General features: G+C 47.4%; 2 protein-coding genes and 1 long non-coding RNA gene across 3 annotated transcripts; all 3 read right to left on the minus strand.

Annotated features, from left to right (window-relative positions):
* Nucleotides 1-9,263: 9,263 nt before the first annotated feature.
* On the minus strand, nucleotides 9,264-11,426 carry LOC115412087 (collagen alpha-5(IV) chain-like). Its single transcript, XM_030124380.1, has one exon. The coding sequence runs from the start codon at nucleotides 11,424-11,426 to the stop codon at nucleotides 9,264-9,266; it is 2,163 nt and encodes a 720-aa protein (XP_029980240.1).
* Nucleotides 11,427-29,107: 17,681 nt separating this feature from the next.
* On the minus strand, nucleotides 29,108-45,184 carry LOC115413019 (uncharacterized). The gene is made up of 3 exons (XR_003934415.1): nucleotides 44,710-45,184; nucleotides 42,454-42,459; nucleotides 29,108-29,118 (listed from the first exon to the last, which is right to left on the minus strand). It is a non-coding gene; the product is annotated as an uncharacterized LOC115413019 (long non-coding RNA).
* Nucleotides 45,185-46,753: 1,569 nt separating this feature from the next.
* igfbp5b (insulin-like growth factor binding protein 5b) lies at nucleotides 46,754-97,738 on the minus strand. Its single transcript, XM_030125736.1, has 4 exons — nucleotides 97,042-97,738; nucleotides 55,781-55,995; nucleotides 54,470-54,589; nucleotides 46,754-47,476 (listed from the first exon to the last, which is right to left on the minus strand). The coding sequence occupies exons 1-4, from the start codon at nucleotides 97,406-97,408 to the stop codon at nucleotides 47,336-47,338; spliced, it is 843 nt and encodes a 280-aa protein (XP_029981596.1). The 5' UTR covers nucleotides 97,409-97,738; the 3' UTR covers nucleotides 46,754-47,335.
* Nucleotides 97,739-112,505: the final 14,767 nt, after the last annotated feature.

Consider the following 112,505-nt stretch of genomic DNA (forward strand, 5'->3'; position numbering starts at 1 on the left):
TACAGACCTGAGAACTGGACTGATGTGGTCCAGTGTACAGACCTGAGAACTGGACTGATGTGGTCCAGTGTACAGACCTCAGAACTGGACTGATGTGGTCCAGTGTACAGACCTCAGAACTGGACTGTAGTTTAGCTTTATTTAGTTTGGACTTTTTTTCCTCTAATTCAGTTCATTTTAATTCATTTTTAGAGCAGGTTTGATAGTTTTTATTAGTTTTCATTTTTTTTCTAAATGCTAAGTTTTAGTTTAGTTTAGTTTAGTTGTAGTTCAGTTGTAGTTTAGTTGTAGTTCAGTTGTAGTTTAGTTGTAGTTCAGTTGTAGTTCAGTTGTAGTTCAGTTGTAGTTCAGTTGTAGTTCAGTTGTAGTTCAGTTGTAGTTCAGTTGTAGTTTAGTTGTAGTTCAGTTGTAGTTTAGTTGTAGGTCAGTTGTAGTTTAGTTGTAGTTTAGTTGTAGTTCAGTTGTAGTTCAGTTGTAGTTGTAGTTCAGTTGTAGTTCAGTTGTAGTTGTAGTTCAGTTGTAGTTCAGTTGTAGTTTAGTTGTAGTTCAGTTGTAGTTCAGTTGTAGTTAGCTGTAGTTCAGTTGTAGTTCAGTTGTAGTTTAGTTGTAGTTCAGTTGTAGTTCAGTTGTAGTTTAGTTGTAGTTCAGTTGTAGTTCAGTTGTAGTTGTAGTTCAGTTGTAATTCAGTTGTAGTTGTAGTTCAGTTGTAGTTTAGTTGTAGTTCAGTTGTAGTTCAGTTGTAGTTCAGTTGTAGTTTATCTGTAGTTCAGTTGTAGTTCAGTTGTAGTTTAGTTGTAGTTCAGTTTTAGTTCAGTTGTAGTTCAGTTGTAGTTTAGTTGTAGTTCAGTTGTAGTTTAGTTGTAGTTCAGTTGTAGTTCAGTTGTAGTTCAGTTGTAGTTCAGTTGTAGTTCAGTTGTAGTTCAGTTGTAGTTTAGTTGTAGTTCAGTTGTAGTTCAGTTGTAGTTCAGTTGTAGTTCAGTTGTAGTTCAGTTGTAGTTTCAGTTGTAGTTCAGTTGGAGTTCAGTTGTAGTTCAGTTGTAGTTGTAGTTCAGTTGTAGTTCAGTTGTAGTTTAGTTGTAGTTCAGTTGTAGTTTCAGTTGTAGTTCAGTTGTAGTTTAGTTGTAGTTCAGTTGTAGTTTAGTTGTAGTTCAGTTGTAGTTCAGTTGTAGTTCAGTTGTAGTTTAGTTGTAGTTCAGTTGTAGTTCAGTTGTAGTTCAGTTGTAGTTCAGTTGTAGTTCAGTTGTAGTTCAGTGGTCTCTTTTCTCTTCTTCTCTGTGCTCCTATTCAAATCAATCCCAGACAGGACTCTGCTGCTTTAGTCTCCATGTTTCCAGGTAGAGTGGGGACCAGAAGACGACTGGAAACCACAAGTGAACACAAGTGACGGAGCAAAAAGTGTCGTATGGAGACAGCACAGAAAACTGAGAGAGACAAAGAAATCCATTGAACATCAATCTGACATTGACAAAGACCAAAACCAAGGGAATTGGATCCAGAATTTGTATCTGTTTTAGTTAGTTTAGTAAACACACAATACAGTTTCAGTTAGTTATGGGTTTTCTGTTAATTCGAGTTTTAATTTATTTCAGTTAACAAACATGTTTTTCCAGTTCTAGTTTTGGTCATTTGGTTCGTTTTCGATCATAACCTTGGTGGGTAGGACTGGGGGGGGGGGGCTGTACTGGCCTGCCTCAGCCTCAGTGAGTGTGTGTGTGAGTGTCTGTGATGTTCATGTGTGTCTGTGATTGGGTCTGAGTTCTTGGGGGGGATGGAGGATGGACTGTTATTGGGTGAGGGTTGTCCCACCCCAGCCATGGCCCACAGTCTCATCCAATGACCCCCCAGTCCCCCCCCCCCCCCCCCCCCCCCCCACACACACACACACACACACACACACACAAACCCAGGTCCATGTGGAGCCAGCGTCCTCCATGCTTCATTAGCGGAACCCCAGCCCCCCCCCAGGTCCCCCCCAGGCCCTCTGTGCTCCTCTAGCCCCTCCCCTCTTTTATGGGCTGTGTTGTGTGTTTGTGTGTCTGCAGTGCAACATGTCGGTCCACGGCCAGCGGGGGGAGTGCTGGTGCGTCAACCCTTTAACCGGAGACCAGATTCCAGCCACGCCCAGAGTCCGAGGAGACCCCAACTGTTACCGCTTCCACGAGGAGGTCCAGCTGATGCCCACGGCCGCAGCCCTGCACTAGAACTGTTCCACACTTAGAACTGTTCAACACTTAGAACTGTTCCACACTTAGAACTGTTCCACACTTAGAACTGTTCCACACTTAGAACTGTTCAACACTTAAAACTGTTCTACACTTGAGACTGTTCAACACTTAGAACGTTCCACATTACTGTTCCACACTTAGAACTGTTCCACACTTAAAACTGTTCCACACTTAAAACTGTTCCACACTTAGAACTGTTCCACACTTAGAACTGTTCAACACTTAGAACTGTTCCACACTTAGAACTGTTCCACACTTAAAACTGTTCCACACTTAGAACTGTTCCACACTTAGAACTGTTCAACACTTAGAACTGTTCCACACTTAAAACTGTTCCACACTTAGAACTGTTCCACACTTAGAACTGTTCCACACTTAAAACTGTTCCACACTTAGAACTGTTCCACACTTAGAACTGTTCCACACTTAAAACTGTTCCACACTTAGAACTGTTCCACACTTAAAACTGTTCAACATTTAGAACTGTTCAACACTTAGAACTGTTCCACATTTAGAACTGTTCAACACTTAGAACTGTTCCACACTTAAAACTGTTCCACACTTAGAACTGTTCCACACTTAGAACTGTTCAACATTTAGAACTGTTCCACACTTAAAACTGTTCCACACTTAGAACTGTTCCACACTTGAAACTGTTCCACACTTAGAACTGTTCAACACTTAGAACTGTTCCACACTTAAAACTGTTCCACACTTAGAACTGTTCCACACTTAAAACTGTTCCACACTTAGAACTGTTCCACACTTAGAACTGTTCCACACTTAGAACTGTTCAACATTTAGAACTGTTCAACACTTAGAACTGTTCCACACTTAGAACTGTTCAACACTTAGAACTGTTCCACATTTAGAACTGTTCAACACTTAGAACTGTTCCACACTTAAAACTGTTCCACACTTAGAACTGTTCCACACTTAAAACTGTTCCACACTTAAAACTGTTCCACACTTAGAACTGTTCTACACTTGAGACTGTTCAACACTTAGAACGTTCCACATTACTGTTCCACACTTAGAACTGTTCCACACTTGAAACTGTTGTACACTTAAAACTGTTCCACACTTAAAACTGTTCCACACTTAGAACTGTTCTACACTTGAAACTGTTCAATACTTAGAACGTTCCACATTTAGAACTGTTCCACACTTAAAATTATTCCACACTTAGAACTGTTCCACACTTAAAACTGTTCCACACTTAGAACTGTTCCACACTTAGAACTGTTCCACACTTAAAACTGTTCCACACTTAGAACTGTTCCACACTTGAAACTGTTCAATACTTAGAACGTTCCACATTTAGAACTGTTCCACACTTAAAACTGTTCCACACTTAGAACTGTTCCACACTTAGAACTGTTCCACACTTAAAACTGTTCCACACTTAGAACTGTTCCACACTTGAAACTGTTCCACATTTAGAACTGTTCCACATTTAGAACTGTTCCACACTTAAAACTGTTCCACACTTAGAACTGTTCCACACTTAAAACTGTTCCACACTTAGAACTGTTCCACACTTAGAACTGTTCCACACTTAGAACTGTTCAACACTTAGAACTGTTCCACATTTAGAACTGTTCAACACTTAGAACTGTTCCACATTTAGAACTGTTCAACACTTAGAACTGTTCCACACTTAGAACTGTTCCAGACTTAGAACGTTCCACATTTAGAACTGTTCCACACTTAGAACTGTTCCACACTTAAAACTGTTCCACACTTAGAACTGTTCCACATTTAGAACTGTTCCACACTTAGAACTGTTCCACATTTAGAACTGTTCCACATTTAGAACTGTTCCACACTTAGAACTGTTCCACACTTAGAACTGTTCCACACTTAAAACTGTTCCACACTTAGAACTGTTCCACACTTAGAACTGTTCCACACTTAGAACTGTTCCACATTTAGAACTGTTCAACACTTAGAACTGTTCCACATTTAGAACTGTTCAACACTTAGAACTGTTCCACACTTAGAACTGTTCCAGACTTAGAACGTTCCACATTTAGAACTGTTCCACACTTAGAACTGTTCCACACTTAAAACTGTTCCACACTTAGAACTGTTCCACATTTAGAACTGTTCCACACTTAGAACTGTTCCACATTTAGAACTGTTCAACACTTAGAACTGTTCCACACTTAGAACTGTTCCAGACTTAGAACGTTCCACATTTAGAACTGTTCCACACTTAGAACTGTTCCACACTTAAAACTGTTCCACACTTAGAACTGTTCCACATTTAGAACTGTTCCACACTTAGAACTGTTCCACATTTAGAACTGTTCCACACTTAAAACTGTTCCACACTTAGAACTGTTCCACACTTAGAACTGTTCCACACTTAAAACTGTTCCACACTTAGAACTGTTCCACACTTAGAACTGTTCCACACTTAGAACTGTTCCACATTTAGAACTGTTCAACACTTAGAACTGTTCCACACTTAGAACTGTTCCAGACTTAGAACGTTCCACATTTAGAACTGTTCCACACTTAGAACTGTTCCACACTTAAAACTGTTCCACACTTAGAACTGTTCCACATTTAGAACTGTTCCACACTTAGAACTGTTCCACATTTAGAACTGTTCCACACTTAAAACTGTTCCACACTTAGAACTGTTCCACACTTAGAACTGTTCCACACTTAAAACTGTTCCACACTTAGAACTGTTCCACACTTAGAACTGTTCCACATTTAGAACTGTTCAACACTTAGAACTGTTCCACATTTAGAACTGTTCAACACTTAGAACTGTTCCACACTTAGAACTGTTCCAGACTTAGAACGTTCCACATTTAGAACTGTTCCACACTTAGAACTGTTCCACACTTAAAACTGTTCCACACTTAGAACTGTTCCACATTTAGAACTGTTCCACATTTAGAACTGTTCCACACTTAGAACGTTCCACATTTAGAACTGTTCCACATTTAGAACTGTTCCACACTTAGAACTGTTCCACATTTAGAACTGTTCCACATTTAGAACTGTTCCACATTTAGAACTGTTCCACACTTAGAACTGTTCCACACTGAGACCACACTGTGGGTTTCCTTCAGTATTCAGATTCAACCTTCAGAATCCATCAGACTGTGCCCATTAACAGACTGAGGGGATTCTATGGTGGATTATTCAATAATCAAATATATTCACTGGAATGTGTGATTCCATAATACTGAAAATGTTTGAAAGTAATCAGATTTCATCAGCAACTTTTCAATTGTAAAGCATCGTCTGTAAATTAATTATTATTTTGTCATTTGAAATTATGGATTTTTGCCACACATTCAACATCGGTGTCCAGTTTGTGTCAATTCTCTAAAAATATTTCAGTTTGAAATGCACTGATTGTAGACAAATAAACCCACAGTCTTCTGTTCATGTCACGTCAACAATAATTTAACAATAAATGTAAAATAAATGACATGGATTCGATGGATTTGACTCTTTTTCCAAAGTTCTGCTCTTTTGGATCGACTCCTTTAGAAGAACCGGTTCTTTTGGTTGTTCATTTACGATCACTCAGAACCGAACCTTCCATTTCAACCACATTTACCAACTATTTATGGATTTGGAACATTTTTTATTTACTGTTTTCATGAGCCTTATTTTAATGCTTTTTCTTAAAAAATTTAATAAAATGAGACTATTGTTTAACATTTGAATCAAACCTTGAACTGAACAGTGACACAGAACCACAGCCCAAACTTCTACCACAGGGTTTCAGAGCTGGACCACAGTTTCAATCCTGTCCTCTGCAGTGGAAAACGTCTGAAATCCACTGGTGAACTTTTCAACACTGACCTGTTCAACTGGACTGGTCTGTTTGTCTGGGCTTAGTTTTACTTTTATTTGTCTTTTTTCTTTTTACTTACTTTTACTTCCTGTTTGTCTGGGCTTAGTTTTACTTTTATTTGTCTTTTTTCTTTTTACTTACTTTTACTTCCTGTTTGTCTGGGCTTAGTTTTACTTTTATTTGTCTTTTTTTCTTTTTACTTACTTTTACTTCCTGTTTGTCTGGGCTTAGTTTTACTTTTATTTGTCTTTTTTCTTTTTACTTACTTTTACTTCCTGTTTGTCTGGGCTTAGTTTTACTTTTATTTGTCTTTTTTCTTTTTACTTACTTTTACTTCCTGTTTGTCTGGGCTTAGTTTTACTTTTATTTGTCTTTTTTCTTTTTACTTACTTTTACTTCCTGTTTGTCTGGGCTTAGTTTTACTTTTATTTGTCTTTTTTTCTTTTTACTTACTTTTACTTCCTGTTTGTCTGGGCTTAGTTTTACTTTTATTTCTCTTTTTTCTTTTTACTTACTTTTACTTCCTGTTTGTCTGGGGTTAAACCTGCTTCCTTTGGTTGGAGGTGGAGGTGGTGGAGCTGCAGGTTTCAGCAGCTGAAGCACTGGGTTCCAAACAGGACACTGGTCCAGGGTCAGTGGAGGACGGCCCCCAAACCTGCAGCTGCATGGATGGGGGGGTGGGGGGTGTCTGTATGTGTAGATTTAAACATATTTATATATATAGAGAGCAATTTGTTGTGGGGGGGGGTGAAGGGGGGGTCAACCCCATTGCAGAGATGTGGATAAAAAAAGGATGAAACGCTGCAGACGACGCCAACAGGAAAAACCAACAGGACCCATGAAGTCAGAGGAACTGGAGACTCGGTCTAAGTACTTGAATTATTTGATCAGAAATCCTCTCCCATGTTGGTGTGATCGGCCCCTGTCCATGGTCCTGAAATGGAGTTAGACCACTCCCACATCACAGGTGTGGGCGTCACAGAAAATTAAATGTTTCAGGTATTTTTAATTTGTATTAAAGATGAATGTTCAACTGTTGGACATGAAATAGGACCGACTGTTGACTGAAAAGGATTAGGTCTGTTGAATGGTTGGTTTTTCACGATAAAAAAAACCTCTGTTTTTTTGACAAACCCACCCTCTATCTGTCTCTCTCTCTCTCTCTGTCTCTACATATTTATATATATCTATATATATCTATCTATATCTATCTATCTATCTATCTATCTATCTATCTATCTATATATATATATATATATATATATATATATATATATATATATATATATACAGTACAGGCCAAAAGTTTGGACACACCTTCTCATTCTTCACATTTTCTTTATTTTCATGACTATTTTCATTGTAGATTCTCACTGAAGGCATCAAAACTCTGAATGAACACATGTGGAATTATGTACTTAACAAAAAAGTGTGAAATAACTGAAAACATCTCTTATATTCTAGTTTCTTCAAAGTAGCCACCCTTAGCTCTGATGACTGCCTTGCACACTCTTGGCATTCTCTTGATGAGCTTCCAGAGGTAGTCACCTGAAATGGTTTCCACTTCATAGCTGTGCCTTGTCAGGGTTACTTAGTGGAATTTCTTGCCTTATTGATGGGGTTGGGACCATCAGTTGTGTTGTGCAGAAGTCAGGTTGATGCACAGCTGACAGCCCTATTGGACAACTGTTAGAATGCATATTATGGCGAGAACCAATCAGCTAAGTAAAGACAAACGAGTGGCCATCATTACTTTAAGAAATGAAGGTCAGTCAGTCTAGAAAATTTCAAAAACTTTGAATGTGTCCCCAAGTGCAGTCGCAAAAACCATCAAGCGCTAAAACGAAACTGGCTCACATGAGGACCGCCCCAGGAAAGGAAGACCAAGAGTCACCTCTGATGCTGAAGATAAGTTCATCTGAGTCACCAGCCTCAGAAATCGCAAATTAACAGCAGCTCAGATTAGAGACCAGATGAATACCACACAGAGCTCTAGCAGCAGACACATCTCTACAACAACTGTTAAGAGGAGACTGCGTGAATCAGGCCTTCATGGTCAAACAGCTGCTAGGAAACCACTGCTCAGGAGAGGCAACAAACACAAGAGATTTATTTGGGCCAAGAAACCCAAGGAATGGACATTAGACCAGTGGAAATCTGTGCTTTGGTCTGATGAGTCCAAATTTCAGATCTTTGGATCCAACCACCGTGTCTTTGTGCGACGCAGAAAAGGTGAACGGATGGATGCTACATGCCTGGTTCCCACCGTGAAGCATGGAGGGGGAGGTGTGATGGTGTGGGGGTGCTTTGCTGGTGACGCTGTTGGGGATTTATTCAAGACTGAAGGCAACCTGAATCAGCATGGCTACCACAGCATCCTGAAGTGACATGCCATTCCATCCGGTCTGCGTTTAGTTGGACCATCATTTATGTTTCAACAGGACAATGACCCCAAACACACCTCCAGGCTGTGTGAGGGATATTTGACCAAGAAGGAGAGTGATGGAGTGCTGCGCCAGATGACCTGGCCTCCACAGTCACCGGACCTGAACCCAATGGAGATGGTTTGGGGTGAGCTGGACCGCAGAGTGAAGGCAAAAGGGCCAACAAGTGCTAAGCATCTGTGGGAACTTCTTCAAGACTGTTAGGAAACCATTTCAGGTGACTACCTCTGGAAGCTCATCAAGAGAATGCCAAGAGTGTGCATATATATATATATATATATATATATATATATATATATATATATATATATATATATATATATATATATAGATAGATAGATAGATAGATAGATAGATAGATAGATAGATAGATAGATAGATAGATAGATATAAAAACTATTGCATTGACCCGTGGGAATCCACAGGTTCTAGAAGCTGTAGAGTTGATAAATGTGGAGCTGAGCTGATCTTACAGATTAGAACAAAGAGAACAGACTCATTTTGTTTAGTTTGGACATTTACGAGAACGTGGACGTGGACGTGGACCAGAGATTTTGACACAGGACTGAACATGTTGGTTCTGGAGCCAAACATTAATGGGCTGGGTCTGACTGGGGACCGGCGGAGCGGAACCGGGCCACAGCAAGAACCAGACCGACCTTCAGAGTGTGTGATCACAGCCGGACCCGGTTCTCCCGTCATGTCCCACCGGTTCCGTTGATCTGGATCCAATAATCAATTATCAAGTGATTGATCATTGAGTTGTCATGGAATAATCAAGTCTGAAAGTGATGACAGCATGGATGAGTGTTTGGGCAGCTGAGTGGGGGGGGCGACCCAGGATGACCCAGGACGACCCAGGATGACCCAGGATGACCAAGGGTGACCCAGGACGACCCAGGATGACCCAGGACGACCCAGGATGACCCAGGATGACCAAGGGTGACCCAGGACGACCCAGGGTGACCCAAGGTGACCCAGGACGACCCAAGGTGACCCAGGACGACCCAGGGTGACCCAGGACGACCCAGGACAACCCAGGACGACCCAAGGTGGCCCAGGACGACCCAAGGTGGCCCAAGACGACCCAGGGTGACCCAGGATGACCCAGGACAACCCAAGGTGACCCAGGACGACCCAGGATGACCCAGGGTGACCCAGGGTGACCCACGGTGACCCAGGACAACCCAGGGTGACCCAGGATGACCAAGGGTGACCCAGGACGACCCAGGGTGACCGAAGGTGACCCAGGACGACCCAGGGTGACCCAGGACGACCCAGGGTGACCCAGGACGACCCAAGGTGACCCAGGACAACCCAAGGTGGCCCAAGACGACCCAGGGTGACCCAGGACGACCCAGGATGACCCAGGACGACCCAGGATGACCCAGGATGACCAAGGGTGACCCAGGACGACCCAGGGTGACCCAAGGTGACCCAGGACGACCCAAGGTGACCCAGGACGACCCAGGGTGACCCAGGACGACCCAGGACAACCCAGGACGACCCAAGGTGACCCAGGACGACCCAAGGTGGCCCAGGACGACCCAAGGTGGCCCAAGACGACCCAGGGTGACCCAGGATGACCCAGGACAACCCAAGGTGACCCAGGACGACCCAGGATGACCCAGGGTGACCCACGGTGACCCAGGACAACCCAGGGTGACCCAGGATGACCAAGGGTGACCCAGGACGACCCAGGGTGACCGAAGGTGACCCAGGACGACCCAAGGTGACCCAGGACGACCCAGGGTGACCCAGGACGACCCAGGGTGACCCAGGACGACCCAAGGTGACCCAGGACAACCCAAGGTGGCCCAAGACGACCCAGGGTGACCCAGGATGACCCAGGACGACCCAAGGTGACCCAGGACGACCCAGGGTGACCCACGGTGACCCAGGACAACCCAGGGTGACCCAGGATGACCAAGGGTGACCCAGGACGACCCAGGGTGACCCAAGGTGACCCAGGACGACCCAAGGTGACCCAGGACGACCCAGGGTGACCCAGGACGACCCAGGACGACCCAGGACAACCCAGGGTGACCCAGGACGACCCAGGACGACCCAAGGTGACCCAGGACGACCCAGGGTGACCCAGGGTGACCCAGGACGACCCAGGGTGACCAAGGACGACCCAGGGTTACCCAGGGTGACCCAGGATGATCCAGGATGACCCAGGGTGACCCAGGACGACCCAGGGTGACCCAGGGTGACCCAGGATGACCAAGGGTGACCCAGGACGACCCAGGGTGACCCAAGGTGACCCAGGACGACCCAAGGTGACCCAGGGTGACCCAGGATGACCAAGGGTGACCCAGGACGACCCAGGGTGACCCAAGTTGACCCAGGACGACCCAGGGTGACCCAGGGTGACCCAGGACGACCCAGGACGACCCAAGGTGACCCAGGACAACCCAGGGTGACCCAAGACGACCCAGGACAACCCAAGGTGACCCAGGACGACCCAGGGTGACCCAGGACGACCCAGGGTGACCCAGGACGACCCAGGGTGACCCAGGATGACCAAGGGTGACCCAGGACGACCCAGGGTGACCCAAGGTGACCCAGGACGACCCAAGGTGACGCAGGACAACCCAGGGTGACCCAGGACGACCCAGGGTGACCCTGGACGACCCAGGACGACCCAAGGTGACCCAGGACGACCCAGGGTGACCCAGGACGACCCAGGACAACCCAGGACAACCCAACGTGACCCAGGGTTACCCAGGGTGACTCAGGACGACCCAGGGTGACCCAGGGTGACCCAGGACGACCCAGGGTGACCCAGGATGACCAAGGGTGACCCAGGACAACCCAGGGTGACCCAGGACGACCCAGGACGACCCAGGACGACCCAGGGTGACCCAGGACGACCCAGGACGACCCAGGACGACCCAAGGTGACACAGGACGACCTGGTGACCATCGATGGAGAGTGAAAAGTTCTGGGAAGAGGGAGAAGACATTTGGGTTAAATAATGATGATTTCAGTTGTATTGCTGTTGAGTTGGTCGAAGTTGTTGGTCGTCCAGGTTTTTATGTCAGTGAGGCAGTTGGTGATGGTGGAGAGAATGGGGGGGGGGGGCTTTAGTGGAGATGTACAGCTGGGTGTCATCAGCATAACAGTGAAAGTGAAGACCATGGTGATGGATGATATGACTTAAAGGCCCAAAGAACTAAAGACCTAAAGCCCAAAGGCCTAAAGACCTAAAGCCCAAAAGCCTAAAGACCAAAGACCTAAAGCCCAAAGGCCTAAAGACCAAAGATCCAAAGACCAAAGGCCTAAAGACCTAAAGCCAAAAGGCCTAAAGACCTAAAGCCCAAAGGCCTAAAGACTAAAGATCCAAAGACCAAAGGCCTAAAGACCTAAAGCCCAAAGGCCTAAAGACCAAAGATCCAAAGACCAAAGGCCTAAAGACCTAAAGCCCAAGGCCTAAAGACCAAAGATCCAAAGACCAAAGGCCTAAAGACCTAAAGCCCAAAGGCCTAAAGACCAAAGACCTAAAGCCCAAAGGCCTAAAGACCAAAGATCCAAAGACCAAAGGCCTAAAGACCTAAAGCCCAAAGGCCTAAAGACTAAAGATCCAAAGACCAAAGGCCTAAAGACCTAAAGCCCAAAGGCCTAAAGACCAAAGATCCAAAGACCAAAGGCCTAAAGACCTAAAGCCCAAGGCCTAAAGACCAAAGATCCAAAGACCAAAGGCCTAAAGACCTAAAGCCCAAAGGCCTAAAGACCAAAGATCCAAAGACCAAAGGCCTAAAGACCTAAAGCCCAAAGGCCTAAAGACTAAAGATCCAAAGACCAAAGGCCTAAAGACCTAAAGCCCAAAGGCCTAAAGACCAAAGATCCAAAGACCAAAGGCCTAAAGACCCAAAGGCCTCATCCCCTGGGAGCTTGGTCTTTGTTCTGGGCACCAGCAGGAGCAGCTGATCTGACAGAGTGTGTGTTTGAGTGTGCAGAGCTGACAGAGGTGGAGTGGTCCAAGAGCATGGAGGGAGTTCAAACCAAACTGGAAAATGAACCGTCAGCCAATGGAGCGACACCACAGCCGGGTTCATGTTCAGCAGAACCAGTTCAAACATACGCATTTGGAGACGAGTGAAAAATGAGTGACCAAAGTCAGACGCTGCTTTAATGGGTGAAGTTTGCATGTCATGAAAATGTGAAAAGAACTTGTTAATATATATATATATATATATATATATATATATATATATATATATATATATATACACACTACCAGGCAAAAGTTTGGACTCACCTGTTTTTTCTTTATTTTTATGGCTATTTCCATTGTAGATTCTCACTGAAGGCATCAAAACTATGAATGAACACATGTGGAATGATGTAGTTTAAAAAGGTGTGACAAAACTCAAAGCATGTTTTATATTTTAGATTCTTTAAAATAGCCACATTTTGCTTTTATGACTGCTTTGTGCATTCTTGGCATTCTCTCGATGAGCTTCATGAGGTAGTCACCTGAAATGTTTTCCAAAAGTCTGGAAGGAGTTCCAAATGATGCTGAGCACTTGTTGGCCATCTGTGGTCCATCACATGTCATTTAAATAAGAAGGTGAGTCCAAACTTTTGCCTGGTACTGTGTATATATATATATATATATATATATATATATATATATATATATATATATATGTGTGTGTGTGTGTGTGTGTGTGTGTGTGTGTGTGTGTGTGTAAAATCGTTATAAGAAGAAAATGTTTATTGTTCAAATGTGATATTGATCTTTTTTTTATTTTTCTGGATCTGTCAAGAAAGCATTTCTGGACTTCAGTTCAATAAAGATGCAAACTCCTGTTTCAGTCGGTTTCAGTCTGTTTCAGTCGGTTTCAGTCTGTAACAGTAAAAGGAAATGGGCACGTGCAGAACCGAACCAGAACCGGGCATGTGCAGAACCGAACCAGAACCGGGCATGTGCAGAACCGAACCAGAACCAGTACTCTGGAATGAAGTCAGTGGATGAAACGCCTGGTTCTTCTAATCCTTCGGCTGTTCTTTGGCTCAGTGCAGTGGTCAAACGTCACCGTTGGACGTAGAGCAGGTACCTGGTGCAGTGCATTATGGGAAATCCACTGCATGTTTTGGAGCTGAGGAACCTTTGAAACTTGGAGCCTCTTCGACCTCTTTCCTTGGATGTAAACAGAGACGTCTTTGAACTCGAGGCCAAACGTGTCATCTGAGAGCGCCGCTGCTGCCTGGCGTGGGCCCTGTAACCGTATCCACGGGCCCGTGTGCCCGTTGGCGCCCAACCAGCCCACAGCGCCGCACCAAAACAAACAGCCCTCACAAACAACACCACACTTTAGTTCATTGTGGGGACATGTGGTATTGTTCTTTTGGCTTTTTCTCCTTAATTACTCCTTAATTTACTCCTAACGCTGCCTCCGTCAGATCTCCTTGGTTTTTTTCTCAATAACTCAGAAAGATGTGGTTGGATTTCTTCTCCTTGATGACCACCATAGTGGACCCCCCCAGTGGAAGAACCCTATGGATTTCAGCTTCGATCAGTATTATCAGTTGTCCACATGGGGGCGCTGTAGTTCAACATCAGGTTTTTTTTCCACATAAATCAGCACTATACAGGATCTGCACATCCCCGACCCCCCCCCCCCCCCCCCAAGCCACGCCCCTCTCAGTCAGACTGAGTGTCTTAAACCGACCTGTTCAACATGACGAGTATAGCAGTAAACACAGCCAGAGCAAAGGAGCATGGGAAATCTGAAATTAAATGAAGGACAGCTGGACTGGACATGGATCTGGACCAGCTACCAAAGAACAAGTGGTCTAGAACTAGGGCCCAGAACCAGCTGATCCAAAGTCTCCAAAACTAGGACCAGAACCAGCTGATCCAAAGGCTCCAAAACTAGGGCCCAGAACCAGCTGATCCAAAGGCTCCAAAACTAGGGCCCAGAACCAGCTGATCCAAAGGGTCTAAAACTAGGGCCCAGAACCAGCTGATCCAAAGGCTCCAAAACTAGGACCAGAACCAGCTGATCCAAAGTCTCCAAAACTAGGGCCTAGAACGAGCTGATCCACAGGGTCTAGAACTAGGGCCCAGAACCAGCTGATCCAAAGGCTCCAAAACTAGGGCCCAGAACCAGCTGATCCAAAGGCTCCAAAACTAGGGCCCAGAACCAGCTGATCCAAAGGCTCCAAAACTAGGACCAGAACCAGCTGATCCAAAGGCTCCAAAACTAGGACCAGAACCAGCTGATCCAAAGGGTCTAAAACTAGGACCAGAACCAGCTGATCCAAAGGCTCCAAAACTAGGGCCCAGAACCAGCTGATCCAAAGGCTCCAAAACTAGGGCCCAGAACCAGCTGATCCAAAGTCTCCAAAACTAGGGCCTAGAACCAGCTGATCCAAAGGCTCCAAAACTAGGGCCAAGAACCAGCTGATCCAAAGGCTCCAAAACTAGGGCCTAGAACCAGCTGATCCAAAGTCTCCAAAACTAGGGCCTAGAACGAGCTGATCCAAAAGGTCCAAAACTAGGGCCCAGAACCAGCTGATCCAAAGTCTCCAAAACTAGGGCCCAGAACCAGCTGATCCAAAGGCTCCAAAACTAGGACCCAGAACCAGCTGATCCAAAGGCTCCAAAACTAGGGCCCAGAACCAGCTGATCCAAAGGGTCTAAAACTAGGACCAGAACCAGCTGATCCAAAGGGTCAGAAACTAGGACCAGAACCAGCTGATCCAAAGGCTCCAAAACTAGGGCCTGGAACCAGCTGATCCAAAGGCTCCAAAACTAGGGCCCAGAACCAGCTGATCCAAAGTCTCCAAAACTAGGGCCTAGAACCAGCTGTTCCAAAGGCTCCAAAACTAGGGCCAAGAACCAGCTGATCCAAAGGCTCCAAAACTAGGGCCTAGAACCAGCTGATCCAAAGTCTCCAAAACTAGGGCCTAGAACGAGCTGATCCAAAGGGTCCAAAACTAGGGCCCAGAACCAGCTGATCCAAAGGGCCTAAAACTAGGGCCCAGAACCAGCTGATCCAAAGGGTCTAAAACTAGGGCCCAGAACCAGCTGATCCAAAGGCTCCAAAACTAGGACCCAGAACCAGCTGATCCAAAGGCTCCAAAACTAGGGCCCAGAACCAGCTGATCCAAAGGCTCCAAAACTAGGGCCCAGAACCAGCTGATCCAAAGGGTCTAAAACTAGGGCCTAGAACCAGCTGATCCAAAGGCTCCAAAACTAGGGCCTAGAACCAGCTGATCCAAAGGGTCTAAAACTAGGGCCCAGAACCAGCTGATCCAAAGGCTCCAAAACTAGGACCCAGAACCAGCTGATCCAAAGGGTCCAAAACTAGGGCCCAGAACCAGCTGATCCAAAGGGTCTAAAACTTGGGCCCAGAACCAGCTGATCCAAAGGCTCCAAAACTAGGGCCTGTAACCAGCTGATCCAAAGGCTCCAAAACTAGGGCCTAGAACGAGCTGATCCAAAGGGTCCAAAACTAGGGCCCAGAACCAGCTGATCCAAAGGGTCTAAAACTAGGGCCCAGAGCCAGCAGATCCAAAGGGTCTAAAACTAGGGCCCAGAACCAGCTGATCCAAAGGCTCCAAAACTAGGGCCCAGAACCAGCTGATCCAAAGGCTCCAAAACTAGGGCCCAGAACCAGATGATCCAAAGGCTCCAAAACTAGGGCCCAGAACCAGCTGATCCAAAGGGTCTAAAACTGGGGCCCAGAACCAGCTGATCCAAAGCGTCTAAAACTAGGGCCCAGAACCAGCTGATCCAAAGCGTCTAAAACTAGGGCCCAGAACCAGCTGATCCAAAGGCTCCAAAACTAGGGCCCAGAACCAGATGATCCAAAGACTCCAAAACTAGGGCCCAGAACCAGATGATCCAAAGGGTCTAAAACTAGGGCCCAGAACCAGATGATCCAAAGGCTCCAAAACTAGGGCCCAGAACCAGCTGATCCAAAGGCTCCAAAACTTGAGCCCAGAACCAGCTGATCCAAAGGGTCTAAAACTAGGGCCCAGAACCAGCTGATCCAAAGGCTCCAAAACTAGGGCCCAGAACCAGCTGATCCAAAGGGTCTAAAACTAGGGCCCAGAACCAGCTGATCCAAAGGGTCTAAAACTAGGGCCCAGAACCAGCTGATCCAAAGGGTCCAAAACTAGGGCCCAGAACCATCTGATCCAAAGGTTCCAAAACTAGGGCCCAGAACCAGCTGATCCAAAGGTTCCAAAACTTGAGCCCAGAACCAGCTGATCCAAAGGGTCTAAAACTAGGGCCCAGAACCACCTGATCCAAAGGGTCTAAAACTAGGGCCCAGAACGAGATGATCCAAAGGCTCAAAAACTAGGGCCCAGAACCAGCTGATCCAAAGGGTCCAAAACTAGGGCCCAGAACCAGCTGATCCAAAGGCTCCAAAACTAGGGCCCAGAACCAGCTGATCCAAAGGCTCCAAAACTAGGGCCCAGAACCAGCTGATCCAAAGGGTCTAAAACTAGGGCCCAGAACCAGCTGATCCAAAGGCTCCAAAACTAGGGCCCAGAACCGGCTGATCCAAAGGGTCTAAAACTAGGGCCCAGAACCAGCTGATCAAAAGGCTCCAAAACTAGGGCCCAGAACCAGCTGATCCAAAGGGTCTAAAACTAGGGCCCAGAACCAGCTGATCCAAAGGCTCCAAAACTAGGGCCCAGAACCGGCTGATCCAAAGGGTCTAAAACTAGGGCCCAGAACCAGATGATCCAAAGGCTCCAAAACTAGGGCCCAGAACCAGCTGATCCAAAGGGTCTAAAACTAGGGCCCAGAACCAGCTGATCCAAAGGCTCCAAAACTTGAGCCCAGAACCAGCTGATCCAAAGGGTCTAAAACTAGGGCCCAGAACCAGCTGATCCAAAGGCTCCAAAACTAGGGCCCAGAACCAGCTGATCCAAAGGCTCCAAAACTAGGGCCCAGAACCAGCTGATCCAAAGGCTGCAAAACTTGAGCCCAGAACCAGCTGATCCAAAGGGTCTAAAACTAGGACCCAGAACCAGCTGATCCAAAGGGTCTAAAACTAAGGCCCAAAACCATCTGATCCAAAGGCTCCAAAACTAGGGCCCAGAACCAGCTGATCCAAAGGCTCCCAAACTAGGGCCCAGAACCAGCTGATCCAAAGGGTCTAAAACTAGGGCCCAGAACCACCTGATCCAAAGGGTCTAAAACTAGGGCCCAGAACCAGCTGATCCAAAGGCTCCAAAACTAGGGCCCAGAACCAGCTGATCCAAAGGGTCTAAAACTAGGGCCCAGAACCAGCTGGTCCAAAGACTCCAAAACTAGGGCCCAGAACCAGCTGATCCAAAGGGTCCAAAACTAGGGCCCAGAACCAGCAGATCCAAAGGCTCCAAAACTAGGGCCCAGAACCAGCTGATCCAAAGGGTCCAAAACTAGGGCCCAGAACCAGCTGATCCAAAGGCTCCAAAACTAGGGCCCAGAACCAGCTGATCCAAAGGGTCTAAAACTAGGGCCCAGAACCAGCTGATCCAAAGGCTCCAAAACTAGGGACCAGAACCAGCTGATCCAAAGGATCCAAAACTAGGGCCCAGAACCAGCTGATCCAAAGGGTCTAAAACTAGGGCCCAGAACCAGCTGATCCAAAGGCTCCAAAACTAAGGCCCAGAACCAGCTGATCCAAAGGGTCTAAAACTAGGGCCCAGAGCCAGCAGATCCAAAGGGTCTAAAACTAGGGCCCAGAACCAGCTGATCCAAAGGGTCTAAAACTAGGGCCCAGAACCAGCTGATCCAAAGGCTCCAAAACTTGAGCCCAGAGCCAGCAGATCCAAAGGGTCTAAAACTAGGGCCCAGAACCAGCTGATCCAAAGGCTCTAAAACTAGGACCCAGAACCAGCTGATCCAAAGGCTCCAAAACTTGAGCCCAGAACCAGCTGATCCAAAGGCTCCAAAACTAGGGCCCAGAACCCGCTGATCCAAAGGGTCCACAACTAGGGCCCAGAACCAGCTGATCCAAAGGCTCCAAAACTAGGGCCCAGAACCAGCTGATCCAAAGGCTCCAAAACTAGGGCCCAGAACCAGCTGATCCAAAGGCTCCAAAACTAGGGCCCAGAACCAGCTGATCCAACAGGTCCAAAACTAGGGCCCAGAACCAGCTGATCCAAAGGCTCCAAAACTAGGGCCCAGAACCAGCTGATCCAAAGGGTCTAAAACTAGGGCCCAGAGCCAGCAGAACCAAAGGGTCTAAAACTAGGGCCCAGAACCAGCTGATCCAATGGCTCCAAAACTAGGGCCCAGAACCAGCTGATCCAAAGGCTCCAAAACTAGGGCCCAGAACCAGCTGATCCAAAGGCTCCAAAACTAGAGCCCAGAACCAGCTGATCCAAAGGCTCCAAAACTAGGGCCCAGAACCCGCTGATCCAAAGGGTCCAAAACTAGGGCCCAGAACCAGCTGATCCAAAGGCTCCAAAACTAGGGCCCAGAACCAGCTGATCCAAAGGCTCCAAAACTAGGGCCCAGAACCAGCTGATCATAAGGGTCTAAAACTGGGGCCCAGAACCAGCTGATCCAAAGCGTCTAAAACTAGGGCCCAGAACCAGCTGATCCAAAGCGTCAAAAACTAGGGCCCAGAACCAGCTGATCCAGAGGCTCCAAAACTAGGGCCAAGAACCAGATGATCCAAAGACTCCAAAACTAGGGCCCAGAACCAGATGATCCAAAGGGTCTAAAACTAGGGCCCAGAACCAGATGATCCAAAGGCTCCAAAACTAGGGCCCAGAACCAGCTGATCCAAAGGCTCCAAAACTTGAGCCCAGAACCAGCTGATCCAAAGGGTCTAAAACTAGGGCCCAGAACCAGCTGATCCAAAGGCTCCAAAACTAGGGCCCAGAACCAGCTGATCCAAAGGGTCTAAAACTAGGGCCCAGAACCAGCTGATCCAAAGGGTCTAAAACTAGGGCCCAGAACCAGCTGATCCAAAGGGTCCAAAACTAGGGCCCAGAACCATCTGATCCAAAGGTTCCAAAACTAGGGCCCAGAACCAGCTGATCCAAAGGTTCCAAAACTTGAGCCCAGAACCAGCTGATCCAAAGGGTCTAAAACTAGGGCCCAGAACCACCTGATCCAAAGGGTCTAAAACTAGGGCCCAGAACCAGATGATCCAAAGGCTCCAAAACTAGGGCCCAGAACCAGCTGATCCAAAGGGTCCAAAACTAGGGCCCAGAACCAGCTGATCCAAAGGCTCCAAAACTAGGGCCCAGAACCAGCTGATCCAAAGGCTCCAAAACTAGGGCCCAGAACCAGCTGATCCAAAGGGTCTAAAACTAGGGCCCAGAACCAGCTGATCCAAAGGCTCCAAAACTAGGGCCCAGAACCGGCTGATCCAAAGGGTCTAAAACTAGGGCCCAGAACCAGCTGATCAAAAGGCTCCAAAACTAGGGCCCAGAACCAGCTGATCCAAAGGGTCTAAAACTAGGGCCCAGAACCAGCTGATCCAAAGGCTCCAAAACTAGGGCCCAGAACCGGCTGATCCAAAGGGTCTAAAACTAGGGCCCAGAACCAGATGATCCAAAGGCTCCAAAACTAGGGCCCAGAAGCAGCTGATCCAAAGGGTCTAAAACTAGGGCCCAGAACCAGCTGATCCAAAGGCTCCAAAACTTGAGCCCAGAACCAGCTGATCCAAAGGGTCTAAAACTAGGACCCAAAACCATCTGATCCAAAGGCTCCAAAACTAGGGCCCAGAACCAGCTGATCCAAAGAGTCTAAAACTAGGGCCCAGAACCACCTTATCCAAAGGGTCTAAAACTAGGGCCCAGAACCAGCTGATCCAAAGGGTCTAAAACTAGGGCCCAGAACCAGCTGATCCAAAGGGTCTAAAACTAGGGCCCAGAACCAGCTGATCCATAGGCTCCAAAACTAGGGCCCAGAACCAGCAGATCCAAAGGGTCTAAAACTAGGGCCCAGAACCAGCTGATCCAAAGGGTCTAAAACTAGGGCCCAGAGCCAGCAGATACAAAGGGTCTAAAACTAGGGCCCAGAACCATCTGATCCAAAGGGTCCAAAACTAGGGCCCAGAACCAGCTGATCCAAAGGCTCCAAAACTTGAGCCCAGAGCCAGCAGATCCAAAGGGTCTAAAACTAGGGCCCAGAACCAGCTTATCCAAAGGGTCCAACACTAGGGCCCAGAACCAGCTGATCCAAAGGGTCTAAAACTAGGGCCCAGAACCAGCTGATCCAAAGGCTCCAAAACTAGGGCCCAGAACCAGCTGATCCAAAGGCTCCAAAACTAGGGCCCAGAACCAGCTGATCCAAAGGCTCCAAAACTTGAGCCCAGAACCAGCTGATCCAAAGGGTCTAAAACTAGGGCCCAGAACCAGCTGATCCAAAGGCTCCAAAACTAGGGCCCAGAACCAGCTGATCCAACAGGTCCAAAACTAGGGCCCAGAACCAGCTGATCCAAAGGCTCCAAAACTAGGGCCCAGAACCAGCTGATCCAAAGGGTCTAAAACTAGGGCCCAGAGCCAGCAGAACCAAAGGGTCTAAAACTAGGGCCCAGAACCAGCTGATCCAATGGCTCCAAAACATGGGCCCAGAACCAGCTGATCCAAAGGCTCCAAAACTAGGGCCCAGAACCAGCTGATCCAAAGGCTCCAAAACTAGGGCCCAGAACCAGCTGATCCAAAGGCTCCAAAACTTGAGCCCAGAACCAGCTGATCCAAAGGGTCTAAAACTAGGACCCAGAACCAGCTGATCCAAAGGGTCTAAAACTAGGGCCCAAAACCATCTGATCCAAAGGCTCCAAAACTAGGGCCCAGAACCAGCTGATCCAAAGGCTCCCAAACTAGGGCCCAGAACCAGCTGATCCAAAGGCTCCAAAACTAGGGCCCAGAACCAGCTGATCCAAAGGGTCTAAAACTAGGGCCCAGAGCCAGCAGATCCAAAGGGTCTAAAACAAGGGCCCAGAACCAGCTGATCCAAAGGGTCCAAAACTAGGGCCCAGAACCAGCTGATCCAAAGGCTCCAAAACTTGAGCCCAGAGCCAGCAGATCCAAAGGGTCTAAAACTAGGGCCCAGAACCAGCTTATCCAAAGGGTCTAAAACTAGGGCCCAGAACCAGCTGATCCAAAGGCTCTAAAACTAGGACCCAGAACCAGCTGATCCAAAGGCTCCAAAACTTGAGCCCAGAACCAGCTGATCCAAAGGCTCCAAAACTAGGGCCCAGAACCCGCTGATCCAAAGGGTCCACAACTAGGGCCCAGAACCAGCTGATCCAAAGGCTCCAAAACTAGGGCCCAGAACCAGCTGATCCAAAGGCTCCAAAACTAGGGCCCAGAACCAGCTGATCCAAAGGCTCCAAAACTAGGGCCCAGAACCAGCTGATCCAACAGGTCCAAAACTAGGGCCCAGAACCAGCTGATCCAAAGGCTCCAAAACTAGGGCCCAGAACCAGCTGATCCAAAGGGTCTAAAACTAGGGCCCAGAGCCAGCAGAACCAAAGGGTCTAAAACTAGGGCCCAGAACCAGCTGATCCAATGGCTCCAAAACTAGGGCCCAGAACCAGCTGATCCAAAGGCTCCAAAACTAGGGCCCAGAACCAGCTGATCCAAAGGCTCCAAAACTTGAGCCCAGAACCAGCTGATCCAAAGGCTCCAAAACTAGGGCCCAGAACCCGCTGATCCAAAGGGTCCAAAACTAGGGCCCAGAACCAGCTGATCCAACGGCTCCAAAACTAGGACCCAGAACCAGCTGATCCAAAGGCTCCAAAACTAGGGCCCAGAACCAGCTGATCCAAAGGGTCAAAAACTAGGGCCCAGAACCAGCTGATCCAAAGGCTCCAAAACTAGGGCCCAGAACCAGCTGATCCAAAGGCTCCAAAACTAGGGCCCAGAACCAGCTGATCCAAAGGGTCTAAAACTAGGGCCCAGAACCAGCTGATCCAAAGGCTCCAAAACTAGGGCCCAGAACCGGCTGATCCAAAGGGTCTAAAACTAGGGCCCAGAACCAGATGATCCAAAGGCTCCAAAACTAGGGCCCAGAACCAGCTGATCCAAAGGGTCTAAAACTAGGGCCCAGAACCAGCTGATCCAAAGGCTCCAAAACTTGAGCCCAGAACCAGCTGATCCAAAGGGTCTAAAACTAGGACCCAGAACCAGCTGATCCAAAGGGTCTAAAACTAGGGCCCAAAACCATCTGATCCAAAGGCTCCAAAACTAGGGCCCAGAACCAGCTGATCCAAAGGCTCCAAAACTAGGGCCCAGAACCAGCTGATCCAAAGGGTCTAAAACTAGGGCCCAGAACCACCCCTGATCCAAAGGGTCTAAAACTAGGAGCCCAGAACCAGCTGATCCAAAGGGTCCTAAAACTAGGGCCCAGAAACCAGCTGATCCAAAGGCTCCAAAACTAGGGCCCAGAACCAGCTGATCCAAAGGCCTCCAAAACTAGGGCCAGAACCAGCTGATCCAAAGGCTCAAAACTTGAGCCCAGAACCAGCTGATCCAAAGGCTCCAAAACTAGGGCCCAGAACCCGCTGATCCAAAGGGTCCACAACTAGGGCCCAGAACCAGCGATCCAAAGGCTCCAAAACTAGGGCCCAGAACCAGCTGATCCAAAGGCTCCAAACTAGGGCCCAGAACCAGCTGATCCAAAGGCTCCAAAACTAGGGCCCAGAACCAGCTGATCCAAAGGTCCTAAAACTAGGGCCCAGAACCAGCTGATCCAAAGGCTCCAAAACTAGGGCCCAGAACCAGCTGATCCAAAGGGTCTAAAACTAGGGCCCAGAACCAGCTGATCCAAAGGCTCAAAACTTGAGGCCCAGAACCAGCTGATCCAAAGGGTCTAAAACTAGGGCCCAGAACCAGCTGATCCAAAGGGTCCAAAACTAGGGCCCAGAACCAGCTGATCCAAAGGCTCCAAAACTAGGGCCCAGAACCAGCTGATCCAAAGGGTCTAAAACTAGGGCCCAGAACCAGCTGATCCAAAGGCTCCAAAACTAGGGACCAGAACCAGCTGATCCAAAGGCTCCAAAACTAGGGCCCAGAGCCAGCAGATCCAAAGGGTCTAAAACTAGGGCCCAGAACCAGCTGATCCAAAGGCTCCAAAACTAGGGACCCAGAACCAGCTGATCCAAAGGCTCCAAAACTAGGGCCTAGAACCAGCTGATCCAAAGGGTCCAAAACTAGGGCCCAGAACCAGCTGATCCAAAGGGTCTAAAACTAGGGCCCAGAACCAGCTGATCCAAAGGCTCCAAAACTAGGGCCCAGAACCAGCTGATCCAAAGGGTCTAAAACTAGGGCCCAGAACCAGCTGATCCAAAGGCTCCAAAACTAGGGCCCAGAACCAGCTGATCCAAAGGGTCTAAAACTAGGGCCCAGAACCAGCTGATCCAAAGGCTCCAAAACTAGGGCCCAGAACCAGCTGATCCAAAGGGTCTCAAAACTAGGGCCCAGAACCAGCTGATCCAAAGGGTCTAAAACTAGGGCCCAGAACCAGCTGATCCAAAGGCTCCAAAACTAGGGCCCAGAACCAGCTGATCCAAAGGCTCCAAAACTTGAGCCCAGAACCAGCTGATCCAAAGGGTCTAAAACTAGGGCCCAGAACCAGCTGATCCAAAGGGTCTAAAACTAGGGCCCAGAACCAGCTGATCCAAAGGGTCTAAAACTAGGGCCCAGAACCAGCTGATCCAAAGGCTCCAAAACTAGGGCCCAGAACCAGCTGATCCAAAGGCTCCAAAACTAGGGCCCAGAACCACTGATCCAAAGGGTCCAAAACTAGGGCCCAGAACCAGCTGATCCAAAGGGTCTAAAACTAGGGCCCAGAACCAGCTGATCCAAAGGCTCCAAAACTAGGGACCAGAACCAGCTGATCCAAAGGCTCCAAAACTAGGGCCCAGAACCAGCTGATCCAAAGGGTCTAAAACTAGGGCCCAGAACCAGCTGATCCAAAGGCTCCAAAACTAGGGCCCAGAACCAGCTGATCCAAAGGGTCTAAAACTAGGGCCCAGAGCCAGCAGATCCAAAGGGTCTAAAACTAGGGCCCAGAACCAGCTGATCCAAAGGGTCCAAAACTAGGGCCCAGAACCAGCTGATCCAAAGGCTCCAAAACTTGAGCCCAGAGCCAGCAGATCCAAAGGGTCTAAAACTAGGGCCCAGAACCAGCTTATCCAAAGGGTCTAAAACTAGGGCCCAGAACCATCTGATCCAAAGGCTCCAAAACTTGAGCCCAGAACCAGCTGATCCAAAGGCTCCAAAACTAGGGCTCAGAACCCGCTGATCCAAAGGGTCCACAACTAGGGCCCAGAACCAGCTGATCCAAAGGGTCTAAAACTAGGGCCCAGAACCAGCTGATCCAAAGGCTCCAAAACTAGGGCCCAGAACCAGCTGATCCAAAGGCTCCAAAACTAGGGCCCAGAACCAGCTGATCCAACAGGTCCAAAACTAGGGCCCAGAACCAGCTGATCCAAAGGCTCCAAAACTAGGGCCCAGAACCAGCTGATCCAAAGGGTCTAAAACTAGGGCCCAGAGCCAGCAGAACCAAAGGGTCTAAAACTAGGGCCCAGAACCAGCTGATCCAATGGCTCCAAAACTAGGGCCCAGAACCAGCTGATCCAAAGGCTCCAAAACTAGGGCCCAGAACCAGCTGATCCAAAGGCTCCAAAACTAGGGCCCAGAACCAGCTGATCCAAAGGCTCCAAAACTTGAGCCCAGAACCAGCTGATCCAAAGGGTCTAAAACTAGGGCCCAGAACCAGCTGATCCAAAGGCTCCAAAACTAGGGCCCAGAACCAGCTGATCCAAAGGGTCTAAAACTAGGGCCCAGAACCAGCTGATCCAAAGGGTCCAAAACTAGGGCCCAGAACCATCTGATCCAAAGGCTCCAAAACTAGGGCCCAGAACCAGCTGATCCAAAGGCTCCAAAACTAGGGCCCAGAACCAGCTGATCCAAAGGCTCCAAAACTAGGGCCCAGAACCAGCTGATCCAAAGGGTCTAAAACTAGGGCCCAGAGCCAGCAGAACCAAAGGGTCTAAAACTAGGGCCCAGAACCAGCTGATCCAATGGCTCCAAAACTAGGGCCCAGAACCAGCTGATCCAAAGGCTCCAAAACTAGGGCCCAGAACCAGCTGATCCAAAGGCTCCAAAACTAGGGCCCAGAACCAGCTGATCCAAAGGCTCCAAAACTTGAGCCCAGAACCAGCTGATCCAAAGGGTCTAAAACTAGGGCCCAGAACCAGCTGATCCAAAGGGTCTTAAACTAGGGCCCAGAACCAGCTGATCCAAAGGGTCTAAAACTAGGGCCCAGAACCATCTGATCCAAAGGCTCCAAAACTAGGGCCCAGAACCAGCTGATCCAAAGGCTCCAAAACTTGAGCCCAGAACCAGCTGATCCAAAGGGTCTAAAACTAGGGCCCAGAACCAGCTGATCCAAAGGGTCTAAAACTAGGGCACAGAACCAGCAGATCCAAAGGCTCCAAAACTAGGGCCCAGAACCAGCTCATCCAAAGGCTCCAAAACTAGGGCCCAGAACCAGCTGATCCAAAGGGACTAACACTAGGGCCCAGAACCAGCTGATCCAAAGGCTCCAAAACTAGGGCCCAGAACCAGCTGATCCAAAGGGTCTAAAACTAGGGCACAGAACCAGCTGATCCAAAGGGTCTAACACTAGGGCCCAGAACCAGCAGATCCAACGGGTCCAAAACTAGGGCCCAGAACCAGCTGATCCAAAGGCTCCAAAACTAGGGCCCAGAACCAGCTGATCCAAAGGGTCTAAAACTAGGGCCCAGAACCAGCTGATCCAAAGGCTACAAAACTAGGGCCCAGAACCAGCTGATCCAAAGGGACTAAAACTAGGGCCCAGAACCAGCTGATCCAAAGGCTCCAAAACTAGGGCCCAGAACCAGCTGATCCAAAGGGTCTAAAAGTAGGGCCTAGAACCAGCTGATCCAATGGGTCTAACACTAGGGCCCAGAACCAGCTGATCCAAAGGGTCCAAAACTAGGGCCCAGAACCAGCAGATCCAACGGGCCCAAAACTAGGGCCCAGAACCAGCTGATCCAAAGGCTCCAAAACTAGGGCCCAGAACCAGCAGATCCAAAGGCTCCAAAACTAGGGCCCAGAACCAGCTGATCCAAAGGGTCCAAAACTAGGGCCCAGAACCAGCTGATCCAAAGGCTCCAAAACTAGGGCCCAGAACCAGCTGATCCAAAGGCTCCAAAACTAGGGCCCAGAACCAGCTGATCCAAAGGGTCTAAAACTAGGGCCCAGAACCAGCTGATCCAAAGGGTCTAAAACTAGGGCCCAGAACCAGCTGATCCAAAGGGTCTAAAACTAGGGCCCAGAACCAGCTGATCCAAAGGCTCCAAAACTAGGGCCCAGAACCAGCTGATCCAAAGGGTCTAAAACTAGGGCCCAGAACCAGCAGATCCAAAGGGTCTAAAACTAGGGCCCAGAACCAGCTGATCCAAAGGGTCTAAAACTAGGGCCCAGAACCAGCTGATCCAAAGGCTCCAAAACTAGGGCCCAGAACCAGCTGATCCAAAGGGTCTAAAACTAGGGCCCAGAACCAGCAGATCCAAAGGGTCTAAAACTAGGGCCCAGAACCAGCTGATCCAAAGGGTCTAAAACTAGGGCCCAGAGCCAGCAGATCCAAAGGCTCCAAAACTAGAGCCCAGAACCAGCTGATCCAAAGGGTCTAAAACTAGGGCCTGTTAGAACCAGAGACACAAGACTTGGACCCAAATGCTCAACCAACAGACAGGAATAAAGTTAATGAGTGTTTATTAAACACGGACAGAATTAACAGTTCACAAAAAGGTTTCTTTAAAGAATCCTCGCAGGTTAGACAGTGTGAATTCGTCACGACGTCCGAATCCAGTAAGGGGAGCTCTCTTCCCGGGTCGGGAGCACACGAGTGGAACCCGACTAAAAACAAGCAGAGAAATGTCAGGGGACAGACCAGGTCATACACAGGAGATCCAAAAAACAGGCAACGGTACATGGGGGAAAAGCAAAAGCACTAACTGTGAGTCTGGGCAAAAGGTCAAAAACCAGTGTAGCAGAATCAGGCAGAGGTACCGATGGGGATCAGGCAGGCTCAGAAAACGAGGAACAAACCGGGTCAGGAACGAACAGACAGGCAGACGAACAGGTTCAGAGAAACGCTGGTAGGTAATCACAACACAAGGAAGGAATACGAACTGGCACAGGACAGGGGAAAACACAGGGCTTAAATACACAGAAGGGAGGGAAGACAATGAGACACAGGTGGAACAAATCAAGGTGGAGACAGGTAATCAACACAGGTGAAACAATCAGGGAGAGGAAGCAAAGACAGCAGACATGACACAAGAGGAGGATTAACAAAATTAAACAGGAAATGACACACGAGACAGACAAAACATACAAGAGTCCAGGTACTGATATGACAGTACCCCCCCCCCCCCCCCCTTAGGGGACGGCTCCAGACGGCCCAGGAACCTCCGGATGGCACTGATGGAAGTCCCTGATGAGGTCCGGGTCCAAAATGAAGGACGCCGGTACCCAGGAACGTTCCTCCGGACCGTAGCCCTCCCAGTCCACCAGATACTGGAAGCCGCGACCACGGCGACAAGCCGCCAGGAGTCGACGAACGGCGTATCCTGGTCCTCCATCGACGATCCGGGGTGGTGGTGGGGGCTGGGTGGGGGGTACCAGTCCGCTCTCCTTTACAGGTTTGACCTGGCTGACGTGGAACGTGGGGTGGATTTTCATGGTCCTAGGCAGCTTTAAACGGACAGACACAGGGTTAATGACCTTAGAGACAGGAAATGGTCCCACAAACCTGGGGGCCAGCTTACGGCTTTCCACCCTCAGAGGCAGATGGCGCGTGGAAAGCCACACCCACTGGTCTCGCTGGTAGGCCGGTGCTGGGGTTCTGCGGCGGTCAGCCATGGTCTTGTAGTAACCGGTCGATCTTAACAGGGCCTTTCTGGCCCGCAACCAGGTCCTCCTACAGCGGCGGATGAGGGCTTGGGCCGAAGGAACGCTGACCTCCCTCTCAGAAGAGGAGAACAGGGGTGGCTGATATCCGTAAACCACATGGAACGGAGAGAGTCCTGAGGAGGCGCAGGGAAGGGTGTTGTGTGCGACCTCCACCCACATGAGCTGGCGACTCCAGGACGCCGGATTGTGAGAGGCCAGAATCCGCAGGCCGGCCTCCAGCACCTAGTTGACCCACTCCGTCTGGCCGTTGGTCTGGGGATGATAACCAGAGGACAGACTAACAGAAGCCCCAATGAGGGCGCAAAAGGCTCGCCAGAAGCGGGCAACAAACTGAGGTCCTCTATCAGAAACCACATCTCTGGGAAACCCATGGAGTCTACAGACATTGTACAGGACCGCCTCCGCCGTCTCCTTAGCGGAGGGGAGTTTGGGCATCGCCACAAAATGGGCCATCTTAGAGAATCTATCTACTATAGTGAGTACAGTAGTGTTACCATCAGAGGATGGGAGACCAGTTACAAAGTCCAGAGAGATGGCCGACCAGGGTCTCTTGGGGACCGGCAGGGGGCGTAACAGGCCCGCGGGTGCTGCATGCGAAGTCTTGCATGACGCACAGGTAGGACATGCCGCCACATATTCAGCGACCTCTTTTTCCATATTAGGCCTCCAGAAACGTTGCTTGATGACGAAACTGGTGCGCTGAACCCCTGGGTGGCACATCATCCTGGAGGTATGAGCCCAGTGAATCACCTGAGAACGGACACACACAGGGACAAACAACCGACCAGGCGGTACCCCCACCGGCACATCACAGTCCTTAAGAGCATCAGAAACAGTTTTCTCAATAGACCAATGAAAAGCCCCCACCACACAGGAATCCGGTAAAATAGTGACAGGTTCAGAGACAGATTTAGCAAGGGGAAAATCTCCTGGACAGAGTGTCCGGTTTGCCGTTCTTAGAGCCCGGCCGATAGGAAAGGGAAAAGTTAAACCGGGTAAAAAAAAAGAGCCCACCTGGCCTGTCGAGAGTTCAGCCGTTTAGCTGACCGCAGATACTCCAAGTTTTTATGATCGGTCCACACCAAAAACGGAATCTCCGTTCCCTCCAGCCAGTGTCTCCACTCCTCCAGCGCCACCTTGATGGCCAGCAACTCCTGGTTACCGATGTCATAGTTGCTCTCCGGTTTAGATAATCTCCGTGACAGAAAGGCACAGGGGTGAAGCCTGCCATAACTCGGTGACCTCTGGGAAATGACAGCCCCCACCCCCACATCAGAGGCATCAACCTCAACCACAAACTGCAAAGCAGGGTCAGGAACGGACAGGATGGGAGCCGTAGTGAAAGCCCTCTTAAGACGGATAAACGCCTCCTCCGCCTCAGGGCTCCACCTGAAAGTAGTCTTGGGAGAGGTGAGGGCATGTAAAGGGGCAGCAACATTGCTGAAACCCCGAATAAATTTGCGGTAGAAATTGGCGAAACCTAGGAATCTTTGTACCTCCTTACGAGAAGCAGGGGTCGGCCAATCCCTCACCGCACTGATCTTGTCCGGGTCCATCTGGACGCTTCCTTCACTGATGATGAAGCCAAGGAAGGACACCGATGTCTGATGGAACTCGCACTTCTCAGCTTTAACATAAAGCTGGTTTTGCAGGAGTTTATGTAGAACCTGTCGAACGTGCTGGACATGTGTCTCTTCATCTGGGGAAAAAATTAAGATGTCGTCCAGATATACAAAAACAAACTGATTCAACATGTCTCGGAGGACATCATTAACCAAAGCCTGAAAAACGGCAGGAGCATTAGTCAGGCCAAAAGGCATCACCAAATACTCATAGTGACCGCTAGGGGTGTTAAAAGCGGTCTTCCACTCATCCCCATCCCTAATTCTAACCAGGTGATAGGCGTTTCTAAGGTCTAATTTGGTGAAGATTCGAGCTCCATGTAAAAGCTCGAATGCCGATGACATCAGAGGAAGTGGATAACGGTTACAAATAGTAATATCATTGAGACCCCTATAGTCAATACAGGGCCTCAGGGTCTTGTCTTTCTTATCCACAAAAAAGAACCCCGCCCCCGCCGGGGATGAGGAAGGCCGAATTAGACCTGCTGCTATAGACTCGTCAATGTATTTCTGCATAGCAGCAGTCTCAGGACCAGACAGAGAATATAACCACCCCCTAGGGGGACAGGAGCCAGGGCGAAGGTCTATTGCACAGTCATAGGGTCTGTGCGGGGGTAAAGAGGTAGCTCGGGATTTACTGAATACCTGCTTTAGATCGTGATAGTGTACAGGCACCTTATTCAGAGCAGGAAAATCCGTCACTTCTTCAGAGACCACCTGAACCGGAGCCACCGAAGCTGAATCAGCTGGGGACAAAAAATCAGAGTCATTGTGTCCAACACCACAAGAAAAACAGTCTTTACCCCAGGACCGGATCTCCCCCGTACTCCAGTCCAGCTGGGGATTGTGGCGCTGGAGCCAAGGGAAACCCAGGATGAGCGGGTGAGCCGCAGAGTGATAAATGTGGAAAGGAAGAGCCTCCGTATGTCCGTCAGCAAAACGGACGGTCACAGGTTGGGTCTGATGGGTAATCCTGCAGATGATATGGTCATCCAATGCACGTGCCTCTAGTGGCCGCTCGAGAGAAGACAGGGAGAGTCCCAGCTTAAGGGCGAGTTGATCGTCCATCAGATTGGCGTCCGAGCCGGAGTCTATCAGTACCGGATGCTGTAAAGACAGAGATTCAGAGCAGAGGCAGACCAGGGGAAGCTGACGGGACAGGCTAGACATACACACAGTCCGACTAAGCAGCTTATCCTCACCTGGAGCGGACTTTCTTTTATTAGGACAGGTTTTCACACGATGACCCTCCTGACCACAGTAGAGACAGAGACCCGCCGCCAGCCGGCGCCGATGTTCCTCCGCTGAAAGCCGAGTGCGACCTAACTGCATGGCCTCCCCTCTTGCGCCGTCATCAGCCTCGGCCGCCGGTAGAGGGAGATGGGGAGATGATGAACTGGCAGCCGGTCGCTCATCTGCGGGTTCAGCCTGCCATACCGACACCTGGACCGAGGTGTGGATGGCCGCAAACGATGAGCTCCTCCAGCGTCCTCAGCTCCTGCCGGAGAGCCATTTCCCGGCCGATGGTGCGATTAAGGCCCGACTGAAAAGCACTGATTAAAGATAGTTCGTTCCACCCTGCCTCGACAGCCAGTGAACGGAACCGACTCACATATCGCCTGATAGACATACTTCCTTGTCTTAATCTCATAAGCTGTTGGCCCGCCTGCTGACCCCGTACTGGGTGATCGTACACACGTTTTAATTCAGAGCATAAACTGTGAAAAGAGCGTGTAACTGGAGAATCACTCTCAAACAGAGCGTTGAAATAGCTTTAAGGGGGACCTTCCAGTAAACTAGCAACATAAGCTATCTTAGCTGTGTCACCAGAAAAACGGCGAGGCTGAGCCTCAAAAATCAGCTGGAGCTGGGTGAAAAAATTTCTACAAGTATCTGGATCACCAACATACTTATTAGGCGGGGGAATGTTAGGTTCATCGGCGGAATGAACCGAAGAAGCCGCAGCCACTGGTTCGACAGGGAGAGTAGGCTCCGGGGCCCGGGTGTTGGAAATCTGGGACATCTGGACCGATAATTGGTTCATCTTGTCCATGAGGGAGTGTAGCACTTGCTCGTGCCCCCCCAACCGTTGCCCCTGTGAGCGAATGGCCTCCCTGACCTGGTCTAGGTTGGCTGGGTCCATGTTTGGCCAGTTCGTACTGTTAGAACCAGAGACACAAGACTTGGACCCAAATGCACAACCCACAGACAGGAATAAAGTTAATGAGTGTTTATTAAACACGGACAGAATTAACAGTTCACAAAAAGGTTTCTTTAAAGAATCCTCGCAGGTTAGACAGTGTGAATTCGTCATGACGTCCGAATCCAGTAAGGGGAGCTCTCTGCCCGGGTCGGGAGCACACGAGTGGAACCCGACTAAAAACAAGCAGAGAAATGTCAGGGGACAGACCAGGTCATACACAGGAGATCCAAAAAACAGGCAACGGTACATGGGGGAAAAGCAAAAGCACTAACTGTGAGTCCGGGCAAAAGGTCAAAAACCAGTGTAGCAGAATCAGGCAGAGGTACCGATGGGGATCAGGCAGGCTCAGAAAATGAGGAACAAACCGGGTCAGGAACGAACAGACAGGCAGACGAACAGGTTCAGAGAAACGCTGGTAGGTAAACACAACACAAGGAAGGAATACGAACTGGCACAGGACAGGGGAAAACACAGGGCTTAAATACACAGAAGGGAGGGAAGACAATGAGACACAGGTGGAACAAATCAGGGTGGAGACAGGTAATCAACACAGGTGAAACAATCAGGGAGAGGAAGCAAAGACAGCAGACATGACACAAGAGGAGGATTAACAAAATAAAACAGGAAATGACACACAAGACAGACTAAACATACAAGAGTCCAGGTACTGATATGACAGGGCCCAGAACCAGCTGATCCAAAGGGTCTAAAACTAGGGCCCAGAACCTGCTGATCCAAAGGCTCCAAAACTAGGGCCCAGAACCAGCTGATCCAAATGGTCTAAAACTAGGGCCCAGAACCAGCTGATCCAAAGGGTCCAAAACTAGGGCCCAGAACCAGCTGATCCAAAGGGTCTAAAACTAGGACCAGAACCAGCTGATCCAAAGGGTCTAAAACTAGGGCCCAGAACCAGCTGATCCAAAGGGTCTAAAACTAGGGCCCAGAACCAGCTGATCCAAAGGCTCCAAAACTAGGACCAGAACCAGCTGATCCAAAGGGTCTAAAACTAGGGCCCAGAACCAGCTGATCCAAAGGGTCTAAAACTAGGGCCCAGAACCAGCTGATCCAAAGGGTCTAAAACTAGGGCCCAGAACCAGCTGATCCAAAGGGTCTAAAACTAGGGCCCAGAACCAGCTGATCCAAAGGTCATTTCCAGTAGACCGTGGACTGACCCCAGTGAATCTATGCAGGATCTACTGGGACTGAGCAGATTTACTGAGTCTAGTTCAGATCCAGTCCTTTATCCAACACAGATACTACTGCTGTGGACCAGCAGGGCACCACTGCATTCTGGGAAATTAGCAGATTTACACCACCTGGTTTAAATTAACACATTATTCTGGTAATATTATGGCTTTAGTGTCAGAATATGACGACTATAATCTCATAAACAAATGACATTTTTGTTAAATTATGAGTTTTTTTATAACTACGACTTTATTCTCAGAACATTGTGATTCTTTTTGTATTCAACTTTATTCTCATAAAATTCCAGGTTTTATCTCCATATTTTCTGACTTTCTTCTGGTAGTGCCCAGTGTTTTTCTTTTCTTCTGTGGTCCTAATACTCTGTCGTAGCTTTATTCTCCAGTTCCCCTGTATTTGAAAAACTAGGTTGTCCTCAGTTTCAGTTCGTTTACTAATCATGTAGGAGCACAAGGTTCACAATCACAAAATGAAGACAAAAACCAGGAAAGATCTGATCATGAAACCAAGAGCTGCACTAAGAAGGAGCGTTAGCCAAAACAACAGGTCATTTCAGGTCTGATTGGAGCCAAAAATACAGCATCAGTGAATGTTAGCTGACACCAAACAGGATCCACAGATCTAGGTTTGGTTTCCTGGATTTGTGGATCCATCTCCTTCTCTTTTCTTTGTCTTTGGGTGTCTGTAAACGATAGCTCCCACTGCTTTAAGAACCTGAAAATACAATCAACCAACAACAGCTCTGCCCCATTTGGATTCAATGTTGTTCTTCAGTTTAGACAGGACTGAAGACAACGCTGTCACTCATCTGCCTCTGTCTGACACTCAGTGGGCGGAGCCACAGTGACTTCTGCTAGCGCTGATGTCATGTGCAGACCCTCTATTCTTTTTTTGTGTGCCTTTAACTGACAGGAGGGGTGGCCCTGCAGATGCTGGGAGGGCCTTTAGCTGACAGGAGTAGCCCCCCCCTCGCAGCATCTGCAGGGTTTGAAGGGTTAACCTCCGTCCTTCAGAAGGGGCGTAGGTGCGTGAGCCTACGTTCATGCAGCACCACGGGTCTAATTATGTCATAAAAGGGACATCAGGTCTTTGAAGTCCTAAGTGCAGTTGTCAGTTTCTTTGAACCCAAACAGTAATTGTCATGTTTGCTGCCTCACAAATCAAATCTTCTACATGTTTCCTCCTCCACGGCCTCCCTACTACATGCACGCACACATGCACAAATACCACACCAACCTTTACGACGGCCTTGATCTGCTGCTGTAGATGAACTCAGGCCCTTCATCAGACCCCCCCCCCCCCACACACACACACACACACACATCTGGAGCTAGTCTCAGGCCTCAGGTCCCCAGGGCAGGGCTGGTGGCCTCCAGAAGAAAAGGCCCACTGTCACATCCTGGAGAGCATGTGGAACAAAGCCCCCCCCCATCAGAGGTGGAACCATCCAGACCTCCTCAGTCCTGTATCTGTGTTCGACACTGACGGACCCTGTGTTTTTAAGGCCTTCTGAACCAGGGTTTAACAGACGCAGGAAGAGTCCACACATTCTGTCCTCCAGCTGAAGCACAGACACGAACTCTGCTCAGAGTACAAGTTCTGATGGAAGGTCTTTACTGTAGAAGAAGAGAAAAAATATCAAAGTATCCCCATAAAATAAAACAGGGCCTTCTGATGTGTCACCAACAGAACTGGAAACATGATGCCTTTTCTTTTCTATCTGTTGAGTTTGGATGTGTCCAAAAGTCTGGTGTCGACCACACAGGTCATTTTGGTGGAACACCAACTCCAGAAGGTTCAGTTCCAATTTAGGTTGTTGGTGGGTCCTTGGTGGGTCCTTGGTGGGTTGTTGGTGGGTCCTTGGTGGGTTGTTGGTGGGTCGTTGGTGGGTTGTTGGTGGGTCGTTGGTGGGTCCTTGGTGGGTCCTTGGTGGGTTGTTGGTGGGTCCTTGGTGGGTTGTTGGTGGGTCGTTGGTGGGTTGTTGGTGGGTTGTTGGTGGGTCCTTGGTGGGTCCTTGGTGGGTCCTTGGTGGGTTGTTGGTGGGTCCTTGGTGGGTCGTTGGTGGGTCCTTGGTGGGTTGTTGGTGGGTCCTTGGTGGGTTGTTGGTGGGTCCTTGGTGGGTTGTTGGTGTGTTGTTGGTGGGACGTTAGTGGGTTATTCGTTGGTGGGCCTACATCCAGCCATTCGCAGGTCTGTGTAGGAGCAAATGTAGGAACCACTGGCCCGTGAGCACTAAGGTCTAGTGGCCCCTCAACCACCAACTCACACTGAATACACATGTGAAGGGGTTTGGGGGGCCCTCCCCCAAGAAAAAATTGAAAATTATAGCACCTAATGTGCCTTTTCATGCAATTTTTAGTAGTAGTTTTCATGCAATCCACTTTTCCGAACCCGCATCCGCCCGTACCTGCGTATATTAGACCCCCAACCCGACCCGACCCCTGATTAAACCCCTTGTCTCCTCACTAACTCCCTTTGAAGGACTTCACTTTGGCTAAAACATGTTATCATTGAATGTTTAATCTGTGCTGCTCTGTGCCGTCTGTGGGCGGATGGAAACAGGTGAAACCAGTCACATCACATGATCATCATCATTAAATGTCCTGACAATTATTTTCATCCATGAATCTTCTTTCATTTTTTCACTTCCTTGCCCGCTACCTGCCCACATGTTGTTTACTTTGACCCGTGCCTGTACCCACCCAAATTCTTTTTTTTTCTAGACCCGTCCTTGCGTGGGGGTACCTGTTGGGTACCCGACCCAGTGCAGGACTCTGATGCACACACAGCAGCTCGATAGGTCAGCTTCAGGCTGTCAAAGGACTTCTTTACCGCTCGTCATATATTTGAATGTGCATGAACATAACATCGAAAAACAAACCCTGTCGTCTGAATCCGGTGGCAGTCGCCTGTCCACCTGCAGGACGTCTGCACCGCTCTTCTGCTGCTTGTCTTCCATTTGTACCGGCGTCACCACGTACAGTTGGCTATTCTGAAGTTGTTGGCTCTGAAACAGTTTGTCTCCACAAGACCCGCCCCCTCTCTACTACTGATTAGCTAGTGGTCATAATTGGACTTCTTGGGAGTGAAAGCCATTGGTTGAAAAAGTGGAAGGTTTATCAAAGCCCAGGTTTAGGGTTGGGTCTTTTAAGGGTTAAGAAACACTCAAAATAAAAACAAAACTCACCAGAATGCTTAAATGAATACATAACTTTATTTAAATAAAATGCTTTGTCATAACAAAACAGACAAAGGTTAAAAGAGTACATAAATTACAAGTTGAATAAATATTACAGTGATATTCACTTTAATAATTTGAGATTTTTTGTCTTTTTTTTTTTTTTTAAATCTTATTTGTCATCCGTCATTCCAAATACTGACCATTTGAATCCCCACTCTCATAAGCCAGTGAACACCACATTCTGAAGCTAACGGTACTGTGTCATTGTGAAGCTAACGGTACTGTGTCATTGTGAAGCTAATGGTACTGTGTCATTGTGAAGCCAACAGTACTGTGTCATTGTGAAGCTAACAGTACTGTGTCGTTCTGAAGCTAACAGTACTGTGTCATTCTGAAGCTAATGGTACTGTGTCATTGTGAAGCTAACAGTACTGTGTGGTTCTACCTACAGTGTGTTATTATGTATTCAGACTAAACTGGTCCTGTCACTGTTCTACTGAAAGATGAGTTCAAAGACAGTAGGAATCTGGGAAACCTGAGGAAGTCACTACATGCAAACAGCTGCGCAATTCAGTTAGTGACACAAATGGAACAAAAGACATGTATACATTTCTAAACCTCAAAAAAACAAACTAATAACTGGGATTTAGTAGGCCTGTTTTTGGTCCCAGATACAAAATATTCCATCGTCAGTGTTGGGCGTGTGGTTGCAGTTTTGGGTTCCCCAGACTTCCACAACTCCTGATTCCAGTGGAACTGAGGCTGCGTTCAGACTAAAGGGAAAGGGGTCCAAATGGGACCTGGATCTGATCTGGGACAGACAGTCTAAACAGCACTAATCTGACCCAGACCACTTTCATATGTGGCTCAGTTATTACATTTGCAAATATATATATTTTACCAGGACAATAACGTAATAACATTATTATTATTATTATTATTATTATTATTATTATTATTATTATTATTTATTCATTTTCTGAACCCGCTTTATCCTCACTAGGGTCACGGGGGTCGCTTGGAGCCTATCCCAGGTACATAGGGGCGAAGGCGGGGTTCACCCTGGACACTTCGCCAGTTCATCGCAGGGCTGAACATATAGAGACAAACAATCACTCTCACATTCACACCTATGGGCAATTTAGATTAACCAATTAACCTATTATTATTATTATTATTATTATTATTATTATTATAACATTATTATTAGTTATAATGTTATTGGCCAAAAGTTATTACGTTATCGGTTCAAGACTTTTATTACGTTGTTGGCCTATTACATTTTAAAGTTGGCAAATTTATTACACCATTGGCCGTTATTACGTCATTGGCTGTTCTTACGTTATCAGCTTCTACGGCGTGTTGTCTGAACGTAGCCTCAGTGTCTCTATCCTGTAGCTAACCCTAACCTGAACTGATCCGGTCTGTGATGAACGTTAGCCTTATGAACCCGGTCCACGGCGCTCACTCTTTCTGTTTGTGTCACTTTAAGTCCATTTTCCCCCATAAAACATGACCTTATTGGCGGTCCCAGGCGTGGGCCGAACACGGCCCTTGTCCACAAATAATACCTCGAAGCATCACCTTCAAAGGTCAAAGGTCAGCACAGTGAACTTCATGATGCTACGTGTTAGGATGTTTGTCGTGTGTCAATATCAAGAGTGAGTTGTTAAAATACAGTAAGTGCAAGATGCATCGTCTTGAAAAGGGAACGTGGGGATTTGGTGTTGAAAGGGTTAAAGGAGGGGAAGGCGCTTCGATCGTAGAGTAAATTCACAACCAGGGGCTGTTTTAGACGCATATGTGGAAGGGCAGGACTGACAGACCCTGAAGCGTCAGCCTTTCCTTCGCTGTCAGTCACATACGAAGGCCAAACCCAAGAAAAAGCAGGTGCCTGATGCCGCCTTTACACTACGAGGAACCGGCTCGACTCGACTCGACTCCACTATAGTACCAGCTCCTATTCCAGACCGTTTCCACTCTGGTACCAGCTCCTATTCCAGACCGTTTCCACTCTGGTACCAGCTCCTATTCCAGACCGTTTCCACTCTGGTACCAGGTCCTATTCCAGACCGTTTCCACTCTGGTACCAGCTCCTATTCCAGACCGTTTCCACTCTGGTACCAGCTCCTATTCCAGACCGTTTCCACTCTGGTACCAGGTCCTATTCCAGACCGTTTCCACTCTGGTACCAGGTCCTATTCCAGACCGGTTCCACTCTGGTACCAGGTCCTATTTCAGACCCTTTCCACTCTGGTACCAGGTCCTATTCCAGACCGTTTCCACTCTGGTACCAGGTCCTATTCCAGACCGTTTCCACTCTGGTACCAGGTCCTATTCCAGACCGGTTCCACTCTGGTACCAGGTCCTATTTCAGACCCTTTCCACTCTGGTACCAGGTCCTATTCCAGACCGGTTCCACTCTGGTACCAGGTCCTATTCCAGACCCTTTCCACTCTGGTACCAGGTCCTATTCCAGACCGGTTCCACTCTGGTACCAGGTCCTATTCCAGACCCTTTCCACTGTGGTACCAGGTCCTATTCCAGACCGTTTCCACTCTGGTACCAGGTCCTATTCCTGACCCTTTCCACTGTGGTACCAGGTCCTTTTCCAGACCCTTTCCACTCTGGTACCAGGTCCTTTTCCAGACCCTTTCCACTCTGGTACCAGGTCCTATTCCAGACCGTTTCCACTCTGGTACCAGGTCCTATTCCAGACCGTTTCCACTCTGGTACCAGGTTCTATTCCAGACCGTTTCCACTCTGGTACTAGGTCCTATTCCAGACCCTTTCCACTCTGGTACCAGGTCCTATTCCAGACCGTTTCCACTCTGGTACCAGGTCCTATTCCAGACCTTTTCCACTCTGGTACCAGGTCCTATTCCAGACCCTTTCCACTCTGGTACCAGGTCCTATTCCAGACCCTTTCCACTCTGGTACCAGGTCCTATTCCAGACCGTTTCCACTCTGGTACCAGGTCCTATTCAAGACCTTTTCCACTCTGGTACCAGGTCCTATTCCAGACCCTGTCCACTCTGGTACCAGGTCCTATTCCAGACCCTTTCCACTCTGGTACCAGGTCCTATTTCAGACCCTTTCCACTCTGGTACCAGGTCCTATTCCAGACCGGTTCCACTCTGGTACCAGGTCCTATTCCAGACCCTTTCCACTCTGGTACCAGGTCCTATTCCAGACCGGTTCCACTCTGGTACCAGGTCCTATTCCAGACCCTTTCCACTGTGGTACCAGGTCCTATTCCAGACCGTTTCCACTCTGGTACCAGGTCCTATTCCTGACCCTTTCCACTGTGGTACCAGGTCCTTTTCCAGACCCTTTCCACTCTGGTACCAGGTCCTATTCCAGACCGTTTCCACTCTGATACCAGGTCCTATTCCAGACCGTTTCCACTCTGGTACCAGGTTCTATTCCAGACCGTTTCCACTCTGGTACTAGGTCCTATTCCAGACCCTTTCCACTCTGGCACCAGGTCCTATTCCAGACCCTTTCCACTCTGGTACCAGGTCCTATTCCAGACCGTTTCCACTCTGGTACCAGGTCCTATTCCAGACCTTTTCCACTCTGGTACCAGGTCCTATTCCAGACCCCTTCCACTCTGGTACCAGGTCCTATTCCAGACCCTTTCCATTCCAGACCCTCCCTCTTTCCAGTCCCTGGTCGTCATAGCGATGCGGTGCGTTCCTTCTGTGTGCTCTGCTCACAGTTGCTGATAAACTCACTGGTTGCCTGTTGTCTGGTCAAACTCCTGCTGAATGTTTGCGTCTGAACCTCCTGGACAAACCATGGTGTAGTTTTACAGACTGTCATCATGTGGATTCACCTACTGACAGATTTACTGGAAACTTCTGCATCTGGTTTTGTAGAAGGGCGGGGCACAGAGACAACTCTCTAGTATCTGGTCCCCAGTCCTGGAACCTCAGCTGAGGTGATAGCAAAAAACTAGTACCAGGTACCAGATTCCAGGCCCTTTTTCGTAACTGAAACGCAAAAAGGCCGAGTCGAGTCGAGCTAATACCATGTAGTGGAAACGCAGCATTAGTTTGTTAGTCCAAGAAAGTGGGTCATTGAAGCTCCTGCAGTTACCCATAAGCCCCAGGGGTGCACTGTTACACTACAGGTTACACTAGAAGGCAGATTTGCTTTGAAGGCGTTTTCAGACTGGGTATCCGAGTACGTATCCAAGTACGTATCCGAGTACGTTGGACCCCAAAGTCCATTTCCATATGCGAGTACTGTACCCGAGTCCAACTGAGAAGGTGGTTCTGGGTGGATGAGTGGATTCAAGTACGGAATGATGCAGTGTGAAAGCGATCTGTACCCGAGACCGGAAGTGACCTTATCACCACCAGACCATAGACGGTACCCTACTCCAATGTTCTAATAGTTTTGGATTTTTCATTCTAGTTTAGTTTTATTTAGTTTGGACTTTTTTTTCTCTAATTCAGTTCGTTTAAATTCATTTTTTAGAGCAAGTTTGATAGTTTTTAGTAGTTTTAATTTTTTTCTAAATGCATAGTTGTAGTTCAGTTGTAGTTCAGTTGTAGTTTAGTTGTAGTTCAGTTGTAGTTCAGTTGTAGTTCAGTTGTAGTTCAGTTGTAGTTTAGTTGTAGTTCAGTTGTAGTTCAGTTGTAGTTCAGTTGTAGTTCAGTTGTAGTTCAGTGGTCTCTTTTCTCTTCTTCTCTGTGCTCCTATTCAAATCAATCCCAGACAGGACTCTGCTGCTTTAGTCTCCATGTTTCCAGGTAGAGTGGGGACCAGAAGACGACTGGAAACCACAGTGAACACAAGTGACGGAGCAAAAAGTGTCGGATGGCGCCCCTAGCTAAAACTGCTAGAGCGAAATACATCACTTTTGAATCAATCCGACATTGACAAAGACGAAAACGAAGGGAATTTTATCCATAATTTTTATCCATTTTAGTTAGTTTTTGAAACACACAATACAGTTTCAGTTACAGTTTTTATTTCAGTTAACAAAAATGTTTTTTCAGTTCTAGTTTTGGTCATTTCGTTAGTTTTCATTAACGATTATATCCTTGCCCTACTCCGCCAGGGCCTCCAACAGGAGAACAGATAGAACAGGGTTACTGCCATTGTAGACAAATGAACAGAACAGTCGTAAAGGTTTGTCTTCTGCGTTTGTCGGATAGCGACAGAATTCCTTCCACAGCACCACCGACCGTTTGGACTCTGGAACACCTGCTCGTTCTCAGGCACTGGCTGCAGTACACGCTTGTGAACGCAACATCTGCAGGAAAGGTGGGATCGTATCCAGGTAGAGCACGGATCCGGATACCCCATCTGAAAACGGCCTCAGTTTCTGACACCATTCGGAAGACTCTCTTAAACCTTCTCTGAATGTGGTGGTGAAGTGATGTTTGTGCTGGAGGCGGAGTCAAACCAATGGAATCTGGTACAATCCACTGAACACTAGCATTCAAGGACTCAAAGAGGAGGTGAAGCGTGTCCTCTTCATAGAAATCATCATCCTTATCCAACGCCTGCACCTTCAACCCCCCCCCCCCCCCCCCCCCCCCCCCAGGCCCTGAAGGAGGCTCCTCCCACATGAACCTCCTCCTCCTCCTCCCATCTCTAACCACAGAAACCTGACTTCCAGTCTCCTTTAACCCACTGCTAATCTTATGCTGCGTTTCCACTATGTGGAACCGGGTTGACTCCACTCCACTCTGGTACCAGGTCCTACTCTGGACCATTTCCACTCTGGTACCAGGTCCTATTCTGGACCATTTCCACTCTGGTACCAGGTCCTAATCTGGACCATTTCCACTCTGGTACCAGGTCCTATTCCAGACTGTTTCCATTCCAGGATACTACCCACTTTACAGTACCTGGTCGTCATAGCGATGTGGTGTGTTACTTCTACTCGTCTGCTCAGAGTTGCTGATAAACTCATTCATTGCGTGTTGTCTCGTAAAACTCCTGCTGAATTTTTACGTCGGCCACCAAAGACTGAACCTCCTGACTGACTGGTGTAGTTTTACAGTTTACTGTCATCATGTGGATTCACCTACTGACACATTCACTGTCAACTTCTGCATCTGTTTTTGTAAAAGGGCGGGGCACAGAGATGACTCTGACCAATCAGTGGTCTGCAGTGTTTACACGTCACCTTTTAGTATCTGGTCCCCAGTCCTGGAACCTCGGTGGAGGTGATACCAAAAAACTAGTACCAGGTACCAGATTCCAAAAAACTAGGACCAGGTACCAGATTCCAAAAAACTAGTACCAGGTACCAGATTCCAAAAAACTAGGACCAGGTACCAGATTCCAAAAAACTAGTACCAGGTACCAGATTCCAGATCCTTTTCATAATGGAAATGCAAAAAGGATGAGTCGAGTTGAGTCGATACCACGATAGTGGAAACGTGGCAATAGACAGAGGTAAGAACAAGGCTAGGGTGACTTTCTTCCATCTCCATCAGTGCAGACACAGTCCTGGACGTGCCCCCCCCCAAGACTCCCCCCGGACCCCCCTGGACCCTTATCCTCCTCCGTCTGTGGTCAGTTCAGACTGTCATCAGGCTTAACCACTGACTCCAACACAAACATACACAAACCCTCCCCACTGAACTTTTACTGAGAATCAAGCCCAGACATCCTGACGCTCAGAACCAGTACTGTCCCATTAGAATGTCAGAACCAGTGCTGTCCCATTAGAATGTCAGAACCAGTACTGTCCCATTAGGATGTCAGAACCCTTACTGTCCCATTAGGATGTCAGAACCAGTACTGTCCCATTAGAATGTCAGAACCAGTACTGTCCCATTAGAATGTCAGAACCAGTACTGTCCCATTAGAATGTCAGAACCAGTACTGTCCCATTAGAATGTCAGAACCAGTACTGTCCCATTAGGATGTCAGAACCAGTACTGTCCCATTAGGATGTCAGAACCAGTACTGTCCCATTAGAATGTCAGAACCCTTACTGTCCCATTAGGATGTCAGAACCAGTACTGTCCCATTAGGATGTCAGAACCCTTACTGTCCCATTAGAATGTCAGAACCAGTACTGTCCCATTAGGATGTCAGAACCAGTACTGTCCCATTAGGATGTCAGAACCCTTACTGTCCCATTAGGATGTCAGAACTGGTACCGTCCCATTAGGACGTCCACGTCATGGTCACATGACTGTTTGTTTGATTGTATCTGCATGTGGGAAGGCACAAAAACTTTCACACAGATAGTCCCATCCTGTTCCTGCTGATCCTCGTCCTCTCAGGTGAGGAACAGCAGGATGCTAAACGTATAAATGGACGTATGAACACAGGAACAGCGTCTTTGACCTGGATTCAGATGATTCAGGCTCATTTTCAGGACCATTTCAGAACCTGTTAATAATTCTTACTGGCTCAAATATTTTTTCCACACACTCAAATTGTCATCATAATTTGCTTCTACAGGAAAAACAACATTCAATAACTCAATTTAAAAGTAATGGAGTACACGGTGGTTACATTGTAGAAGCGGTACTGAGGGAAAACTGCAGGATAAACGAACATGGCTCAGAAGTGGGCGGTCTTTACTTCACTGAAGGCAAAGGAAACAACACAAAACTACACTTCACGCAAATTAATCCGAGAGGCAAGTACGCCTGACTGGAAAAAAAAGGGTGAAGCTCTGAAACTCCAAATGTCAAAGTCAAACCTGAGGCTGAAAACTCTGAGGCCCAATCCCAAGTCACCCCTTGACCCCTCCCCCTCCATTTTGCGCATTCCTGTGAATGGGTAGGGGTGTCCCGATTCTCGATGAGTCGGGGGGTGGGGGAGGGGCTGTTTCACCCTCCAAACGGAGATGTTTCAGGACCCCCCTCCAAACACAGGGGTCTGAAAAATGTCCCATAACTCAGTTCCACTCATGGGTCAGATGGAGGCAAACACAAAGACCAAAGAAACACACTAATGGACCTGTGATAGATCGCATTTCTGCGGTTTGTCTGGAATGTCGCAAAAAAGACAATTACATCTGCTGACGACATGGAGAATTCTGTCCCAAACAAAGTTAGAACATCTGTTTATAGTGACATCGATGACTGGAAGGGTTGGACAATTTCAGAGGAGAATGTTTACACCACTACCCCTTAGAACTGGGGTTAAAGGGGGAGGGGCAAGTGTCGGGGACAGTACCTCTGGATTGGCAGACCGGGATGGTGGTCCCCTTTTTTAAGAAGGGGGACTGGAGGATGTGCTCCAACCACAGGGGGATCCCACTCCTCAGCCTCCCGGGGAAAGTCTATTCCAGGTACTGGAGAGGAGGATCCGACCGATAGTCGAACCTCGGATCCAGGAGGAACAATGCGGTTTTCGTCCCGGTCACAGAACACTGGACCAGCTCTATACCCTCCATCAGGTGCTCAAGCGTTCATGGGAGTTCGCTCAACCGATCCAAATGTGTTTTGTGGATCTGGAGAAGGCGTTGGACCGTGTCCCTCGTGGTATCCTGTGGGGGGTGCTTCGGGAGTATGGGGTCCGGGGCCCTCTGCTAAGGGCAGTCCGGTCCTTGTATGACCGAAGCAGGAGCCTGGTTCGCATTGGGGGCAGTAAGTCAGACCTGTTCCAGGTGCGTGCTGGTCTCCGGCAGGGCTGCCCTTTGTCACCGGTTCTGTTCATAATTTTTATGGACAGAATTTCTAGGCGCAGCCAGGGGCCGGAGGGGGTCCGGTTTGGGGACCACAGGATTTCATCTGTGCTTTTTGCAGATGACGTTGTCCTGTTGGCCACATGGAACCTGGACCTTCAGTGTGCCCTGGGGCGGTTTGGACTGGGATGAGGATCAGCACCTCCAAATCTGAGGCCATGGTTCTCAACCGGAAAAAGGTGGTCTGTCCTCTCCGGGTCGGTGGAGAGTCTTTGGTCCAAGTGGAGGAGTTCCAGTATCTGGATCTGGTTCACGAATGAGGGAAGGATGGAGGTTCAGATTGACAGGTGGATGGGTGGAGGTTCAGATTGACAGGTGGATGGGTGGAGGTTCAGACTGACAGGTGGGTGGGTGCAGCGTCTGCAGTGCTTGTATGGGTCTGTTGTGGTTCAGAAGGAGCTGAGCCTAAAGGAGAAGCTCTGGATTTACCATCAGTCTATGTTCAGACCCTCACCTGTGGTCCTGAGCTGTGGGTCAGGACCCAAAGGACCAGATCCAGGACCCAAAGGACCAGATCCAGGATACAAACGGTCCAAATGAGTTTCCTCCGTAGGGTGGGTGGGTCCACCCTTAGGGATAGGGGGAGGAGCTCAGTCACCAGGGGCGGAGCTCAGAGTAGAGCCGCTGCTCCTCCACATCCAGAGGAACCAGCTGAGGTGGATCAGACAGCTGGTCCAGATCCTTCTGGACTCCTCCCTGGGGAGGTGTTCTGGGCATGACCCACCAGGAGGAGGAGTCTGAGGGAAGACCTAGGACACACTGGAGAGACTATGTCTGTGGACTGGACTGGGAACACCTGGGGTCCCTCCAGAAGAGCTGGAGGAGGAGTCTGAGGAGAGGGAGGAGTCTGGGGAGAGGGAGGAGTCTGAGGAGAGGGAAGTCTGGGCATCCCTGCTTAGGCTGTTGCCCCTGTGACCCCACCCCAGATAAGAGGAAGAGAATGGATGGATGGACAAGTGTAAGGGCCAAGGGGGAGGGGTGAGAATGTGAACTGGGATTGGGCCTTCCTCTGTTTCTTTTGCCCAGTAGGGTGTGGCCTGTCCATGCTCTGTGTTGCCCCCCCCCCCCCGCCCCCCCCATGGCAGTGTGTGTTTAAATAGGCACATTTGGCGTTTCAGGCTCAGCTCCATTTGTCCAGAGCCTCCACTGTCTGTTTTAAAGGTTCCAAAGCTGAGAGTCCACAAACGTACTGAGCATATGTAATAGAGAATAAGGCCCGCCCCCAAGACCGAGCACCAGCAACACTATAAACCAAATCAAATAAAAAAGGACATTCTTTAGTAGTAGGCTGACTGTCGGACACATTCACCACATTCACACTCGACACACTCATCTACACACACATTATTTAGTCAGTTTACACATCGAAGCCAGTTCCCATAGTCATAAGTGCTCTGACAGAACCACAGACTGTTACAGTATATCCCTATCTCCTGTTAATTTTTTTTTCTTTTGGAAAACAGACAAAAAAACCCAAAACAAAACAAAAATGTGAAAATCATCCTTTCCAGAGTGCCATCAGATTCCACAGCCTCACACAGATCATGTGCCTTATATATATATATATATATATATATATATATATATATATAGAGAGAGAGAGAGAGAGAGAGAGAGAGAGAGAGATAGAGAGAGAGAGAGAGAGAGAGAGAGAGACAGAGAATGGATTTGTGTTAGTTTTACAGAATACAAAGTGTCGCAGTAAAAGCCCCGCCTCCATCGTTTACATATTTTCATGGATCTGCAGTCGGACCTGGATTGTACATGAGTACTGGTCCAGGGACTGAAGTCTTCTGGGAGTTTTTTCCCCTCATTCGTTAACGGAAAATGACAGAAAATCATCTGGTGTCTTTTTTCTTCAGCCTGTTGCTTTCGTTTTGGATTTTTTATCCTTTTTTTCAATTAGAAAAAGTTGTCATGCTGTGAACAGAGGGGGTGGAGCTTACAGATGTGATTCAGGGCCCTGGGTCACATGGTGGTAAAGGGGTGGGAGGGGCCGAGGAGGGCCGGCCCCTCCCCTTTTCACTCGTTGTTGTTGTTGTTGTTGCTCTCCAGGTCTTTACACTGGATGTCCCCTCCGCTGTAGTCTGTCCCCGGCAGCTGGACGCCGTACTTGTCCACGCACCAGCAGATCCCCCGTTTACGGCCACGGCTGGGTTTACACTGAAGGACAGAAAACACAGGGTCAAAGGTCATAGGTCAAAGTTTGAGGAGGTGTGGCTGATGATGACTACATCCTGTAACACTGACGACAGTAGTGGAATATTACCAGTGTTGGGGATAATGGCGTTAAAAATAACGGCCTTAGTAACGCCGTTATTGTTTTCCAATAACGGGTAATCTAATGAATTAGTATTTGAAATGTTACAACACCGTTACTGTTACCGGCAGTGAAATGTGACGCGTTACTGTAGATCAGTTTCATGTCACGTATGCATACATTAAGTCTTGCTGTACACGCATCTTGGAGGCAGAAGTCACACCGAGTTTGTAGCGTGTTAAAGGAAAATGTGGTGGAATAAACGCCGTACCTATGGATGGACCTGCTAAACTGCTGTTAAAGGATGGACCCGCTAAACTGCTGTTAAAGGATGGACCTGCTAAACTGCTGTTAAAGGATGGACCTGCTAAACTCCTGTTAAAGGATGGACCTGCTAAACTCCTGTTAAAGGATGGACCTGCTAAACTCCTGTTAAAGGATGGACCCGCTAAACTGCTGTTAAAGGATGGACCCGCTAAACTCCTGTTAAAGGATGGACCTGCTAAACTGCTGTTAAAGGATGGACCCGCTAAACTGCTGTTAAAGGATGGACCCGCTAAACTGCTGTTAAAGGATGGACCTGCTAAACTCCTGTTAAAGGATGGACCTGCTAAACTCCTGTTAAAGGATGGACCTGCTAAACTCCTGTTAAAGGATGGACCCGCTAAACTGCTGTTAAAGGATGGACCCGCTAAACTCCTGTTAAAGGATGGACCTACTAAACTGCTGTTAAAGGATGGACCTGCTAAACTGCTGTTAAAGGATGGACCCGCTAAACTCCTGTTAAAGGATGGACCTGCTAAACTCCTGTTAAAGGATGGACCCGCTAAACTCCTGTTAAAGGATGGACCCGCTAAACTCCTGTTAAAGGATGTACCTGCTAAACTGCTGTTAAAGGATGGACCCGCTAAACTCCTGTTAAAGGATGTACCCGCTAAACTGCTGTTAAAGGATGGACCCGCTAAACTCCTGTTAAAGGATGGACCCGCTAAACTGCAGTTAAAGGATGGACCCGCTAAACTCCTGTTAAAGGATGGACCCGCTAAACTCCTGTTAAAGGATGGACCCGCTAAACTCCTGTGTGTCGTTTATTCCTTCTCTTTCACCAGTATCAGTTCTACATACAGACCGCTGGGTTCCACTGGTGTCAGTGGTGGTTCTGTTCTGCCCACTGCTGCTTAGAGTTATTATCGCGGTTAGCCTAGCTTCTCAATATAGTTTGCCTAGCTTCTCAGTATGGTTAGCCTAGCTTCTAAGTATAGTTAGCCTAGCTTCTCAGTACAGTTAGCCTAGCTTCTCAGTATAGTTAGCCTAGCTTCTCAGTATAGTTAGCCTGTGTGCCTGTTGCCTTAGCGGTGTGTAAAAACAGAATAGTCCTCATGTGGTCCGGTGCTGCAGACCCTTTAAACCTCCAGGAGGACTTCCCCTGGACTATCACCTACAGACAGTGGTTGTGGATCTACCTGCTCCCTTTGAGTTTCCTCAGCTGGGTGAGGCAGATGGAAGTGGGCGGAGCTACGGCGGGCGACACCGCTGAGTTCAGCTGGAGCCGGTGACAATACTGCCCCCCCGTCTGTGCCGGTCTGCTTTAACTATGGGACAGCCTTCTACATGAGGTCCAGTCACATGATGAAGATGGGAGGGGCTTTAGGACACAGACAGTTCATGGAGCGTTTACAGTGAACAGATCGGCTCGTTCACCAGTTCAGAGCCGGCTGGCGCTGGGAACACTGGTTTGACCTCCCAGTTGAACACATCACTGTTGGTAGTGAACAGTGAACCTCATCTGTGCACAGCTGTTCTCTGTCCTGACTCATCCAGCTACCAGAGGTGTGATGTTCGCCGATGAGTCGTGTCTTTTGAGCGGCTCTTTTAAGTGAATGATAAGAACCGATTCATTGTGAGCCGTTTGTTTACAAGTCGTTCTTCTATTCAAATTACCACCACTGCCTTCATGCTTCACCTGCGTGTCCATGAGTCTGAGTTGTCCACGCCCCCTTCACCTGAACAGCTAATAACATCTATGAGTTTGAGTTGAACCAGCACAACACAGGCACCTGAATGCAGCTAAGGGGAGGAGTTCTCAGATGATTTAGGGGAGGAGTTCTCAGTGCCAGTCTGACTGGATCAGGAGGAGCGACTGAAAACAGTGCAGATGTGGATTAACTGGAGGAGCATCTGCTTCTGTAAATGCACATCTGCACTGATGAGGTGGAAAAGACGGACCCCGGTGGACCCCAGCCTGGCCCCGGTGGACCCCAGCCTGGCCCTGGTGGACCCCATCCTCCCCACAGTCCTGGTCTTCAGTCCCTGTCTGCTGTTCTACTCAATAACTGACTGTGAAACACGCTCAGAAATCAATTTTCTTTTACATATTTGAAGGTTTTTCAAAAATGTAGCGCAATAATTATGTTCCCTGGTAACTACCGTAAATTCCAAACTATAGACTGCACCTGAATATAAGCCGCAGACCCTAATTTTAGAAAGAAAATCAATTTTGTACACGTATAAGCCGCACCGGTTTATAAGCCGCAGGTGTCCACCAGTGGTGATTTCTTACAGACTGACAGAGAAGCCCGGCTTCCCCTATCATTACCAAAATTAAATGGTTAAATCTGTTTGGTTGTGTTGACATTTCATTGACTACACATGTGTTCAAACACGTTCATCTCACAGACGAGTTGGTTCAGAATCAGCTTTATCACAAATCATCAGACTCCATGTTGTTCACTTCTCGTACATTCCCGTTGCGCTGTTTCTTCATACGATCTGTGGTCAGTGCATTTCCTGTTGAAGCCTGGCTTCTATGGGAGTCTATGGGACCCAGTGGAACCTGTTTTTTCATTGCATCAAAACTGGACGGTAATTGGATGAAGGTTTTCTTTGAGTTCAAATGAAATTCTTCCCTGTGTGTAAATGGGTCTGATATGTGTGAGCTTGCTGTCATATCTATAGGTTGATTCGTTGTTAATATGATGATTAAAAAACAAAAGACTAAAAACGAGGCAATAAAATGATAGTAATAAAAGTACATTTTCTCTTTCTTTTTTTTTGTCGGTGGACTTATTGGGGTTTCCTTTGGATTCGTGCCGATACGGGATTGACTTGCTTTTGCGCCGGCTGTGGATTCACGGACTTAAAATTACTTGAAAGACACTTGAAAGTGAACAAATGTTTGTTTTTCGTTAGAGTAGGACTTTTAATTTATTTTTAAAATATAAAGATCTCTGTAACATCGCGTGGCGGTCAGGGACAGTACCTCTGGATTGGCAGACTGGGATGGTGGTCCCCTTTTTAAGAAAGGGGACCGGAGGATGTGCTCCAACTACAGGGGGATCACACTCCTCAGCCTCCCGGGGAAAGACTATTCCAGGTACTGGAGAGGAGGATCCGACCGATAGTCGAACCTCGGATCCAGGAGGAACAATGCGGTTTCATCCTGGTCGTGGAACGCTGGACCAGCTCTATACTCTCCATCGGGTGCTCGAGGGTTCATGGGAGTTCGCCCGACCAGTCCACATGTGTTTTGTGGATCTGGAGAAGGCGTTCGACCGTGTCCCTCATGGTATCCTGTGGGGGGTGCTTTGGGAGTATGGGGTCCGGGGCCCTTTGCTAAGGGCAGTCCGGTCCTTGTACGACCAAAGCAGGAGCCTGGTTCGCATTGCCGGCAGTAAGTCAGACCTGTTCCAGGTCATGTTGGTCTCCGGCAGGGCTGCCCTTTGTCACCGGTTCTGTTCATAATTTTTATGGATAGAATTTCTAGGTGCAGCCAGGGGCCGGAGGGGGTCCGGTTTGGGGACCACAGGATTTCATCTCTGCTTTTCGCAGATGACGTTGTCCTGTTGGCCTCATCGAACCTGGACCTTCAGCGTGTCCTGGGGCGGTTTGCAGCCGAGTGTGAAGCGAGCGGGATGAGGATCAGCACCTCCAAATCCGAGGCCATGGTTCTCGACCGGAAAAAGGTGGTCTGCCCTCTCCGGGTCGGTGGGGAGTCTTTGCCCCAAGTGGAGGAGTTTAAGTATCTCAGGGTCTTGTTCACGAGTGAGGGAAGGATGGAGCGTCAGATTGACAGACGGATCGGTGCAGCGTCTGCAGTGATGCAGTTGCTGTACCGGTCGGTTGTGGTGAAGAAGGAGCTGAGCCAAGAGGAGAAGCTCTGGATTTACCGGTCAGTCTACGTTCCTACCCTCACCTATGGTCATGAGCTTTGGGTCAGGACCGAAAGGACAAGATCCAGGATAAAAGCGGTCCAAATGAGTTTCCTCCGCAGGGTGGCTGGGCGCACCCTTAGGGATAGGGGGAGGAGCTCAGTCACCAGAGAGGAGTTCGGAGTAGAGCCGCTGCTCCTCCGTGTCGAGAGGGGCCAGCTGAGGTGGATCAGACATCTGTTTCGGATGCCTCCTGGACGCCTCCCTGGGGAGGTGTTCCGGGCATGTCCCACAGGGAGGAGACCTCGGGGAAGACCCAGGACACGTTGGAGAGACTATGTCTGTGGGCTGGACTGGGAACGCCTCGGGGTCCCCCCGGAAGAGCTGGAAGAAGTGTCTGGGGAGAAGGAAGTCTGGGTATCCCTGCTTAGACTGTTACCCCCGCGACCCGGCCCCGGATAAGCGGAAGAAAATGGATGGATGGATGGATGGATAAAGATTAAAAACAAGTAATTATGTCTGTTGTAATATCATTTTCATTTAACATTACGCACGACGTGCAGTAGGGACGAGATGCCACGGTACTTGGCACTGTGCTGTGGTACCTGGTACCGAGCCGTGGTACCAAGCTGAGCTGTGTTACCAAGCCATGGTCCCACGGCGCCATGGCACCTGACACCGAGCTGTGGCACCGAGGAGGTGCCGTGGCACTGCGGTGCCACCGAGGTGCCGCGGCACCACCGGCACCTCGAGCCAAGGTGCCGCAGCACCGAGCCGTGGTACCGGAAGTGAGCCACCGGCGGTGTCTGTGCCTCAATATGCACTCGCTGTCTCTCACGACATGCGCATTAATTCTGAGATGCTTTAAATTTATGACGGTCTCTGGAGAGCTTTATTGGGTGTTTTCATTCAGAGTTTTGTTTTGTATATTTGTGAAACAATGTTAACATTTGAAGGTTTACTATTTTTCCTTAAAAGTTCCCCTTTTGTGTGTGTTACTATTAACTTTATAAAGGTTAAGTTATTAATGTTATCCATTCCTGCATACCTGGTAACAATAAACAGATTCTTCCCTGGGGTGTGGCAGGCAATAAGGGAAAATCGTCGTATAAGCCGCGTCGGAGTATAAGCCGCAGTGTTTAAAGCGTGGGAAAAAAGTAGCGGCTTATAGTCCGGAATTTACGGTAATTACATTTATGAAGGAGTAATTCTGTTGCTAATTCAATTACTTTTTTGGGAAAGTAACTCATAACTGTAACTAATTACTTTTTAAAAGTAATTTGCCCAACACTGAATACTACTGTAGTGCAGGTGTTCACAAAGGGGAGGGGGGGGGGGGGTAATTTTCAGAAACCTCTTGGTGTGGTCCCTGAGGTGGTTCTGACTGATGAAGGCCAGTGTGGATGCAATCGTCCAGTTCTGTCAAACTCACATTGGTTCAGTTCCACATTCAGTTCAATCTGATCTGCAGCGGACCGAACCAGGAAAATAAGAACACAATAATATAGAAATAATGACAACTCCAAACTTTTATCTGTGTTTTAGAGCAAAAAAAGTAAAATTAAACATTGAATATGTTTAGATCTACAAACTATCCTTTCAAAAGATGTGAATAACATGAACAAACTGAACAAATCAGTGTCATTTGAACACTATTCTGCCTCAGTTTATCATTTCCACATGTTCATTAGAACGTACAGATCACAGTGGATCTACAAATGCACCAAACATACAGAACAGACAGAATACTGTTAAAATTACACTTCTCCTAAAACATTTCAGGTTATTCACATTTTCTGTGAATTCTACTTAGTTTTAGTGTAAATCCATGGAAATATTTCCATTTCCAAACAGAGACATTGTCAGTTGTCATTACTTCTGTTCTTCTGACAGTATTGGACTGGTCCTGCCCACTGCAGACTGAACTGGTCTGAATGTGGAACTGGACTCAAAGGATCGGTCAGATCTTCAGTGTAATTTTTGCATTTCCACAGGGCTGGACTGGACCCTTTGGGGGGCTGGACTGGACCCTTTGGGGTGCTGGACTGGACCCTTTGGGGGGCCGGACTGGAGCCTTTGGGGGGCCAGACTGGACCCTTTGGGGGGCCAGACTGGACTCTTTGGTGGACCGGATTTGGCCCCTGGGATGCATGTTTGACACCTGTGGAACAGCCTTTGAAGGAATGATCCTAATACAGAGTTTCCAGGTGTGTAGGAAGTGCTCTTACTTTGAAAGAACAAAGGCTTCATTAATATGACAAACAGGTTCATCATAGGTGGTCTGACAGGTTTGACTAATGGTGTCGCACTAATAAACATACTCAAAAAAAGGGCTAATAAACGTGTAAAACAAACACATGAACCCCCCCGAACCCCTGCATATAAAACTGAACACAGTGAGTCAGATGCCAGGTACCCATAATGCAATGCAAATATGCCCCAGTATCAGTGGGGGCCTCCTGTGTGCATGGGTGGTGGTGGTGGTGGGGGGGGGTGTCACCAGTCTGTGGTACCTTTATTTTGGGGGTGACACGTTTAAAAGTTTGGGAACCCCTGGTCTAGTGAACACATAGTGGTGAGTATTATCTGGACAAAGACACTTCCATAAGCCTCTCAAACAGCTGATCATTCGACTGTTTCCATTTTACTGCCCGTGTCAATGACATTTAAAGTCATGTGACCAACAATAAGAAGTCTAAAACTATCTGAAAGGCTTTTTTAAAGTCCATCAAACGGAGGTGAACTCACTTGTTTGCGTTTGAAGAATCCTTTGCGGTCACAGTTGGGCAGGTACAAGGACAGAGCCATGACCCGAGACGTGTCCTTCATGCCCTGGATGATCCCGTCCAGTTTCCTCCTGCACGGACCCTGCACGCAAAAGACCACCAGAGTCCACAAGAGTCCACAAGAGTCCAGGTCTGGCAGCAGCGTCACAAACACAACATCCTGCCTGTGTTTGGAACTGTTGAAAGGCTGTTCCAAACAATTCCATTTCCCTCAGTTCAAAACACACTTCAAAAGCATGTTATGCTGCATGTCCACTACATGGAACCGGCTCAACTGGACTCCACTCCACTCTGGTACCAGGTCCTATTCCAGACCCTTTCCACTCTGGTACCAGGTCCTATTCCAGACCGTTTCCACTCTGGTACCAGGTCCTATTCCATACCATTTCCACTCTGGTACCAGGTCCTATTCCAGACCGTTTCCACTCTGGTACCAGGTCCTATTCCAGACCGTTTCCATTCCAGGATACTACCCACTTTCCAGTACCTGGTCGTCATAGCGATGCGGTGCGTTCCTCCTACTCGTCTGTTCAGAATCGTTGATAAACTCGCTCGTTGCCTGTTGTCTCGTCAAACTCCTGCTGAATTTTTGCGTCGTCCACCACAGACTGAACCTCCTGACTGACTGGTGTAGTTTTACAGTTTACTGTCATCATGTGGATTCACCTACTGACACATTTACTGTCAACTACTGCATCTGTTTTTGTAAAAGGGCGGGGCACAGAGATGACTCTGACCAATCAGAGGTCTGCAGTGTTTACACAGTGTCACCTTTAGTATCTGGTCCCCAGTCCTGGAACCTCAGCGGAGGTGATACCAAAAAAATAGTACCAGGTACCAGATTCCAAAAAAATAGTACCAGGTACCAGATTCCAAAAAACTAGGACCAGGTACCAGATTCCAAAAAACTAGGACCAGGTACCAGATTCCAAAAAACTAGGACCAGGTACCAGATTCCAAAAAACTAGGACCAGGTACCAGATTCCAAAAAACTAGTACAAGGTACCAGATTCCAAAAAACTAGTACAAGGTACCAGATTCCAAAAAACTAGAACAAGGTACCAGATTCCAGGTCCTTTTTCATAATGGAAACACAAAAAGGCCGAGTGGAGTGGAGCCGGTACCACGTAGTGCAAATGCAGCGTTAATGTCTGATTTAATAATGACAGCAGACAGTGGGTTCAGCTTCTTCTGCCAAACTTCCAGTCTGCCATTTTAAATACAGCAGACCAATGACACTAGATCAAAGCCCGTCCAAACTGTGAACACTTACGAACTCGGGCTCGTGCTTGTCCACAGGCACAGGGGAGTAATCCAGCGCTGAGCCCATGGAGCGCTGCTTTCCCAGCTTCCTCTTCTGCTCTTTGCGTAAAGCCTGGACCTTTTTACTGTTGACTATGTCTTTGGGCAGCAGAGGCACTTTAGCCGGCAGCACGTCGTCTGGAATCTCTGGAGTGACGGCATCTTCATGTTCTCGAGACTCACGATCTACAGCCAAACAAAGAAACGACAAAGAAACGACAAAGAAACAGCAAAGAAACAATGTGAATGAACATCAGATTCTTTACCCAGAACCAGGTGGAACTACAACCGCCACATTTAGGATTGAACTGCACATGAACGTTTTGGCCTGTTGGGGGCAGAAGAACCAGAGGTGTAGAATGCTAACGCTAACATTGACAGATCAGCTGGTACATCTGCATTTAATGCTTTTCTATTTGAGAAGATACAAGAAAGGAGACTGTATCTGCAGGAGTAGATTAAATGTCCCACTACAGACACCTGACCTGACCTGACCTGACCTGACCTGACCTGACCTGACCTGACCTGACCTGAGCTGAGCTGACCTGAGCTGAGCTGACCTGAGCTGACCTGATCTGAGCTGACCTGACCTGACCTGAGCTGACCTGAGCTGACCTGAGCTGACCTGACCTGAGCTGACCTGACCTGACCTGAGCTGACCTGAGCTGACCTGAGCTGACCTGACCTGAGCTGAGCTGAGCTGACCTGAGCTGACCTGAGCTGACCTGAGCTGACCTGAGCTGAGCTGACCTGAGCTGAGCTGACCTGACCTGAGCTGACCTGACCTGAGCTGACCTGAGCTGACCTGACCTGAGCTGACCTGAGCTGACCTGACCTGAGCTGACCTGAGCTGACCTGACCTGACCTGAGCTGACCTGAGCTGAACTGACCTGACCTGACCTGACCTGACCTGAGCTGACCTGAGCTGACCTGACCTGAGCTGAGCTGACCTGAGCTGACCTGAGCTGAACTGACCTGAGCTGACCTGAGCTGACCTGAGCTGACCTGACCTGAGCTGACCTGACCTGAGCTGACCTGAGCTGAACTGACCTGAGCTGACCTGACCTGACCTGACCTGACCTGAGCTGACCTGACCTGAGCTGAGCTGACCTGCTGAGGGTCTGTAGAAAGGTGACGATGGTGTGGTCATAGGTGGACATGTAAACACTGTCGACATTATACAAACAAACAAACAAACAAACAAGAAAACAAACAAACAAAACAAACAAATCAACACAAACAAAGCAAACAAAAACAAACAAGAAAATAAACAAACTAAAACAAACAAATCAACACAAACAAACCAAACAAACAAGAAAACAAACAAATCAACACAAACAAACCAAGCAAATGAAAACAAACAAACAAAACAAACAAACAAAACAAACAAGAAAACAAACAACAAAGAAACAATCAAACAAAACAAAGAAACAATCAACCAAAACAAACAACCAAAACAAAACAATCAATCAAACAATCAATCAAACAAAACCAACCAACCAACCAACCAAAACACTAAAACAAACAAAGAAACAAAGAAACCAACCAACCAATCAACCAACCAAAAAAACCCAAAAACAACCAAACCAACCAACCAAACAAACAAACAAACAAAAATAAACTAAACAAACAACAAACAAAATAAACAAAACACACACAAACAAAACAACAAACAAACAAACACAACAAAGAAACAATCAAACAAAACAACCAAAACAAAACAATCAATCAAACAAAACGAATCAAACCAACAAACCAACCAAACAACTAAAACAAACAAACAAACAAACAAAAACAACCAAACCAAACAACCAAACAACCAAAAAATAAACAAAACAAACAACAAAATGAACAAAACACACACACAAACAAAACAAACAAAAACAAACAAACAAAGAAAACAAACAAACAAATGAAACAAAACAAACAGACAAACAAACCCAGTCAGTGTAACCAGGTGCTAATCCTGTTCTATAAAAGTCTGAACCCTGTGGACCTCTGCTCCTGAGCTCCTGGTTCTGCTCTGGAGGTCTACAGGCCATCCACCAGGACCACAACCAGGACCACAACCAGGACCACAACTAGAACTAGAACCAGGACCAGAACCAGGACCACAACCAGAACCAGGACCACAACCAGGACCACAACTAGAACTAGAACCAGGACCAGAACCAGGACCACAACCAGGACCACAACTAGAACTAGAACCAGGACCACAACCAGGACCACAACCAGGACCACAACTAGAACTAGAACCAGGACCAGAACCAGGACCACAACCAGGACCACAACCAGGACCACACCCAGGACCACAACCAGGACCACAACTAGAACTAGAACTAGAACCAGGACCAGAACCAGAACCACAATCAGAACCAGGACCACAATCAGGACCACAACTAGAACTACAACCAGGACCAGAACCAGGACCACAACCAGGACCACAACTAGAACCAGAACCAGGACCAGGACCATGACTAGGACCACAACCAGAACCAGGACCAGAACCAGAACCAGAACCAGAACCAGGACCAGAACCACACACATAAAGGAGCTCTGTCTGGACTGTAGACTGGAGGAGGTGTAACCCTGCTCATGTTCCTGTCACTGTGGGGACCATGACTGTGTTGTAATTGATCTGAACTAATTATACACACAGACTGTTTTACCATCGAAGACTGGACTGAGATCAGATCTGACCTGGACTACTGGGACTGAGTTTACTGGGTCTGACCTGGACTACTGGGACTGAGTTTACTGGGTCTGATCTGGACTACTGGGACTGAGTTTACTGGGTCTGACCTGGACTACTGGGACTGAGTTTACTGGGTCTGATCTGGACTACTGGGACTGAGTTTACTGGGTCTGATCTGGACTACTGGGACTGAGTTTACTGGGTCTGACCTGGACTACTGGGACTGAGTTTACTGGGTCTGACCTGGACTACTGGGACTGAGTATACTGGGTCTGACCTGGACTACTGGGACTGAGTTTACTGGGTCTGATCTGGACTACTGGGACTGAGTTTACTGGGTCTGACCTGGACTACTGGGACTGAGTATACTGGGTCTGACCTGGACTACTGGGACTGAGTTTACTGGGTCTGATCTGGACTACTGCGACTGAGTTTACTGGGTCTGACCTGGACTACTGGGACTGAGTTTACTGGGTCTGACCTGGACTACTGGGACTGAGTTTACTGGGTCTGATCTGGACTACTGGGACTGAGTTTACTGGGTCTGATCTGGACTACTGGGACTGAGTTTACTGGGTCTGACCTGGACTACTGGGACTGAGTTTACTGGGTCTGATCTGGACTACTGCGACTGAGTTTACTGGGTCTGACCTGGACTACTGGGACTGAGTTTACTGGGTCTGACCTGGACTACTGGGGGAGGGTTAGGGTTAGGGGGAGGAGGAGGAGCCAGAGCTGTGATCACCAGCTGATGCAGCTGTCAGTCAAAGTCCACTTCCTGTCAGCTGATCCTGGTTCCATGTGTTCTGACAGTTCCAATAAAAAAAACTCCAACACTGACTGTTCTGATCCAACACCTGCCCCAAACCAGGACCAGAACCAGACAGAACCAGACTGGAATGGGCCACATCTGCCTTCAGCCAGAACCAGAACCAGAACAGAACCAGACTGGACTGGACCACAATGAACACATGTGGACAGACAGGACTGGACCAGAACCAGAACCACAGCAGAACCCAACACTGTTCAATGAAAACACCAACAAGGACAAACTGGACCGGGTCCAAACTAGACCAACTGGACAGGACTGAACCCACATGGGTTTGGTTTGGTACCCAGGTGCCTCTGGGTCCAGTCCCTTAGACCCAGGTCCAGGTTCCTTTGGGTCCAGTCCCTTAGACCCATGTCCAGGTTCCTCTGGGTCCAGTCCCTTCACTCCAGTCGGTCCCACAGTAGACTGGTTCAGATGTGGATCTGAGGAAAACCCCGTCCCCTCTGGACTTCTATAAGTGTTTGGCTGCTGCAGTCACATGTTGATGCAGTTCCAGGTCCACTTTTAGACCCCCCCCCCCCCCCTGTCCACGCTCTGTGTTTGCCTGCCCCCCCCCCCCCCCCCCTCCTCCATTGTTCTGGTCCACATCTGAAAGTCCCCACAGCCCACATGGACTTTACAGGTCCAGGTCCCTTATCTTTAACCCAGACCCCTCCCTTTGGGGCTCAGCCTCTTAAGCCTAGACCCCCAGGCAGGAGTCCTGTGAGGCCACAGAAACAACCCCCCCCCCTTCCACAGAAACCCCCCCCCCCCCCCCCCCCCCCAGCTTGGCTTAGCTGTACCATCAGTGCAGTTATTGTGGGGACGGTGCCAGGTCCCAAATGGACCACAGGATGACCCTGGTTATATTTATCTGATCCTGGAGCTCAGACCCCGACCCAGACCCAGACCCAGACCCAGGTTAGAGTCCAGCTGCTGTTAGAGGACCAGCCTGGTTCCAAACCCCTTCAGCTGTATGTGGGTCCAACAGAACCTGACAGAACCAGTGGACAGGTTCTGTGAGCTGTTAGTCCACAGAGCTGGACTCAGGACGTCAGCTCCAGAACCAGGTTCAAAGGGTCTGACAGCATGAGAGTCTGGACCCAGGACGTCAGCTCCAGAACCAGGTTCAAAGGGTCTGACAGCATGAGAGTCTGGACCCAGGACGTCAGCTCCAGAACCAGGTTCAAAGGGTCTGACACAGCATGAGAGTCTGGACCCAGGACGTCAGCTCCAGAACCAGGTTCAAAGGGTCTGACACGACATGAGACTCTGGACCCAGGACGTCAGCTCCAGAACCAGGTTCAAAGGGTCTGACAGCATGAGAGTCTGGACCCAGGACGTCAGCTCCAGAACCAGGTTCAAAGGGTCTGACAGCATGAGAGTCTGGACCCAGGACGTCAGCTCCAGAACCAGGTTCAAAGGGTCTGACACAGCATGAGAGTCTGGACCCAGGACGTCAGCTCCAGAACCAGGTTCAAAGGGTCTGACAGCATGAGAGTCTGGACCCAGGACGTCAGCTCCAGAACCAGGTTCAAAGGGTCTGACACAGCATGAGAGTCTGGACCCAGGACGTCAGCTCCAGAACCAGGTTCAAAGGGTCTGAAACAACATGAGAGTCTGGACCCAGGACGTCAGCTCCAGAACCAGGTTCAAAGGGTCTGACACAGCATGAGAGTCTGGACCCAGGACGTCAGCTCCAGAACCAGGTTCAAAGGGTCTGACACAGCATGAGAGTCTGGACCCAGGACGTCAGCTCCAGAACCAGGTTCAAAGGGTCTGACACAGCATGAGAGTCTGGACCCAGGACGTCAGCTCCAGAACCAGGTTCAAAGGGTCTGACACAGCATGAGAGTCTGGACCCAGGACGTCAGCTCCAGAACCAGGTTCAAAGGGTCTGACACAGCATGAGAGTCGGGACCCAGGACGACAGCCCCAGAACCAGGTTCAAAGGGTCTGACAGCATGAGAGTCTGGACCCAGGACGTCAGCTCCAGAACCAGGTTCAAAGGGTCTGACAGCATGAGAGTCTGGACCCAGGACGTCAGCTCCAGAACCAGGTTCAAAGGGTCTGACAGCATGAGAGTCTGGACCCAGGACGTCAGCTCCAGAACCAGGTTCAAAGGGTCTGACACAGCATGAGAGTCTGGACCCAGGACGTCAGCTCCAGAACCAGGTTCAAAGGGTCTGACAGCATGAGAGTCTGGACCCAGGACGTCAGCTCCAGAACCAGGTTCAAAGGGTCTGACACAGCATGAGAGTCTGGACCCAGAACGTCAGCTCCAGAACCAGGTTCAAAGGGTCTGACACAACATGAGAGTCTGGACCCAGGACGTCAGCTCCAGAACCAGGTTCAAAGGGTCTGACACAACATGAGAGTCTGGACCCAGGACGTCAGCTCCAGAACCAGGTTCAAAGGGTCTGACAGCATGAGAGTCTGGACCCAGGACGTCAGCTCCAGAACCAGGTTCAAAGGGTCTGACACAGCATGAGAGTCTGGACCCAGGACGTCAGCTCCAGAACCAGGTTCAAAGGGTCTGACACAGCATGAGAGTCTGGACCCAGGACGTCAGCTCCAGAACCAGGTTCAAAGGGTCTGACAGCATGAGAGTCTGGACCCAGGACGTCAGCTCCAGAACCAGGTTCAAAGGGTCTGAAACAACATGAGAGTCTGGACCCAGGACGTCAGCTCCAGAACCAGGTTCAAAGGGTCTGACAGCATGAGAGTCTGGACCCAGGACGTCAGCTCCAGAACCAGGTTCAAAGGGTCTGACACAGCATGAGAGTCTGGACCCAGGACGTCAGCTTCAGAACCAGGTTCAAAGGGTCTGACAGCATGAGAGTCTGGACCCAGGACGTCAGCTCCAGAACCAGGTTCAAAGGGTCTGACACAGCATGAGAGTCTGGACCCAGGACGTCAGCTCCAGAACCAGGTTCAAAGGGTCTGACAGCATGAGAGTCTGGACCCAGGACGTCAGCTCCAGAACCAGGTTCAAAGGGTCTGACACAGCATGAGAGTCTGGACCCAGGACGTCAGCTCCAGAACCAGGTTCAAAGGGTCTGAAACAACATGAGAGTCTGGACCCAGGACGTCAGCTCCAGAACCAGGTTCAAAGGGTCTGACAGCATGAGAGTCTGGACCCAGGACGTCAGCTCCAGAACCAGGTTCAAAGGGTCTGACAGCATGAGAGTCTGGACCCAGGACGTCAGCTCCAGAACCAGGTTCAAAGGGTCTGACACAGCATGAGAGTCTGGACCCAGGACGTCAGCTCCAGAACCAGGTTCAAAGGGTCTGACACAACATGAGAGTCTGGACCCAGGACGTCAGCTCCAGAACCAGGTTCAAAGGGTCTGAGACAGCATGAGAGTCTGGACCCAGGACGTCAGCTTCAGAACCAGGTTCAAAGGGTCTGACAGCATGAGAGTCTGGACCCAGGACGTCAGCTCCAGAACCAGGTTCAAAGGGTCTGACACAGCATGAGAGTCTGGACCCAGGACGTCAGCTCCAGAACCAGGTTCAAAGGGTCTGACACAGCATGAGAGTCTGGACCCAGGACGTCAGCTCCAGAACCAGGTTCAAAGGGTCTGACAGCATGAGAGTCTGGACCCAGGACGTCAGCTCCAGAACCAGGTTCAAAGGGTCTGACACAACATGAGAGTCTGGACCCAGGACGTCAGCTCCAGAACCAGGTTCAAAGGGTCTGACACAGCATGAGAGTCTGGACCCAGGACGTCAGCTCCAGAACCAGGTTCAAAGGGTCTGACACAGCATGAGAGTCTAGACCCAGGACGTCAGCTCCAGAACCAGGTTCAAAGGGTCTGACACAGCATGAGAGTCTGGACCCAGGACGTCAGCTTCAGAACCAGGTTCAAAGGGTCTGACAGCATGAGAGTCTGGACCCAGGACGTCAGCTCCAGAACCAGGTTCAAAGGGTCTGACACAGCATGAGAGTCTGGACCCAGGACGTCAGCTCCAGAACCAGGTTCAAAGGGTCTGACACAACATGAGAGTCTGGACCCAGGACGTCAGCTCCAGAACCAGGTTCAAAGGGTCTGACAGCATGAGAGTCTGGACCCAGGACGTCAGCTCCAGAACCAGGTTCAAAGGGTCTGACACGACATGAGACTCTGGACCCAGGACGTCAGCTCCAGAACCAGGTTCAAAGGGTCTGACACAGCATGAGACTCTGGACCCAGGACGTCAGCTCCAGAACCAGGTTCAAAGGGTCTGACACAGCATGAGAGTCTGGACCCAGGACGTCAGCTCCAGAACCAGGTTCAAAGGGTCTGACAGCATGAGAGTCTGGACCCAGGACGTCAGCTCCAGAACCAGGTTCAAAGGGTCTGACACAGCATGAGAGTCTGGACCCAGGACGTCAGCTCCAGAACCAGGTTCAAAGGGTCTGACAGCATGAGAGTCTGGACCCAGGACGTCAGCTCCAGAACCAGGTTCAAAGGGTCTGACACAGCATGAGTCTGGACCCAGGACGTCAGCTCCAGAACCAGGTTCAAAGGGTCTGACAGCATGAGAGTCTGGACCCAGGACGTCAGCTCCAGAACCAGGTTCAAAGGGTCTGACAGCATGAGAGTCTGGACCCAGGACGTCAGCTCCAGAACCAGGTTCAAAGGGTCTGACAGCATGAGAGTCTGGACCCAGGACGTCAGCTCCAGAACCAGGTTCAAAGGGTCTGAAACAACATGAGAGTCTGGACCCAGGACGTCAGCTCCAGAACCAGGTTCAAAGGGTCTGACACAGCATGAGTCTGGACCCAGGACGTCAGCTCCAGAACCAGGTTCAAAGGGTCTGACAGCATGAGAGTCTGGACCCAGGACGTCAGCTCCAGAACCAGGTTCAAAGGGTCTGACAGCATGAGAGTCTGGACCCAGGACGTCAGCTCCAGAACCAGGTTCAAAGGGTCTGACACAGCATGAGAGTCTGGACCCAGGACGTCAGCTCCAGAACCAGGTTCAAAGGGTCTGACACAGCATGAGAGTCTGGACCCAGGACGTCAGCTCCAGAACCAGGTTCAAAGGGTCTGACACAGCATGAGAGTCTGGACCCAGGACGTCAGCTCCAGAACCAGGTTCAAAGGGTCTGACACAGCATGAGAGTCTGGACCCAGGACGTCAGCTCCAGAACCAGGTTCAAAGGGTCTGACACAGCATGAGACTCTGGACCCAGGACGTCAGCTCCAGAACCAGGTTCAAAGGGTCTGACACAGCATGAGAGTCTGGACCCAGGACGTCAGCTCCAGAACCAGGTTCAAAGGGTCTGACAGCATGTGAGTCTGGACCCAGGACGTCAGCTCCAGAACCAGGTTCAAAGGGTCTGACACAGCATGAGAGTCTGGACCCAGGACGTCAGCTCCAGAACCAGGTTCAAAGGGTCTGACAGCATGAGAGTCTGGACCCAGGACGTCAGCTCCAGAACCAGGTTCAAAGGGTCTGACACAGCATGAGTCTGGACCCAGGACGTCAGCTCCAGAACCAGGTTCAAAGGGTCTGACAGCATGAGAGTCTGGACCCAGGACGTCAGCTCCAGAACCAGGTTCAAAGGGTCTGACAGCATGAGAGTCTGGACCCAGGACGTCAGCTCCAGAACCAGGTTCAAAGGGTCTGACAGCATGAGAGTCTGGACCCAGGACGTCAGCTCCAGAACCAGGTTCAAAGGGTCTGACACAGCATGAGAGTCTGGACCCAGGACGTCAGCTCCAGAACCAGGTTCAAAGGGTCTGACACAGCATGAGAGTCTGGACCCAGGACGTCAGCTCCAGAACCAGGTTCAAAGGGTCTGACACAGCATGAGAGTCTGGACCCAGGACGTCAGCTCCAGAACCAGGTTCAAAGGGTCTGACAGCATGAGAGTCTGGACCCAGGACGTCAGCTCCAGAACCAGGTTCAAAGGGTCTGACAGCATGAGAGTCTGGACCCAGGACGTCAGCTCCAGAACCAGGTTCAAAGGGTCTGACACAGCATGAGAGTCTGGACCCAGGACGTCAGCTCCAGAACCAGGTTCAAAGGGTCTGACACAGCATGAGAGTCTGGACCCAGGACGTCAGCTCCAGAACCAGGTTCAAAGGGTCTGACACAGCATGAGAGTCTGGAGTCTGTGGGGGGGCGTGACTAGCAGAAGTGGGTCTTTGGCCGGTGTGTGTGCTGCACTCTGAAAATAATCAGCTGAACTCAGACCCGGGTCTGTGTTTGGACTCAGACCCGGGTCTGAGTTTGGACGGGTCCTGGTGTCTCCCTCTCAGACTGGAGGTTCTAACGTCTATAAAAAAATCTGTCAAACACACATTCCATGTACGCAGTGAAAATATGAACATATGAAAATACGAAAATATGACTATATGAAAATATTAATACATGAAAATACAAAAATATGAATATATGAAAATACGAAAATATGAAAATACGAAAATATGAATATATGAAAATACGAAAATATGAATATATGAAAATATGAATATATGAAAATATGAATATATGAAAATCCGAATATATGAAATTATTAATGTATGAAAATATGAATATACGAAAATATGAATATATGAAATTATGAATACATACAAATATGAATATATGAAAATATGAATATGTGAAAATATGAATATACAAAAATATGAATATATGAAAATATTAATATACGAAAATATGAATATAAGAAAATATGAATATATGAAAATATGAATATACGAAAATATGAATATATGAAAATATGAAAATATAAATATATGAAAATATTAATATATGAATATGTGACTGGAAAAGGACTGTACGTCTGTACACTACTGCAGGTGGACTGCTGTTGTATTCAGTGTAGTTGTGAACAGTGGTGCTGTTGGTTCTATACATGTAGGATGTTGGTTCTATACAGGTGCTGTTGGTTCTATACGGGTAGGGTGTTGGTTCTATACAGGTGCTGTTGGTTCTATACATGTAGGATGTTGGTTCTATACAGGTGCTGTTGGTTCTATACATGTAGGATGTTGGTTCTATACAGGTGCTGTTGGTTCTATACATGTAGGATGTTGGTTCTATACAGGTGCTTTTGGTTCTATACAGGTGCTGTTGGTTCTAAACAGGTGCTGTTGGTTCTATACATGTAGGATGTTGGTTCTATACAGGTGCTGTTGGTTCTATACAGGTGCTTTTGGTTCTATAAAGGTGCTGTTGGTTCTAAACAGGTGCTGTTGGTTCTATACATGTAGGATGTTGGTTCTATACAGGTGTTGTTGGTTCTATACAGGTGCTGTTGGTTCTATACAGGTAGGATGTTGGTTCTATACAGATGCTGTTGGTTCTATACAGGTGCTGTTGGTTCTATACAGGTAGGATGTTGGTTCTATACAGGTGCTGTTGGTTCTATACGGGTAGGATGTTGGTTCTATACAGGTGCTGTTGGTTCTATACATGTAGGATGTTGGTTCTATACAGGTGCTGTTGGTTCTATACATGTAGAATGTTGGTTCTATACAGGTGCTGTTGGTTCTATACGGGTAGGATGTTGGTTCTATACAGGTGCTGTTGGTTCTATACATGTAGGATGTTGGTTCTATACAGGTGCTGTTGGTTCTATACATGTAGGATGTTGGTTCTATACAGGTGCTGTTGGTTCTATACATGTAGGATGTTGGTTCTATACAGGTGCTGTTGGTTCTATACATGTAGGATGTTGGTTCTATACAGGTGCTTTTGGTTCTATACAGGTGCTGTTGGTTCTAAACAGGTGCTGTTGGTTCTATACATGTAGGATGTTGGTTCTATACAGGTGCTGTTGGTTCTATACAGGTGCTTTTGGTTCTATAAAGGTGCTGTTGGTTCTAAACAGGTGCTGTTGGTTCTATACATGTAGGATGTTGGTTCTATACAGGTGCTGTTGGTTCTATACAGGTAGGATGTTGGTTCTATACAGGTGCTGTTGATTCTATACAGGAAGGATGTTGGTTCTAAAAAGGTGCTGTTGGTTCTATACAGGTAGGATGTTGGTTCTATACAGGTGCTGTTGGTTCTATACAGGAAGGATGTTGGTTCTAAAAAGGTGCTGTTGGTTCTATACAGGTGCTGTTGGTTCTGTACTGGTGTTGTTGGTTCTATACTGGTGCTGTTGGTTCTATATAGGTGTTGTTGGTTCTATACAGGTAGGATGTTGGTTCTATACAGGTGCTGTTGGTTCTATACATGTAGGATGTTGGTTCTATACAGATGCTGTTGGTTCTATACAGGTGTTGTTGGGTCTATACATGTAGGTTGTTGGTTCTATACAGGTGTTGTTGGTTCTATACAGGTGCTGTTGGTTCTATACATGTAGGATGTTGGTTCTATACAGATGCTGTTGGTTCTATACAGGTGTTGTTGGGTCTATAAAGGTAGGATGTTGGTTCTATACAGGTGCTGTTGGTTCTATACAGGTGTTGTTAGTTCTATACAGGTGTTGTTGGTTCTATACAGGTGCTGTTGGTTTTATACAGGTGTTGTTGGGTCTATACAGGTAGGATGTTGGTTCTATACAGGTGCTGTTGGTTCTATACAGGTGCTTTTGGTTCTATAAAGGTGCTGTTGGTTCTAAACAGGTGCTGTTGGTTCTATACATGTAGGATGTTGGTTCTATACAGGTGTTGTTGGTTCTATACAGGTGCTGTTGGTTCTATACAGGTGCTGTTGGTTCTATACAGGTAGGATGTTGGTTCTATACAGATGCTGTTGGTTCTATACAGGTGCTGTTGGTACTATACAGGTAGGATGTTGGTTCTATACAGGTGCTGTTGGTTCTATACATGTAGGATGTTGGTTCTATACAGGTGCTGTTGGTTCTATACAGGTGCTGTTGGTTCTAAACAGGTGCTGTTGGTTCTATACATGTAGGATGTTGGTTCTATACAGGTGTTGTTGGTTCTATGCAGGTGCTGTTGGTTCTATACATGTAGGATGTTGGTTCTATACAGGTGTTGTTGGTTCTATACAGGTGCTGTTGGTTCTATACATGTAGGATGTTGGTTCTATACAGGTGTTGTTGGTTCTATGCAGGTAGGATGTTGGTTCTATACAGATGCTGTTGGTCCTATACAGGTAGGATTTTGGTTCTATACAGGTGCTGTTGGTTCTATACAGGTGTTGTTGCGTCTATACAGGTAGGATGTTGGTTCTATACAGGTGCTGTTGGTTCTATACAGGTGCTGTTGGTTCTATAAAGGTAGGATGTTGGTTCTATACAGGTAGGATGTTGGTTCCATACAGGTGCTGTTGGTTCTATAGAGGTAGGATGTTGGTTCTATACAGGTGCTGTTGGTTCTATATAGGAAGGTTGTTGGTTCTAAACAGGTGCTGTTGGTTCTATACAGGTAGGATGTTGGTTCTATACAGGTAGGATGTTGGTTCTATACAGGTGCTGTTGGTTCTATACAGGTAGGTTGTTGGTTCTATACAGGTGTTGGTTCTATACAGGTGCTGTTGGTTCTATAGAGGTAGGATGTTGGTTCTATACTGGTGTTGTTGGTTATATACAGGTGTTGTTGGTTCTATACAGGTGTTGTTGGTTCTATAAAGGTAGGATGTTGGTTCTATACAGGTGCTTTTGGTTCTATACAGGTGCTGTTGGTTCTATACAGGTGTTGTTGGTTCTATACAGGTGTTGTTGGTTCTATAAAGGTAGGATGTTGGTTCTATACTGGTGGTGTTGGTTCTATACAGGTGCTGTTGGTTCTGTACAGGTGCTCTTGGTTCTATACAGGTGCTGTTGGTTCTATACAGGTGCTCTTGGTTCTACACAGGTGCTGTAGGTTGTATACAGGTAGGTTGTTGGTACTATACAGATAGGTTGTTGGTTCTCCACAGGTGCTGTTGGTTCTATACAGGTGTTGTTGGTTCTATACAGGTGTTGTTGGTTCTATAAAGGTAGGATGTTGGTTTTATACTGGTGGTGTTGGTTCTATACAGGTGCTGTTGGTTCTGTACAAGTGCTCTTGGTTCTATACAGGCGCTGTTGGTTCTACACAGGTGCTGTAGGTTGTATACAGGTAGGCTGTTGGTTCTATACAGGTAGAATGTTGGTTCTATACAGGTGCTCTTGGTTCTATACAGGTGCTGTTGGTTTTATAAAGGTAGGATGTTGGTTCTATCCAGGTGCTCTTGGTTCTATACAGGTGTTGTTGGTTCTATACAGGTGTTGTTGGTTCTACACAGGTGCTGTTGGTTCTATACAAGTGCTGTTGGTTCTATGCAGGTGTTGTTGGTTCTATACAGGCGTTGTTGGTCCTATACAGGTAGGATGTCGGCTCTATCCAGGTGCTGTTTGTTCTATACAGATGTTTTTGGTTCTATACAGGTAGGATATAGAACCAACATCCTACCTACACCAACAGGTGCTGTTGGTTCTATAAAGGTAGGATGTTGGTTCTATACAGGTGCTGTTGGTTCTATAAGGTAGGATGTTGGTTCTATACAGGTGCTGTTGGTTGTATACAGGTAGGTTGTTGGTTCTATACAGGTGCTGTTGCTTCTATAAAGGTAGGATGTTGGTTCTACACAGGGACTGTTGGTTCTATAAAGGTGCTGTTGGTTTTATACAGGTAGGTTGTTGGTTCTACACAGGTGCTGTTGGTTCTATTAAGGTAGGATGTTGGTTCTACACAGGTGCTGTAGGTTCTATACAGGTAGGTTTTTGGTTCTATACAGGTGCTGTTGGTTCTATACAGGTAGGTTGTTGGTTCTATACAGGTGCTGTTGGTTCTATCAAGGTAGGATGTTGGTTCTACACAGGTGCTGTAGGTTCTATAAAGGTGCTGTTGGTTCTATAAAGGTAGGATGTTGGTTCTACACAGGTGCTGTTGGTTCTATACAGGTGCATTTGGTTCTATAAAGGTGCTGTTGGTCCTTCACAGGTAGGTTGTTGGTTCTATACAGGTGCTGTTGGTTCTATAAAGGTAGGATGTTGGTTCTACACAGGTGCTGTAGGTTCTATACAGGTAAGTTGTTGGTTCTACACAGGTGCTGTTGGTTCTATACAGGTAGGTTGCTGGTTCTATACAGGTGCTGTTGGTTCTATAAAGGTAGGATGTTGGTTCTACACAGGTGCTGTAGGTTCTATAAAAGTAGGTTGTTGGTTCTATACAGGTGCTGTTGGTTCTATAAAGGTAGGATGTTGGTTCTACACAGGTGCTGTTTGTTCTATACAGGTGCTCTTGGTTCTATAAAGGTGCTCTTGGTTCTATAAAGGTAGGATGTCGGTTCCACACAGGTGCTGTAGGTTCTATACAGGTAGGTTGTTGGTTCTATACAGGTGCTGTTGGTTCTATACAGGTGCTGTTGGTTCTATAAAGGTGCTGTTGGTTCTATAAAGGTAGGATGTTGGTTCTACACAGGTGCTGTAGGTTCTATACAGGTAGGTTGTTGGTTCTGTACAGGTGCTGTTGGCTCTATACAGGTGCTTTTGGTTCTATAAAGGTGCTGTTGGTTCTATAAAGGTAGGATGTTGGTTCTACACAGGTGCTGTAGGTTCTATACAGGTAGGATGTTGGTTCTACACAGGTGCTGTTGGTTCTATACAGGTGCTGTTGGTTCTATAAAGGTGCTGTTGGTTCTATACAGGTGCTGTTGGTTCTATAAAGGTGCTGTTGGTTCTATAAAGGTAGGATGTTGGTTCTATACAGGTGCTGTTGGTTCTACACAGGTGCTGTTTGTTCTATAAAGGTAGGATGTTGGTTCTACACAGGTGCTGTTGGTTCTATACAGGTGCTGTTGGTTCTATAAAGGTGCTGTTGGTTCTATACAGGTGCTGTTGGTTCTATACAGGTGCTGTTTGTTCTATACAGGTGCTGTTGGTTCTATAAAGGTGCTGTTGGTTCTATAAAGGTAGGATGTTGGTTCTACACAGGTGCTGTAGGTTCTATACAGGTAGGTTGTTGGTTCTATACAGGTGCTGTTGGTTCTATAAAGGTGCTGTTGGTTCTATAAAGGTAGGATGTTGGTTCTACACAGGTGCTGTAGGTTCTGTACAGGTAGGTTGTTGGTTCTATACAGGTGCTGTTGGTTCTACACAGGTGCTGTTGGTTCTACACAGGTGCTGTTGGTTCTATACAGGTGCTGTTGGTTCTATAAAGGTGCTGTTGGTTCTACACAGGTGCTGTTGGTTCTATACAGGTGCTGTTGGTTCTATAAAGGTGCTGTTGGTTCTATACAGGTGCTGTTTGTTCTACACAGGTGCTGTTGGTTCTACACAGGTGCTGTTTGTTCTATAAAGGTAGGATGTTGGTTCTACACAGGTGCTGTAGGTTCTATACAGGTAGGTTGTTGGTTCTATACAGGTGCTGTTGGTTCTATAAAGGTGCTGTTGGTTCTATAAAGGTAGGATGTTGGTTCTACACAGGTGCTGTAGGTTCTATACAGGTAGGTTGTTGGTTCTATACAGGTGCTGTTGGCTCTATACAGGTGCTTTTGGTTCTATAAAGGTGCTGTTGGTTCTATAAAGGTAGGATGTTGGTTCTACACAGGTGCTGTAGGTTCTATACAGGTAGGATGTTGGTTCTACACAGGTGCTGTTGGTTCTATACAGGTGCTGTTGGTTCTATAAAGGTGCTGTTGGTTCTATACAGGTGCTGTTGGTTCTATAAAGGTGCTGTTGGTTCTACAAAGATAGGATGTTGGTTCTATACAGGTGCTGTTGGTTCTACACAGGTGCTGTTTGTTCTATAAAGGTAGGATGTTGGTTCTACACAGGTGCTGTAGGTTCTATACAGGTGCTGTTGGTTCTATACAGGTGCTGTTGGTTCTATAAAGGTGCTGTTGGTTCTATACGGGTGCTGTTTGTTCTATACAGGTGCTGTTGGTTCTATAAAGGTGCTGTTGGTTCTATAAAGGTAGGATGTTGGTTGTACACAGGTGCTGTAGGTTCTATACAGGTAGGTTGTTGGTTCTATACAGGTGCTGTTGGTTCTATACAGGTGCTGTTGGTTCTATAAAGGTGCTGTTTGTTCTATAAAGGTAGGATGTTGGTTCTACACAGGTGCTGTAGGTTCTTTACAGGTAGGTTGTTGGTTCTATACAGGTGCTGTTGGTTCTATACAGGTGCTGTTGGTTCTATAAAGGTGCTGTTGGTTCTATACAGGTGCTGTTGGTTCTATACAGGTGCTGTTGGTTCTATACAGGTGCTGTTTGTTCTACACAGGTGCTGTTGGTTCTACACAGGTGCTGTTTGTTCTATAAAGGTAGGATGTTGGTTCTACACAGGTGCTGTAGGTTCTATACAGGTAGGTTGTTGGTTCTATACAGGTGCTGTTGGTTCTATACAGGTGCTGTTGGTTCTATAAAGGTGCTGTTGGTTCTATAAAGGTAGGATGTTGGTTCTACACAGGTGCTGTAGGTTCTATACAGGTAGGATGTTGGTTCTATACAGGTGCTGTTGGCTCTATACAGGTGCTTTTGGTTCTATAAAGGTGCTGTTGGTTCTATAAAGGTAGGATGTTGGTTCTACACAGGTGCTGTAGGTTCTATACAGGTAGGATGTTGGTTTTACACAGGTGCTGTTGGTTCTATACAGGTGCTGTTGGTTCTATAAAGGTGCTGTTGGTTCTATACAGGTGCTGTTGGTTCTATAAAGGTGCTGTTGGTTCTATACAGGTGCTGTTGGTTCTATAAAGGTGCTGTTTGTTCTATAACGGTAGGATGTTGGTTCTACACAGGTGCTGTAGGTTCTATACAGGTAGGATGTTGGTTCTACACAGGTGCTGTTGGTTCTATACAGGTAGGATGTTGGTTCTATACAGGTGCTGTTGGTTCTACACAGGTGCTGTAGGTTCTATACAGGTAGGTTGTTGGTTCTATACAGGTGCTGTTGGTTCTATACAGGTGCTGTTGGTTCTATAAAGGTGCTGTTGGTTCTATAAAGGTAGGATGTTGGTTCTACACAGGTGCTGTAGGTTCTATACAGGTAGGTTGTTGGTTCTATACAGGTGCTGTTGGCTCTATACAGGTGCTTTTGGTTCTATAAAGGTGCTGTTGGTTCTATAAAGGTAGGATGTTGGTTCTACACAGGTGCTGTAGGTTCTATACAGGTAAGATGTTGGTTCTACACAGGCTCTGTTGGTTCTATACAGGTGCTGTTGGTTCTATAAAGGTGCTGTTGGTTCTATACAGGTGCTGTTGGTTCTATAAAGGTGCTGTTGGTTCTATACAGGTGCTGTTGGTTCTATAAAGGTGCTGTTTGTTCTATAACGGTAGGATGTTGGTTCTGCACAGGTGCTGTAGGTTCTATACAGGTAGGATGTTGGTTCTATACAGGTGCTGTTGGTTCTATACAGGTGCTGTTGGTTCTATACAGGTGCCTTTGGTTCTATAAAGGTGCTGTTGGTTCTATACAGGTAGGATGTTGGTTCTATACAGGTGCTGTTGGTTCTACACAGGTGCTTTAGGTTCTATACAGGTGCTGTTGGTTCTACACAGGTGCTGTAGGTTCTATACAGGTAGGATGTTGGTTCTATACAGGTGCTGTTGGTTCTACACAGGTGCTGTAGGTTCTATACAGGTAGGTTGTTGGTTCTATACAGGTAGGATGCTGTTATGGAATGTTTGATGACTTGTTGATGGTGGTGGTGTCGGACTCTGTGTTGTTGTTTGTTTTAAGGATGAGGCCTGTGCATGTGTCTTTGGAGGCAGTCTTCGTCTATTTTTTTTTTTTTTCTGTTCCTGACAGAAGTGACAAAACACAAAAACCTGCGGTCAGCGCCTCCTGTCAAACAAGCTGCTCTCATGCAGAAATCTGGAACAGAAGGGAAGGGGTAAAGGTGCAAAAACTCTGGTTATGTTGCGCGGTGTCACACTGTAAATTGCTCGTTGGGGAACAGACTCAAACTCAAAGTTCCACATACTGACTGGGAGGCCCATAATGTCAGGTACCAACCAAAAGAAATGAAAATAAAATGAACAGATTTGGTGTCATTATAACAATACACTATGTCCATCCCACACTGCTGAAATAAGTGACCCTGTTACACAGACAGAGCAGCGATCCTGAGCAGGTTCTGTTCACAGTGTTGAGTTTGACTGTCGTTGATAGACTACCCTCAGTATTTTAATCTGTCAAAATGACGGAAGGTCGTCACAATTTTGTCATTAAAAAAAAAAATCCGTCAATGACAGAATATTTTCAGTTAATGCGACCTGTGCTGCTGGAGTCCCTCAGGGAATGGTGCTCGTTCCCTTCCTTTTCACCCTGTACACCTCTGACTTTATACACAACACCAACAGCTGTCAGATCCAGACGGTCCCTGATGAGTCAGCCACTGTTGGCTGGGGGGGGGGGGGGGGCAGCTGGAGTACAGGTGGCACCAGGAAAACAAATGGTGACTGACTTCTACAGACCACTACCCCCCCACCCCAACTGGTGAACACTGGGCTTGGGGGTTCAGGAGGTCCTGCTCTGTCCTGGGGTGGGGGTTCAGGAGGTTCTAGCATGGACAAACAGCTCTGACCCACGACATCAGACCATGGAGGATCAGAGCAGCACCCCCAGGTCCAGATGTGGACAGGTAGATTCAGACTGAGCACCAGTGGAACCCTGTCCTGGATGACTCTCATCAGGACCATCTGGACCCTTTGACTCCCATCTGGACCATGAACCTGGGTTCTAGGTCCTACAGTAATAGTTCGGGTCAGTACTGGAGGGTTCGAGGGTCTGTGTTTGACTCCATAAAGTCAGACCAGCCCAGAGCAGACCTGGACCAGATCCAGGTGAGTCCAGTCAGCCCAGCCCAGAGCAGACCTGGACCAGATCCAGGTGAGTCCAGTCAGCCCAGCCCAGAGCAGACCTGGACCAGATCCAGGTGAGTCCAGTCAGCCCAGCCCAGAGCAGACCTGGACCAGATCCAGGTGAGTCCAGTCAGCCCAGCCCAGAGCAGACCTGGACCAGATGCAGGTGAGTCCAGTCAGCCCAGCCCAGAGCAGACCTGGACCAGATCCAGGTGAGTCCAGTCAGCCCAGCCCAGAGCAGACCTGGACCAGATCCAGGTGAGTCCAGTCAGCCCAGCCCAGAGCAGACCTGGACCAGATGCAGGTGAGTCCAGTCAGCCCAGCCCAGAGCAGACCTGGACCAGATCCAGGTGAGTCCAGTCAGCCCAGCCCAGAGCAGACATAGACCAGATGCAGGTGAGTCCAGTCAGACCAGCCCAGAGCAGACCTGGACCAGATGCAGGTGAGTCCAGTCAGACCAGCCCAGAGCAGACCTGGACCAGATCCAGGTGAGTCCAGTCATGTGTCCTCCTTCACTCAGACCAGAGGATCCAGAGCAGGTGCACCTGACACCACCTGTTTAAATATTCACACCTGCACAGGTAGACTTCATCAATATCCCAAAGGTTCCAAACACAGACCATCAGGTTCTGCTGTGGGTCTGGTCTGTTCTCTGCTGTCTGTTCCAGACTGGGATAGAACTATTTACACAGAAAAACAGAACCAACAACAGAGCACGCTCTCCTAAAAGTCAGAGGAGTTCCCACATGAACCCACCAGCTGTGAACTGCCTTTGATTCAGTCTGACAGAACATCTGGACCACACACAACAGACCAGTGAACAGAAGATCTGATGAAAGCTGCTGCAGACTTTTGTGTCCAGTGTGTCCTCAGGTCCGTCCGTCCTCAGTCCTACGCTCAGTTTCATTGGTCTGTTCGTCTGTCTGTCATTCCTCAGCTCAGTCTCTCCTATCACAGTGAACACTTTCTTAGATCCATCCATCGTAAACAAACCCATGTGTTCACATTCAGAACAGGACGAAACTGGAGCATCTGAGGAATTTTTTGTCACAACGTGCATTGTGGGAAACGGAGGTTTGCGCAGCCACCTGCTGCCCAAGCTCCCCCCGGCTCTGAATGTAAACACGTGTTGGCTCAAATGTCCTTCAGGGCTCAAATGAGTGTCCGTTTATATATAAAACCAGTTGTCCTACAGTCCTAGAAGTGTGTGTAAATAATGCTCATCCATTTGTGCACAGACTACTGATATTCTCTGACAGTGGAAGCTCTATTTTCATAAATATTGGATTTGGAATAGCACGTGGATGTGAAAACTTTTGCTGGTGGACGGACGTGACATTACCCATGATGCTCTGGTCAGTCCCAGTACTTTATTAGGAATAAACTTCTAGACTTCCTATTGCTAATTGTGCTCTTCTTCATAAATGTTGGTATTGTGGATCTAAAACAATCCCAGCTGACACAAAAACACTAAATGTGTCAGTGGACGGATGTGACATGGTTGTTGTGGATCCCATCATACTGATGCTCTGCAGCCATGTCAGCGTTTACACTAATGATCCCTGTGCAAAAACTAGGAGCACTATTATTTATTGGATAGTTTAGCATCAGACTAAAGAGGAAAGAACAATCTAGAATTGTTCTTTGTGTCTAAAAATGCTTCTTATTGTAAAAGTGTTGATGTAAACAGTGCTGTGTGCCATTCTTCATGTATGTATTGGTGGAACAGAAGCAGGATGGATCAGCACCATACTCCAGATTGAACCTGTACAAATAAAACATGTGATATGGAGGAGAGAATCTGGGAAGAAAAACTGGGGAATCTAAAAGAAGAGAAGATTTGTTTTTCAGCTCAGTTCAGTTCAAATAGAACTTGTCCATTTGTGACATGAAAATATAGCATTAATTGTGCTGAAATGGTTCATTTTGGAGCTGAAAACATAGTTCATATGAGCATCAACATGTTGAACAGAACTGAAATCCTGTCCATTTGAACAACTGTCATTTACCAACACAAAGTTCCTTTGGATTCACTGAGACTGATTTAATATGAACACAGACACAGAAGAGCTGTGAGCACATGTGAGCCGATGGGTTTGTTTGTGGTGGACGGAGCTTTGAAACTGTTCACTGTAATGCAAGAGATTCAGCGGAGGAATAACAGACAGACGAACAGACGAATGAAACTGAGGATGGACAGATCTGAAGAAAAACTGGTGACAAAAGTCTGCAGCAGCTTTAACCTCAGTCAGGGGCAGGATGTGGTCACAGAGGGGGTAAGTGAGCCTGAGGCAGAGGGTAAACCATCCAGTCTGACACCGACTCCCATCAATATTTGAAGAGCACAGCCTGATGACCCTGAAGGATCTGGAGCACAGAAGGAGGAGGGAACAGGCCAGGTCCAGAGTCCAGGTCCAGTCCAGGTCCAGTCCAGGTCCAGGTCCAGGTCCAGTCCAGGTCCAGCTCCAGGTCCAGTCCAGGTCCAGTCCAGAGTCCAGGTCCAGTCCAGGTCCAGTCCAGGTCCAGTCCAGAGTCCAGGTCCAGGTCCAGTCCAGGTCCAGGTCCAGTCCAGGTCTAGTCCAGAGTCCAGGTCCAGGTCCAGGTCCAGTCCAGGTCCAGGTCCAGTCCAGGTCCAGTCCAGAGTCCAGGTCCAGTCCAGAGTCCAGGTCCAGGTCCAGTCCAGGTCCAGAGTCCAGGTCCAGTCCAGGTCCAGTCCAGGTCCAGGTCCAGAGTCCAGGTCCAGGTCCAGTCCAGGTCCAGAGTCCAGGTCCAGTCCAGGTCCAGAGTCCAGGTCCAGTCCAGGTCCAGAGTCCAGGTCCAGGTCCAGGTCCAGAGTCCAGGTCCAGGTCCAGGTCCAGTCCAGGTCCAGAGTCCAGGTACAGTCCAGGTCCAGTCCAGGTCCAGGTCCAGAGTCCAGAGTCCAGGTCCAGTCCAGAGTCCAGGTCCAGTCCAGGTCCAGAGTCCAGGTCCAGTCCGGGTCCAGAGTCCAGGTCCAGTCCAGGTCCAGGTCCAGGTCCAGGTCCAGGTCCAGGTCCAGTCCAGGTCCAGTCCAAGTCCAGTCCAGGTCCAGGTCCAGTCCAGGTCCAGAGTCCAGGTCCAGTCCAGGTCCAGTCCAGGTCCAGAGTCCAGGTCCAGTCCAGGTCCAGTCCAGGTCCAGGTCCAGAGTCCAGGTCCAGGTCCAGAGTCCAGGTCCAGGTCCAGGTCCAGTCCAGGTCCAGTCCAGGTCCAGTCCAGGTCCAGAGTCCAGGTCCAGGTCCAGTCCAGGTCCAGAGTCCAGGTCCAGTCCAGGTCCAGTCCAGGTCCAGAGTCCAGGTCCAGTCCAGGTCCAGTCCAGGTCCAGGTCCAGAGTCCAGGTCCAGGTCCAGGTCCAGGTCCAGAGTCCAGGTCCAGGTCCAGGTCCAGGTCCAGTCCAGGTCCAGAGTCCAGGTCCAGTCCAGGTCCAGTCCAGGTCCAGAGTCCAGGTCCAGTCCAGGTCCAGTCCAGGTCCAGAGCACAAATGTCCATTTGCATTTTCATATAGTGATGATGGTTTTATTTGTATACGTTCCTCAGTCATCCTGTTGTGGACTTTGAGCAGAGCAGATGGCCTGAAGAACACATGAGTTAAAGCAGTGGTTTTCAACCTTGGGGTCTGGACCCCACGTGGGGTCGCCTGGAATTCAAATGGGGTCGCCTGAAATTTCTAGTAATTGATAAAACAAAACGAAATTTACTAATAAAAACATATATGGTGAGTTTAGAGAGACAATCGTAAACGACAAACGACAAAGTGAGTCTGAAACTGAAGCACTGTGGTTCTGTTTCTGTGTGGTTCTGTTCATGTGTGGTTCTGTTTCTGTGTGGTTCTGTTCATGTGTGGTTCTGTTTCTGTGTGGTTCTGTTTCTGTGTGGTTCTGTTCATGTGTGGTTCTGTTTCTGTGTGGTTCTGTTCATGTGTGGTTCTGTTTCTGTGTGGTTCTGTTCATGTGTGGTTCTGTTTCTGTGTGGTTCTGTTTCTGTGTGGTTCTGTTCATGTGTGGTTCTGTTTCTGTGTGGTTCTGTTCATGTGTGGTTCTGTTTCTGTGTGGTTCTGTTCATGTGTGGTTCTGTTTCTGTGTGGTTCTGTTTCTGTGTGGTTCTGTTCATGTGTGGTTCTGTTCATGTGTGGTTCTGTTTCTGTGTGGTTCTGTTTCTGTGTGGTTCTGTTCATGTGTGGTTCTGTTTCTGTGTGGTTCTGTTCATGTGTGGTTCTGTTCATGTGTGGTTCTGTTTCTCTGTGGTTCTGTTTCTGTGTGGTTCTGTTCATGTGTGGTTCTGTTTCTGTGTGGTTCTGTTTCTGTGTGGTTCTGTTCATGTGTGGTTCTGTTTCTGTGTGGTTCTGTTCATGTGTGGTTCTGTTTCTGTGTGGTTCTGTTCATGTGTGGTTCTGTTCATGTGTGGTTCTGTTTCTCTGTGGTTCTGTTTCTGTGTGGTTCTGTTCATGTGTGGTTCTGTTTCTGTGTGGTTCTGTTTCTGTGTGGTTCTGTTCATGTGTGGTTCTGTTTCTGTGTGGTTCTGTTTCTGTGTGGTTCTGTTCATGTGTGGTTCTGTTTCTCTGTGGTTCTGTTCATGTGTGGTTCTGTTTCTGTGTGGTTCTGTTTCTGTGTGGTTCTGTTCATGTGTGGTTCTGTTTCTGTGTGGTTCTGTTCATGTGTGGTTCTGTTTCTGTGTGGTTCTGTTTCTGTGTGGTTCTGTTCATGTGTGGTTCTGTTTCTGTGTGGTTCTGTTTCTGTGTGGTTCTGTTCATGTGTGGTTCTGTTTCTGTGTGGTTCTGTTTCTGTGTGGTTCTGTTCATGTGTGGTTCTGTTCATGTGTGGTTCTGTTTCTCTGTGGTTCTGTTTCTGTGTGGTTCTGTTCATGTGTGGTTCTGTTTCTGTGTGGTTCTGTTCATGTGTGGTTCTGTTTCTGTGTGGTTCTGTTCATGTGTGGTTCTGTTCATGTGTGGTTCTGTTTCTGTGTGGTTCTGTTCATGTGTGGTTCTGTTCATGTGTGGTTCTGTTTCTCTGTGGTTCTGTTTCTGTGTGGTTCTGTTCATGTGTGGTTCTGTTTCTGTGTGGTTCTGTTCCTGTGTGGTTCTGTTCATGTGTGGTTCTGTTTCTGTGTGGTTCTGTTTCTGTGTGGTTCTGTTCATGTGTGGTTCTGTTCATGTGTGGTTCTGTTTCTGTGTGGTTCTGTTCATGTGTGGTTCTGTTTCTGTGTGGTTCTGTTTCTGTGTGGTTCTGTTCATGTGTGGTTCTGTTTCTGTGTGGTTCTGTTTCTCTGTGGTTCTGTTTGTGTGTCAAATGTTCATTGTGGTCAGTTTCAGATGCTGCAGCTCTTTCATCCTTCATCAGTTTCAGAACGTTTCAGTTCTAGTTTGTTCAGTGTTCATTGTCCTCCTTGTAAATCACAGCTGGACTGACTGGACAGATCCTGACCAAGGAAATTAAATCAAAAAGAATAAATGCCCCCTCAAACTGACGTTCATTTGCAACATTGTATAGCAAATTAATACCTGATCAAAAACAAATCAATTTGTGTCAAAAAAGAAGCTGATCCAGTCCAGTCCCAGTTAACAGACCAGGCTTCAGACTGAACTGAAACTGACTTGTGTTCAGTTTTTATTTCCTGTTTTTGTGCAGCCTCTGAATCAGCTCCTGAATGTGCAGGAAACTTCTGTTCCCGTGGACCTGAATGTGTTCTGTGCCATCAGAAAGTTTCCTGCTTTTCTCAGTGCACGGTATAAATAGAAACTAGAACAATTCAAGGATTGTAACGTTTAAAACAGGCCTTTGAGAGGACGAAACGGAGCCCAGTGTTTACAGCGTCTGCAGCTTCCACCAAACACAAAGACCAGCTTCAAACTGAGCATGTGCGAAGCCCGCTGTCACAGCCTTTCTACTGTCCAGTCCAGGTTCAAACTGAGCATGTGCGAAGCCCGCTGTCACAGCCTTTCTACTGTCCAGTCCAGGTTCAAACTGAGCATGTGCGAAGCCCGCTGTCACAGCCTTTCTACTGTCCAGTCCAGGTTCAAACTGAGCATGTGCGAAGCCCGCTGTCACAGCCTTTCTACTGTCCAGTCCAGGTTCAAACTGAGCATGTGCGAAGCCCGCTGTCACAGCCTTTCTACTGTCCAGTCCAGGTTCAAACTGAGCATGTGCGAAGCCCGCTGTCACAGCCTTTCTACTGTCCAGTCCAGGTTCAAACTGAGCATGTGCGAAGCCCGCTGTCACAGCCTTTCTACTGTCCAGTCCAGGTTCAAACTGAGCATGTGCGAAGCCCGCTGTCACAGCCTTTCTACTGTCCAGTCCAGGTTCAAACTGAGCATGTGCGAAGCCCGCTGTCACAGCCTTGCTACTGTCCAGTCCAGGTTCAAACTGAGCATGTGCAAAGCCCGCTGTCACAGCCTTTCTACTGTCCAGTCCAGGTTCAAACTGAGCATGTGCGAAGCCCGCTGTCACAGCCTTTCTACTGTCCAGTCCTACTGTTGATCTGAGGTTTGATCTGGGTTTGGGTTTGGAACCAGCCTCATGGATCCAACCTCCTTCTGGGTCACCCACACCACAACACAATTACTGGGTGGGACCGCCGTCCAACTCCCCAGAAGCAGAACCAGCTGTTCTGGACGCAGACCAGTGTTCTAGGAAGTGCAGGAGAACGTCAACACAGCTCAAACAGAAACATGAGAGCAGGTCTAAAACTGACATCAGCATTGGTTTGGGGTTAACACTGTGAGTTTAGAGGTTTACACTGTGAGTTTAGGGGTTAACACTGTGAGTTTAGAAGTTAACACTGTGAGTTTAGAGGTTAACAATGTGAGTTTAGAGGTTTACACTGTGAGTTTGGGGTTAACACTGTGAGTTTGAAGGTTAACACTGAGTTTAGAGGTTAACACTATGAGTTTGGGGTTAACACTATGAGTTTGGAGGTTAACACTGTGAGTTTGGAGGTTAACACTGTGAGTTTGGAGGTTAACACTGTGAGTTTGGGGGTTAACACTGTGAGTTTGGGGTTAACACTGTGAGTTTGGAGGTTAACACTATGAGTTTGGAAGTTAACACTGTGAGTTTGGAGGTTAACACTGTGAGTTTATAAGTGAACACTGTGAGTTTGGAGGTTAACACTGTGAGTTTGGGGGTTAACACTGTGAGTTTGGGGTTAACACTATGAGTTTGGGGTTAACACTGTGAGTTTAGAGGTTTACACTGTGAGTTTAGGGGTTAACACTGTGAGTTTAGAAGTTAACACTGTGAGTTTAGAGGTTAACAATGTGAGTTTAGAGGTTTACACTGTGAGTTTGGGGTTAACACTGTGAGTTTGGGGTTAACACTGTGAGTTTGGAGGTTAACACTATGAGTTTGGGGTTAACACTGTGAGTTTGGAGGTTTACAGTGAGTTTGGAGGTTTATATTGTGAGTTTAGAAGTTAACACTATGAGTTTAGAGGTTACAATGTGAGTTTAGAGGTTTACACTGTGAGTTTGGGATTAACACTGTGAGTTTAGAAGTTAACACTGTGAGTTTAGAAGTTAACACTGAGTTTAGAGGTTTACACTGTGAGTTTGGGGTTAACACTGTGAGTTTAGAGGTTAACACTGTGAGATGGGGTTAACACTGTGAGTTTGGAGGTTAACACTGTGAGTTTGGAGGTTTACACTGAGTTTAGAAGTTAACACTGTGAGTTTAGAGGTTTACACTGTGAGTTTATAAGTTAACACTGTGAGTTTAGAGGTTTACACTGTGAGTTTGAGGTTTACACTGTGAGTTTATAAGTTAACACTGTGAGTTTAGAGGTTTACACTGTGAGTTTGGCGTTAACACTGTGAGTTTGGGGGTTAACACTGTGAGTTTGGGGTTAACACTATGACTTTAGGGTTAACACTGTGAGTTTGGAGGTTAACACTGTGAGTTTGGAGGTTTACACTGAGTTTAGAAGTTAACACTGTGAGTTTAGAGGTTTACACTGTGAGTTTATAAGTTAACACTGTGAGTTTAGAGGTTTACACTGTGAGTTTGAGGTTTACACTGTGAGTTTATAAGTTAACACTGTGAGTTTAGAGGTTTACACTGTGAGTTTGGCGTTAACACTTCAACACACTCTGAAAATGAACATGACCAAACTGCACATTTGTGTAACATGATCCAAACAGACCCAGTTTACAAGAGAACATGGGATTTGGAAGGGTCATGTGACCACAACCAGGAACTAGACGCACAGGGTTAGGGTCAGGGATAGGGGTCATGGTTAGGGGGTTAGGGGGTTAGGGTCAGGGTCAGGTTCTGAAGGAAAGACTGTCAAACATTAAGGAGGGAACACCATCAGCTGGAAGAGAGGTTCTTACCTACTGGGACAGAGAACAGCCATGCCCTAAACCCTAACCCTGAGACTACCCCTAAAACTAACCCTAGCCCTAAGACTAACCCTAAAACTAACCCTAGCCCTAAGACTAACGCCCTAAGTCCTAACCCTAACCCTTACCTACTGCAACAGAGAACAATGGCAGGTTTGACACCTTAACCCTACCCTAACCCCCTAACCCTAACCCCCTAACCCTAACCCCCTAGCCTTACCCTCGCCCCTAACCCTAACCCTGCCAGTCTAACACACCTGACCACCTGCCTGGAGGAGATAAAGATGTGGATGAGACAAAACTTCCTGCAGCTCAACAGTACCAAAACTGAACTCATTCAGATCAGCCCCACCCATCAGCTCCACCCCACCCCATCAGCTCCACCCCCCCGGCAGTTCCACTCCTCCCCCATCTCCCCCATAACTTTCTCCAGCCACAACATCCCCCTCTGTCCCACCGTCACTAACCTGGGGGTCGGACTTGACCCCCAGCTTACAATGAACAAACACATCAGCCAAATCTGTAAAAATTCCTTTTTCCACCTCTGCGACATCACCAAACTCCACCCCTCCCTGCCCCTCCCTGCTGCACAGAAGCTTGTCCAGGCCTTTGTCTCCTCCAGGCTGGACTACTGTAGGACACTCCTCATGGGGATCGGTGGCAGGAGCCTCCAGAGGCTCCAGCACCTCCAACACAGATAGGGTAGGGTTAGGGTCAGATCCCTAACACATCCCTGCTTCCCTTCACTCACTCCACTGGCTCCTGTTCACCTCCACATCCAACAGAAGACCCTGTCTCCATGGTGAAGCCCCCCCCTTACCTCACTGAACTCCTCACCCCCCCAACCACCTCCAGAACCCAGTCAGGCCAATCGCACTGTCTGTGCCCCCCAGGACAGAGCTGAGGACCATGGGTGACAGGGCGGGGTCACCGCTGCTCTCCGTCTGTGGAGCACCCTGCCCGACCACCTCCGAACCCTGACTACCTCTGAACCCTGACTACCTCCGAACCCTGACCACCTCCGAACCCTGACCACCTCTGAACCCTGACTACCTCCGAACCCTGACCACCTCTGAACCCTGACTACCTCCGAACCCTGATTACCTCCGAACCCTGACTACCTCCAAACCCTGACTACCTCCGAACCCTGACTACCTCCGAACCCTGACCACCTCTGAACCCTGACTACCTCCGAACCCTGACCACCTCTGAACCCTGACTACCTCCGAACCCTGATTACCTCCGAACCCTGACCACCTCCGAACCCTGACTACCTCCGAACCCTGATTACCTCCGAACCCTGACCACCTCCGAACCCTGACCACCTCCGAACCCTGACTACCTCCGAACCCTGACCACCTCCGAACCCTGACTACCTCCGAACACTGACCACCTCCGAACCCTGACCACCTCCGAACCCTGACTACCTCCAAACCCTGACCACCTCCGAACCCTGACTACCTCCGAACCCTGACCACCTCCGAACCCTGACCACCTCTGAACCCCTCAGACTGAGAACACTTTTAAAAAGGGTCTGAAGACCTTTTCATTCAGGACAGCAGATCCATGCCCTGCCCACATCTGTGCATGCTGCACCTGTTTGAACGGTCTTTATTGTTTAAACTGTTTTTATCTGTCTTTCTATTTTTATTCTCTGACTTCCCTTTTAATCATATGTCTTGTACCCTGCCTGGAGGACTTTGAGGTTTGTAGATAAAAATGTAAAGTGCATTACAAATAAAATGGATTATTATTGTTTTCAAACTCTTCTGAAACCTAAGACTCCATTTTTACTTCCACTTGTAACTGGACATTTCACACGTTCAGATTCTCTCTAAGGCAGAGACGACGAAATGATTTTTAACCCATGGTTGATTTTAAAGCAGTCAGTGCAAACATCATGCTAACTGTTGCTATGCTAATGGGGTGAACACTGTTTCTGAGCATGTGTGAGTATTATGATCTGGAAGTGCTCCCTAATCATCTTTAGTTTCTTGGCAGAGGACGCTCTGTTAGAACATAGACTCCTTTCACGGAACATGAAGTCAGATCTACTGGCAGCAGTTCCACCCCTGAGCCCCAGAATCTGAACCCGCCCCAGGTTCACACTGGAGAAGAGGACCTAGAGTTAAAGGAACACTGGGACAGGAACTGAGGAGAAGAGGAACTAGAGTTAAAGGAACACTGGGACAGGAACTGAGGAGAAGAGGAACTAGAGTTAAAGGAACACTGGGACAGGAACTGAGGAGAAGAGGAACTAGAGTTAAAGGAACACTGGGACAGGAACTGAGGAGAAGAGGAACTAGAGTTAAAGGAACACTGGGAAAGGAACTGAGGAGAAGAGGAACTAGAGTTAAAGGAACACTGGGACAGGAACTGAGGAGAAGAGGAACTAGAGTTAAAGGAACGCTGGGACAGGAACTGAGGAGAAGAGGAACTAGAGTTAAAGGAACACTGGGACAGGAACTGAGGAGAAGAGGAACTAGAGTTAAAGGAACGCTGGGACAGGAACTGAGGAGAAGAGGAACTAGAGTTAAAGGAACGCTGGGACAGGAACTGAGGAGAAGAGGAACTAGAGTTAAAGGAACACTGGGACAGGAACTGAGGAGAAGAGGAACTAGAGTTTAAACGAACACTGGGACAGGAACTGAGGAACTAGAGTTAAAGGAACACTGGGTAAGGAACTGAGGAGAAGAGGAACTAGAGTTAAACGAACACTGGGACAGGAACTGAGGAACTAGAGTTAAAGGAACACTGGGACAGGAACTGAGGAACTAGAGTTAAACGAACACTGGGACAGGAACTGAGGAGAAGAGGAACTAGAGTTAAAGGAACGCTGGGACAGGAACTGAGGAGAAGAGGAACTAGAGTTAAAGGAACACTGGGACAGGAACTGAGGAACTAGAGTTAAAGGAACACTGGGACAGGAACTGAGGAGAAGAGGAACTAGAGTTAAAGGAACACTGGGACAGGAACTGAGGAGAAGAGGAACTAGAGTTAAAGGAACGCTGGGACAGGAACTGAGGAGAAGAGGAACTAGAGTTAAAGGAACACTGGGACAGGAACTGAGGAGAAGAGGAACTAGAGTTAAAGGAACACTGGGACAGGAACTGAGGAGAAGAGGAACTAGAGTTAAACGAACACTGGGACAGGAACTGAGGAACTAGAGTTAAACGAACACAGGGACAGGAACTGAGGAGAAGAGGAACTAGAGTTAAAGGAACACTGGGACAGGAACTGAGGAACTAGAGTTAAAGGAACACTGGGACAGGAACTGAGGAGAAGAGGAACTAGAGTTAAAGGAACACTGGGACAGGAACTGAGGAACTAGAGTTAAAGGAACACTGGGACAGGAACTGAGGAGAAGAGGAACTAGAGTTAAACGAACACTGGGACAGGAACTGAGGAGAAGAGGAACTAGAGTTAAAGGAACACTGGGACAGGAACTGAGGAGAAGAGGAACTAGAGTTAAAGGAACGCTGGGACAGGAACTGAGGAGAAGAGGAACTAGAGTTAAAGGAACGCTGGGACAGGAACTGAGGAGAAGAGGAACTAGAGTTAAAGGAACACTGGGACAGGAACTGAGGAGAAGAGGAACTAGAGTTAAAGGAACACTGGGAAAGGAACTGAGGAGAAGAGGAACTAGAGTTAAAGGAACACTGGGACAGGAACTGAGGAGAAGAGGAACTAGAGTTAAAGGAACACTGGGACAGGAACTGAGGAGAAGAGGAACTAGAGTTAAAGGAACACTGGGACAGGAACTGAGGAGAAGAGGAACTAGAGTTAAAGGAACACTGGGACAGGAACTGAGGAGAAGAGGAACTAGAGTTAAAGGAACGCTGGGACAGGAACTGAGGAGAAGAGGAACTAGAGTTAAAGGAACGCTGGGACAGGAACTGAGGAGAAGAGGAACTAGAGTTAAAGGAACACTGGGACAGGAACTGAGGAGAAGAGGAACTAGAGTTAAACGAACACTGGGACAGGAACTGAGGAACTAGAGTTAAAGGAACACTGGGTAAGGAACTGAGGAGAAGAGGAACTAGAGTTAAACGAACACTGGGACAGGAACTGAGGAACTAGAGTTAAAGGAACACTGGGACAGGAACTGAGGAACTAGAGTTAAACGAACACTGGGACAGGAACTGAGGAGAAGAGGAACTAGAGTTAAAGGAACGCTGGGACAGGAACTGAGGAGAAGAGGAACTAGAGTTAAAGGAACACTGGGACAGGAACTGAGGAACTAGAGTTAAAGGAACACTGGGACAGGAACTGAGGAGAAGAGGAACTAGAGTTAAAGGAACACTGGGACAGGAACTGAGGAGAAGAGGAACTAGAGTTAAAGGAACGCTGGGACAGGAACTGAGGAGAAGAGGAACTAGAGTTAAAGGAACACTGGGACAGGAACTGAGGAGAAGAGGAACTAGAGTTAAAGGAACACTGGGACAGGAACTGAGGAGAAGAGGAACTAGAGTTAAACGAACACTGGGACAGGAACTGAGGAACTAGAGTTAAACGAACACAGGGACAGGAACTGAGGAGAAGAGGAACTAGAGTTAAAGGAACACTGGGACAGGAACTGAGGAACTAGAGTTAAAGGAACACTGGGACAGGAACTGAGGAGAAGAGGAACTAGAGTTAAAGGAACACTGGGACAGGAACTGAGGAACTAGAGTTAAAGGAACACTGGGACAGGAACTGAGGAGAAGAGGAACTAGAGTTAAACGAACACTGGGACAGGAACTGAGGAGAAGAGGAACTAGAGTTAAAGGAACACTGGGACAGGAACTGAGGAGAAGAGGAACTAGAGTTAAAGGAACGCTGGGACAGGAACTGAGGAGAAGAGGAACTAGAGTTAAAGGAACGCTGGGACAGGAACTGAGGAGAAGAGGAACTAGAGTTAAAGGAACACTGGGACAGGAACTGAGGAGAAGAGGAACTAGAGTTAAAGGAACACTGGGAAAGGAACTGAGGAGAAGAGGAACTAGAGTTAAAGGAACACTGGGACAGGAACTGAGGAGAAGAGGAACTAGAGTTAAAGGAACACTGGGACAGGAACTGAGGAGAAGAGGAACTAGAGTTAAAGGAACACTGGGACAGGAACTGAGGAGAAGAGGAACTAGAGTTAAAGGAACACTGGGACAGGAACTGAGGAGAAGAGGAACTAGAGTTAAAGGAACGCTGGGACAGGAACTGAGGAGAAGAGGAACTAGAGTTAAAGGAACACTGGGACAGGAACTGAGGAGAAGAGGAACTAGAGTTAAAGGAACGCTGGGACAGGAACTGAGGAGAAGAGGAACTAGAGTTAAAGGAACGCTGGGACAGGAACTGAGGAGAAGAGGAACTAGAGTTAAAGGAACACTGGGACAGGAACTGAGGAGAAGAGGAACTAGAGTTAAACGAACACTGGGACAGGAACTGAGGAACTAGAGTTAAAGGAACACTGGGACAGGAACTGAGGAGAAGAGGAACTAGAGTTAAACGAACACTGGGACAGGAACTGAGGAACTAGAGTTAAAGGAACACTGGGACAGGAACTGAGGAACTAGAGTTAAACGAACACTGGGACAGGAACTGAGGAGAAGAGGAACTAGAGTTAAAGGAACACTGGGACAGGAACTGAGGAGAAGAGGAACTAGAGTTAAAGGAACACTGGGACAGGAACTGAGGAGAAGAGGAACTAGAGTTAAACGAACACTGGGACAGGAACTGAGGAACTAGAGTTAAACGAACACAGGGACAGGAACTGAGGAGAAGAGGAACTAGAGTTAAAGGAACACTGGGACAGGAACTGAGGAGAAGAGGACCTAGAGTTAAAGGAACGCTGGGACAGGAACTGAGGAGAAGAGGAACTAGAGTTAAAGGAACACTGGGACAGGAACTGAGGAACTAGAGTTAAAGGAACACTGGGACAGGAACTGAGGAGAAGAGGAACTAGAGTTAAAGGAACGCTGGGACAGGAACTGAGGAGAAGAGGAACTAGAGTTAAAGGAACACTGGGACAGGAACTGAGGAGAAGAGGAACTAGAGTTAAAGGAACACTGGGACAGGAACTGAGGAGAAGAGGAACTAGAGTTAAACGAACACTGGGACAGGAACTGAGGAGAAGAGGAACTAGAGTTAAACGAACACTGGGACAGGAACTGAGGAGAAGAGGAACTAGAGTTAAAGGAACACTGGGACAGGAACTGAGGAGAAGAGGAACTAGAGTTAAAGGAACACTGGGACAGGAACTGAGGAGAAGAGGAACTAGAGTTAAAGGAACACTGGGACAGGAACTGAGGAGAAGAGGAACTAGAGTTAAACGAACACTGGGACAGGAACTGAGGAGAAGAGGAACTAGAGTTAAACGAACACTGGGACAGGAACTGAGGAGAAGAGGAACTAGAGTTAAACGAACACTGGGACAGGAACTGAGGAACTAGAGTTAAACGAACACAGGGACAGGAACTGAGGAGAAGAGGAACTAGAGTTAAAGGAACACTGGGACAGGAACTGAGGAGAAGAGGACCTAGAGTTAAAGGAACGCTGGGACAGGAACTGAGGAGAAGAGGAACTAGAGTTAAAGGAACACTGGGACAGGAACTGAGGAACTAGAGTTAAAGGAACACTGGGACAGGAACTGAGGAGAAGAGGAACTAGAGTTAAAGGAACGCTGGGACAGGAACTGAGGAGAAGAGGAACTAGAGTTAAAGGAACACTGGGACAGGAACTGAGGAGAAGAGGAACTAGAGTTAAAGGAACACTGGGACAGGAACTGAGGAGAAGAGGAACTAGAGTTAAAGGAACACTGGGACAGGAACTGAGGAGAAGAGGAACTAGAGTTAAAGGAACACTGGGACAGGAACTGAGGAGAAGAGGAACTAGAGTTAAAGGAACACTGGGACAGGAACTGAGGAACTAGAGTTAAAGGAACACAGGGACAGGAACTGAGGAGAAGAGGAACTAGAGTTAAAGGAACACTGGGACAGGAACTGAGGAGAAGAGGAACTAGAGTTAAAGGAACACTGGGACAGGAACTGAGGAACTAGAGTTAAACGAACACTGGGACAGGAACTGAGGAGAAGAGGAACTAGAGTTAAACGAACACTGGGACAGGAACTGAGGAGAAGAGGAACTAGAGTTAAAGGAACACTGGGACAGGAACTGAGGAGAAGAGGAACTAGAGTTAAAGGAACACTGGGACAGGAACTGAGGAGAAGAGGAACTAGAGTTAAACGAACACTGGGACAGGAACTGAGGAACTAGAGTTAAACGAACACAGGGACAGGAACTGAGGAGAAGAGGAACTAGAGTTAAAGGAACACTGGGACAGGAACTGAGGAGAAGAGGACCTAGAGTTAAAGGAACGCTGGGACAGGAACTGAGGAGAAGAGGAACTAGAGTTAAAGGAACACTGGGACAGGAACTGAGGAACTAGAGTTAAAGGAACACTGGGACAGGAACTGAGGAGAAGAGGAACTAGAGTTAAAGGAACGCTGGGACAGGAACTGAGGAGAAGAGGAACTAGAGTTAAAGGAACACTGGGACAGGAACTGAGGAGAAGAGGAACTAGAGTTAAAGGAACACTGGGACAGGAACTGAGGAGAAGAGGAACTAGAGTTAAAGGAACGCTGGGACAGGAACTGAGGAGAAGAGGAACTAGAGTTAAAGGAACACTGGGACAGGAACTGAGGAGAAGAGGAACTAGAGTTAAAGGAACACTGGGACAGGAACTGAGGAGAAGAGGAACTAGAGTTAAACGAACACTGGGACAGGAACTGAGGAGAAGAGGAACTAGAGTTAAACGAACACTGGGACAGGAACTGAGGAGAAGAGGAACTAGAGTTAAAGGAACACTGGGACAGGAACTGAGGAGAAGAGGAACTAGAGTTAAAGGAACACTGGGACAGGAACTGAGGAGAAGAGGAACTAGAGTTAAAGGAACACTGGGACAGGAACTGAGGAGAAGAGGAACTAGAGTTAAACGAACACTGGGACAGGAACTGAGGAGAAGAGGAACTAGAGTTAAACGAACACTGGGACAGGAACTGAGGAGAAGAGGAACTAGAGTTAAAGGAACACTGGGACAGGAACTGAGGAGAAGAGGAACTAGAGTTAAAGGAACACTGGGACAGGAACTGAGGAGAAGAGGAACTAGAGTTAAACGAACACTGGGACAGGAACTGAGGAACTAGAGTTAAACGAACACAGGGACAGGAACTGAGGAGAAGAGGAACTAGAGTTAAAGGAACACTGGGACAGGAACTGAGGAGAAGAGGACCTAGAGTTAAAGGAACGCTGGGACAGGAACTGAGGAGAAGAGGGACTAGAGTTAAAGGAACACTGGGACAGGAACTGAGGAACTAGAGTTAAAGGAACACTGGGACAGGAACTGAGGAGAAGAGGAACTAGAGTTAAAGGAACACTGGGACAGGAACTGAGGAGAAGAGGAACTAGAGTTAAAGGAACACGGGGACAGGAACTGAGGAGAAGAGGAACTAGAGTTAAAGGAACACTGGGACAGGAACTGAGGAGAAGAGGAACTAGAGTTAAAGGAACACTGGGACAGGAACTGAGGAGAAGAGGAACTAGAGTTAAAGGAACACTGGGACAGGAACTGAGGAGAAGAGGAACTAGAGTTAAACGAACACTGGGACAGGAACTGAGGAACTAGAGTTAAAGGAACACAGGGACAGGAACTGAGGAGAAGAGGAACTAGAGTTAAAGGAACACTGGGACAGGAACTGAGGAGAAGAGGACCTAGAGTTAAAGGAACGCTGGGACAGGAACTGAGGAGAAGAGGAACTAGAGTTAAAGGAACACTGGGACAGGAACTGAGGAACTAGAGTTAAAGGAACACTGGGACAGGAACTGAGGAGAAGAGGAACTAGAGTTAAAGGAACACTGGGACAGGAACTGAGGAGAAGAGGAACTAGAGTTAAAGGAACACTGGGACAGGAACTGAGGAGAAGAGGAACTAGAGTTAAAGGAACACTGGGACAGGAACTGAGGAACTAGAGTTAAACGAACACAGGGACAGGAACTGAGGAGAAGAGGAACTAGAGTTAAAGGAACACAGGAGACTGAGTGAACGCCAGGATTAGGGTTTTCCATGAGCAGAAGAAGGGAGAACAGGAGGGTCAGATGGCAGAGGTTCCTCTGTTCCACTGTTGGGGATTCCCTGTTCATGTTTATCAGACTGGAACTACTGTGGTCTACTGTGTGTGTGTGTGTGTGTGTGTGTGTGGGGGGGGGGGGGGGGTGACTCCTCCTATATGTCTGTTCTATGTCTGTTCTGTGTCTGTTCTCTTTCTTTTCTGTGTCTGTTCTGTTCATCTGTTCTATGTGTCTGATCTGTGTCTGTTCTATGTGTCTGTTCTGTTTGCCTGTTCTATGTATCTTTTCTGTGTCTGTTCTGTGTGTCTGTTCTGTTTGTCTGTTCTATGTGTCTGATCTGTGTCTGTTCTATGTGTCTGTTCTGTGCCTGTTCTATGTATCTTTTCTATGTCTGCTCTGTGTCTGTTCTGTGTGTCTGTTCTGTTTGTCTGTGCTATGTGTCTGTTCTATGTCTGTTCTATGTGTCTGTTCTGTGTGTTTGTTCTGTGTCTTTTCTATGTGTCTCTTTTATGTTTCTGTTCTCTGTCCGTTCTATATGTCTGTTCTATGTGTCTGTTCTGTGTGTTTGTTCTGTGTCTTTTCTATGTGTCTCTTTTATGTTTCTGTTCTCTGTCCATTCTATATGTCTGTGCTATGTGTCTGCTCTATGTCTGTTCTGTGTCTGTTCTCTTTCTTTTCTGTGTCTGTTCTGTTTGTCTGTTCTATGTGTCTGATCTGTGTCTGTTCTATGTGTCTGTTCTGTGTGTCTGTTCTGTGTGTTTTCTGTGTCTGTTCTGTGTCTGTTCTATGTATCTTTTCTATGTCTGTTCTGTGTATTTGTTCTGTGTCTTTTCTATGTGTCTCTTCTATGTTTCTGTTCTGTGTCCGTTCTATATGTCTTTGCTATGTGTCTGTTCTATGTCTGTTCTGTGTCTGCTCTGTGTGTTCTATGTCTGTTCTATGTTTCAGTTCTGTGTCTGTTCTTTGTCTGTTCTATGTGTCTGTTCTGTGTCTGTTCTTTGTGTCTGTTCTGTGTGTCTGATTTGTGTCTTTTCTGTTTTTCTGTTCTATGTCTGTTCTGTGTGTCAGTTCTGAGTGTCTGATCTGTGTTTGTTCTATGTGTCTGTTCTATGTGTCTGTTCTGTGTCTGTTCTATGTGTCCTCTCTGTTTCTGTTCTATGTGTCTCTTCTATGTCTGTTGTGTGTCTGTTCTATGTCTTTTCTGTGTCTATTCTGTGACTGTTCTGTGTCTGTTCTGTGACTGTTCTATGTGTCTGTTCTATGTCTGTTGTGTGTCTGTTCTATGTCTTTTCTGTGTCTATTCTGTGACTGTTCTTTGTCTGTTCTGTGACTGTTCTATCTGTCTGTTCTATGTCTGTTCTGTGTCTGTTCTGTGACTGTTCTATGTGTCAATTCTATTTCTGTTCTGTGACTGTTCTATGTGTCTGTTCTATGTCTGTTCTGTGACTGTTCTGTGTGTCTATTCTATGTGTCTGTTCTGTGTCCTTTGACTGTTCTGTGTCTTTTCTTTGTATGTTCTGTGTCTGTTCTGTGTCTGTTCCCTCATACAGATTTAGTTGTAATCCAACTCCTAACTCCGCCCCTCTGGGGTCTCCTGCAGAGTAACTCTAAATCCACTTACTCACACACACACACACAGACGAACCCCCACCCCAGTATATGAACAGAACCCCCACCCCAGTATATGGACAGAACCCTCCACCCAGTATATGAACAGAACCCTCCACCCAGTATATGAACAGAACCCCCCACCCAGTATATGAACAGAACCCCCACCCCAGTATATTAACAGAACCCCCACCCAGTATATGAACAGAACCCCCACCCCAGTATATTAACAGAACCCCCACCCAGTATATGAACAGAACCCCCCACCCCAGTATATTAACAGAACCCCCACCCAGTATATGAACAGAACCCCCACCCCAGTATATGGACAGAACCCTCCACCCAGTATATGAACAGAACCCCCACCCCAGTATATTAACAGAACCCCCACCCAGTATATGAACAGAACCCCCCACCCAGTATATGAACAGAACCCCCACCCCAGTATATTAACAGAACCCCCACCCAGTATATGAACAGAACCCCCACCCCAGTGTATGAACAGAACCCCCACCCCAGTATATTAACAGAACCCCCACCCCAGTATATGAACAGAACCCCCACCCAGTATATGAACAGAACCCCCACCCCAGTATATGGACAGAACCCTCCACCCAGTATATGAACAGAACCCTCCACCCAGTATATGAACAGAACCCCCACCCCAGTATATTAACAGAACCCCCACCCAGTATATGAACAGAACCCCCCACCCAGTATATGAACAGAACCCCCACCCCAGTATATTAACAGAACCCCCACCCAGTATATGAACAGAACCCCCACCCCAGTGTATGAACAGAACCCCCACCCCAGTATATTAACAGAACCCCCACCCCAGTATATGAACAGAACCCCCCACCCAGTATATGAACAGAACCCCCACCCCAGTATATTAACAGAACCCCCACCCAGTATATGAACAGAACCCCCACCCCAGTATATGAACAGAACCCCCACCCCAGTATATTAACAGAACCCCCACCCAGTATATGAACAGAACCCCCACCCAGTATATTAACAGAACCCCCACCCAGTATATGAACAGAACCCCCACCCCAGTATATGAACAGAACCCCCACCCCAGTGTATGAACAGAACCCCCACCCCAGTATATTAACAGAACCCCACCCAGTATATGAACAGAACCCCCACCCCAGTATATGAACAGAACCCCCACCCCAGTGTATGAACAGAACCCCCACCCCAGTATATTAACAGAACCCCCACCCCAGTATATGAACAGAACCCCCACCCCAGTATATGAACAGAACCCCCCACCCAGTATATGAACAGAACCCCCACCCCAGTATATTAACAGAACCCCCACCCAGTATATGAAAAGAACCCCCACCCCAGTGTATGAACAGAACCCCCACCCCAGTATATGAACAGAACCCCCCACCCAGTATATGAACAGAACCCTCCACCCAGTATATGAACAGAACCCCCACCCCAGTATATGAACAGAACCCCCCACCCAGTATATGAACAGAACCCCCACCCCAGTATATTAACAGAACCCCCACCCAGTATATGAACAGAACCCCCACCCCAGTATATTAACAGAACCCCCACCCAGTATATGAACAGAACCCCCACCCCAGTGTATGAACAGAACCCCCACCCAGTATATTAACAGAACCCCCACCCAGTATATGAACAGAACCCCCACCCCAGTGTATGAAGAGAACCTCCACCCAGTATATGAACAGAACCCCCACCCCAGTGTATGAACAGAACCTTCACCCAGTATATGAACAGAACCCCCACCCAGTATATTAACAGAACCCCCACCCCAGTGTATTAACAAAACCCCCACCCCAGTATATCAACAGAACCCCCCACCCAGTATATTAACAGAACCCCCACGCCAATATATCAACAGAACCCCCACCCCAGTGTATTAACAGAACCCCCCACCCAGTATATCAACAGAACTCCCACCCCAGTGTATTAACAGAACCCCCACCCCAGTATATTAACAGAATCCCTACCCCAGTATATAAACAGAACCCCCACCCAGTATATGAACAGAACCCCCACCCCAGTGTATGAACAGAACCCCCATCCAGTATATGAACAAAACCCCCACCCCAGTGTATTAACAGAACCCCCACCCAGTATATTAACAGAACCCCCACGCCAATATATCAACAGAACCCCCACCCCAGTGTATTAACAGAATCCCTATCCCAGTATATCAACAGAACCCCCACCCCAGTATATCAACAGAACCCCCACCCAGTATATGAACAGAACCCCCACCCCAGTGTATTAACAGAACCCCCACCCAGTATATGAACAGAACCCCCACCCCAGTGTATGAAGAGAACCCCCACCCAGTATATGAAGAGAACCCCCACCCCAGTGTATTAACAGAACCACCACCCCAATGTATGAAGAGAACCCCCACCCAGTATATGAACAGAACCCCCACCCCAGTATATGAACAGAACCCCCACCCCAGTGTATGAAGAGAACCCCCACCCCAGTATATTAACAGAGTCCCTACCCCAGTATATAAACAGAACCCCCACCCAGTATATGAACAGAACCCCCACCCCAGTGAATTAACAGAACCCACCCCCCAATCCCCTGGTTCGGCTGGAGCGCACGCGCACAGACCCCGTCCCGGGCTGGATGCGCGTGTCCGCCGGCTCTGTCCCATCATCCCCTTCGGTTCTACCTGTGTGTGGGTCCAGTTGAACCCGAACCCAGACTGAAGTGGACCAAACGGAACCCGGGTTCGTTTGTCAGATCCAGGTGTGCTCATCTGTGTTTATTATGGGATGTCTGTGCTCTACAGTTTCACATTCTCCTGTTTAATATATGTGTGTTTGTTGTTGTTGTTGTTGTTGTTGTTGTCTGGGCTCCTCGTGCACCGGTCGGTCAGTCGGTCGGTCGGTTCGGGTCGGTTGGGTTCGGTTCTTACCTCGGTTCGGATGCGCGTGCTTGTATCCCTTCTCGTTGGTGCACAGCCCCCTCCCGTGCAGGAGCGCGTGCAGGGGCTTCTCCTCGCCGCTCCGGGGCAGACACCGGAGGCCCTGGGCGCACGTGCCCGTGTAGACCCCGCACGGCTGCCCCTCCGCCAGGGCGCAGGTCAGGCAGCAGCCGCAGCCGGGCTCCTTGACCAGCTGACAGCCCACCGGCACCGGGGGGCACATGGACAGAGCCTTCTGGTCGCACGGCTCGCACGGCACGAACGAGCCCGCGCACACGCACAGCCTCCACGCGAATGTCACCAAGACGCACAGACGCAGACGCACGAGCATGGCCGGAGCGGAGCTGAGTTCCGACATAAAAAAAAAAAAAACTCTAGTAGAACAGAGGGGGTGGGGTGGGGGGGGGGTGGGGGGTGAGGGTCCGGGGTCCGCAGAACAGAAGGGGTGGGGGGGTGGGGGGTCGGTCTGCGCTCACAGGATAATCCGGCTCAGTCTGTGTCCAGGACACTCACCGGCTTTTAAACATCATCTACAGCCGGGAGGAGCGGGGCAGAGCCGGGCAGAGCGGGGCCGGTGTTCCGCCGGACGGTCCGGTGCTTCCCCTGCGCGCGCGCACACTCAAACACACATACACATACATACACACGCGCGCACACGAATTCACAGTCCGGTAGTTGTTTCAGCTGAAGTTTCGTGCGCAGACTGAAGCAGAAGAAGAAGTGGAAGAGCTTTAAAAAGAGGCGAGTCCACAACCCCTGACCATGAATACTGAAGAGAGAGAGGAGGAGGGAGGAGGAGGGAGGAGGGAGAGAAAGAGGAGGGAGAGACGGAGGGAAGGAGGAGAGGAGGAGGGAAGGAGGGAGGAGGAGGGAGAGAGGGAGGAGGAGGGAGGAGGGAGAGAGAGGGAAGGAGGGAAGGGAGAGAGAGGAGGAGGGGAGGGAGAGAGGGAGGAGCAAGGACGGGGGAGGAGGAGGAGGGAAGGGAGGTGCACTTGTTCCATGTCTTGTCAGGAGGCCAGACTGTTTTCAGCACAGGGATCAGTTTCAGCCTGAAGAGTGAACTGAAGCAGACACAGAGCAGACGCACAGAGCAGACAGAGCAGACGCACAGAGCAGACGCAAAGAGCAGATGCATAGAGCAGACGCACAAAGCAGACACACAGAGCAGACAGAGCAGACACAGAGCAGACGCAAAGAGCAGACTCACAGAGCAGACGCACAGAGCAGACAGAGCAGACACACAGAGCAGACACAGAGCAGATGCAAAGAGCAGACTCACAGAGCAGACGCACAGAGCAGACACACAGAGCAGACACAGAGCAGACAGAGCAGACACAGAGCAGACGCACAGAGCAGACAGAGCAGACGCATAGAGCAGACACAGAGCAGACAGAGCAGACGCAAAGAGCAGACACACAGAGCAGACGCAAAGAGCAGACACAGAGCAGACGCACAGAGCAGACACAAAGAGCAGACACAGAGCAGACACACAGAGCAGACACAGAGCAGACACAGAGCAGACACACAGAGCAGACACACAGAGCAGAAACACAGAGCAGACAGAGCAGACACACAGAGCAGACACAGAGCAGACACACAGAGCAGACACAGAGCAGACACAGAGCAGACACACAGAGCAGACACAGAGTAGACACACAGAGCAGACACAGAGCAGACACACAGAGCAGACACAGAGCAGACACAAAGAGCAGACACACAGAGCAGACACACAGAGCAGACACAGAGCAGACAGAGCAGACGCAAAGAGCAGACACACAGAGCAGATGCACAGAGCAGACGCAAAGAGCAGACACAGAGCAGACACAGAGCAGACGCAGAGCAGATGCAGAGCAGACACACAGAGCAGACACACAAAGCAGACACACAGAGCAGACACAGAGCAGACACAGAGCAGACACAGAGCAGACACACAGAGCAGACACAGAGCAGACACAAAGAGCAGACACACAGAGCAGACACAGAGCTGACACAGAGCAGACACACAGAGCAGACACAGAGCAGACACACAGAGCAGACACACAGAGCAGACACAGAGCAGACACACAGAGCAGACACACAGAGCAGACACAGAGCAGACACACAGAGCAGACACACAGAGCAGACACACAGAGCAGACACAGAGCAGACACACAGAGCAGACACAGAGCAGACAGAGCAGACGCAAAGAGCAGACACACAGAGCAGATGCACAGAGCAGACGCAAAGAGCAGACACAGAGCAGACACAGAGCAGACACAGAGCAGATGCAGAGCAGACACACAGAGCAGACACAGAGCAGACACACAGAGCAGACACACAAAGCAGACACACAGAGCAGACACAGAGCAGACACACAGAGCAGACACAAAGAGCAGACACACAGAGCAGACACAGAGCAGACACAGAGCAGACACACAGAGCAGACACACAGAGCAGACACACAGAGCAGACACAGAGCAGACACACAGAGCAGACACAGAGCAGACACACAGAGCAGACACAGAGCAGACACACAGAGCAGACACACAGAGCAGACACACAGAGCAGACACAGAGCAGACACAGAGCAGACACAGAGCAGACACAAAGAGCAGACACACAGAGCAGACACAGAGCAGACACAGAGCAGACACACAGAGCAGACACAGAGCAGACACACAGAGCAGACACAGAGCAGACACACAGAGCAGACAAAGAGCAGACACACAGAGCAGACACAGAGCAGACACACAGAGCAGACACACAGAGCAGACACACAGAGCAGACACACAGAGCAGACACAGAGCAGACACACAGAGCAGACACACAGAGCAGACACACAGAGCAGACACAGAGCAGACACAGAGCAGACACACAGAGCAGACACAGAGTAGACACACAGAGCAGACACACAGAGCAGACACAGAGCAGACACACAGAGCAGACACAGAGCAGACACACAGAGCAGACACAAAGAGCAGACACACAGAGCAGACACAGAGCAGACACACAGAGCAGACACACAGAGCAGACAAAGAGCAGACACACAGAGCAGACACAGAGCAGACACACAGAGCAGACACAGAGCAGACACACAGAGCAGACACACAGAGCAGACACAGAGCAGACACACAGAGCAGACACAGAGCAGACACACAGAGCAGACACACAGAGCAGACACAGAGCAGACACACAGAGCAGACACAGAGCAGACACAGAGCAGACACACAGAGCAGACACAGAGCAGACACACAGAGCAGACACAGAGCAGACACACAGAGCAGACACAGAGCAGACACAGAGCAGACACACAGAGCAGACACAGAGCAGACACAGAGCAGACACACAGAGCAGACACACAGAGCAGACACAGAGCAGACACAGAGCAGACACACAGAGCAGACACACAGAGCAGACACACAGAGTAGACACACAGAGCAGACACAGAGCAGACACACAGAGCAGACACACAGAGCAGACACACAGAGCAGACACAGAGCAGACACACAGAGCAGACACAGAGCAGACACAGAGCAGACACACAGAGCAGACACAGAGCAGACACAGAGCAGACACACAGAGCAGACACAGAGCAGACACACAGAGCAGACACACAGAACAGACACAGAGCAGACACACAGAGTAGACACACAGAGCAGACACAGAGCAGACACACAGAGCAGACACAGAGCAGACACAGAGCAGACACACAGAGCAGACACAGAGCAGACACACAGAGCAGACACACAGAGCAGACACACAGAGCAGACACAGAGCAGACACACAGAGCAGACACAGAGCAGACACAGAGCAGACACACAGAGCAGACACACAGAGCAGACACACAGAGCAGACACAGAGCAGACACACAGAGCAGACACACAGAGCAGACACACAGAGCAGACACACAGAGCAGACACAGAGCAGACACAGAGCAGACACACAGAGCAGACACACAGAGCAGACACAGAGCAGACACACAGAGCAGACACACAGAGCAGACACACAGAGCAGACACACAGAGCAGACACAGAGCAGACACAGAGCAGACACACAGAGCAGACACACAGAGCAGACACAGAGCAGACACAGAGCAGACACACAGAGCAGACACACAGAGCAGACACAGAGCAGACACACAGAGCAGACACAGAGCAGACACACAGAGCAGACACACAGAGCAGACACAGAGCAGACACACAGAGCAGACACAGAGCAGACACACAGAGCAGACACACAGAGCAGACACAGAGCAGACACAGAGCAGACACACAGAGCAGACACAGAGCAGACACACAAAGCAGACACACAGAGCAGACACAGAGCAGACACACAGAGCAGACACACAGAGCAGACACACAGAGCAGACACAGAGCAGACACAGAGCAGACACAGAGCAGACACACAGAGCAGACACACAGAGCAGACACAGAGCAGACACACAGAGCAGACACAGAGCAGACACAGAGCAGACACACAGAGCAGACACAGAGCAGACACAGAGCAGACACACAGAGCAGACAAAGAGCAGACACACAGAGCAGACACAGAGCAGACACACAGAGCAGACACAGAGCAGACACAGAGCAGACACAGAGCAGACACACAGAGCAGACACACAGAGCAGACACACAGAGCAGACACACAGAGCAGACACAGAGCAGACACACAGAGCAGACACACAGAGCAGACACAGAGCAGACACAGAGCAGACACAGAGCAGACACATCTGGAAGAGGAGGAGGAGAGGAGAAGTGTGGTCCCACAGTGTGTTCCACCCTCCTGTTCTGCAGACACAGGGGGTTGGTTGAATTCACAAACGTTGGGACACCTGGAGGAATTGAACCACCAACTTTCCAGACCTGATCAACCTCCATTGCTGCTGAACTGCTTTCAGTTGTTAACCCATTTCTTGTTCTCCTTTATGTAGAATTCTGAAATGTACATAATTTTTCAGTTTTTTTTCCTCTGTCAGTTCACTCTGACCTTTGGACCGGTTCATCTGTTCATTAAACTGGAACTGATGGAATTTACAGACTAAACTGGAACAAACTGGGCTGGTCTAAAACTGTGGACTGGTGGTATATACGAGGGGCGACTGAAAAGTTTTGAGTCAAACATGGAAAGGATTAAGATATGAAGACCAAATTTGGTCCATAAAATCTTTCTCATATCTTAATCCTATCCACTACATTTGTTGGTCAGTCTTTTTTCTGTTTTCCTGAACTTTCTGTATCCAGTGTTTCCTGAAAACTGGACAAACTGGAGTATGAGGAGCTGAAAGGCCTGAGCCCAGCTGAGCTCCAGAAGGTCCTGCAGGACACAGGAGCTGAACACGCCCCTTCATATGCCGCAGTGGAACCATGGGTACATGAGTTCAAACATGGAAAAGACAATGTTGAAGATGAACCAGGGTCAGGGAGGACGTGGACAGCAGCAGCTCCTGAGAACACTGACCCGGTCCTGGACGCGGTCACGGAGGATCGCCGGATCTCAACTTATCGGATTACCAAGAAACTGGGATCTGACAGGAGCCAGCAGATCATGTAATCACAGATGAACTGGGATGTTAAAGGGGTCTGCCACATGGGGGCGGGGTCTGTGACTCTGGAACAAAAACACCTGATGCAGAAGGTTAACGTGACACTCTGAGGAAAAACCATCCAGGTTCTGGGACCGATTAGTGACCATGATGAGACTGGGGTCCATCACCATCAGCCTGAGACCAAGGAGCAGCCTAACCCTGACCCAGACCCAGACCCTGACCCTGACCCAGACCCTGACCCAGACCCAGACCCAGACCCTGACCCTGACCCAGACCCTGACCCTGACCCTGACCCAGACCCTGACCCAGACCCTGACCCTGACCCTGACCCAGACCCTGACCCAGACCCTGACCCTGACCCTGACCCAGACCCAGACCCTGACCCTGACCATGACCCAGACCCTGACCCTGACCCTGACCCTGACCCTGACCCAGACCCAGACCCTGACCCTGACCCAGACCCTGACCCTCACCCACACCCTGACCCTGACCCTGACCCAGACCCTGACCCAGACCCTGACCCTGACCCAGACCCTGACCCAGACCCTGACCCTGACCCAGACCCTGACCCTGACCCTGACCCAGACCCTGACCCTGACCCAGACCCTGACCCAGACCCTGACCCAGACCCTGACCCTGACCCTGACCCAGACCCTAACCCTGACCCTGACCCGGACCCTAACCCAGACCCTGACCCTAACCTGGACCCTGACCCTGACCCTAACCCTGACCCTGACCCGGACCCTAACCCAGACCCTGACCCTGACCCTGACCCTGACCCAGACCCTGATCCGGACCTTGACCCTGACCCGGACCCTAACCCAGACCCTAACCCAGACCCTGACCCTGACCCTGACCCAGACCCTGACCCTGACCCTGACCCTAACCCTAACCCTAACCCTAACCCTGACCCGGACCCGGACCCGGACCCTGACCCTGACCCGGACCCAGACCCTGACCCTGACCCTGTCTCCAACCCCACAGAAGGCAGAGCTCAGACACATTCTCCAGTTTGTCCAGTTTTCAGGAAACATTGGATACAGAAAGTTCAGGAAAACAGGAAAAAGACTGACCTGACCAAGAAATGTAGTGGATAGGATTAAGATATGAGAAAGATTTTATGAACCGTGTGTGTGTGTGTGTGTTAGTGTGTGTGTGTGTGTGTGTGTGTGTGTGTGTTGTGTGCGTGTGTGTGTTGTGTGTCCTTCTCTGTTCATGGAAAATCCCTAACTCTACAGAATGAGTCTTTCTGTTGTTCCACTTTGTCAACTTGTCACTTTACATTTACACAACTGGAGTTCCTGATACACACACACACACACACACACACAAACACACAGACAGACAAAAACACACACACAAACACACACGCACAAAGACACACACACAAACACAAACACACACAGGTGTAATTGTGTATCTGTGTGTTTCACATTTCAAACCCAACACACACCTGTCACATACACAGAAAACATGGACCTCAGTGTCTGATGGGGGCGGGGCATACCTTTGGGAGGCTATTGTCACGGCAACCGAGGGGGAGGAGGATGAGGCGGTCCACGAGCAGAGTGTAAAGGGTTAAAGTCAGCTGAGTGTGGACCTGGGACACATGTGACCTTTAGTCCACACTCTTCATCCTGATGGTAATGAAGCACTTAAGTCCAAAACCAACACACTTTAAGGGTCTGTTTGAAACACACTTTAAGAGTCTGTTTGAAAAACACTTTTAGGCTCTGTTTGAAAAACACTTTAAGGGTTCTTTTTGAAACACACTTTAAGGGTCTGTTTGAAACACACTTCAAGGTAAAGTTTGAAACACACTTTAAGGGTTCTTTTTGAAACACACTTTAAGGGTCTGTTTGAAACACACTTCAAGGGAAAGTTTGAAACACACTTTAAGGGTTCTTTTTGAAACACACTTTAAGGGTCTGTTTGAAACAGACTTAAAGGGTCTTTTTGATACACACTTTAAGGGTCTGTTTGAAAAACACTTTTAGGCTCTGTTTGAAAAACACTTTAAGGGTTCTTTTTGAAACACACTTTAAGGGTCTGTTTGAAACACACTTCAAGGGTCTGTTTGAAACACACTTTAAGGGTTCTTTTTGAAACACACTTTAAGGGTCTGTTTGAAACACACTTTAAGGGTCTTTTTCATACACACTTTAAGGGTCTGTTTGAAAACACTTTTAGGCTCTGTTTGAAAAACACTTTAAGGGTTTTTTTTGAAACACACTTTAAGGTTCTGTTTGAAACACACTTTAAGGGTCTGTTTGAAACACACTTTAAGGGTCATTTTGAAACACACTTTAAGGTTCTTTTTGATACACACTTTAAGGGTCTGTTTGAAAAACACTTTTAGGCTCTGTTTGAAAAATACTTTAAGGTTTCTTTTTGAAACACACTTTAAGGGTCTGTTTGAAACACACTTTAAGAGTCTGTTTGAAACAGACTTAAAGGGTTGGTTTGAAAAACACTTTAAGGGTCGGTTTGAAACACACTTTAAGGGTTTGTTTGATACACACTTTAAGAGTCTGTTTGAAAAATACTTTAAGGGTCTGTTTGAAAAAAACTTTAAGGGTCTGTTTGGAACACACTTTAAGGGTCTGTTTGAAACACACTTAAGGGTAATTTTGAAAAACACTTTTAGGCTCTGTTTGAAAAACACTTTAAGGGTTCTTTTTGAAACACACTGTAAGGGTCTATTTGAAACACACATTAAGAGTCTGTTTGAAACAGACTTAAAGGGTCTTTTTTATACACACTTTAAGGGTCTGTTTGAAAAACACTTTTAGGCTCTGTTTGAAAAACTCTTTAAGGGTTCTTTTTTAAACAGACTTTAAGGGTCTGTTTGAAACACACTTTAAGGGTCTTTTTGAAAAACACTGTGAAGCTCTTTTTGAAAAAACACTTTAAGGGTTTGTTTTAAACACACTTTAAGGGTCTGTTTGAAACACACTTTAAGGGTCTGTTTTGAAACACACTTTAAGGGTCTGTTTGAAAAACACTTTAAGGGTTCTTTTTGAAACACGCTTTCAGGGTCTTTTTGAAACACACTTTAAGGCTCTGGTTGATACACACTTTAAGGGTCTGTTTGAAACACACTTTAGGGGTCTTTTTGAAACACACTTTAAGGGTCTTTTTGAAACACATTTTAAGGGTCTGTGTGATACACACTTTAAGGGTCTTTTTGTAAAACAGTTTAAGGCTCATTTTGAAACAAACTTTAAGGGTCTGTTTGGAACACACTTTAAGGGTCTTTTTGAAACACACTTTAGGCTATGTTTGAAACACACTTTAGGGGTCTTTTTCAAAAACACTTTAAGGGTCTGTTTGAAAAACACTTTAAGGATTTATTTGAAAAAGACTTTAAGGGTCTGTTTGAAACACACTTTAAGGCTCTTTTTGAAACACACTTTAAGGCTCTTTTTGAAACACACTTTAAGGCTCTTTTTGAAAAACACTTTAAGGGTTCTTTTTGAAAAATATTTAAAGGTCTTTTTGTGACACACTTTAAGGGTCTTTTTGAAGCAGACTCTAAGGGTCTGTTTGAAACACACTTTAAGGGGCTGTTTGATACACACTTTAAGGGTCTTTTATAAAAACACTTTAAGGCTCATTTTGAAACAAACTTTAAGGGTCTGTTTGAAACAGACTTAAAGGGTCTGTTTGAAACACACTTTTAGGGTCTTTTTGAAAAACACTTTAAGGGTCTGTGTTATACACACTTTAAGGTTCTTTTACTAAAACACTTTTAGGCTCATTTTGAAACAAACTTTAAGGGTCTGTTTGGAACACACTTCAAGGGTCTGTTTGAAACAGACTTTAAGGCTATGTTTGAAACACACTTTAGGGGTCTTTTTCAAACACAATTTAAGGGTCTGTTTTAAATACACTTTAAGGATCTGTTTGAAACACACTTTTAGGCTCTTTTTGAAAAACACTTTAAGGGTCTTTTTGAAACACACTTAAAGGCTCTGTTTGAAACACACTTTTAGGCTCTTTTTGAAAAACACTTTAAGGGTTCTTTTTGAAACACACTTTACGGGTCTGTTTGAAACACACTTTAAGGGTCTGTTTGAAACACACTTTAAGGGTCTGTTTGAAAAACACTTTAAGGGTCTGTTTGAAACACACTTTAAGGGTCTGTTTGAAACACACTTTAAGGATTTATTTTAAACACACTTTAAGGGTCTGTTTGAAACACACTTTAAGGGTCTGTTTGAAACACACTTTAAGGGTCTTGTTTGAAACACATTTTAAGGGTCTGTTTTAAACACACTTTAAGGTTTTTTTTTAAACACACTTTAAGGCTCTTTTTGAAACACAGTTTAAGGGTCTGTCTGAAACACACTTTTAGGCTCTGTTTGAAACAGACTGAAAGGGTCTGTTTGAAACACACTTTAAGGGTCTGTTTGAAACACACTTTAAGGGTTTGTTTTAAACACACTTTAAGTGTCTGTTTGAAACACACTTTAAGGTTTTGTTTGAAACACACTTTAAGGGTCTGTTTGAAACACACTTTAAAGGTCTGTTTGAAAAACACTTTAAGGGTCTGTTTGAAACACACTTTAAGGGTCTGTTTGAAACACACTTTAAGGATTTATTTTCAACACACTTTAAGGTTCTGTTTTAAACACACTTTAAGGGTCTGTTTGAAACACACTTTAAGGGTCTGTTTGAAACACACTTTAAGGGTCTTGTTTGAAACACACTTTAAGGGTCTGTTTTAAACACACTTTAAGGGTTTTTTTTAAACACACTTTAAGGCTCTTTTTGAAACAGACTTTAAGGGTCTGTTTGAAACACACTTTTAGGCTCTGTTTGAAACACACTTTAAGGGTCTGTTTGAAAAACACTTTAAGGGTTCTTTTTGAAACACACTTTAAGGGTCTGTTTGAAACACACTTTAAGGCTCTGTTTGATACACACTTTAAGGGTCTGTTTGAAACAGACTTAAAGGGTCTGTTTGAAACACACTTTAAGGGTCTGTTTGAAAAACACTTTAAGGGTCTGTTTGAAACACACTTTAAGGGTCTTTTTGAAACACACTTTAAGGGTCTGTTTGAAAAACACTTTAAGGGTCTGTTTGAAACACACTTTAAGGGTCTTTTTTAAAAACACTTTAAGGGTTTGTTTTAAACACACTTTAAGGGTCTGTTTGAAAGACACTTTAAGGGTCTGTTTGAAACACACTTTAAGGGTCTTTTTGAAACACACTTTAAGGGTCTGTTTGAAAAACACTTTAAGGGTCTGTTTGAAACACACTTTAAGGGTCTGTTTGAAAAACACTTTAAGGGTTTGTTTTAAACACACTTTAAGGGTCTGTTTGAAACACACTTTAAGGGTTTGTTTTAAACACACTTTAAGGCTCTTTTTGGAAAACACTTTAAGGCTCTGTTTTAAAAAACACTTTAAGGCTCTTTTTGAAACACACTTTAAGGTCTGTTTGAAACACACTTTAAGGCTCTTTTTGAAAAACACTTTAAGGCTCTTTTTGAAAAACACTTTAAGGCTCTTTTTGAAAAACACTTTAAGGCTCTGTTTGAAAAACACTTTAAGGCTCTGTTTGAAAAACACTTTAAGGCTGTGTTTAAAACACACTTTAAGGGTTTTTTTTTAAACACACTTTAAGGCTCTGTTTGAAACACACTTTAAGGCTCTTTTTCAAACACACTTTAAGGGTCTTTTTGATACACACTTTAAGAGTCTGTTTGAAAAACACTTTTAGGCTCTGTTTGAAAAACACTTTAAGGGTTCTTTTTGAAACACACTTTAAGGGTCTGTTTGAAACACACCATGGCTCCTTTTGAAAGACACTTTAAGGGTCTGTTTGAAACACACTTTAAGGTTTTGTTTGAAACACACTTTAAGGGTGTGTTTGAAACACACTTTAAGGGTCTGTTTGAAAAAACACTTTAAGGGTCTGTTTGAAACACACTTTAAGGGTCTGTTTGAAACACACTTTAAGGATTTATTTTCAACACACTTTAAGGTTCTGTTTTAAACACACTTTAAGGGTCTGTTTGAAACGCACTTTAAGGGTCTGTTTGAAACACACTTTAAGGGTCTTGTTTGAAACACACTTTAAGGGTCTGTTTTAAAAACACTTTAAGGGTTTTTTTTAAACACACTTCAAGGCTCTTTTTGAAACACACTTTATGGGTCTGTTTGAAAAACACTTTAAGGGTTCTTTTTGAAACACACTTTAAGGGTCTGTTTGAAAAACACTTTAAGGGTCTTTTTGAAACACACTTTAAGGGTCTTTTTGAAACACACTTTAAGGGTCTGTTTTTAAAAACACTTTAAGGGTCTGTTTGAAACACACTTTAAGGGTCTGTTTGAAAAACACTTTAAGGGTTTGTTTTAAACACACTTTAAGGCTCTGTTTGAAAAACACTTTAAGGCTCTTTTTGAAACACACTTTAAGGGTCTGTTTGAAACACACTTTAAGGGTCATTTTGAAACACACTTTAAGGGTCTGTTTAAAACAGACTTTAAGGGTCTGTTTGAAACACACTTTAAGGGTCTGTTTGAAGAACACTGTAAGGCTCTGTTTGAAAAACACTTTAAGGGTCTGTTTAAAAAACACTTTAAGGGTCTGTTTAAAACACATTATAAGGGTCTGTTTGAAAAAAACTTTAAGGGTCTGTTTGAAACACACTTTAAGGGTCTGTTTGAAACACACTTTAAGGGTCTGTTTGAAAAACACTTTAAGGTTTTTTTTTAAACACACTTTAAGGGTCTGTTTGAAAAACACTTTAAGGGTCTGTTTGAAAAACACTTTAAGGGTTTGTTTGAAACACACTTTAAGGGTCTGTTTGAAACACACTTTAAGGGTCTGTGTGATACACACTTTAAGGGTCATTTTGAAAAACACTTTAAGGCTCATTTTGAAACAAACTTTAAGGGTCTATTTGGAACACACTTTAAGGGTCTGTTTGAAACACACTTTAAGGCTATGTTTGAAACACACTTTAGGGGTCTTTTTCAAACACACTTTAAGGGTCTGTTTTAAACACACTTTAAGGGTCTGTTTGAAAAACACTTTAAGGATCTGTTTGAAAAAGACTTTAAGGGTCTGTTTTGAAACACATTTTAAGGCTCTGTTTTAAACACACCTTATGAGTCTGTTTGAAAAACACTTTTAGGGTCTGTTTGAAAAAGACTTTAAGCGTCTTTTTGAAACACACTTTAAGGCTCTTTTTGAAACACACTTTAAGGCTCTGTTTGAAACACACTTTAACGGTTCTTTTTGAAATACACTTCAAGGGTCTGTTTGAAACACACTTTTAGGCTCTGTTTGAAAAACACTTTAAGGGTCTTTTTGACAAACACTTTAAGGGTTCTTTTTGAAAAACACTTTAAGGGTCGTTTTGAAATAAACTTTAAGGGTCAGTTTGGAACACACTTTAAGGGTCTGTTTGAAAAAAACTTTCAGGGTTTGTTTGAAACACACTTTAAGGCTATGTTTGAAACACACTTTAGGGGTCTTTTTCAAACATACTTTAAGGGTCTGTTTGAAATACACTTTAAGGGTCTGTTTGAAAAAAACTTTAAGGGTCATTTTGAAACACACTTTAAGGGTCTTTTTGATACACACTTTAAGGGTCTGTTTGAAACAAACTTTAAGAGTCTGTTTGAAACAGACTTAAAGGGTTTGTTTGAAACACACTTTAAGGGTCTGTTTGAAACACACTTTAAAGGTCATTTTGAAACACACTTTAAGGTTCTTTTTGATACACACTTTAAGGGTCTGTTTGAAAAACACTTTTAGGCTCTGTTTGAAAAACACTTTAAGGGTTCTTTTTGAAACACACTTAAAGGGTCTGTTTGAAACACACTTTAAGAGTCTGTTTGAAAAAGACTTAAAGGGTTGGTTTGAAACACACTTTAAGGGTCGGTTTGAAACACACTTTAAGGGTTTGTTTGATACACACTTTAAGAGTCTGTTTGAAAAACATTTTAAGGGTCTGTTTGAAACAAACTTTAAGGGTCAGTTTGGAACACACTTTAAGGGTCTGTTACAAACACACTTTAAGGGTCTGTTTGAAACACACTTTAAGGGTAATTTTGAAAAACACTTTTAGGCTCTGTTTGAAAAACACTTTAAGGGTTCTTTTTGAAACACACTGTAAGGGTCTATTTGAAACACACTTTAAGAGTCGTTTTGAAACAGACTTAAAGGGTTTGTTTGAAACACACTTGAAGGGTCTTTTTGAAACACACTTTAAGGGTCTTTTTGATACACACTTTAAGGGTCTGTTTGAAAAACACTTTTAGGCTCTGTTTGAAAAACACTTTAAGGGTTCTTTTTGAAACACACTTTAAGGGTCTGTTTGAAACACACTTTAAGGGTCTTTTTGAAAAACAATGTGAGGCTCTTTTCGAAAAACACTTTAAGGGTTTGTTTTAAACAAACTTTAAGGTTCTGTTTGAAACACACTTTAAGGGTCTGTTTGAAACACACTTTAAGGATTTTTTTTAAACACACTTTTAGGGTCTGTTTTAATCACACTTTAAGGGTCTTTTTGAAACACATTTTAAGGGTCTGTGTGATACACACTTTAAGGGTCTTTTTGTAAAACACTTTAAGGCTCATTTTGAAACAAACTTTAAGGGTCTGTTTGGAAACACTTTAAGGGTCTTTTTGAAACACACTTTAGGCTATGTTTGAAACACACTTTAGGGGTCTTTTTCAAAAACACTTGAAGGGTCTGTTTGAAAAACACTTTAAGGATTTATTTGAAAAAGACTTTAAGGGTCTGTTTGAAACACACTTTAAGGCTCTGTTTGAAACACACGTTAAGGCTCTTTTTGAAACACACTTTAAGGCTCTTTTTGAAAAACACTTTAAGGGTTATTTTTGAAAAATATTTAAAGGTCTTTTTGAGACACACTTTAAGGGTCTGTTTGAAGCAGACTTAAAGGGTCTGTTTGAAACACACTTTAAGGGTCTGTTTGATACACACTTTAAGGGTCTTTTATAAAAACACTTTAAGGCTCATTTTGAAACAAACTTTAAGGGTCTGTTTGAAACAGACTTAAAGGGTCTGTTTGAAACACACTTTTAGGGTCTTTTTGAAAAACACTTTAAGGGTCTGTGTTATACACACTTTAAGGGTCTTTTTGTTAAACACTTTTAGGCTCATTTTGAAACAAACTTTAAGGGTCTGTTTGGAACACACTTCAAGGGACTTTTTGAAACAGACTTTAAGGCTATGTTTGAAACACACTTTAGGGGTCTGTTTGAAACACACTATAGGGGTATGTTTGAAAAACACTTTAAGGGTCAATTTTAAACACACTTTAAGGGTCTGTTTGAAACACACTTTAAGGATTTATTTTAAACACACTTTAAGGTTCTGTTTTAAACACACTTTAAGGGTCTGTTTGAAACACACTTTAAGGGTCTTTTGAAACACACTTTAAGGGTCTTGTTTGAAACACACTTTAAGGGTCTTTTTTAAACACGCTTTAAGGCTCTTTTTGAAACAGACTTTAAGGGTCTGTTTGAAACACACTTTTAGGCTCTTTTTGAAACACACTTTATGGGTCTGTTTTAAAAATACTTTAAGGGTTCTTTTTGAAACACACTTTAAGGGTCTGTTTGAAACACACTTTAAGGGTCTGTTTGAAACACACTTTAAGGGTCTGTTTGATACACACTTTAAGGGTCTTTTTGAAAAAAACTTTAAGGCTCATTTTGAAACACACTTTAAGGGCTATGTTTGAAACACACTTCATGGGTCTTTTTAAACACACTTTAAGGGTCTGTTTTAAACACACTTCATGGGTCTTTTTAAAAACATGTTAAGGGTCTTTTTGAAACAAACTTTAAGGGTCTTTTGAAACACAATATAAGTCTTTTTTTGAAACACACTTTAAGGGTCTGTTTAAAATACACTTTAAGGGTTTGTTTGAAACACACTTTA

The sequence above is a fragment of the Sphaeramia orbicularis genome, chromosome 21 (genome assembly GCF_902148855.1).
Source record: "Sphaeramia orbicularis chromosome 21, fSphaOr1.1, whole genome shotgun sequence".
NCBI classification, from domain to species: domain Eukaryota; kingdom Metazoa; phylum Chordata; class Actinopteri; order Kurtiformes; family Apogonidae; genus Sphaeramia; species Sphaeramia orbicularis.

What these genes read in the sequence shown, in the direction of transcription:
- igfbp5b (XM_030125736.1), bottom strand. Translation starts at nt 97,408, where the DNA reads ATGTCGGAACTCAGCTCCGCTCCGGCCATGCTCGTGCGTCTGCGTCTG. An exon ending in GCACGCGCATCCGAACCGAG is followed by an intron (nt 55,996 to 97,041) that starts GTAAGAACCGAA and finishes GTTTGGCTGTAG; the next exon opens with ATCGTGAGTCTCGAGAACAT. An exon ending in ACAAGCACGAGCCCGAGTTC is followed by an intron (nt 54,590 to 55,780) that starts GTAAGTGTTCAC and finishes TTTTGCGTGCAG; the next exon opens with GGTCCGTGCAGGAGGAAACT.
- LOC115412087 (XM_030124380.1), bottom strand. Translation starts at nt 11,426, where the DNA reads ATGGTCACCAGGTCGTCCTGTGTCACCTTGGGTCGTCCTGGGTCGTCC.